General features: G+C 53.8%; 5 protein-coding genes and 1 pseudogene across 7 annotated transcripts in view; 2 read left to right on the forward strand and 4 right to left on the reverse strand.

The window, feature by feature from the left end:
* Positions 1-4,069, forward strand: part of LMF2 (lipase maturation factor 2) — a 4,317-nt gene extending 248 nt beyond the window's left edge. The window contains exons 1-14 of the mRNA XM_075553436.1: positions 1-15; positions 495-748; positions 830-858; positions 945-1,162; positions 1,243-1,421; positions 1,662-1,797; positions 1,941-2,075; positions 2,147-2,252; positions 2,354-2,450; positions 2,536-2,718; positions 2,809-2,977; positions 3,099-3,210; positions 3,285-3,381; positions 3,466-4,069. The exon at positions 1-15 is cut by the window's left edge and continues 248 nt beyond it. Of these exons, the coding sequence (XP_075409551.1) occupies positions 1-15; positions 495-748; positions 830-858; positions 945-1,162; positions 1,243-1,421; positions 1,662-1,797; positions 1,941-2,075; positions 2,147-2,252; positions 2,354-2,450; positions 2,536-2,718; positions 2,809-2,977; positions 3,099-3,210; positions 3,285-3,381; positions 3,466-3,756 (2,021 nt within the window). The 3' untranslated portion in view covers positions 3,757-4,069. The remainder of the gene's footprint in view (positions 16-494; positions 749-829; positions 859-944; positions 1,163-1,242; positions 1,422-1,661; positions 1,798-1,940; positions 2,076-2,146; positions 2,253-2,353; positions 2,451-2,535; positions 2,719-2,808; positions 2,978-3,098; positions 3,211-3,284; positions 3,382-3,465) is intronic.
* Positions 4,070-11,510: 7,441 nt separating this feature from the next.
* MIOX (myo-inositol oxygenase) lies at positions 11,511-13,609 on the reverse strand. Its single transcript, XM_075552642.1, has 10 exons — positions 13,595-13,609; positions 13,185-13,265; positions 12,908-12,988; positions 12,662-12,824; positions 12,511-12,578; positions 12,215-12,324; positions 12,075-12,142; positions 11,943-11,992; positions 11,696-11,808; positions 11,511-11,619 (listed from the first exon to the last, which is right to left on the reverse strand). The coding sequence occupies exons 1-10, from the start codon at positions 13,607-13,609 to the stop codon at positions 11,511-11,513; spliced, it is 858 nt and encodes a 285-aa protein (XP_075408757.1).
* Positions 13,610-28,858: 15,249 nt separating this feature from the next.
* On the reverse strand, positions 28,859-29,828 carry ADM2 (adrenomedullin 2). The gene is made up of 2 exons (XM_075552595.1): positions 29,728-29,828; positions 28,859-29,204 (listed from the first exon to the last, which is right to left on the reverse strand). Exons 1-2 carry the CDS (start codon positions 29,826-29,828, stop codon positions 28,859-28,861), a joined length of 447 nt encoding a protein of 148 aa, XP_075408710.1.
* Positions 29,829-33,757: 3,929 nt separating this feature from the next.
* On the forward strand, positions 33,758-59,181 carry SBF1 (SET binding factor 1). Of its 3 annotated transcripts, XM_075553437.1 has the most exons (40): positions 33,758-33,977; positions 37,488-37,573; positions 37,856-37,993; positions 38,085-38,219; positions 38,305-38,415; positions 38,661-38,766; positions 38,868-39,000; positions 39,072-39,180; positions 39,371-39,484; positions 39,564-39,644; positions 39,716-39,829; positions 39,907-40,035; positions 40,157-40,255; positions 40,333-40,537; positions 40,619-40,731; positions 41,244-41,393; positions 41,469-41,537; positions 41,639-41,797; positions 41,870-42,138; positions 42,233-42,405; positions 42,481-42,554; positions 42,640-42,835; positions 43,111-43,238; positions 43,596-43,774; positions 43,860-43,996; positions 44,086-44,490; positions 44,570-44,707; positions 45,776-45,853; positions 46,059-46,246; positions 46,324-46,503; positions 46,910-47,011; positions 47,101-47,286; positions 47,373-47,499; positions 47,597-47,727; positions 47,840-48,070; positions 56,733-56,840; positions 56,929-57,140; positions 57,261-57,348; positions 57,420-57,551; positions 57,632-59,181. In XM_075553437.1, the coding sequence occupies exons 1-40, from the start codon at positions 33,923-33,925 to the stop codon at positions 57,728-57,730; spliced, it is 5,667 nt and encodes a 1,888-aa protein (XP_075409552.1). In that variant the 5' UTR covers positions 33,758-33,922; the 3' UTR covers positions 57,731-59,181. The 3 variants fall into 3 exon arrangements, with proteins under 3 accessions (XP_075409552.1, XP_075409553.1, XP_075409554.1); XM_075553438.1 differs by lacking the exon at positions 45,776-45,853; XM_075553439.1 differs by lacking the exon at positions 39,907-40,035.
* On the reverse strand, positions 58,681-120,277 carry PPP6R2 (protein phosphatase 6 regulatory subunit 2). Its single transcript, XM_075553440.1, has 26 exons — positions 120,072-120,277; positions 115,904-116,003; positions 109,615-109,806; positions 103,202-103,334; positions 88,110-88,352; positions 79,801-79,987; positions 71,488-71,625; positions 69,011-69,076; positions 68,385-68,497; positions 67,640-67,753; positions 66,291-66,420; positions 65,899-66,051; positions 64,059-64,262; positions 63,666-63,730; positions 62,444-62,559; positions 62,211-62,296; positions 62,003-62,083; positions 61,835-61,932; positions 61,457-61,520; positions 61,140-61,261; positions 60,834-60,979; positions 60,499-60,658; positions 60,335-60,423; positions 59,969-60,131; positions 59,358-59,540; positions 58,681-59,282 (listed from the first exon to the last, which is right to left on the reverse strand). The coding sequence occupies exons 5-26, from the start codon at positions 88,334-88,336 to the stop codon at positions 59,237-59,239; spliced, it is 2,751 nt and encodes a 916-aa protein (XP_075409555.1). The 5' UTR covers positions 88,337-88,352; positions 103,202-103,334; positions 109,615-109,806; positions 115,904-116,003; positions 120,072-120,277; the 3' UTR covers positions 58,681-59,236.
* LOC142450673 (large ribosomal subunit protein uL10 pseudogene) lies at positions 110,800-112,216 on the reverse strand (annotated as a pseudogene).
* Positions 120,278-128,307: the final 8,030 nt, after the last annotated feature.

Genomic DNA, 128,307 nt, shown 5'->3' on the forward strand with positions numbered 1-128,307 from the left:
ACATGCAGATCCCGGGTGAGAGCGCCGACGTGGGGGACACCCGCGTTCCGCTCTCGGGGCAGCCAGTGCCGGCTCCTCGTCCCGCCCTGCGCTCCGCTGCCAGGGGGGCAGGGGACCCGAGTGAGGCCCCTCCTGGCGGCGGACCGCGGGGTGGGGGATGGTTGTTGTAGACCTCTGAGCAGGGGTCTCTTTCCCACGGTATCAGGTCTGACCTGGGTGGGGTGGGGAAGGGGGCAGAACCTGACAGTGATAGATGCTTCCCTCAGATGTGGTGGGACAGGTAAGAGCATCCAGGTGAGATGTCCCACCCCAGGCAGTCAGGTAAGGACAGGAGGAGGGAGGGTCTACATGCACTGATTTGGGTGATGGAGGATCTGAAGGTTCTGACCTGGGGGGCCTGGCGCTGATTCTGGGGTACCTGGTGCTGACCTGGGTGAGGGAGGTTCTACAGGCTCTGACCTGTGGGTCCTGTCGCTCATGTTCCCTCTCCATAGGCCTATACGGTGCAGGGGGCATCCTGCCGGCTCGGAAGATGCTGCGGCCACAGGGCAAGGGGCGCTGGCAGCAGCTGTGGGAGACCCCGTCGCTGCTGTGGGAGGCGCCGAGGCTGGGGCTGGACACAGCACAGGGCCTGGAGCTGCTGAGCCTGCTGGGCACGCTGCTGGCCCTGGGCGCCCTGCTGCTGCGCCCACTGCGCGGTTGTCTCACCTACCTGCTCCTCTGGGCTGCCTACCTATCAGCCTGCCAGGCAAGTGGGGCTGCCCCTACCTCCCTGCCACCGCTACCCCAAGGGGGCGCTTCTCTGCCCTGACCATTCCTCTCCCTGCAGGTGGGCCAGGTGTTTCTGTATTTCCAGTGGTGAGTGGCCCTGGGCTCAGCTGCAGGAGAGCTGGGGGGCGGTGGCCATGGGGAGGGGACCCTGTGCACTCATCCTTGCCCCCTAGGGACTCCCTGCTGCTGGAGGCTGGCTTCCTTGCTGTGCTGGTGGCCCCACTGAGGCAACGCCCCCTCCAGAGGAAGGCCCCCCAGAGTGGGCTGGCGGGAGCCATGCCCCATGAAGACCTCCCCTTCTGGCTGGTGCGCTGGCTGCTCTTCCGGCTCATGTTCGCCTCAGGCGTGGTCAAGCTGACCAGCCGCTGCCCTGCGTGGTGGGGCCTCACTGGTGAGGAACCTGTCAAGGGCCCTGGTGGGGCCTGAGAGCACTGGCCAGCACTGACCTCCCACCCACCCGCCTGCCCACAGCCCTCACCTATCATTACGAGACTCAGTGCCTGCCCACTCCTGCTGCCTGGTACGCACATCACCTGCCTGCCTGGCTGCACAGGCTCTGCGTAGCTGCCACCTTCCTCATCGAGGTCGCCGTGCCGCCTCTGTTCTTCAGCCCTCTCCGCCGCCTGCGCCTAGCCGCCTTCTACTCCCAGGTAGGTGGACCCCAGTGCCATCGCTATCCCACACAGATGGTGGAATAATGATCTGAAGGTTGGCAGGGCTGAGGACATGGAACCTTCGAAAGGTTCGAAGTCATGACAGAAGTCAGGCAGGGCAAGGGGACCCGGTGCACAGGTGCAGCTGAGGCGGTCAGGGTAGGTGGGGCAGTCCAGGCTGGCTGCAGGGCTTGCCCCTCCAGCTCTGAGTGCAAACTCCACCCACACATGCACCAGGTTCTGCTGCAGCTTCTCATCATGCTGACCGGCAACTACAACTTCTTCAACCTGCTCACCCTGGTACTCTGCACCACCCTACTGGACGACCAGCACTTGCACACAGAGCAAGGGCGCAGCCGGAAGATGCCTGCCTGTGAGGGCCAGCAAGCCACCTGTCTTCCACCCCCATCTCCCCTTCCTCTGTCCCCACCCTCATCTCCAGCCTGTCCTCACCCAGCTCCATTGCTCTCCCCTCCCCCCCTCAGCCCCAGCCAACCATCCCCGTCCTCCCCACAGCCTGGCCCAAGACCCTGCTGGCTGCACTGGCCCTGCTGCTGGAGCTGACTGTCTACGGGCTGCTGGCCTATGGCACCGCCCACTACTTCAGCCTAGAGGTGGACTGGGAACAGCGCACCATCCACTCCAGAACCAGTGAGCACTTGGCACAGGGGTGGGCGCGGGCTGCTCCCTTACACCTGCCTTCAACCATCCCTCCCCAACAGACTTCACCTTCCACCAGTTCTCCCAGTGGCTCAAGAGCGTGACCCTGCCCACCATGTGGCTGGGAGGGGTCTCCCTGGCTTGGGAGCTGCTGGCCGCTCTCTGGAGGTACTGAAGCCAGAGGCAGGGCAGAGGTGGTGCAGGGCTGTGGGGGTGGCAGGCTGCCCACAGGCTTGACAGCCCCCGGTTTCTCCATCACCCCCCCCCAGGTGGACGCAGGTGCGTGGGTGGCTTTGGAAGCTTTGGTCTTCAGTCCAGCTGTTTGTCTTTGGCGTGGCCACGGTGGCCTTGTTCACGATCAGCCTGGTGGGTCGCTGGAGAGGGGAGGGGAGGGCCCCCTGAGCTGCAGTGTGGGCGCTCAGGCCCACTGATCCTCTCTGCCCCTGCCCAGGTGCCCTACTCCTACATGGAACCAGACACCCACGGGCGCCTCTTACCCACGGTCCATCGCCTCTTCAGCTCCGTGGAGCATCTGCAGCTGGCTAACTCCTACGGCCTCTTCCGGCGGATGACTGGTCTTGGGGGTCGGCCCGAGGTGGTGCTGGAGGGCAGCTATGATGGGCAACACTGGACGGTGAGCCCTGCAGCTGGGCTCCAGGGTGGGCACCCGGTAGGCAGGGCTACCAGCCACTAACCTCCTCACCCACACCCCCGCTTGTGGCAGGAGATCGAGTTCATGTATAAGCCAGGAAACATGAGCCGGCCACCAGCCGTGGTGACACCCCACCAGCCTCGCCTTGACTGGCAGATGTGGTTTGCTGCACTCGGCCCACACACGCACAGCCCCTGGTTCACGGGCCTGGTCCACCGGCTGCTGCAGGGCCAGGAGTCAGGTATGGGGTGGGTGGAGAAGGGGGAGTGGAGCTTTGGAGGGAGTAGGGTGAGCTGCAGTGGAGGAAGGCGGGGAGGGGTCAGTTTGGGGCGCAGATGTAGATGGAGCCCTACCTCCCACAGTGATCCGCCTGGTTCAGAGCGACCCTAGCCGGTACCCTTTTCACAAGCAGCCCCCCACCTACATCCGCGCACAGCGCTACAAGTACTGGTTCACGCAGCCTGAGGAGCAGAGGTACGTACGTGGGGCATAGGCTGGGTGCAGGCTGGGTCTGGCCAGCCAAGCAGTGACCACTTGTTCTGCTTCAGCCGGTGGTGGCGCCGCCAGTGGGTGGAGCAGTTCTTCCCGTCAGTGACCCTGGGGGACCCCACGTTGCATAACCTGCTCTCACAGTTTGGGCTTCAGGTAGGAGGTGCTCCCTGGCTGGGGGTGCTTGGGTGACTGCCCATCTGAATCCTACTCACTGTGCCCACTCACCCTCCTCCCCAGGACAAGAGTCCTCCTCGCCCTCGCAGTCTCAGCAGCCCGCTGCCCCAGGCCCTGCACTGGATCCGAGCCCAGCTGACCCCCCTGGAAGCCCCCACCCTGCTCTGGGGGCTCCTTGGTGCCGCAGTGGCCATCAAGGTGGTGCAGATCCTGCTGGCCCCCCGTCCCCCACCACCCAACAGGGAGGAGAAACGCAAAGGTGCCCCCCAGGAGCCAGGAGCTGCAGCCGTGCAGCGCCCCGCAGCCCCAAACGGCTGCAGCAGCGGGTCCAGGAGCCCCCGGCGCAAGAAGTAGCCTGCTCTGTGAGACCCAGCAGCTAGGCCTGTCTGCAGATGCAACCAGCCACAAGTGCCTTAGTCGCTGCTGCTGCGCAGGGGCAGGTGGGCATGCTCCCTCCTCTCAAGGCTCTCGGGGCATTCTTGCTACACGAGGCTTGGAGGCCCACTGGTCAGGCCACACCCTCCCTGACCTTGGTGATGAGGGGCCGTCGGTCCTGAGGGGGTGAAGCTGCAGCCTCACCTCAGGGACTGAGGCCGACTTGCCTCTGAGGGGGCTAGACCAAGGTTTGGATCCGCATGCACCAATAAAAGGCATCTTTCATGTTAAACTGTGCCGGGCGTTCATGGGGGCTCCCCTGGCTGCGTGTGGCTGGCTAGAGTTCGACCCACAGGGCGCTGGCCTACAGCTGGGACTCTACACGCCATCCAGCTCTCTGCAGACTGACAGCAGAAGACGCCGTCCTCCCAGCCCTATCCTGCGGGCACAGAGCCAGAGGTCAGCGTGTGGGACTGGAGAGCCCCAACCTGCCGGAAGCCTCCCCTTCCTTCCTCCCACTTCCCCTGGCCCACAGCACAGGAATTACGAGGGTGGGTCACAAATGAGGCCAGGGCCAGATACCTCGGGACATTCAGTCCCAGGTAGACGGAGACCAACCGCAGAGCGAGCTGTCCACCCAGGGTGCTCCTGCAGCGGCATGGGGATGGGCACGATGAGGGTACTTGAAGCAGCCGGAGCTCAGTTCCAGGCCTGGGTGGCAGAGGTACTGCTTCCAGGAGCTGGGTCTGGATTTCTACCACCCCAAGTCTGTGACCCTTGCTTGAGGGTGGCCTTGTCCCTCCTCTGTCCTCAGCCCCCATCGCCCTTCTTCCTCTCCCCCTCAGTGCCCCTCCAGCACATTCTGTGCCCACTCTGGGTATGGCTCCAAGGCTCTACCCCCAACTCCTGATGACTGATGCTCAGTGTCTTGCACACCGAGAACCAGACCTAGAGGCTTGGCTGGTATGAAACCCCCATTGCCGCTATCCTCTGCTCCACTCACTCAGCGGCCCTGTGACTGCAGCCGTCCTCGATGACTGGCCACCAGCACCGTGAGCCGCTCTGCTGGTCTCTTCTACCTTGGTGGCAACAGCACTTCAACATCCAGCCCCAATGCATCTGGAATTCCCAACCCTGCCTCAGGTGTGGTTCTCAGCTGTGTGGCATTCCTCGGGACCTGGCTGAGATACGGCTCACAACGGCGCCCTTCATTCACTCAGGTGGGCCATGCTGCTTGTCCAGCAAGCACCGCAGCCCATCTTAGAATCCCTTACGTGAACAGAAACCCCAGCACGGAGCCCTCGGTGGACACACCTCACCTGCTTCCCTACCCTGGGCATTCCGTGTGTGTGGACTCCTCCAGTATGTGGCCCGTTGGCACTGGCTTCTTCCATCGGGCCTGTCTTTAAGGTCCCTCCTTGGGACATGCGTTTTCAAGGTTGAATTAAACTATGTCCCATCATATGGATGTACATTGAACAAATGAAAAAGACCAAAGAGGAAGCAACACCTTTAGCAATGGTGTTGGCATCTTGTTTTTAGGTACCACCAAGTGAGTTCCCACCCATCCTGACCCTGTGAATGAGAGCTAAACATTGCCTGTTCCTGTGCTGGCCTCACAGTCCTTGCTAGGGTGGGCTCATTGGTGCAGCCACTACCAACTCACCTCGTGGAGGGTCTTCTCGTTTTCACTGCCCCTCCACTTCTATTTATTTATTTATTTTATTTATTTATGTATCTATCTAGCCCCTCCACTTTAACCAAGCACGATGTCTTTGTCCAGGGGCTGGCCTCTCCCGACAGTGTGTCCAAAGTCTGTGAGGCGAAGCCTTGGCTCCCTTGGCATGGAACATCAAATGCACCGCTGACTGCCAGAAGTGGCTGTCTGGGAGAAGCATGGTGGGACTTTGGTCTCACAGACTGGACATGTCAGGAGAGACCAACCCCTAGGGAAGGGCATCACACTGGGTAAAGCAGAAGAGCAGCGCAGACGACGAAGGCCCTCCGTGAGATGGATTGGCACTGTGGCTGCAGCAGTGGGCTCCAACCAGGCCCAGCAGGGGTGGGCTCTGCTGACCACAAATCGCTGTGGGTTGGAAGCCAGTGGAGGGCCTGGAAAAACAGGGATGTGGCCACATGCTTACCCCTGCATCAGTGCACGTCCAACACCACTCACCAGCCCCAATGGGAGCTGCCCAGGAAAAGCCACAGAGGCCACCCATGTCTGGCTCCATTTACAAGTCAATGGCCCCAATAGTTTACCTGCTCTTGTGAACTGAGCTGGGTCTCTTTTTCTTCTGAGTGTTCAGTGGCCCCCTTCCAAGCCCTAAGTAAGACCCCGTACAGACTAGTGGGCCAGGCATGCAGACAAAGCGAGCCCACTGCCTGCTGTTTCTGCACTGACGCTGGGGAGGGGCGAGGGTCCTAGGTGCTGGTGCAAGGCATTCCTGCTATACCTTACTTTATCCACGTGCTGGCCTGAAACATCCTAACCACCAGAGGGCACAGGTTGATCGTGGGCATGCCAGTTCAAGGGCCTCCCAGGTGCCCCAGGTCACAAGGAGAGTCACCCACTTCCTGAAGATATGTGCACAGGGCAGGTGGTGGAGTGGCAGAGGGCTGCGGTGGGGTGAGGCCAAGACAGGATAGCAGGATCGGGGTGGGGGAAAGTCCATGCCCAGCAGTGGTGGTCCCCTCCCTGCCTTGCCTCCCTGAGCTCCAGGCAGCAAGAGGTTGCTCATCCCTAAGAGCCTGACGAAAGACCCCTCCCCATGGTCTTCCCTCTCAGCCCTGCTCTGATTGCTCAGCCCTGACCCTCTGGAATCTTCCCTGGCCTTAAAAACATGCTTAATGAAACCAGTCATCAAGGGCCACATACTGTATGATTTGGTCCCCCAGCAAACCCTGCACCCTCCAAACCCCCCCAGCCCCACATGGCCCAGGATCTGTCCCTGCCTGCTGCCTCCTCCAGCCACACTGGCCCCCTGCTGCTTCCTCAGGTCAGGAAGCCCACACCAGGACCTTTGCCAGACTGAAGTCTCCACAGACAGCTGTGGACCTCTGCTTCCCACCTTGGGGCAAACCCTGCACTGCCCACACGGCCCCAGCTGTGTGTCTTTCCTTTAAACCTGTGTTTCCAGTAAGCCCCACGATGGGGCTAGCTCATCGAATGAGGTCACTACCTAAGCCATAGAACAGCATAGGCTAGAAGAACGAGTGAAGGCCCGGGGAGGGCCACAGCCTTCCTGCTGGGCTCTACTGAGTCTCCAGCTGCAGGCGACCCCAGGTTCAGCTCTCCAGGTGGATGCAGAGGACAAGGGGCAGGCAAGAGAGTCAGCAGGGTCCAGGCACCTGGCCTTCGGGCCTAGTCAGGTCCCACAGCCGACCCAGACAATGCTCACTCCAGGCTCAGGGTCCTGGGTGGCCGGGTGAGAATACACTCCTCTGGCTTCCAGGAGGTACCAAGTTCTTGCCTTTGTGGTTTCTGGGGGCGCAGACAGTGAACCACTCACTGGGTTGTTTCGGGACTGAGTGCACCAAGAAAACCCAGAAGGCCTTGTAATAAGAGTTGTGAGAGCCCCCAGTAAAATGATCTTTAATCAACATATTTTAAAATAGGGGCAAACTTAGAGCCCCCATACAAGGCATGGAAACAGTATCAAACATAATGAAAAACACTGCAGGGGACAAGATGGAGGTCTGAGATCCGTCAAAATACAACATTTCTGTATCAAAAGACTTTATCAAAAGAGTAAAGAGAGCCTGCAGATTGGCAATGATATAGCAGATAGTTGATCGCAAAAAGCCTATAGGAAACTACACCTCAATAAGAAAAACACAAATAATCCAATGAAAAGGGGCAGAAACAGAGAATCCACTAAAGATGGCATCCAGACAGTCAACAACCAGAGGGAGGAAGGCGAGTGATCATTAGCTACCAGAGAAATAACAACTGAAACAGTAAGATACCACGTCGCTTCGACACTGATGGCAGAGATTTTGAAAAACACACGCAAGAGAAAATAAAAGCTGGGGAGGATGCGGTGAGACGGAAACGCCCCTCCATGGCTGGTAGGCTTGCAGAAAGCAGGAGGGTGCTTTCCTGAAACAAGTGTGAATCCAAAGACCCGAAGGTCCTGCAATCTCTCCAGAGAATTCAGATTCAGACCCCAGACCCCAGAGGAAGAAAGAACAATGAGCGAACAGGCTGCTGGCAGTGCTGTGTACCATTGCCATCTCTGCGCAGCAGTGGGCACATGTGTATCAGAATGGGATGCGTCCCAGAGACTCAAAGAGGAAACTGCCAGGCGTCTCCTGACACAGCCGCATCTGGAAGCCACTGTGCTCAGCAGTTGGGCTCACAAAGGCAAGCACCACAGGAGACCCTGTTGTAAATGAAACCCAAAGAAGCCAACTTTGAAGGCTGGGGGTGGGGTGGGGGGACTGGCAGGGAGAGAGGGAGGAGATAAGAAAAATAAAAATACATTTTCAAGAAAAAATACCATATTTTAGAGGGAAGAGGTGAGTGCAAAGAGCGATGGCAGGTCCGTTCTCTGAGATCCATTGTCATTTGAATCCGACGCCACTCCAGGAGCTTGTTTAGGTCTGCGGATCTGTTTCACTCCAGCGGTCTGTCCGGCCCACTGCTGGTTTCTCGCTCAGAGAGGATTCTGAAGGCCACGTGCTACCCACTAAGGCAGGCAGGTCACTGGACCACACCCAAAGAATACGACTAGTCAGGGTGAGGGTGAACGCATGGGAGAAGGAGGAGACTGTCTGCCCCTGTAGAGATTGGCAGCCTCAGAAACCCACCGAGCCGCTCTCGGTGGCAGTGGGTTTGGGATCGGTTGGCCAGTGTGTTCTTGTGAGTCAAAACCAGACATTGAAAGAGAGCTGGCCCCATGGCCACTCAGGGACCCCACTGGGCCCTGTGCAGCGGGGGCGGGGTGTCCCAGGCACTGTGGCATGACCACGCAGAGCAGGGAGAAAAAGTCGGGCCTTGCGGCAGGAATCCATTCATCTTCAGTCTCTTCACCCCCATCAGCCCGTCACAGACCGGCTGAAGCAGAGCCACCTCTTTGGGCCTTGCTTGTGAGCTCTGGGTGATAAGCTTTGTGCCCCAACCTGGGCTCATGCAATTCGACCCACGCTGGGTTCTGCCCCAGGAGGCCCTGGACTAAGGCACAAATGGTTCAACATGGGGCCAGCCACCCAGCCAAGAAGGAACTGGCTTTCATCATGCCACCGCCTTGGTGCGCCAAGCCCTGTCCATGCGCCGAGCCCTGTCCCGGTGGGTGGCCTTGGGTCAGAGTGGCCCTGGCGCCTGATTTTCAGTTCTGTCAGAGCAGTGAGGTGAACACCCCCCCGCAGCTGGGACTTTGCAGCCTGTGACAAACACTGGAGAGGCACCCAGACTGCTCTCCAGAAGTCAGCTCTGGATGCCTCTGGGTAGGGCCTAAGCCTCATGGACGAGGGTCTCATCTTGCCAGCCCATGTATCCTTGGGGAATTTTGTGCCACTTCTCTGGAATCTGCCCTGTGGCATCACGGCCTGGCCTGGATGCTTCAGGAGCACAAGCCGGTGACCTCACCCCTGCATGCGGGGGTGGAGGGGTGCCCTGAGCTTATGGGCATCGCCAGAGGCAGCTGGGGAGCCGGCGTCCTCCCCAGCGCCATAGAGCAGCCTCCAGGACCCTGGGACAATGACACTGTGTGGCGGACACTGGGATGTGCCAGGCTGTTTCAGAGGGCCGGTGTCTCATGGGTGGCATGGGGAACCCTGGTGGAGCAGTGGGTACGTGTTGGCAGGGCCGACAGTTGAAAACCATCATCCGCTTCATGAGAGTAAGACGAGACTTTCTACCCCTTCATGCAGTCACAGTCTTGACACCCATCCACTCAACACACACACACACACACACACACACACACATACACAGCACACCCCACTCACCCCACGCCCACACACTACACACCCCACTCACACCACACACACTGCACACCCACTCACACCACACACTGCACACCCACTCACACCACGCGCACACTGCACACCCCACTGACACCCCACCCCACATGCCCACACACACTGAAGGCACACAATGCACATGCACATGCACGCTACATACCCCACATCTCCAGATTAGCTCTCCTGGGCCTGCTCCCTGCCTGAAGTTGTGTGTGGAGTTTTGGGGGCTGCAGGGCTCTGATCAGAGGTGTTGGGTTCCTGGGGTGGTTAACCTCGGTTCTTGCTTTTCAATGCTGAAAGAATTCGCATGGCAGAAGTGCTTTTGTAATCCAGGTGACTTTTATGAGGGAAGGGAAGTTTCAGGTATTACAGTCTTTAAAAGTACATGCTCTTTCTGGAAAGGGTACAAGACCTCATGGGGACCTCTCGGGAGCTCGAGACTGAAGATGGCCACTTCAGAAGAGTGCAAAAACTTCATGAAAAAAATACTGAGGAACCAAGAGCAGGAAAATCCTGAGGCCAAGAGAGAGAACCTCAGGCCCTGCCTTTATCCCTTTATCCCCTCCTGAATTACTGGGGGGGGGGCATTATTGAGGGTAGTGACTGATCTTATTCACTGAGTTCAAGTGCACCTGTGTGATGTCACTTCCCAGGGGGTTCTGCTGGGTGCCTGACTTCCCTGAAACCCCTTCATTGTGGCCCTGCCCACTGGTTTCCACTAGGCATACATTTGGGGGAGAAAACCACCCTTTATTCCTATTCTGGCTACCTGTCAGAGGGACAGCGGTAGCGGGGCTTCTGCTAGGGGTTCATCCTCCACACAGTGGCCCCTGCCACGACCCCTTCTCTGACCTGTGCCTCCACCATTCTGGACTGGGGTCTCAGTCCTGCATCTTACGTCTCAACTGGGGATCTCCTTCCTGCTTTTGGGGGGGGTCTTGCCCCTGAGGGTCTTGCCCCAGTCTCTGGCCTGTGCTGTATGCCTGACCCCCGCTGCCCCTCCTGTACACTGATTCCGCTCTGGCCCAGGGCCAGTGGTCCTGGGGGTGGGGGCTGTCTGGTGAGCAGTGCAGGGGGCTGGGTGGAAATCTGAGGCCATGTCCCCACTCTCAGATCCTGTTGGAGGTGGTGCTCCCAGCTAGAGCCTGGCAGTGGGGGTGCAAGGCAGTCTGCCCCTGGCCTGGGCTCAGGTGGTCACACCTGGGCTGGGAAAGAAGCCACAGGACCTGGACTACTGCCTCTCACCTCACTCCACCCCCACCCCTAGCTCTCCTCTGAGACTGCTGGCCTCCTGCGAGCCCCCTGCCAACATCAGGCTCAGCCTGCCCTGGGAGAGGCAAGCCTTTGCAGGGTACGTCCCCTCTGAGTAGTCCCTCTGGGGTCTGCAGTTAGGGGGTCTTCTAGAGGTGCCTGGTTGTGGGGAAATAGCGCCCAGACTGGGCAGCCCTTTTGGAGGGTGGGGTTATGGGGCAGCAGTGTGGCCAGTGAGCAGAGAGGAAACCTGGACAGGTTGGCTGGGCTGTGAGTCTCAGCCCTGCGGGCAAGGTCCCCTTGGCCGGCCTGGCCCACCCCTGAAGCCCCCACACCACGCCTCAGTGAGCATAGGATCCCCTGCCCCCAGGGTAGGGTCAGACCTCCAAGTCACATCAAGGTCTTTATTGGTGCAAGCAAGGCTGAGCACAGACAGGTGGGTGGGGTCCATCAGGGAGGTGGGGTGGCCCAGACTTGTCTCCATCATCACAAGGTCGGCTTGGGCTGGAGGGTAGTCACCAGCTGAGGACTCCGGGGCAGTACCTGTCGATGAGCCCCTGGTAATAGGGCCGCAGTCTGTCCACGTCAGGCAGGTCTGGGCATTTGGTGTAGAGGTCAAACTTGCTGTGGGGGCAGGATGGTGAGGTCCGAGGGCTGGTCTCCCTCCCCTCCCCCACCCCTCAGGCCCCCCAGCCCGTACTTGAACTCCTGAACCCAGGGTAGCATGTTCAGGTCTTCTTGGCTACACAGCTGCAGGTAGTCACCGCCCGTGTGCCACGGGTAGAAGGAGTGGAACCGGATCATGTAGAATGCCTGCACGCACACAGCACTCAGCGGTCCGCGCTGCGCTGGGCTGGGCGAGGGGGCGGGGCTCAGAGAAGCTGGGCGGGGCTGAGATGAGTCGGGCTGGGAGGGGCGGGGCGAGGCTGCTTCTTTGATGCCCCTACCTCAGGCGGGAGGGAGAATTTGTTGAACTTCATCACCTGGTACATGTACTCTGTGGGAGAGAGGTGTCATTGGCAGGCCCCTGGCTGAGGGTCCCGCCCCACCCCATCACCCCTGTCCCCCGGAAGCCTCACCGTCATGGCCCCAGGACATGAGAACGTTCCCCAGGCCACAGTGAGGCTGATATATCCCGAGCTCGGAGCTGCAGGAGAGGTGGGCTCAGGCCTGGGGCAGTCCCCAGGGAGGGCGGGGCCAGCGGGGGCCGGGGAGGCACCTGTATCGAGGGTCCTTGAGATCCGGATTGTCCTGGAAAGTTGAGTCGCAGAAGACCACAGAGGCCTGGGGCCGGCAGCCAACAGGAAAGGTGTCTCCAACTACAGCCCACTGGGGACAGGCAGCATTGGGTGGAGGCAGTGTGCCTGAAGCTCCCCGGCCAGCCAGACCTCCCCCAAGCATGGACCACTGGGGACGGGCAGCACCGGCTGGGGTAGGGGGTGGTGCAGCTGGGGCCCCCCAGGTCCCCTCACCTGGAACTCCCTGGCAGGTCCCCTCCCTCCCAGGCCCCCTCACCTGGGGCTCTCCAGCTAGGGCCAGCACCTTCCCCAGGTCATGCAGCAACCCCACCAGGTGGAACCAGTCTGAGGGAGACAGGGCAGGACCCAGACTCAGAAGGGTGCCATATCTGGCTCCTGGCCCCTGCCCCCACTTGGGGGATGCTCACCCTTGTCGGGATGTGCCCTCCGGATACCCTCCGCAGTCTGGAAGGCATGGAAGGAGTTGGGGAAGTCCACATCCGGGTCTGACTCGTCTACCAGCTGGTCCAGCAGGTCTACGGCCTCCAGGACTGTCATCTTCTTTGAGGAGAAGGTCCCGAACTGGGCGTGCTGGACCGAAGGGGGCTGTCAGTGGGGCTGTTGGCTGCCAGACCCTTCTAAGGGAGGACAGGCAGGGCACCCCACGGGCATACCTTCTCCCTGACGAAGTCCACGGTCTGGTGTGTGTGCATGAGCTTGTAGGTGGCAAACACTCGGTCCAGCAGCAGGCCAGACTGTAAGACCATCGGTCAGCCTGGGCGTCTCGCTGCCTGGCCCCCAGAGCCCACACACCCAGACCCGCTGCCTCCCAGGCTGACCCTACCCCAGACCCTATGACTCCAGTGGGAGCTTTCACATGGTGCCCCATGGAATTGTTCTGGGTGACCCAGGAGCCCCTTTCTGTGGGGTGGGCCAAGCAGTGGTCCTCACAGTGTAGTTCCGGAAGCTGGTCTTCTCCTTGTCCATCCCCGGCCCCCTCTCCAGCTGGCTGACCATTGTGGGGTCTGGGACCTGAGGGGGCGGTTAAACTGTGGGTGGGCGAAGCCCAGGGGTGGGCAGCAGAGGCCCCCTGGTCAGGGGAGGCCTCTCTCCCCTCCCTGTGCTCTTGGCCCCTCGCCCAGGAATGCCTGGTCCCAGGATATGCTGCGGAGTGGCCTGGCGCTTGGGGTCCAGGAAGTGCCGGCTGCCCTGAAGAGATGTAACCCAAGGCTGACCCTTGCTCCAGTGGAACCAGCAGGATGGGGAGCCCTTTGACCACTGGTGGGATGGGACTTTCAAGAAACAGTGAGTGGGGGCTTGGGGCTGTGACGGACAGGGGTGGGACGGGCACCAGGACTCACCACAGACACCTTCATTCTGATAGTGAGCAGGACAGGGGTAGCAGGCAGGCAGGAGTCCCCCAGGCCAGGGGTTCTATATAGGCTTGGGATTACATAAGTGACCGGACACCACCCAGCCCCTTTGCCTTGGGCCTCGGTAATGAGTGACCACCTGCCCTCCTGCCTGGCCTCCTGGGGTTAATGTGTCAGCCCAGCCAGTCCCCAGCGGCCTTAGTCCCTGGCTTGATGCCGGCCCTCCACCCTGGAGCAACTCCGGCCCCTCTGTTGGGTGATCTACTTGCAGCCGGGCCCCTGCCACCCTGGCCCCCAACCCCAGGTTCAGGGAGTAGAATTCAGAGACTCCAAGGTCAGACTGGGCTCTGAGATAGGGGTGTCCCCTGCATCCAGTGCTAGGGACGGCATCCCCAACCAGATGGAGCTCCAGGATGCAGCAGGGCCTCTGGGGGACCAGCCTCCACAATCAATAGAGTCTTAAGGACCCTAATTGTGTGTTTAAAAGGAATAAAATCAAGCTCGCCCTGTGGTCCTGTGGATCTGTGTCTTGCTTCAACAGTGTTTGAATGGAACAGATCCGAGGACTCCCTGCCTCCAACCTTCTGCCACAATCCAGTTTCCTTTCTGGAAGTAACTTCGGGACCATCTTCTTGGCCATCCCCTGGGACCAGCGAACACTTTTATGTTGTGTGTGATGACCTGCAAACCGATCAATCATGAGCTCAGATCCATCAGAATTATTCTGCTGACGCTGAGGCCAGCGTCAACCGTCTGGTCAACCTGCATCTGTGGGCCTCTTACATCTACCTCTCTCTGGGCTTCTTTTTCAACCATAACGATGTGACCTTGAAGGTGTGGGACACATCTTCCCGCGAGCTGGTGAAGGAGCAGCGCTAGGGGGCCGAGAGTCTCTTGAAGCTGCAGAACCAGCGCGGTGGCCGCGCCCTCTCCCAGGATGTGCAGAACCTGTCCCAAGATGAGCGGGGTAGAATCCTGGATGCCAAGGAAGCCGCCCTAACCCTGGAGAAAAACTCAACCAGGCCCTTCTGGACCTGCATGCCATAGCGTCCACGCATGCTGACCCCCATCTCTGTGACTTTCTGGAGAACCACTTCCTGGACAAGGAGGTGCAACTGCTCAAGAAGATGGGTGAGCACCTGACCCACCTCTGCAGGCTGGCCAGCCCCCAGGCCGGGCTGGGCGAGGATCTCTTCAAGAGACTCACCGGCTTTAGCCCCTCTGCCTGAACCTGCCCACGTGCCAGCGCAGTGCCACCACCCTGGAGCCCCTCCCCAAAGCCGGGGACCAAATGGAAACAATAAGGCTTCCTTTTGCAGCAAAAATTTTAAAAAGAATGAAATCAAGGACAACAGACAAAGCATGCAAGGGTTCACCTTTTCAACGGAGTCTGGAGTCAGAGAGAGAGAATGTATCCTCCAACAGCCCTAGACAGTCTAATATAATCCTCAGGCATGCAAGCCATGTCAAAGGGTACTAGGGACAAACTAATAGGAAGGGGAAGTTCTAGAGTGAAGATGGCAGCGTAATCTTTGTCCTGCCTGAGCTGACTTGACCTTAGGTTTCCTGAGCGCTTCTTCTCCAGGAGAACAATCTATGATCCTTATTAGAAGGAAGGGGGCCGTACTTAGGGTGGGGTGGACAGCAGAGTCGGATTGCTCTCCACAGCAGATAACCTTCAAGTGTATAATAAGCAAGCATGAGGTTATAAGAAGCATCTTTTAAAAAAAGCATCTTAAAATTGGCTTGGGGGGGCATTGTGAGGAATAACTTACTCAGGAGAATATGACTGGGATGCATCCCCAAGTCCTCCAGTCCAGCCTCTGAGACTCCTTCAGTAGGAGCGCAGAGAAACTGTCCATACACACGCCCTCCCTGGTTCTGAGTTTCCCACAAGGGCCCACTGGCTGGAGACCAGCCCTGCAGCTAGTCTGTATTGGAAACTGGCAGGGACTGGGGTGTGTGTGCATGGTGTGGCACCTCAGGGAGCAGGGCACCTATCTGGGGCTCCCTCAGATGGAGATGTCTTGGCAATGGTGTGATCTGACTTATGTAGAACAGGGTCTGTGGCAGCTGTATTGAGAATAAGTGGAGGGCCTCAGCACCTCAAAGCCCCACCCCCAAGAACAGCCTGGGCCCCTCACTGACTCACATTTGCCTGTGTGCCTCTCTGCACCTCACCACGCTGTGTGCCCCAAGTCCTCCCGAGTTTGGGAGATGGAGGGAGCTGGACCACCAGTGGCCGGACTCTGTGTATTTCTGAGGTGATACCCCGGGTTTGGGTGCGGGTGTCAGCTGACAGTCAGGATTTGGGGTCATTATGCTGCCCTGGGGCAGGCCCTACTGAAGTCAGGACTCCTGGCCTGAGTCTGCACAGCAGGCATGGACAGTGACAGACAGGCCACTGGGCGGAGAAGCAGCAGAGCCTCAGTGAGTCTGGGCTGACCCCTCCCTGATGACCCTGAAGAGGGTGCCAGTATGTGTGTATACATGTACATGCATGTGACATGTACACGAATTGACATGACTGTATATATGAGCATGAGTGTACATGCCTGTGACACGTGCGTACATGTGTGTGCTTATCTAGTGTGAATATGGCTGAGTATATGTACATTCATGCATGTACATGTTTCTATTGTGTGAGCATGCCTGTGTGTGTGCATTAGTGCCTGTGCATGTAACAGGCTAATGTCTATGCACTGTTTGCCTAGGTGCACATGTGTGTGCTCCTGTACATGTGAGGCATGTGCTTGTGTCAGTGGAACAGTGTGTACCAGGGAAAGACTGGACACAGGTCATGGGGTACTGGTTGCTTCTGGATGGTGGAGCAAGGGGGTGGGAGAGAGTAAGGGGTGAGGCTGGACTTTACTCGGGGAGCCCTGGGGGGTCTTGGCAGAGCTGAACTGTGGACACTGCATACCAACCTCCCTCAACCCTGCCCCCTTTACCCTGTCCACCACATGTCCCTGCAGCCACGCCCAGACAGGCTGCTCCCTGCCGCCCCCCCTCCCCCACTCATCTGCCAATGCACCAGGCCCTGCCTGTCTCTCAGATAGACGCTCTTCAGTGGCTGAGTGGCCCTGAGACTGAGTCATCTGGCTCTCTCAGCTGCCTTCAGTCACTGGCCAGGGGCTCAAGCCTGGGATTGCCAACCTCACCCCCTTCCCCTGGCCAGTCTCCAGCCTACCAGCCCCGCTCCAGGTAGCCTTCCTGGATGGCTCACAACCCTGACCCCCCTGCTGTGGTTTCCAGCCAGGGGCAGGGACCCTCTCTAAAGTTGGGGTGAGATGTCAGCGCCTCTAGAAGGAGGGGAGAGGGGGTGTGGTCATCAGGACCAGCACCCTGCAGTGAGGTGCTCAAGTCCTGGCTGGGTTCCGGGGCAGTGCCAGTCCCACCCCCTTGAGGGAATGCAAGGGCGTAATGCATAGCCCCTTCCTTTGGGGGAGGCCCTGGCAGGTGGAGATGGCAGAGAGGCACTTGCTTCCGGGTTAAGTCAAGGAGGTAGATGAGAGCCAGAGAACCTGGGAGAGCAAAGGGAGAGATTGCCCCTGGCCTCTGGTGGGGGGGGGGCGGGGTACGGAGGGAGAGCCCCACCCTCAGACTCACGTGGCTCTGCTCTACCCCTCCCTACCACTGCTCCTGGACCACCGGGTAGGGATGCGGAGGGAGCGAGCTAACCCTGCGTAGTGCCCTCCGCTCTGCCCAGGGTTGGGATGGCAAGAGGGGAAGCCGGCGGGCTTGCCAAGGGGATCTTTACCCAAGCGGGGGCTTGTGGGGAGGGGCTCAGCTTTTCTCACCCGCCCTAGGGTTCAGGACCCTGGTTTACGCTCCATCTACCCAAGCCCCTCCCCCAAGCCGGTTTCCCCTGAGGGGAGGGGAGGAGCTGGTGCTGTCCCACAGCTTCCTGTCCATGTCCACGTGAGTCGGGTTCACAGGTGCCAGAGGCTGGGTTCTGGGACTATCTCCGCGGGGGGCCTGGGCCCCTCTCTGGTGTCTGCAGGAGCTCTGGGGGCTGACCCAGGATCAGGGAGGGGGGACAGGGTGTGGCAGGCTCATCAGCGCTCCACATCCCCACCCTCCCCGCCCCTGCCTTGCCCAGGACCTCCGCGCTGTCCCCACCCCCGCCTCGAGAGGTGGGTAGACCAGCCCCGAAAGGGGACTTCATCATTTTCCTCACTGCCGCTGTGGAGGCTGCTGGGGTCCACAGGGGTTGTCCATCACATTCAGGAGCCAGTCTCAGGGTGGGGTCTGCTGGGCTGGGCTGGTGCAGTCCCAGGTGAGGAGCAGGTTCTCCGGAGGATGGCTCAGGTGGGAGCCAGGCTGCTGCACTTCTGTGGCTGGGAGCCCCGTGTAACTTCCAGACACAGTCTTGGGCATGGGGTGCTGCGCATGACAACTGCTGGGGGCAGGGCGGGCACTGTGCTCCCTGCACAGGGGATGGAGGATAAATGGGGTGGCCCAACCTTCAGGAACTACAAACCCACCACCTATCCCCTCCACTCAGGGGAACCCCTGGATACCCCTCCAGCTTGGGGCACTGCTGGGAGGAGCCGACAGCCCTGACACTATCCCATAATCTTTTTTGGGGGGCTGTAGTAACTCAGCCACTTCATTGGCCCTGGTCATATGCCCCTGTCCCCCACAGCAAAGAGCACCCCTAGCCTCTTTGGGCCTCCACATGTAGGACTTAGGGTGGCTTGTCCTAGGGCAGACATTGTCTTCTTGGGGAGAGCCAGATCCCTATGGTGGGAGCAAGGCTGCAGGACACCCAGCTTGTGGTAATCGATGGAGGCGGGTCTTGCCTTGGCGGGGTGGGGGGGCTCCCCAGGCATCCTGGCCCCCTGCTGATCCAGGGGCAGGGCTGGGGCTGGTCCTCCCTTTGCTCATCAGGGTCCAGCCAGTGGCTGGCACCACACACCCCAGGTCTCTGGACAGGGTGCCCAGGGAACTATAGATACAGGCGGCTGGCTGATTCCACAGCCGAGCCTAGCACTCCTTAGAGTGACTGGACTGGGCTCTCCTGATGATCTCTGTGGGCGCAGCTTGGGGCCTGAGAGCGAGTCAGGGCTCACTTGGCCAGCTCTAGGTTGGGGATTTGGTCTGGGATTGCAATAGCCTTGGACACGCCTGAACTAGTGTGTGGGCCAGGAGTGGTGAAGTGGAGCTGAGGTGGACCGCCCCTTTTCAGCCTCCTGTCCCTGGGATGCTGACCTCACTCTAAAACGCTGAAAACTCCCCAGCTACCAGTGAATGCAACCTGCCATGCACGTCCTGATCACCTGCAGACTGAAGAGCAAGATCACACCTCCGCAGAGCACTGCAGGGGGCCAGACCACACCTGCCGGAGTTCTCTTACCAGCCACGTTGGTGTCCCACTATATCTCCTAAGATTTAGCACAGTAGAGTCAGGGATTGTAGTCCCCAAATCACATTTCAATGACAAGTGCATTGCTGAAATCACATGCACAGTGCCTGACACACACAGACCAGCACAATGTAGTCAAAGAATAAATGTTGAACATGAAGTCAGTGAAAGAAAATAGAGGGAAAGGGGGGAGGGGCTTGAAATTATTATGGGGTAGAAAAGTCTCAGAAGTCATATGATTGAACTATTGAATTGTATGATATGTAAGTTATGTGCCAATAAAACTGTAATTTTAAAAAGTCTAAGAAACTGGGCATTTGGTTAGAAGAGCATAATGAGCTACAGATTTCCGAGTTGAGTTTATGAGTTTAATACCACAGGTTCTTTTCAAATTGAAAGATTCACAACTGTGACTCTAGGCCTTACACAGTCCCAACTCTCCTGGATCAAAATAGGCCACCAGAGTTGAGATGGGGTCGCCTGACTTTTTGTCACACAAGAGGCGGTGCAGTCGTCCTTAACCTCCCTGGCAGTAATCCCGAGTGTGGCTTGGGGTAAATGTTAACTGTCACAAGTGGTAACCCCGAGCCACGCTCAGGATTACACTGCAGAGAAGTCCCTAAACTGTTCCCTGGTCTAGCTGTGTCTACTGCTGTGATCGCAGAGCTCAGGGGCAGAGGGCGTGGGACTGGGCTGGAAATTCAAAACTGCAAATCTAAAAGAGACATACACACACACAGTGATACAGAGTAACCTGTGAGGATTACATTGTATTAAAGCAAATCACCTCAGATTTGTCCCTAGATCAGTCTCCAGTGCCCTGCCTGCCCTTTTACTGTCATTTGGAAAAAATTTTGCCTGGAAATATTTTTGTCTATGGCATCAAAAAAGGGGGTCACTTTAGTACAAAAGGAGCTTTAGACCACATAAATGACGGTGACTTAGAATTACTCACAGAATTGAGCGATAGCGGTTCATGGGGAAATTCATAATCCGACACTGACACTGATCAGATAAGTGACGACAGTGACGATTCCGCACCTGAGCTCAGCGATGTGCGAACTTGGTGCTCTATTGTCTGCAGTATGGATCTAGGCAGCTCCCCCAAGATTCCCGTTACTGGAGCACCTGGCATGAGAGTAGATGTTGGTTGACCACAACAACTCTTTCGCGTACCTACAATTATTTCTGACCGATGAGGTCATTGAAAAAATTGTTACGGAGACAAATTGGTACAAAGAGCAACAATCCGCTACTCTGCTTCATAAGTTTTCAAGGAGCAGAAAGTGGGAACCAGTGACCAAAGATGGCATTTTGAAATTTTTGGGCCTAATAATACTTCAGGGAGTGGAGAGAAACCCCTATGGAAATGGTGTTGGACCACCAATAAATTACTTGCAACTCCATTTTTTGGCACCGTCATGTCAGAACACAGATTTTCCCTGATTGTGAAATTTTTTCACTTCACAATGAAGAATTTGATGAAACTACTCATCCTGCACCCAAACTAAAGAAAATTTGGGAAGTATCTCAAATGATTGTAAAGACTTCCCAGCAGACCTATGTGCCAGAAAGAGGCATCAGCATGGGTGAAAGTCTCATGGCATGTAAGGGACGGCTCAGCCGGATACAACACATTGCATCAAAGAGCACGATTTGGCATAAAATCCTATGTGCTCTGTGAATCGTCAACTGGCTACATTTGCAATTCGGTCATATACACGGGAAAAGGCACACAATTCAATCCAAAGTACAGCGACCATGGAATGGCAACATCTTCGGTTCTAACACTTACTGAGCCATTGCTAAATCAGGCTATTGCATTACAACTGACAACTTTTTTTTTTAAACAATTTATTGGGGCTCATACAATTCTTTTCACAGTTCATACATATACATACATCAATTGTATAAAGCACATCTGTACAGTCTTTGCCCTAATCATTTTTTTCTCTTTTCTTCTTTTACATTTTATTAGGGACTCAAACAACTCTTACCACAATCCATACATATACATACATCAATTGTATAAAGCACATCCATACATTCCCTGCCCCAATCATTCTCAAGGCATTTGCTCTCCACTTAAGCCCCTTGCATCAGGTCCTCTTCCCCCCCCCCTCCCTCCCCATTCCCCCCTCCCTCATATGCCCTTGGTAATTTATACATCGTTATTTTGTCATATCTTGCCCTATCCGGAGTCTCCCTTCCCCCCTTCTCTGCTGTCCCTCTCCCAAGGAAGAGGTCACATGTGGATCCTTGTAATCAGTTCCCCCCTTCCAACCCACTCACCCTCCACTCTCCCAGCATCGTCCCTCACACCCTTGGTCCTGAAGCTATCGTCCACCCTGGATTCCCTGTACCTCCAACCCTCATATGCACCAGTGTACAGCCTCTGTCCTATCCAGCCCTGCAAGGTAGAATTCGGATCATGGTAGTTGGGGGGAGGAAGCATCCAGGATCTGGGGGAGATTTGTGTTCTTCATCGGTACTACCTCACACCCTAATTAACCCATCTCCTCTCCTAAACCCCTCTATGAGGGGATCTCCATTGGTCGACATTTGGGCCTTGGGTCTCCACTCTGCACTTCCCCCTTCATTTAATATGATATATATATACATATATACACATACATATATACATATACACATATATACACATACATACACACACTTATATCTTTTTTTTTTTTGCATGATGCCTTATACCTGGTCCCTTGGGCACCTCGTGATCGCACTGGCCGGTGTGCTTCTTCCATGTGGGCTTATTTGCTTCTGAGCTAGATGGCCGCTTGTTCACCTTCAAGCCTTTAAGACCCCAGACACTATCTCTTTTGATAGCCGGGCACCATCAGCTTTCTTCACCACATTTGCTTATGCAGCCATTTGTCTTCAGCAATCCTATCATGGAGGTGTGCAGTCAATGATATGATTTTTTGTTCTTTGATGCCTGGTAACTGATCCCTTTGGGACCACTCGATCACACAGGCTGGTGTGTTCTTCCATGTGGACTTTGTTGCTTCTGAGCTAGATGGCCGCTTATTTATCTTCAAGCCTTTAAGACCCCAGTCACTATCTCTTTTGATAGCCGGGCACCATCAGCTTTCTTCACCACATTTACTTGTTCATCCACTTTGACTCCAGCCGTTGTGTCGGAAGAGTGAGCATCATAGAGTTCCAATTTAATAAAAGAAGGTATTCATGCATTGAGGGAGTGTTTGAGTAGAGGCCCAAGGACAACTGACAACTTTTATACATCCCCTGAACTTTATGAGTTTCTTATAAAAAACAGAACTGATGCCCATAGAACCGTCAGGGCTAACCAGCATGACGTGCCAGCAATGTTTGTCAAGAAGCAGCTAAGAACTGGAGCAATGGTTGCCTGGCAGAAAGGCAGGGTGATGGCCCTGTGATGGCGGGACAAGAAGGATGTGTGTCTAATGAGTACAGTTCATAATCCCTCAGCTGCAATGGTGTGCACAGAAGGTTGGGAAGAAGCCATGAAGCCAGAAGGAGTGACAGACTACAATGAAACCATGGGAGGTGTCGACAGAGCCGGCCACGCACTCACATTCTGCCCAGCAATGCGAACACAGCCAGAGAAATACGCCAAGAAGATCTTCAGGTATCTTGTCGAGCGATGCTTGTGGAATGCCTACATTCTGTAGAGCAAAGAGCGACAAGCCTTTGGTTCATCCTGACTTCATTTGGAAAGTTGCTGAATGGATCTTTGTGAACCACCAGACACCATCAATAGCTGTGAATAGACCCGGACGTCACGCTGTTGACGTTGTCAACCCAGACACCTGACTGGTTATTGCTTCATGGACTATATCCCACCAACCGAAAAAAAGTCAGCACCTACAAGGACAGGTGTGGTTTGTTGCTCAAAGCAAGATGGCCATGGAAAGAGACTAGAAAAGAAACCAGGTTCCATTGTCTTGATTGTGATGTTGGACATTGTGCAGTCCCATGCTTCAAAATTTTTCACACTCAGGATTTTTATTGAATGCACTTTGATGTCGCACCCTTTTTGAAAAATTGCAGTGCTTTTAATTTGATTACGTTATTGAAAAATTATATTATTTTTATATTTATTATATTATAATTTATGATTTTGTGTATTAAAGTTTATCATACCAGGAATGTCTACTAGAGAGATTAAAATGAGTAATTTCATAAGAATTACAGGCTTACAATATAAAACAACAAATTTTATGCAAAACAATGTACTACTTTGGGTACAAAATTACTGACTTAATTAGACCGACAGGGAGGTTAATAAAGCTGACAGTCAGCTTCACGCAGAACATTGTTAATACTGCACATTTAAAAAAATGTTCATCTTAGAGATTGTTCTGCAGTTCAAATATCCAACAACGTGGGAAACAACAGCTAGCCAATACACACCACTGTAAAAAGACAGGTAACATTGACCAGAAGCCCACAGGCTGGACGTGGTTCCGATTCGGCAGTTTTCCTCTTGTGTCATCAACCCCAGAAATCTACTCCTTCAGCTGCTGCAGGTTTAAAGAACTACCTGGGCTTCCTGGTTTCATTTCACCTTCTTGACCCATCCAATGTTCCCATTATCACGAGGACTTCCTCTTTGAAGTCTCCAACACTTTTCCTAATCTGGAGTGTGCTGGAGGGTGAAGCAGCTCAGCAAGTCCCCCCAGCTTGTACTTCCTTACAGGATCGTCTGGAGAAACTTGCATATTCCTGCTTGACTTTTTGTCAACTTCGCTATCAGAATCACTGCCAGAGGAGCTTAAAGATACACGTTTCTCTGGTGCAGGCAGGGAGTCCTGAGCCTTGGCTAATGGGGGATCAGGAAGGCCAGGAGTAAGAAGGTCCGGAGCGTCTTTCTGGTGGCAGAGACGCTGGGTCGGAGTTCGGGGAGCATGAAACTGCTCCTCCTCACTAAGCCTGTGCCAACCTACCCTCCCTCCAACCAGCAGTGCCTGTGGCACCGTCATGCCTCTCAGGTGGCCATGACCTCGTTGCCCACTGATGGGTACCCCTTCCCTTACCTCAGCATCCCTTTGCCTCCTACTCTGTCCCTTCTTTGGTCTTTGCCTGCCCACTGCAGTCTTTGGGGGCCTGGTTGGATTCTTGGGACCTCTCCAGACTCTTCCCAAGGGTCCCCCGGCAGAGCACTTCCTGAAACCCTCGCTGGGTGAGGGAATCCAAGAGGGCCAGGCACGGCCTGCTGATCCTAGTGGAGAGGCTGGGGAGCTGGGAAGGGCCTGTGTTTGTCTCCTGTATGCTCCTCCATGGGGGCAGCAAGGTGGTCCCAATCCCTTTGGGAAGATGGAGTGGGAGGCCAGGAAGAAGTGGAGACTGGGCCATGGTTTTCTGGGGAGGCTGTAGGGACGTCTGAGACACAGCTGGAGCCAGCCCCAGGCCTGGGCAGTGCCTGGCCATGCAGAGGAGGCTGACTGTCCAGCACATAGCCTCATGGGTCACAGCTGTGGGCTCCCAGTGATGGGGGTGGGGCGGGGAGCCAGGGTGGGCAGTGCTCTGAGTGTCTACCGAGGACGGAGCTGGGGCACAGGTGTGAGGGCCAGCACCAAGGGGGACAGGGGCACAGGGCAGGGGCACAGAAGGTGGGTGATGTGTCAGCTGCTTCCCTGTGCCCCATGCCTCCCCAAATTTTCCATTCCCACTGCTGCCATTACCGACCCCCCACCAAAGGAGGTAACATGACCCTCCTCCCACAACAACGGTGCACATGGTGGCCCAGGGAGAGCTCAGAGAACCCCCTGGGGTTTGGCGTGGAGTTGCTCTCACAGGGCCCTGCTAGCTGTGGTCGTGCTCCACCTGTCCGCTGAGCATGGAGCCCGGGAGGCTGCCCTGTCTGGGAAGACGGCGCACACCAGGGCTGCAGGAGGCTCAGGGCCAGGCTGCAAGGTGCAGAGGCACAGCCTGTTTGCCTGGAGGTACTTCCGACAGGGGGCAAAGATGACCGTCTGCAGTGTGGGGACCCCTCTTGGTCAAAAAAGCCAGAAGCCTCAAACTGGACTCCGGAGGGCATCATGATCCCAGAACAAAGATGTGATTTGCCAAGACTACATTTTACTGAGAGCCAAGATGGGTGTACAGGGAAGCAGCTTCAGGAAGCCGAACCCCCTTGTGAGGGAGACTCCTTAACAGTGCTGCAGAGCAGAGATGCAGGGTGAGGACCAAGGTGCACCTGTCTCAAGGCAGAGGCTGCCCCCACCCCTTGGGCGTGCACATGGGGAGTGGGGGTCACGTTGATAGGAGGGCGAGCCCTGTGGGTACCTGGACCCCTCTTTGCGTGTCTGCAGGGGCCTGGTTGGCGGGGCCATGGGATGGGGCGGTCAAGGTGTGATTGGCTCAGTCAGTGGAGGCTGTGGGGACTGCTGTAGTCCTTGGGGATCATGTGATTGCCAGGCTGCCTTATATTCCACGGACGATGAGCAACTTTGTCTGTCTGGCAGCTCGGCCGCTCACAGGCATTATTTTGGAGCCAGCCCCAGAGTCTGCAGGGACTGGGCTGGAGTGGGTGTGGGTGCCAGCAGTGGCGATTCTTCAGAGGCTGGTCCAGGGTGCGGTCCAGGCTATAGCTCTCCTGTGGCTGGAGGGCCTGGTGCCACTTGGGGATCCAAGTCTGGGGCATGAGATGCTGTTCCAGCTGGTCACTGGACGCGATCCCAGCCAGGGGTTCCCTGCACAGGAAACAGGATGGCCTAGACTTCAGGGACCCCACAACCACCACCTCTCCCCTCCACTTAGGGAGTCCCTGAGTTCCCCATCAGCCTCGGGCACTGCTGGGGGAAGCCCATTGGCATCGAGTCATGAGCACCCGTGCCTCCCCAGGCAAAATGCACCCCAAGTCTCTGTGGGCCTCCACATCCAGGACTTTGGGTGACTGTCCTGGGCCCATTTTGGGGTGACTAGAGCTGGTCAGCCTTTGGAGGTCCCTCCAGTGTCCCCTGCCCAAGGCCACCTGCTTCTTGGGGAGAGCCAGAGCTCCATGGGGAGCAAGGCTGTGTTTAACCATCTTGTGGTAACCGAAGGGTGCTGGCCTTAGTTTGAGGGGATCCCCCAGGCATCCTGGTCCCCTGCTGAGCCAGGGGCAGGGCTGGGGCTGGTACTGTCGCCACTCACCTGAGTCCAATCTGCAGCCAGCTCTCCGCGGACAGGGGGCCCTGGAGCTGCAGAAAGAGGAGGCTGATGCAGAAGAGGGTGCCAACTGGGAGGGGTGCCATGGCAGGTGGGAGGTCCAGGGGTGCTGGCTGTAACCTCGAGTCAGGGGTCCTTTGCTGCTCCTGGGGTGCTTTCCGCAGCTGAGGTGTTGGGTCCAGTGGCTAGTCTGCTATGGGATGGTGTGAGCCCTGGACACCTCCAGAACTATATAGTCTTGGGGATGGGGGGGAGGGTAGAGGCGGAGCCAGACTCCAACTCTACGGGTCACCCCTCCTCAGCCTCTGCCAATGGGGAAGGAGTCTAGGTTGAAAACCTGCTGGTGCCTCCCATCCCCCTACCACCCACCCCCAGCCCCTCCCAATCCTGTTCTGGAGCCCTGCCACCAGTACCCATTCTGCTCACGCCATCCAAGCCCCTCCTTCCCAGCCTCACTCTCCACCCACTCCCAGCCCTGCTGTTCTGAGTACACACACACACACACACACACACACACACACACACACACACACACACACACACACACACACACGGAAGCTCCGCTGGGTTCCTCTGAACCTGGCCTGGCTCTGGAGACTGGGCGGGACTGGCTGGGCTAGGACATGACTGAGAGCTTTCCATGCCCCACACAGGCAATTTCCAAACCACAGCAGATCCTGGGATTCCTTGGCTGGGCTGTTAAACTCAGAGTCAGTGGTTCAAAACCACCAGCTGCTGTTATACTCCAATGAAGAGTTACCTACAGGGCAATTCCACCCTGTCCAGGAGGGTGGCTGTGAGTCGGAATAAACTCCGTGGAAGGAGTCTGGGGTGAGTTGAATCAGTGTGAGAGGAGGGCAGTGGGTTGGACTGTCTGGTAGCAGGAGCCTCTGGAGCTTAATGGCGCTGTGGGTTAGGCTTTGAGGTCTAGTCACAGGATCAGCACCTCCAATTCACCAGCTGGCCATCAAGAGAAAACTGAGGCTGTCTGCCTCTGTTTGGAGTGGACTTGGGAGTGCCCTTGGGTGTGTGGTGATAGAACATGTGTGACCACAGAGCCCCTACTGTTCTCCAGATAGGGCCTATCCCACCTGGGTGCATGGTCACTGATTGCAACCTCTGTGACCAGGCAGTCAGGTGGTTTCCAGCCTCTTGTGAGCACAGCCTCCCCCCCCCCCCCTTCCATCTGCTCTGCCCACACGAGACCCTGCCCCAAGAGTGGCCCTCTAAGCAGCTCCTTTCTGGAAGCGCAGACACTGGGTTAGAGTTCGGGGAGCATGAAACTGCTCCTCCTCACTAAACCTGTGCCAACCTACCCTCCCTCCAACCAGCAGTGCCTGTGGCACCGTCATGCCTCTCAGGTGGCCATGACCTCGTTGCCCTCTGATGGGCACCCCTTCCCTTACCTCAGCATCCCTTTGCCTCCTACTCTGTCCCTTCTTTGGTCTTTGCCTGCCCACTGCAGTCTTTGGGGGCCTGGTTGGATTCTTGGGACCTCTCCAGACTCTCCCAAGGGTCCCCCAGCAGAGCACTTCCTGAAACCCTTGCTGGGTGAGGGAGTCCAAGAGGGCCGGGCACGGCCTGCTGATCCTAGTGGAGAGGCTGGGGAGCTGGGAAGGGCCTGTGTTTGTCTCCTGTATGCTCCTCCATGGGGGCAGCAAGGTGGTCCCAATCCCTTTGGGAAGATGGAGTGGGAGGCCAGGAAGAAGTGGAGACTGGGCCATGGTTTTCTGGGGAGGCTGTAGGGACGTCTGAGACACAGCTGGAGCCAGCCCCAGGCCTGGGCAGTGCCTGGCCATGCAGAGGAGGCTGACTGTCCAGCACATAGCCTCATGGGTCACAGCTGTGGGCTCCCAGTGATGGGGGTGGGGCGGGGAGCCAGGGTGGGCAGTGCTCTGAGTGTCTACCGAGGACGGAGCTGGGGCACAGGTGTGAGGGCCAGCACCAAGGGAGACAGGGGCACAGGGCAGGGGCACAGAAGGTGGGTGATGTGTCAGCTGCTTCCCTGTGCCCCATGCCTCCCCAAATTTTCCATTCCCACTGCTGCCATTACCGACCTCCCACCAAAGGAGGTAACATGACCCTCCTCCCACAACAACGGTGCACATGGTGGCCCAGGGAGAGCTCAGAGAACCACCTGGGGTTTGGCGTGGAGTTGCTCTCACAGGGCCCTGCTAGCTGTGGTCGTGCTCCACCTGTCCGCTGAGCATGGAGCCCGGGAGGCTGCCCTGTCTGGGAAGACGGCGCACACCAGGGCTGCAGGAGGCTCAGGGCCAGGTTGCAAGGTGCAGAGGCACAGCCTGTTTGCCTGGAGGTACTTCTGACAGGGGGCAAAGATGACCGTCTGCAGTGTGGGGACCCCTCTTGGTCAAAAAAGCCAGAAGCCTCAAACTGGACTCCGGAGGGCATCATGATCCCAGAACAAAGATGTGATTTGCCAAGACTACATTTTACTGAGAGCCAAGATGGGTGTACAGGGAAGCAGCTTCAGGAAGCCGAACCCCCTTGTGAGGGAGACTCCTTAACAGTGCTGCAGAGCAGAGATGCAGGGTGAGGACCAAGGTGCACCTGTCTCAAGGCAGAGGCTGCCCCCACCCCTTGGGCGTGCACATGGGGAGTGGGGGTCACGTTGGTAGGAGGGCGAGCCCTGTGGGTACCTGGACCCCTCTTTGCGTGTTTGTGGGAGTTCTGGGTGAGGGGACACAGGATTGGGTGGGGCGGTGCAGCCAGCTTAGTCAGCCGAAGTTGTTGAGATCCGTGATGTTCACCTTGTCACCATGCTGCAGCTTCCACAGACGGTAAGCCAGGTTGTCTGTCTGGCAGGTTGGCAGCTCACAAGCATTCCTCTGGAGCCAGGTGCGGCGCCTTCGGGAACGAGGGTGGCTGGGGCCTGGCCACTGGCGGTAGGGCTCAAGGGGGCCTGGCTGGAGCCTGTGACCTTTCTTCAGAGGCTGGTCCAGGGTGCGGTCCAGTCTATAGCTCTCCTGTGGCTGGGGGGCCTGGTGCCACTTGGGGATCCAAGTCTGGGGCATGAGACGCTGCTCCAGTTGGTCACTGGAAGGGATCCCAGCCAGGGACTTACTGCACAGGGGATGGGGAGGAGATGGGGTGGCCCAGCCTTCAGGGACCCCAAACCCACCACCTCTCCCCTCCACTTAGGGGAGCCCCTGGACCCCCCCCCCCAGCCTGGGGCACTGCTGGGTGAAGCCCATAGCCCCACCCTGTTGACTGGCACTCTTTTGGGGGGTTTAGGGATTAGGTCCAGGCGACTCAGCCACCTTATAGGCACCAAGTCATGAGCACCTGTGCTTCCCCAGGCAAAGTGCACCCCAAGGCTCTGTGGACTTCCACATCTAGGACTTGGGGTGACTGTCCTAGGCCCATTTTGGGGTAACTAGAGCTGGGAATCCTTGGGAGTGTGTCCCTCCAGCATCCCTTGCCCAAAGGAGAGCCAGAGCCTCTTGGTGGGAGCAAGGCTACATGTCACCTAGCTTGTGGTAACCGAAGGAGGTTGGTCTTAGTTTGGGGGGGGGGGGGCTTCCCAGGCATCCTGGCCCCCTGGTGAGCCAAGGGCAGGGCTGGGGCTGGTCCTGTCTGCACTCACCTGGGTTTACCCGGCAGCCAGCTCTCCAGGGATAGCAGACCCTGGAGCTGCAGGAAGAGGAGGCTGATGCAGAAGAGGGTGCTGGCCTGGAGGCTCACCATGGCAGGCAGGGGGTCCTGGAGTCAGGGCTCCTTTGCTGCTCCTGGGGCGCTCTCGAAGGTAAGGGTGTCGAGTTAGTATGGCTGTTCCCTGGGTCTGAAAATGACTGGGACCAGAGGTGTGTTGGGGCCAGGAGGCAGAGGTTTGGGGTTCTGGTTTAGGATGGCAGGGGCCCTGGACTCCTGCAGAACTAAATACTGTTTGAGGTGGGTGTGGGTGTGTCTGGAGGCGGAGCCAGAATCATCAGACTGGGCAGGGGGCCCCTCCTCAGCCTCTGCCCCTGGGGGAGGAGTTGGGATGAAAACCTGTAGGTGCTTTCCAGCCCCTCCCTGTGTCCTGCTCCCACTCCCAGGGCACCTGCCCCAAGCTTGTCTCCTGAGAGCGTACTAACCATATGTCCCCAAAAACTCAACTGGGACTCACTGAGTCTCGCAGGGCTCTGGAGACTGGGACTTTCCCTTCCCCACAGAGGCAATTCCCAAACCACAGCACATCACCCAGCCCTGGTTACGCTGCTAGCCACAAAGTCAGGCGTTCAAAACCACCAGCTGCTCTGCAGGAGAAAAACGACACTCTAATCCCAGTAAGAGTTAGTGTGGGAAACCCACAGGGGCAGCTCCACCCTGTCCAGGAGGGTGGCCACGAGTCAGAATGAACTCTGTGGAAGGAGTCTGGGGTGAGGTGAGTCAGTGTGAGAGGAGGGCAGTGGGTTGGGCTGCCTGGTAGCAGGAGCCTCTGGAGCTTAATGGCGCTGTGGGTTAGGCTTTGGGCTCTAGTCACAGGATCAGCACCTCCAATTCACCAGCTGCCCGTCAAGAGAAAGCTGAGGCTGTCTGCCTCTGCAGTGATTCACAGCCTGCGAACTAACTCTATGGAGGCTTGCTGATAGTTAGAACTTACTCAATGGCAGTGAGTTCAGGGTCTGCTTCCTCCGCTGTATTCTAAAACTCTCTATGCTCCCCGCTACCCCTGCCTGTTACCAAAGGATCACACGTGAACACGGCAGCTTTCTGCCCCTGTAAGAGTTCAGCTTCAGAAACCCACACAGGCAGCTGTACCTTGTCCTGTAGGGGCGCTGTGAGTCAGAACCGACTCCCAGGCAGGGAGTTTTGAGTTTCATATCGTTCAAGAGGACCCACGCTCACCCCCAGTGAGTTCCTCTGTGTGGGTGTGGGAAGGGAAAGCACACTAATATCTTTGATTTGGGGTGGGCTGGGGCGTGTGTGTGTTGTGCTTGTGCGTGTTCATGTAGCATGTGCAATAGATTTGGGGTTTACTCCTGCTGTGCTCTCAACAAACCTCCGGCTCCCCACCCCGTTACCAAAGTATCAAGTGATGCTGGAAGAACTTTAATTCAGGAAAAGTGAGGACAAACATGGCTCGGGCCAGATGGACCATAGTCTTCAAAGTGACACCTTGGCTCTTCCTAAAGAGGTCTTGTGCAGCAGATGTGGCCAATGCCACACAAGGTTTGATTTCTTGAAAGCTGCTTCCATGAACTTTGGTTGCACATCCACGCCAGCAGGAATCCTTGACGACTTGGTCAGTCAGTCCTCTGTTGGTCATGATGTTGTCTGTCGATCCAGCGGTGAGGATGTTGGTGTCCTCTGCGGTGAGTGACAACAGGGAGGGTCAGTGAAAAGAAGGAAGACCCGCTGGGAGGGGGATCTACACCATGGCTGCAACAATGGGCTCAAAAATAAGAACCCTTGTGAGACTGGTGCTTTTGTCCACAGGGCTGATAAGAGAAAGAGCTTATTCATTTATGGTACCAGGCAACAACAGATGTTTAAAGAGAGTCAATCCTAGAAGCAGAGAAGGGACCTCATGGCTCAAGCTTGTCCTTTGATCCTGGGGTCCCTAGACTGAGAACCTCCTGGACCCAGGAGACAGATAGTGAGCTGTTAGCACCAGAGACAGGGGAGATGTCGGCAGCAGAACCAGGAGACTCACTCAGGATGGCACGGTGGACTTCCGGGCTCACAGAGCCAGAGGTTTGCAGGCCCTGGGAAAGTTAGGCTCATCAACTCTTGCAGGACAGAACTGAGCACCTTCAGGCAGGGGGCCTTGCAGTGGGGGTTCCTGACACGTGCCTGAGCAGGGTAGAGATCAGGCTTCAGACCCAGGGGGCTCGAGGGAGGCCTGTCTGTGGTCATGGCTGAGATGTCATGATCAAAGAACTGTCTTGAGTCATTCCTAGTCATGTTATTGCTGAGTCTTGTACATCATTGCCACAAACCCAGCAGAGAAGTAGAGCGAACAGTGGGAGGGAGGGCTGGTGTCAGAATGGGCCAGAAGGTTGGCTAGAGGAGTCTGTGTGGCCACCGCTTCTCACAGGTTAGTTTTGGGCTGATGGTGCTCCTGAGTCTCTGCTATCCTCTGTGCAGTTAGATGAGGGGTGTTGGTGCTGTCCACACCACACCCCTACCCAGGCAGCTGTCAGGGTGGACACCCACAAGCAGGCGGGAGAGGCTGACCACCAGCAGCTGGCTCACCTCTGGAAGCCCACACAGACCCCTGGTGGGCTGGAAGAGGGCCACAGCAGGCTTCGTGGGGCTCTGCCCTTCTGAGAATGGATGCCTTTCACCAATTTTGTGCCAGGCAGGAAAATGCCAGAGGCTGGTGGCAGCACAGACAAGCCCAAGAGGTCTAGTGTGCCTGTTTTCATGTGGAAGAACCTAAACTGAACAGAGGTGCCCAGGATCCTTGCAGAGGGAGGGAGTGAGCATGAGGGAGTGGGGCAGGCAGGAACAGGGTGGGAGGAGAGGAAGGGAGGTCCACTTGAAGTCCCTGTAACGGAGGTGGCAGGGAGCTGAGGGTGTGAGGAGAGCCAGGCAGTAGGACACATTTAGCTGAGGCTGGGGTCAGGGGCTACCATGGGCCACTCTGTTCTCTGTGGTGGGCGCAGGCCTGGTGGATGTAGTGGTTAGCAGTGGGTAGGGCTGGCTTTGGCAGGTGGGGCCAGTGGAGAAAAGGCTTGGGGCAAGAGGAGGTGTTGGCTTGGGAGGGAAGGAAGGAGGAAGGGAAAGCTGTGGGCCCCAGACTGGTGGATGTAAGGAGAGGTGGGTGACCCTGGGGACAGCGTGGGAGGAAGCCACAGGGCACTATTGTCTGCAAGGAGTTACAGGGGATGCTACAGGTTCCTTTAGGTAAGGATACAGGGGTGGCAGTCCCAAGGCCAGGCAGGAGAGCAGGAGGGCTGCCCAGTTGCTGGGCTCCGGTGGTCCACATGGGAGCTCAGCGGTGTGTTAATGGCACGGTGACAGGTTCTTTGCACTTAAGTGGTGGAAGGTAACCCCAGTCAGCTACAGAGGCCCAGGGCCAAGGCCCTGATCCGGGTCCAGGGAGCAGGGTCTGGAGGGTTCTGGCAGGATTCTTAGGGGGTTCTGTCCCCTCCCTGCTCCTAGGGGGTTCTGTCACCTCCCTCCCTACCGTCTCCCTGCTCTGCTGCAAGCAGCGGCCAGGCCCAATTGAGCCTGGGGTGGGGTCACCGCTAGGCATGCTTTGGGGGATATGACCTGGGCTAGGGGTGTGTGTGCAGCTTCCCCTGACTGTGTGCACCCACTGGGGCTCCTGGTGCCGCCCCACAAGGACAGGGCTGGGGCACTCCCCCTCGCTTTCCAGGTGGCCTACTCTGAGGCGATACCCAGGCCCCCTCGGCTGCCCCCAAGTTTGGGAGCCTCCTGCAAACCGTTAGCAGGAAGACAGAGCCTGTAGACCGCGAGTGCCAGTCAGCAAGCCCCGCGCTGACCCAGCACCGCCTGAGCAGCTGACCCGTCCGGGCCACCGTCCCTGTCACCCGCTCGTGGGGCGGGACGTCACCATCAAGGGCCGCCCCCGTACCTACTGGACCAATGGAAGCGTGCCGTTTCTGATCCCCGCCCACAAGGGGGCGTGACCCTGACGCGCAGGCGCGCGGCGCGGCCGGGCGGGCCGGCTGGCTGGGAAGATGGCGGCGGGAGCCTTGGCCGTCGCTGCCGCCGTTGCCGCCCAGCGGATCCGGGGTGTCCGGGGAGTCCGGGCTGGGTTTGGGGCCGGGCCATGAGCGCGCCGCCCTCGCGTCCCCGAGCCGCGGAGCCCGCCCGCTCCCCTCGACATGGCCCGGCTCGCGGACTACTTCGTTCTGGTGGCGTTTGGGCCGCACCCGCGCGGTGAGTGCTGGCCGCGGCTCAGGCGGCGGCGGGGGCGGGCCGGCGGCACCTGCGGTCAGGGCTCGGGCGGGTGGACGCCCCGAGCCTGGTCGGACAGCGTCCCGGAATGGGCTGCAGGCGGCAGGGCTATCGCGGCGGTTCCCCGCACCTTGGCTGACCCGGAGGTGCCGCCTGTAAGCCCCTTCTTGGAGCCCCGCGGCCTCTGGCTGGACCCGAGGAGCAGGGGTCTCCTTTGCCGGCCTGTGGATCCCCGGGAGGCCCTCTGGGGGACGATGGCCTCGGAGCTGGAGGGTACAGGGAGGAAATGTTGGAGGCCAAGGCCAGTCTTCCCGGCAGGGTCTGTGCGTCCGGCCCTGGGGTCCAGCCCTCTGGGGTCCTCTCCTGGGTCGGAGAGAGGCCCTTGTGGACATGACCTCACCGCCCCAGGCTGAGCCTGGCCCCGCTGTCACTGCGTGTGAGCGTGAGCAGCGTGGAGCGCCTGAGTCAGTGTTCGCGGGCCCACTGAAAGTGGCTCTGGCCCGCCCCTTCCTCCAGTTCCCCCTGCAGAAGTCCCGCACGCCCCCTGCTTCCTCCTACCCCCCACAGGCACAGCCTGGCAGTCTCTCCCCACAGGGGGAGTCCCCTCGGGTGACAGCGTCTGCCCGTCCGCCCGGCAATGGGGCCATGCTGCCTGGAGCAGAGTGTCTGTGGGCGGCCCAGGGGCTGCAGCCTGTGCCTGTTTGTAGGGTGCAGGGTGCCACAGGGAGGGATGTGCTAGCATAGGCTGATGGTGCAGAAGACTGTGTGTGTGTCTGTGCATGTGTGTGTGTGGGGGGGCTGCAGGGTGCAGCAGGGGTGGGTGTGTTCAGTGGCTGTCGGTGCTGAGGATGCTAAGGGCACAGTGGCCGAGAGGCCAGGTGGTGGCACTGGGCATGAAGCATTGAGGTGACTATATGGGTGGTAGATGGGGAGACACAGCCAGCTGACTGTGGTGTGTGTGGCCTCAGAGAATGCAGGAGTGACCCCACACAACCAATGGCAGTGGGAAGAGACAGCTTGAGGGCAGGGACAGGTGGTTGGACCCAGAAGGTACCAGAAGTATGGGGTCAGGTGGTCCGTGGCCCCAGTGGTCAGCCTGGGCTGGTGAGGAGCAGCATTGAGCGGCTTCGTGGTCATCAGGACAGACACAGGTGTCTTCGGCTCAGGCCTGGGTCTGGACATCCTGTCCCGCAGGTTGTGTGAGTGAGAGTCATTATCAGGTAGGCATGTCTGGGAAGTGTCTGTGGGGCAAGGCTGGTAGGGGCTCTGTCTAAATGTGTGTGGGGACTGGTGGCCCTGCCCAAGGCCCTGTTCTGCCCTAGGGGTCCAGCTTCCCCCAGGCCATGGCTCTAGGATGGCATGACACGTCTTGGCTTAGTGGAGTAGACTGTGGTTCAGTGATCAGTCTCCCAGGGTGCTGTGTTTTGGGGGTGCCTGGCTGTGAGTGTCTCCCCAAACCCCAGTCTCTGAGGAAAGATGGCCACTCTGGGCTCCTCTTGGCCCCCTGTTGCCCCAGCTCATTCTTGAGCCTGGCTCCTGTCCCCACCCATGTGCCCGCCGGCCCGCCCTCAGAGCAGGTTGGGGCTGTTTGGGAGGCCACAGCAGGCTCCCAGCTCCCCGAGGGAGCCCACAGGAGCTGTGACTTTGGAGTCAGGACTGGGCCAGGTCCCTCTGGAACTGAGGGGCTGTGGAGTGTGGTGGGTCAGGTCGCCCTGGGCACATGCGTGGTATGTGGGGCCAGTGCACTGGGTGTGATGAGGCCTACCCCCCTTCCCCTCATCTCACTCTACAACTGGATTTGGGATGTATGAAGGGAAGGATGTGGGGGTCATAGGGTTTTGGGGACTTAGGAGGTCATGTGTCTCTTCTTGTATAGTCTGGGGGAGCCTTCTGCCAAGTTGGGGGCACATAGGAGGCTATGGGTTCCCCTCACCACCCTAATATCCCCTGCTGACCTATTTGGGCCCCTCCAGGCACCAGCGCACAGTGGGACCCCACCCCGGGCCCACGCTGCCCCACCTTCTGGCCTCCAGGCATCCTTCGGAGGAGTGGGGCTGGTGATGGGGTCCCTGGGGTGCAGAGGGGTCCATGGAGACCCTGTGAGAGACACAGAGCAGGAGGTGGGACATGGCAGGACTACTGGATCCTTCCACACTTGCTCAGCCTGTCCCGGCCAAGCTTCCCTGAGTGCCGGACCGAGTTCTGCTCTGGCTTAGTTAGGCCTGGTCCAGCTCCCAACCCTGCTCTGGGCCCCGGCAGCCCTGTACTTCTCTCCAGGTGGCCAGGGTGGTTGTGGCTGTGATGTAGAAACACCACCCAGATGTGGCTCTGGGTTGGGTTGTGCAGGGTCACAGGGGCTGAGGGGTGCTGGGAGCTGGGCCAGTCTCCAGCTGAAGGTGCTCCCCTGGTCCCCTGCGGTGCATGCCCACTTCCTGTTTGGAGGAGCTGCTGAGAGCAGCCCTCTACAGCCTTCCCACACACCCCTCTTCCTGGGCCATGGGGTGGGTCCTCTGGGGTCCAGAGTGAGCCAGGGAGGAGTCCACACCCTCGACTGGCTGGGAGCCTGCGAATGCTCAGCTAGGACTGCATTTGGGTGGGGATGATGAGTGTGAGGCGTGCATGAGTGAGTAGGGGATGAATGTATTAGGTATGCATCTGTGTGTGTGTGTGTGTGTTTGTGTGTGTGTGTTGTGCATGAGTGAATAGGGGAATGAGTGTTAGATGTGCGTGAGGGATGAGTGTGTAAGGTGTGCGTAAGTGGGTGATGAGTGTGAATGTTAGGTGTGCATGAATGTATGTGTAGGTGGGGGTGAGTAGTGTGTTAGGTGTACATGTGCCTGTTGAGTGTGCATGTGGGAGATGAGTGAGTATAGGGGGGTGAGTGTTAGGTGTGCCTGAGTATGTATGTAGGGGTGTGTTATATGAGTGTGTGTTAGATGTGCACGAGTGATGAGGGGTGAGTGTGTTAGGCGTGCAGGAATATGTGTAGGTGTGTGTGAGAATGCAGTGGGTGGGGTGAGTATGGGTGTGTGTCAGGTGTGTTGGTAGGTGGGGATGAGAGTGGTGAGTGTGACAGTGGTGAGTGTGCCTGAGTGTCGTTGGCATCAGCAGACACTTGCCCCCTCTTGTTCCTCTTCTGTTCTGGTCCCAGCCAGGCTGCAGTGGGAGTGGAGGAGGGGCAGGAAGCTGAGGTTTGTGAGTCACAGACCTTACCTCCTCCCACCTCCGGGCCTCACTCCTGGGGTGACTGTGGGGTGAGCCAGGAGAGAACCCCTGTCCACCATGGGCAGTAGCCTGGTTGGCTCAGGGGGTGGGCCCCAGACTGTAGTGGCCCCAGACTGTATAGCCGATGGGCCCCGGTCAAGCTAACTAGCAGGGGTGGACCAGGGGTGAACCACCAAGGGCCTGACCCCCCACCCCTGACCCACAGAGTTGTCTTAGACCCTTGAGCCTCCCCAGGCAGGGGGACCTGAACCTTGTTCTTGCCCCCAGGGAGTGGCGAAGGCCAGGGCCAAATCCTGCAGCGCTTCCCAGAGAAGGACTGGGAGGACAACCCCTTTCCCCAGGGCATCGAACTGGTGAGCGTGGGAAGGAGAGCCTGGGATGGGTGGGTGGGGGGCTGCTACTGGAGCAAAGGGTCTCCCCCTCCCCCTCTGCCTTTCTCCCTCTGAGGCTGACCCGGAGTCTGAGGCAGCTGGGTCCCTGCACCCGCTGAGTGGGGCCTAAAGGCCTGGCCAGTGCGGTTGTGGACCCAGGGGGCAAGGTGCTGCTAGAGCTGGGTTGGAGCCCCGGCTGCCTGGCTGCAGCATAGCCCTGCAGGGGACCACGGGTCCGGGCCTGACCACCAGTCCTCCCTGCAGTTCTGCCAGCCCAGTGGGTGGCAGCTCTGTGCTGAGCGGAACCCACCGACCTTCTTCGTGGCTGTCCTCACTGACATCAATTCTGAACGGCACTACTGCGCCTGCCTGACCTTCTGGGAGCCTGTGGAGCCCACCCAGGTCAGACGAGCGGCCCTGCGTGCTGCCAGGCTCCTCCGATGCGGAGTGGGGGCTGCGGGGCTTGCGGGGACAGTAGAATTTCTGCTCTCAGGATGCTGTGTGCACTGAGGACTCCGTGGAGAGTGGCCCGGCAGCAGAGGAGGGGCGGCCCACAGCCACCGGCCAGCTCTTTGCTCCAAAGACCCTGGTGCTGGTGTCAAGGTTGGACCACTCCGAGGTGTTCAGGGTGAGGTGGCAGCTGGGGCAGGGGGTGGGGGTGGAGGGGTCTCCTGCCTGCTGTGACTCCATTCCTGGACTTGTGATCACTGCAGAACAGTCTGGGGCTCATCTACACGGTCCACGTTGAGGGCCTGAGTGTGTCCCTGGAGAGTGTCATCGGGAACCTGCTGACCTGCACCATCCCCCTGGCCGGGGGCTCTCAGGTGGGCCTCCCCTGGGCCTCCCCCTCCCATGTGTGTGTGTCTGACCTGTCCCTGTCTGCCGTGGCCTGGCCCACTGTGTGTCTAACCGTCTCTTTGCCTGTCTGTCCCGTGCAGCTGGACTCTGTGGAGGAAGGAGCGGTAGGGACTCTTTTGTTGTTCTGCCCAGCAGGGCATGGCCCCCTTGGGCTGGGCTCACAGAACTGGCTTGGGCTGCTGGCCTGAGCCTCTGCTGCTCTCTTTTGCAGAGAACCATCTCTCTGGGGGCAGGGGACCGGCAGGTCATCCAGACCCCGCTCACCGACTCATTGCCCGTCAGCTGCTGTAGTGTGGCCCTACTCTTCCGCCAGCTTGGTGAGCTCTTCATCCCGAGCCACAGCCTGGGCCCAGGCAGGGGGGCCAGGGAGGTGGGCTCCCCAGAGCATCTCCAAACTCACCCTGGCCCTGGCCCTCAGGCATCACCAACGTGCTGGCTCTGTTCTGTGCGGCACTCACTGAGCACAAGATCCTCTTCCTGTCCCGGAGCTACCAGCGCTTGGCCGATGCCTGCCGGGGCCTCCTGGCACTGCTCTTTCCCCTCCGATACAGGTACCCGCCTCCTACCCCTCACCCCCCACCCACCAAGTGGGGCTCATGCACTGAGCCCTGGTCTGTTGCAGTTTCACCTACGTGCCGATCCTGCCAGCTCAGCTCCTGGAGGTGCTCAGCACGCCCACGCCCTTCATCATCGGGGTCAACACCGCCTTCCAGGCCGAGACCCAGGAGCTGGTGAGGGCTCAGCCCGCTGTTGACCACGGACTCACGGACAGTGTCCACTGCTGACCATGACTTCATGGACAGTGTCCCCATTGCTGACCATGGCTCCACAGAGAGGGTCCCCGCTGCTGAGACAGACTCACGGACAGTGTCCCCTCTGCTGACAGTCATGAGGCACCCTTACCCCGCCCCACCCCCACAGCTAGACGTGATCATTGCTGATCTTGATGGAGGCACGGTGACTGTCCCCGAGTGTGTACACATCCCACCCCTGCCAGAACCTCTGCAGAGCCAGACTCACATTGTGCTGAGCATGGTGAGCGCCTGCGCGGTGGACTGGGGACCCCCCACACTGGGAGCTGACAGTCCCCTGAGCCCTGCTCCCTGCCCTTCAGGTTCTGGATCCAGAACTGGAGCTGGCCGACCTCGCCTTCCCACCCCCCATAACCTCCTCCTCCTCCTCCCTGAAGATGCAGGTGGGTGCTCTGGGGGTGGCTGGGGGCTTGGGTGGGGCCTGGAGTGCCACCCTCACCAGCCCCACCCACAGGACAAGGAGCTGCGGGCTGTCTTCCTGCGGCTCTTTGCGCAGCTGCTGCAGGGCTACCGCTGGTGTCTGCATATTGTGCGCATCCACCCTGAGCCAGTCATCCGCTTCCATAAGGTGGGCTCCGCGCCGGCTCGGGCGGTGGCAAGGGTCCCTGGGCAGGGTCCCCAGAGCTGAGCCCCATGTGCCCCCAGGCAGCCTTCCTGGGCCAGCGGGGGCTGGCAGAGGACGACTTCCTGGTGAAGGTGCTGGAGGGCATGGCCTTTGCAGGCTTCGTGTCAGAGCGTGGCGTCCCCTACCGGCCCACGGACCTGTTTGATGAGGTGCACCCTGCCCCGGCCCAGCCTGCCCACCCTGACCCCTGGCCTCCTGGGGAGCCCCTGCCCTGACCCCTGGCCTCTAGGTAAGCCCCCTTGCTGGCTAACTGCCCGCCCTGTCCCATAGCTGGTGGCCCATGACGTGGCACGGATGCGGGCTGATGAGAGCCACCCCCATCGGGTCCTGCGGCACGTCAGGGAACTAGCAGAGCAGCTGTATAAGAATGTAAGGCTGGCAGGGAGGGCGGAGGGGGTGGGTGCTGGGGGGGGCAGGGTCCGCCCCCTCACACTGCCCTGTCTCAGGAGAACCCGTACCCTGCTGTGACGATGCACAAGGTGCAGCGGCCGGCAGAGGCCAGTCACCTGCGCCGCGCACCACGGCCCTTCCCCCGACTGGACGAAGGTACCGTGCAGTGGATCGTGGACCAGGCCACCGCTACGCTGCAGGGTGCACCCCCGGCTGTGCGGGCCGAGAAGAGGACCACTGTGCCCTTGGGGCCCCCCATGAGTGCGTTGGGCTTGGTCTGGCTCCCCCTCTCTCTCCGCTCCCCACCTGGGACTGGTGGCTGAGCGCCCTCTGCCCCCACAGCCGCCATCCTGGAGAGGAGCAGTGCACTCCATGCCAACAGCGCACGCCGGCTGGAGGTGGTCCGCAACTGCATTGCCTATGTGTTCGAGGGGAAGATGCTGGAGGCCAAGAAGGTGGGGGCGGATGCCTGACTGCCCGGCTGCTCACAGGGTCCCCGCGAGCTGCAATGGGCAGGCAGATGAGTGGGAAGCAGAGTCATGTTGTGAGGTGCTGTCTGCACCTTCCCAGAGGCCAGGGTGCCCGAAGGGGGCACACACTGCTCTTTGCCCTCACCAGCTCCTTGAGTGGGGACGTCTAGGTTGTGGGGGAGGGGTTTGTGTGGGCGAGGCCACGTGCAGGTGAGCTGCTGATGGGGGGTCTGGGACACGCCTACCCCCTCTCTGGCTTTTGTGACTGTGCTGGGAGCCAGGCCTGGCCTGTGTCTGTGTGTGCCTGTGAGCACATGAGTGTGTGTGGCAGCCCTGGCCTGGGTCTGGCTGCCTTCAGTGCAAGCTGTGTGGTCGTGGTCGATGGAGGGAGCTGGGCCTGGCATGTGTCTGGTGCACACTGCCTGGCCCGCCTCATGCTCCCCATCCCACGTATGCCTCCCACTGGCTGGGCCCCTGTGACCTGACCGTGTCCCTAGTTGCTGCCGGCTGTGCTGAGGGCCCTGAAGGGCCGTGCTGCCCGCGGCTGCCTCACCCAGGAGCTGCACCTCCATGTGCAGCAGAACAGGGCCGTCCTGGACCACCAGCAGTTTGACTTTGTCGTCCGCATGATGAACTGCTGTCTGCAGGTGAGCACCCCTCCCCCGGGGGCGGGAGGAGGTTGGCGATGGCGTTGGGCCGCGCTGAGGGCCGCCTCTGCCTAGGACTGCACCTCCATGGATGAACACGGTGTCGCGGCTGCCCTGCTGCCTCTGGTCACTGCCTTCTGCCGGGTGAGTGTCAGCAGGCCCGCATCACAGTGTGCTCACCACCTAGCCCCAGTCTGCTGACCCCTCCAGTTCCCAGCCCACTGACCTACCCGCCGGCCCCACAGAAACTGAGCCCCGGGGTGACGCAGTTCGCGTACAGCTGTGTGCAGGAGCACGTGGTCTGGAGCACGCCGCAGTTCTGGGAGGCCATGTTCTACGGGGATGTGCAGACCCACATCCGGGCCCTCTATCTGGAGCCCGCTGAGGACCACACTCTCTCCCAGGTGAGCGGATGGCTGAGTGGGGCGGTCTGGCCGGCCAGCTGGTGAGCTGAGCTCACAGCTGTGCCGGTGTAGGAGATGGGGGAGGCGGCCCCGCAGGAGGAGGAGCGGTCGGCGCTGGACGTGGCCTCGGAGCAGCGGCGTCTGTGGCCGACTCTGGACCGCGAGAAGCAGCAGGAGTTGGTGCAAAAGGAAGAGAGCACGGTGTTCAGCCAGGCCATCCACTACGCCAGCCGCATGAGCTACCTCCTGCTGCCCCTGGACAGCAGTCGGGGTCGGCTCCTGCGGGAGCGAGCGGGCCTGGGTGAGCTGGAGAGCGCCAGCAACAGCCTGGTCACCAACAGGTGTGCCCCCCCCCCCCCCCGCCCACATCCCCCCCTCTCCCAGGCCTGCTCTGCAGCCCTGCCCACAAGCCATCCCCACCCCCACCCCCGACAGCATGGCGGGCAGCATGGCGGGCAGCTGTGACACAGAGAGTGGTTTTGAGGATGCAGAGACCTCCGACGTGGCTGGGGCTGTGGTCCGCTTCATCAACCGCTTTGTGGACAAGGTCTGCACGGAGAGTGGGGTCACCAGCGACCATCTCAAGGGGCTGCATGTCATGGTGCCAGGTATGGGGGGCCGGGGCCCGACTCCCTCCCATGGGGCCGCTGTGGGCGGCCTGGCCTGAGACCTGCTCCCCTCAGATATCGTCCAGATGCACATTGAGACCCTCGAGGCCGTGCACCGGGAGAGCAAGAGGCTGCCGCCCATCCAGAAGGTGGGGGCTGCGGCCATGGCGGGGGTGGGGGGGTTGCGGGTATAGGGCCACCACCGCCTTCTGAGGTTAATCCCCACCCTTGCAGCCCAAGCTGCTGCGGCCACGCCTGCTGCCCGGTGAGGAGTATGTGCTGGACGGTCTCCGAGTCTACCTGCTCCCCGACGGGCGTGAGGCAGGGGCTGGCGGCAGTGGGGGGGGCCCCGCACTGCTGCCGGCTGAGGGCGCCATCTTCCTCACCACGTATCGAGTCATCTTCACAGGCATGCCCACTGATCCCCTGGGTAAGCCTCCAGACCCCCTTGCCCCTGCTTACCCCCTCCACAAGCCCACACGCCTCCCCCTACTCCCCAGCCCAGACCTTCCCAGCACTTGTGTACCCACGTCCCTGCTAGCCTCTCCCAGCCCCTTCTCAGCCCCCAACACCCCTGTTTCTGTCACCCTTCCCCTACCCGCTGAGCTCCACAGCCCCGTCCCCGCCCCTCCCCAGTCCCAGTGCCCTCACCCCTGCTCCCCAGCCCCGTCCCTGCCCCCAGCCTCTGATCCCAGCTGCTCTTAGTCGGGGAGCAGGTGGTAGCCCGCTCCTTCCCGGTGGCCGCGCTGACCAAGGAGAAGCGCGTCAGTGTGCAGACCCACGTGGACCAGTTCCTGCAGGATGGACTCCAGCTACGCTCCTGCACCTTCCAGGTGGGCCTCCCAGGGGCTGCCGGGTGTGCGCCCTCCTGCCCAGCCCCACCAGGCCTAGGGCCCTGGTGTTGGTGGGGGCCTCCAGAGTGGCCAGTCCACAGCGTTACCGGCTGAGTTGTCAGTCCAGTAAGAGCCTTGTGCGTGTCCCTCCCTTGAGGGTAGGGCCTGCGGGCAGTCCCCTGAGACACCAGAGTGGGGCTGTGTGCACAACTTCCCCTTGCATTGATATGAACCTGCTCCATAGCCCCAGGGTGTGTGTGTGTGTGTGTGTGTGTGTGTGTGTGTGTGTGTCTCTCTCTCTCTCTCTCTCTCTCTCTGGCGGCCGAGCAGGTGTGCAGAGTGCCCTGTCTCTCGCAGCTGCTCAAGATGGCCTTTGATGAGGAGGTGGGCTCCGACAGTGCCGAGCTCTTCCGCAAGCAGCTGCACAAGCTACGGTACCCCTCCGACGTCAGGGACACCTTCGCCTTCATTGGGGGAGCCGTGCATGCACCCAGCCGGCCAGCTCGTGCCACCAAGGATAAAGGGCCGTCCCTCAAGTATGGCTCCTTCCCCAGCGTGGCCCCGACCAGCGTGTGGGCACCCTCCTCTCCCCCTCATCATGCCCACCCTATTGCTCCCCAGAACCCTGTCCCGGAACCTGGTGAAGAATGCCAAGAAGACCATGGGGAGGCAGTATGTGACGCGCAAGAAATACAATCCCCCCAGCTGGGAATCCCGGAGCCAGCCCCCCGACGACGACCAGGAGGACGCCATCTCAGGTGAGGCAGGTGGCTTCCCTGGACACCGCTCTACGTGCTGACGACTGCTAGTTGGGCCCGGGCGCTGACCACGTGCTGCCTCTGCACAGTGTCGGACGAGCCGGAGCCCAGTACGCTGACGCCCACGTCAGCGTTGAAGCCCTCTGACCGCATGACCATGAGCAGCTTGGTGGAGCGGGCGTGCTGCCGTGACTACCAGCGCCTGGGCCTGGGCACGCTCAGCAGCAGCCTGAGCCGTGCCAAGTCTGAGCCCTTCCGCATCTCGCCGGTCAACCGCATGTACGCCATCTGCCGCAGCTACCCCGGGCTGCTGATCGTGCCGCAGAGCGTCCAGGACAACGCCCTGCAACGTGTGTCACGCTGCTACCGCCAGAACCGCTTCCCTGTGGTGTGCTGGCGCAGCGGGCGCTCGAGGGCCGTGCTGCTGCGCTCCGGCGGCCTGCACGGCAAGGGCGTCGCTGGCCTTTTCAAGACCCAGAATGCCCCATCACCAGGTGTGCTCACTGCCCGCCTCCCTGCCGGTGCCACACCCACAGGCTGGCCAGGGCCCACTCAGTGCCCCTCCCTCCACAGGCCAGTCACAGACAGACTCGGGCAGCCTGGAGCAGGAGAAGTACCTGCAGGCTGTGGTGAGCTCCATGCCGCGCTACGCCGACGCCTCGGGGCGCAACACCTTGAGCGGCTTCTCCTCTGCCCACCTGGGTGGCCATGGTGAGGGACCCGCCCTGCCCCGACCTCATGGGTCCCCATGCCCTCGGCCTTCAGTCACTGTGGCCGCAACTGCTGCTCTGTGCCCAGTCCCCACCTCCCCTCCTCCCCCTGCGCCCCAGCTGGCTAAAGGCAGGCTCTGCTCTGGGCTCCCTGGCCACTTCTCCACCTTCCCCCTCCCCTGCACCCACCCTCGTACTTCTTTGCCTGGAGGTCTAGTGGGGCCCACTCCCGCTCCCGCCTGCGTTCCTGCCCACACTGCCTGGCTGCTGCCCTTTGTCCTCTGAGGGTTTCTGAAGGTCAAATGGAGCCTGGAGTGTTGACAGCGCCTCTTTGTTCCCACTCGCCCCCAGCCAGGCTCCCTGTCCCCGTGGCAAAACTCACCTTGGCCATCCTTCACAGTGGGGGCCCCAGGAGGCACCCCAGCCCCTGGCAGGCATCAGTGGAGCCCTGACCCCTGTGGTGGAGATCACTGTTGTTACTCTGGGGCCACTCTTGCCAGAGTACCCTGACCCTGTGGCCAGGGTCACCTCAGGTCATTCCTTGTGAAGGCAACCTGACTCCGGTCAGTCAGTGTTCCCGGGGCCCCCATGACCTTTGCTGCCTCCCTGGCCTGTCCCCCACCCCCACCCTCATCCCCTTGACGTCTCCAGACATTTGGCTGTCTTCCAGCTTCATCTCCAGGGTCCCCTGCATGGCTGGCATGTGAGTGTTGGGGCTCAGTCCAGACTCTGGTCCATCGCAAGGGTACAGCACATTAGTGATGGGTGCTCTCTCTCACATTTGGTTTGAGGCGGGGCACTGGGACCCTAGCCCCACTTAGCCCTGGGTTGGTTCAGGCTTCGCTGTGAGGTAAGTGGGCCTGGGGAGAGAGGGTCTCTGGCCTCCAGGGACAGGCGGGTGGCCAGAGAAGAAAGGCTGGAGCCAAGCCTGAGTGTGCAGGCCTGGGATGGGCCCGGGCTCCAGCCGCTTTACACTCTGGGGGTCTTGGTCCAGATTCTGCTGCCAGGCTGGCTGGGCAGCGTGTGGTGGGTGCCCGGACAGCTGAGCCTTCTTTTTGCTTGCCCCCAGCGCCCAGTCCCCGAGCCAGGGTCACTACGCTGTCCAACCCCATGGCGGCCTCGGTCTCCAGACGGACCGCACCCCGAGGTATCGTACCAGGCCGCCCAGCCCAGGCCTGTGGCCGGCACTAATGCCCCTCGCGGTGCGGCACTGCGTCCTCATGCCAGCACTCACTGCTCTTGAGTAAAGGCCTGTGCACCCCTGGCGGCACTAACAGCCCGACGCCCCCGCTAACTGGGCAGCGGCCTCTCTCCTCCACCAACTCCGCCCTACTCATTGTCTGACCCCGCAGGGAAATGGGGCAGCATCCGGGCCAGCGGGCGAAGCAGCGGCGGTGGTGTTGGTGTGGACGTGGGCTCTCGGTTGGCGGGGAGAGACATGCTGGGCCCTCCACAGCCCAACGGGGCACCCCCGGACCCTGGCTTCCTGCGGCCCCAGCGTGCAGCCCTCTACATCATCGGGGACAAGGCTCAGTTCAAGGTGGCGGATGGGTGGGGCTGAGCCGGGTGGGCGCTGGGCCCTGCTTCCCTGCAGCATCTGACAGCACGGTCCCCCAGGGTGTGCGTCAGGACCCTCTGCAGCAGTGGGAGCTGGTGCCCATTGAGGTGTTTGAGGTGCGGCAGGTGAAGGCCAGCTTCAAGAAGCTGCTCAAGGCCTGCGTCCCGGGCTGTGCCGCCGCTGAGCCCAGCCCCGCCTCCTACCTGCGCTCACTGGAGGACTCGGAGTGGCTGAGCCAGGTTCGCTGGGGCCGGGCTTTGCTGCTTTGATGACTTGTCCCCCAGGAGGCCCATGGTTGGGACCACTGATGGGGTTGCTTGGATGTGGCATCGGCTGGGTCCTGTGGCCAGAGTGGGGCCCAAGGGCAGAGGCAGGTGCTGGGCCATCTGGGCTGTGGGTGCTGTGTCCACCAGCATGAGGGGCGGTGGGGGGAACCCAGTGGCCTGGTGGGAACTGTGGGGCTGCATGGGCTGGGCTCAGCTCACACTAATCCCAGGACCCCAGGACATGCTGGCTGCTCTAGAAAAGTGGGCAGGTTTGGACAGGGGGTACCCTGGGCTAGGGCAGGCCTGGGGTTTTGGGGTCTGTAGGATGTGATCGGAGATAGGGCTGCCCTCAGGCCTGCTGTGACGGGCGTCTCCGCAGATCCACAAGCTGCTGCGCGTGTCGGTGCTGGTGGTGGAGCTGCTGGACTCGGGCTCCTCCGTCCTCGTCAGCCTGGAGGACGGCTGGGACATCACCACCCAGGTGTGCTGGGGGGATGGAGCTTGGCGGGAGGAGGCCTGTGGAGCAGGGGTGGGAGGTGGGGGGGCGCATCCTCACGAGCTGGCCTGCAGGTGGTGTCACTGGTGCAGCTGCTCTCCGACCCCTTCTACCGCACCCTGGAGGGCTTCCGGCTGCTGGTGGAGAAGGAGTGGCTGTCTTTTGGGCACCGCTTCAGCCACCGCGGGGCCCACACCCTGGCCGGGCAGAGCAGTGGCTTCACACCCATCTTCCTGCAGTTCTTGGATTGCGTGCACCAGGTAGGGGTGGCGGGAGGCCGTGTGCGGGCCCCTGGCCCAGCCACACTGACCGCTGACTACTGCCGACCGTGGGTGTGCCGGCACAGGTCCACCTGCAGTTCCCCATGGAGTTTGAGTTCAGCCAGTTCTACCTCAAGTTCCTCAGCTACCACCACGTGTCCCGCCGCTTCCGAACCTTCCTGCTGGACTCGGATTACGAGCGCATTGAGCTGGGTGAGCTCTGGCAGGCTCAGCGTTTGCCCACCCCCACCCCGCTCCTTCTGTGTGAGAAGGGGAGGGGGTGGGCTCAGTGTTGAACTTCTCCCCCCAGGCCTGCTGTATGAGGAGAAAGGGGAGAGAAGGGGCCCTCAGCCGTGCAGGTCTGTGTGGGAGTACGTGGACCGGCTGAGCAAAAAGACACCTGTGTTCTACAACTACATGTATGCTCCCGAGGACTCGGAGGTCAGCATGGGCCTGGGTTTGGGCATGGTGGGGGGGGTGCTGGTATGTGTGTGTGTGTGCAGTGCCCTCCTGGCCAGTTCTTAACACCTGCCCTCCCCCACCCTGTCCCCAGGTCCTGCGCCCCTATAGCAATGTGTCCAACCTGAAGGTGTGGGACTTCTACATGGAGGAGAGCCTGGCTGAGGGCCCCCCCTATGACTGGGAGCTGGCCCAGGGGCCCCCGGAACCCCCTGAGGAAGAGCGGCCAGATGGTGGAGCCCCCCAGAGTAGGCGCCGTGTGGTGTGGCCCTGCTATGACAGCCGACCCCGTGTCCAGCCCGACGCCATCTCTCGCCTGCTGGAGGTGTGCACATGTGAGCGTGAGTGTGAGCGCATGTGTGAGCATGCTTGCAGGCGCGTGCCTGATGCCGATGCTGTGCAGTGTGGATGCGGTGCATCTGGGAGCTAGGGGAGTTAGTTACCTGTTGGCCTGGGGTGGCTGTGGTCCCCGTGGCTTCACCCTTCCCTGGCCGTTTGTCTAGGGCCACGTAGCTGTAGGGCAAGGGTCACAAGCCCCTGGCCCCTAAGTGTCTTACTCATGTGGCTCCTTGACATGGCTCTGCCTCCATCCTGGTCGCTTTCGCTGCCCACCCTGCATGCCAGGGGCCTTCGCTGACTTTCTGTCCCATACTCCCCACCCCGCTATCCTCGTTGGGTGGCTCCGGTGTGCACCTGAACACCACCTGTAGGAAGCAGGACATGGGGTGCCGCCCACAGTCAGGCGGTGAGGCTTAGAGGAGGTAATCTCCATGGTGTCACCGGCCAGGGTTGGGAGAGCAGGGCTGTGACTTTTCCTCTCTGGTGTTCCTGGAAGCCTGCTTAGTGAGGCGTCAATGGGCACCTAGTGTCCCACTTGTAAAAGGACACAAGGTTGCTCCCTGCGTTTTCCTGCCTGTTGTCCATGGAGCAGGTTTCCAGACCGCCTTCCACAGAGCTGCGTGCAAAGTTGGCTTCAAACTGCCAACTTCTAGGCGAGCAGCTGGTTTTAAACTACGTGTATAACCCAGACGTCTCTCTATCCGGTCTGAATTTGGGCATTCGTTTTCTTTTTTTAAATCATTTTATTGGGGACTCATACAACTCTTCTCACAATCCATACCTACATATGTCAAGCACATTTGTACATGCGTTGCCCTCATCCACGTAAGCCAGCCCTGGCCTCAGCCCTCATTTCCCCTCCTTCCCTTCCTTCTCCCCCTCCCTCATGAACCCGTGACAATTGATTAATTATTGTTTTGTCTCTGAGGTCTCCCTTCACCGACTGTAGATCCTTGTAATCAGCCCCCCCCCTTTCCACCTCATCCTCCCTCCACCCTTCTGGTTTCACCTCTCTCACCACTGGTCCTGAAGGGATCATCTGTCCTGGACTCCCTGTGTTCCCAGTTCCTCTCTGTACCAGTGTACATCCTCTGGTCTAGCCGGATTTGTAAGGTAGAAGTGGGATCATGATACTGGGGGTGGCAGGGGGTGGGGGTGGGGGGGGGAAAGGAAGCATTTAGGAATTAGAGGAAAACTGTATTTTTCATCGTTGCTACACTGCACCACGACCCTTCTGTAAGGGGATGTCCTGTTGCCTACAGATGGGCTTTGGGTCCACACTCCACACTCCCCCCTCATTCACAATGATAAGATTTTTTGTTCTTTGATGCCTGGTACCTGATCCCTTCGACACCTTGTGATCGCACAGGCTGGTGTGTTCTTCCATGTGGGCTTTGATGCTTCTCAGCTAGATGACCGCTTGTTTACCTTCGAGTCTTTAAGACTCCACACGCCTATATATCTTTTGATAGCCAGGCTCCATCAGCTTTCTTCACCATATTTGCTTATGCATGCGCTTTGCCTTGAGCGATTGTGTTGGGAAGGTGAGCATCATGGAATGCCAGTTTCATAGAACAAAGTGTTCTTGCATTGAAGGAGAACTTGAGTAGAGGCTTCATGTCCATCTGCTGTCTTAATACCAAACCTATAAGTAGATGCACATAGATCTATTTCCCTATCCTCATATAGAAATACATTTACATATGTACATGCCTTTATCTATAAATTGGGCATGTTTTCTGTGTGCTCCTTTTTCTTTTTAAAAATAATCTGGCATTTTAAAGACATTCCATTTTGTGGACTTGGTTTGACTTTGTGCTGTGCCTTCCCCTGGTGTACAGTCGTGCCTGACTTGATAGTGCACCATTCCATATTGCAAGAATCACCCAGCAGTGCAAGTACACTTCCCAGAGCTTTCTTCTTGATGGGGTGGACGTATGCATTTTAAACCTGGCATAAGCATACACGGGTTATTTTCATAGTCAGCTCTAGGTAGTTCCATGGTTGTGTTAAGCCGTAGTAACATGAATGATCAGTGTATCCATTTGTGAGGGCACAGTTTACCTGCATTATGTGCTCCCCCTGGCTCATCATGCCAGACAAGAAATTTCCACCTCAGGCGTCAGCAAACCTTTGAGATGGAAGAGCCAATCCTGTCCCTCAGAACACTTTAAAACTGATCTCAGAGCCATTGATACATTTTTACAAATGAAATCACCATGATCTGAATAACATCCTTGAAATGAAACGATGCTTTCATTGGCAGTGGTCTTTCAGAGCCACACAACGTTCTGCAGGAGCCCGCCCGACTGTCCTAGCACAGCACAGGTCATCGCCAGCCTCCTTTCTGCCTCAGGATCTGTCTGTTTATGATGCCTCACAAGCGCGGAATCCTTGGCTACTTCTCGTTTGTGTCTGTTGTGCTCACCTAGCCTAGAATTCTCAAGGCCCATCGTGTGGCAGCAGGGAGAGCGGGACTCCCAGTGTGTGCACAGGCCACTTTTGGGGGCTTCTGCTGGTGGACACTTGGGTCACTTCCACCCCTGGGCGACTCTGAACCCTGCTGTGACTACCAGTGGTGTGCAGTACCTGTCTGAGCCCCTTGTACCTACCTGGAGTGGAACTGCTGCTTCATCGGACGGACAGTTGGGTGTAATTTCTCGAGGACCCACCCGTGCTTCCCACGACCACTGTACACTTTCCATGCGCCCCAGGAGGCGTGGACTTTGCGACTTCTCCGCCTCCTCGTCAAGGCTCACTCTCCTTTCTCAGATCGTGGTTGTCCCCGTGGGCCTGCGGTGGTGGTAGGGTATGTGCTTTTAGGTTTTTTTTGGTTGTGTTATTTGTGCTGTTGGTTTGCATTTCTCTCATGACTAATGATGGTGTACTCACTGACCACTTTTATATAGTTTTTGGTGGAAGGCTTATTTAAGCGCTGTGTCCAGTTTTTACTTAGGTTCGTTCTATTGTAGAGTGGGAGGCAATCTTAATACTCTGCATCCAGAACCTTTAGCAGATACAGGGTTCCCAACCACCTCCTCCCGTTCAGTAGGGTATCCCTTCAGTTTGTTGATAGTCTTTTGAGGCACACAAGTGTTGCTTTGGGTGAGGCTCAATCTCTAGTTTGTATTTTGTTGGTGCTTTATCCGTTTTCAAGAAATAGGTGTCAAAGCATTGGTCCTGGTTTGTTTTAGAGCTTTGTGTTTTAGTTCTTACATTTAGGTCTTTGGTCATTTTGAGTTAATTTCCTACCTGTTTTGTAAGGTACATGTGGAGGTCCTGTTGTCCTGCCACAGTTTATGGCCCCGTTGGGTCAGACTTACTAGCACGCATGCTGAAACCCAAGGGACCTTTAGTTAGGTGCTGTCGAGTTGATTCAGACCCACAGAGCGAGCCTATGCACACAGAATGAAACACTAACCGGTCCTGCGCCATCTTCACGACTGTCCTGTGCCTGAGCCCACTGCGGCAGCCACGGTGTTCACCCACCTCCTGGAGGGCCTGCCTCTTTTTGACCCTTCTGCCTTACCAAGCATGATGTCTTCCAGGGACTGGTCTCTCTTGACATGGCCAAGGTATGTTAGGGGAAGCCTCGGAGCATTAGTTTTCCAAAACAGATTTGTTAGTCCTTTTAGCGGCCATGACCCTTTCCATGTTCTTCTCCAGCCCCATCATTCAAATGCATCTCTTCTTCAGTCTTCTGTATTCCATGTCCACCTTTCACATGTATGTGAGGCAGTGGAGAACACCATGGCTTGGGTCAGGCACACTTTGGTTATTAGAGTAACATCCTTGCTTTTCAGTACAGTAAAGAGGTCTCAGTGCAGCAGATTTACACAGTGCAACTTTTTGGATCTCTTGACTGCTGCTTCCATGATCAGTGACTGTCTGTCCCAGCCAGACAAAGTCCCTGATAACTTCAGCCTTTGCACCGTGTATCGTGATGTCCCCTATTGATCCAGTGGTAAGGGCTTGGGTCTTCCTTACATTGAGTTGTAAACCATATTGGAGTCTGAAATCCTTGGTCTTCAGCAAGTGCTTCAAGTCCTCCTTGCTTTTAGCAAGCATGGTTTTATCTTCTGCATATCATAGCTTGTTCTCAAGCCTTCTTCCAATCCTGATGCTACATTTTTCTTCATGTAAGCCAGTCTCTGGTGATTGGCTCAGCATACTGATTGCCTAAGTGTGATGAGAGGACACAACCCTGCCGTGCACTTTCCTGATTTTAAGCCCTTTTGTATTCCCTTGTTCCGCTGCCTGTCAGTTGGTGGTACCATGGTGATTTGGGTGTTGCAGGAAGCTCCGTCACAGGTATTTCAAATGCCAGTAGAGTCATCCGAAGTGAACAGGTTTCCGTGGCACTTCCAGAAGGAAGGACCCAGCTTCCCACTCCAGAGGTAGGAGCCCTGAAAATGTTATGCATGGCACTGAAGCATTGTCGGATACTGAAAGCCCAAAGAATGGAAGTAGGATATTGTTGTAGACAGTGCCAGAAGCTGGGCCCCTTGGGCATGAGGGCATCAACATGTGACTGAGGAGGAGCTGTTGTCTCAGAGTGGAATCAACTGATGAGGTGAGTCGAGTAAAGCTTGTGTGATTGTAGTTTAGGAATCTTCATTTCCTGATAGGGTAAAGAGAAACCGCTGTAAAAATCTGCTAATGCTCACATGTAGGAATCTAGGAAAATTGGAAGAAGTGTTCACAGTGAAGTGGAACGCATAGAGATCGGTATCCTAGACATGAGTGAACTGAAATGAACAAGTATTGGCCATTTTGAATTAGGAAGGTCATGATTTAGGACAGAATCAGGAGGAATGGCATGGCATTCACTGTCCAAAAGGACACTGCAAAATCAGCTATGAACGAGGACTGTATCTATCCGCCTTCAAGGAAATGCAGTCCAGACAACTATTATTAAAATTTATGTGCCCACCACTAAAGCTAGTGATGAAGAAATTGAAGAATTTACCAGCGGCTTCAGTTGGAAATTGATCAAACATGCAATCAGGAATGCAATCATAATTATTGGCTATCGGAAGGCAAAAGTTGGAAAATACAGACTTGGCGATAGAAACAAAGCTGGAGAGATCGCATGGTAGAATTTTTGCAAAACTAACAGCAAGTACCTTTTCCCAACAACACAAAAGGCGCCTACACGCACACAGACTTCTCCACATGGAATAAGTAGGAATCAAACGGACTCCATCTGGTGGAGGAGATGATGGAGCTGCTCACTATCAGCCGCTGAGCCCGGGCCAGCGACTAACTGTGGAACAGCCCATCAGCTGCTGAGATGTAAGTGCCGGTGGAAGCCGAAGAAGATGAAAACGGGTCCACAGGAGCCGAAATATGACTCTGACTCTATCCCACCTGAATTTTTTTGAGAACACCTCAAGAAGAGATGTGACATGTTAAATACTAGTGACAGGAGACCTGATGAGCTGTGGGAAGACACTGCTGGGACCATCATTTATGAAGAAAGCAAAAGAACATTAAAAAAAACAAAAGATTAAAGTGGAAAACACTCTGAAACATGCTCTTACTCATAGAAGTAGCTAAGGCACATGGGAGAAAGGATGAAGTCAAAGAACTGAATAGAAAATTTCAAAGGGCAGCTCAAGAAGACAAAGCCAACTATCCTCATGAAACGTGCCAGGACTTAGAATTAGAAAATCAACAGGGAGAACATGCTCACTATATCTTAAACTGAAAGAACTCAAGGCAAAAAGTCCAGCCTTGAGTTGCAGTCTTGATTCTGTAGAAAAAGTTAAATGATGCAGGAAGCATCAAGAGATGGAGAAAGAACTAGCAGACACTGCTGTTGCAGGACTAATGCTGCAGGAGGGAGAAGTCCCAGCTGCACTGAGAGCAGTAGCCCAAACACAGGGCCGCTCCAGGCACCGATGGGAGGGAGGCCAAGGGAAATGTCTCCCCATGCAGCTGAAGTGCTGAAAACACTTGTCTACACCAGATAATCTGGAAGAAAGGTAGTTGACCAACTAACTGGAAGAGACCCACCTTTGTACCCATTCACCCAGTCCCCAAAGGTAGGTGACCGACCTTTGGTAGGTAACGGAATGTTCAAAGTATAGGACAGTGTCGATGTCAGGAGCCAAGGTCAGCAGTTCAAAATTGCCAGCTATTCTGCAAGAGAAAGATGAAGCTTTCTACTCCTGTGAAGAGTTCATCTCAGAAACCCACAGGGCACTTCTACCCTGTCCGTTGGGTGGCTGTGACTTGGCATCAACTCAATGGCAGTGAGGTTTAGTCTTGCTTTTTTTGAATTGCTCCAGCCCTGATGCTGCCCCTTCTTCCTTTTATCCAGTTTCTCTATTGGTTTAACGTGCAGATAAGGTAGCTAAGTGAAAGAATACAACTTTGCTGTGCACCTTTTACAGTTCGGACCCGTGCAGTTACAGTAAGTAGGTCGATCTATTGCACAAGACCTCTTCAGAGTGCTGGAAAGGCAAGGGCGTTACTTCAAGGACTAAGGTGTGCTTGACCCCAGCCATGGTATTAAAATTAACTTTGGTGCATTTCTCAAATGCTGATTCCAACTCATGTGTCTTTTCTGGGTCTGGTTTTTTTCCCTCCCCAAGCTCTTTATCTGGTCCCTTTTGTCTTGCGGTTTTTCTTGCACGATAATTAATATTTGGTGCCAATGAGTCAGTTTTATCTCATAGTGACCCTAGGGACATAACACGGCCTAGTCCTGCACCACCCTCACAATTGTTAGGGTGTCTGAGCCTGTTACTGCAGCCCATGTCAGCCCATCTTGTTGAGGGCCGCCTTTGTCTCTGACCTTCCACTTTTCCAAGCATGAGATGTCCTTTTCCCAGAACTGAGCCCACCCGATAATGTACCTGATGTATGTGAGATGAAGTCTTACTGTCCTTGCCTCTAAGCTGCATTCTGGCTATACTTCTTTGGTAGTCCATGGCACGCTCCATTATTGCTGGCCAATACCATAATTGAACTGCATGGGTTCTTCTCCAGTCCTCTTTACTCAGTGTCCACCTTTCACAATCATATGAGGCAACTGACTTGCCTTCAAAGTGACCTCCTTTCTCATCCACACTGTACAGAACCCGTGTATGGCAGATTACCCAAGGTAATGTTAGTTGGTTTTTTGACTGTTACTTCCATCAGCAGATTGTGAAGCCAAGCAAGATAAAATCCTTGACAACGTCAGTCTTTACTGTTTGTCATGATGTTGTCTGTTGTACACTTGAAAATGGAGGTTTGTGTTGTCTTTCTTGAAAGAGTTTGGGGTTTTTCTTCCTTGCAGACAGTTAATGAACTGGTGGATTGAGTCTTTTTCACAACCTGGGTTTGGATGTATTTTTAATGAGTTGTATACACACATGTATGTATGTGCCAAAAATATTTGCCAACTCAACCATTTTTATACATACAGTCCAGTTACATGGATTATAGTCTTCATGTTACGTGACTTTATTCATCAACTCAGTGTCTCCTTGCAAATCCTCTCCGTCCCCTTCCCCCTCCCCCTGGTACCCACTAATCATCTTGGTTTGCTTTGCTCACGTCAGTGAGATATTTTCAGCGACCAGCTTAGTGCAGTCAGTGTGTTTTTGAGGTACCTTATGGCCTGCTGGCAAATGGTTGTTGGACTGCTAGCTACGAGGCCAGCAGTCTGAAACCACCAGCCGCTCTGTGAGAGGAAAACTAGGCTCTCTACTCCCATCAAGAGTCCCAGTCTGGGGAAAATCCACAGGGCAATTCTGCTGTGGCCTGTACGGTCTCTGTGGCTGGAATCGGCCCAGCAGTTAGTTTGTTTTCATGCACTGTTTTCGGCATTTCATTTCATTTCGCTCTAAGGCTGAGCTCAAGGCCTGTTTTTAAGCTTGGTTGGTTCAGCCCGAGAGAGGAGGCAGAGCCTTTGGGGTTCCGCTGTATTTTGTGGTGGTTTCCCCAAGGCCTCTGCACTCTGGATGTCAGCATTGCTACTTTGCCTTCCGCAGTCTATCCCTAGCACTGCTATTCTGCTCCACAACCATTGTCGACAAGGTCTTGTGCTGGCGGTTTCTCCTTGTACACAGGCAGCTTGCTTTGACCAAAGTTTGAGAAAGCATCTTGGAGGTTTCTGGAGTGTTTCTCCATTTATCCACCTTGCCAATTCTGCTGGCATTGGCAGCCCCACAGCTCAGCCAGACCCCTTGCTGTACTTGGTCAGGTGGAGCTTGGCAAACCCAGGTTTCACGCTTCTGCTCGGTTTCAGAGTAGAGTCAGCCCCAAATGCCCTTTCCAGATGGGGAAGGACCAAGGGTCTGCTGGCTGATGATTTAGGCTGGAGGTCGCTGCTCAGCTCCTGATTCAGTGCAGGGTGGCCTCTCCCACACACTGGTGTTCCTCCCAGGAAGAAGGGGAGCCAGGGAGCGGCCATCCTGGAGTGGAGTTGGGTAGAGGGCATAAGGCCTAAGAGCTGCTGGCTGCATCCTGTACTGTGTTCATTCCCCTGCTGTCCTGGGGATGGGGTGGGATGTCCAGCCAATTCCAAGGGCGTGTGTGCTGGCTGCTGGAACACCTCCTTTTTGGACTGATCTTTGCCTCCGTCTCTGGCTTTATGCCCTTTGCTGAGCCAGGGTTCAACCCTGGCCTAGACTAGCCTGTCCTCTGTGACCCAGGAGCTGCAGCGGCTGGAGACGGAGCTGGGCCGACCCCCTGAGCGTTGGAAGGACACTTGGGACCGGGTAAAGGCCGCCCAGCGCCTTGAAGGACGGCCAGACAGGCGTGTGAGTAGAGGGCAATCTACGGAGAAGGTGGGCAGGGCTGCCGCCAGCTGAGGCCCTCAGCCCTGACACTGAGCCCCGCCTTCCTCAGGGCCCCCCTGGCTCCCTGCTGGTGTCCAGTGTCCCACAGCACCGCCGCTCGCTGGGCGTCTACCTGCAGGAGGGGCCCGTGGGCTCCACACTGAGCCTGAGCCTGGACAGCGACCAGAGCAGCGGCTCCACGGCATCCGGCTCGCGCCAGGCAGCCCGCCGCAGCACCAGCACCCTCTATAGCCAGTTCCAGACGGCTGAGAGCGAGAACAGGTGCGCCAACAGCTCCTATGCATGGCGGGGGTGGGGGGTGGGGTGGGGGAGGCACAAGCTGGGGTTGGCTGTGGCATCTTTGGGCCTTGTGGGGTACTGCCAGCTGCTGGCCTTGTGCAGGTCATATGAGGGCACCCTCTACAAGAAGGGGGCCTTCATGAAACCCTGGAAGGCACGCTGGGTTGTGCTGGACAAGACCAAGCACCAGGTGAGTGGCCTACAAGTGGGGGTGGGGGTGGGGCAGTGGGGCGGGGTGGGACTGAGCCACCCCCTATGCAGCTGCGGTACTACGATCACCGAGTGGACACAGACTGCAAGGGCATCATCGACCTAGCCGAGGTGGAGTCAGTTTTTCCTGGCACGCCCACCATGGGTGCCCCCAAGAACGTGGATGAGAAGGCCTTCTTTGATGTGAGCCTGGCAGACTCCTGGGCTCTGGTGGGACAGGGCTCTGCAGAGCCATAGAGTTACACCTGCCTCCCCTGCCCCAGGTGAAGACCACACGCCGAGTTTACAACTTCTGTGCTCAGGACGTGCCCTCAGCCCAGCAGTGGGTGGACCGTATCCAGAGCTGCCTGTCGGACGCCTGACCCCACCCCTACCCTGCTTCCAGTGTCACAGACCCGGCCATGTTTACAGCCCCACCCCCACCCCCTGGCCCTGACAGTATTGAGGCCCCGGCCCCCCAGCACTGAGCTTGTACAGTGTCCCGCTCCCAACCTGATGGACTTAACTTATTGGCGGGCCTGGCAGCGGGCAGCCATGGTACAGCCCCTTGGGGTATGTAAATAGTCCCTTGCTGGCCCTGGCTGGCCACACCATCTGTCCCCAGAATGAGAGTCTATAAAGAGAACTAACGGACCATGTGGTCACACCTGCCCACCTGTGTGCTCCCCACCTGGGTGCCGGCAGCCCAGGGCTGTGTGCCCTCGGCAGCCACCTGAGACCTCAGCTTCGGGGAGCAGCCTGTGATGAGGGGGGAAGAGGGTGCAGGGCTCAAAGCTCAAGGCACAGGGACCAGCCTGTCCTCCACCTGGAAGGCCACCCTTGGGCAAGAACCTGGCTCTGGGACAGGTGCCAACGGGATGGGGGAAGCGGCGGGTGTGGCGGCGGTTGGGGGCCCAAACATCCAAGGGTTCCAATGGGAGTCTGGGGTACATGCTCACACAAGGAGATGCTGGCTCGATAGGTCCAGGATGCAGGGTCAGAGGCCCTCTTCCTCTGTGAGCTCAACACCTAGTAAGGCCCTGTGGGCAGAGTACCCGGCACACCAGCTCCACTGTGTCCTTGCCCTTGGTGTTAGGACCCTTAGGTAAGTTAGGGCTCTGCCGTGGGCTGACCACGGCAGGGGTGATGAGAAGGGCCCTCAGTGGCTTCAGAACCATGTGCTGGGGAGGGGGAAGGGTATAGGGGGGTGTCATTGGGTCAACTCAGCCCAGCTTCCTCAGAGCCATGAGCCCAGGGCTGGGAGGCAGAGAGGGTAGGGCTGAGGAGCACAGTAGGCTCCTGCCCCCTCCAACCCCGGGGGAAGGTGGCGCAAAGGTGCTGGCACAGAGCGAACGACACAGCTGTTTATTGGAGTCAGTTTCACACCAGTGGGCGGGCCTGGACCACGTGGCCGGGCTGCGAGGGTGGGTTTAAGGCAGTCAGATCCCACAGCCCGGGTTCACGCCCCATGCCCAGGTGCATTGGGGGGGGCCCTCCCCCTCCCCACAAGGCAGGGCCCTGAGGGAGGAGGCCAGTCGCCTATGGCGATGACAAAGTGCAAAAAACGAGGCTCTTCCTGCATTCGTGGAAAACCGTGGAAAAGGAACGCGAGGGGGTGGCCCCCATTCCTGGAGCCTAGGCTGGAGCAGAGCCCGGTGGGTGGTGCGCTAAGGTTATTGCTGTGCGGGCGGGTGAACGGCTTGTCCACCTTGGGCCCCGTGTTGACACAGCTGGACTGCAGCAGAGCCTCGAGCTGGGCGTTCGGCGGTTCCCACTGCCAGCTCAACCAGTGCAGCATTTATTTGGAAATTAAATTAAATTAAATTAAAGAGAAGTTGCATCACCCAGTGGTTTTCTTGGTGGCTGCGCCGGGCCTGGTGGCAGCAGAATCACACAGGGCCGTTGGCGGTGGCTCCTGGCGGTGGCTCCGTCTTCCTGGGGTGGCAGGGCAGGGCTGGGGTCCATAAGCCCAGCTGGGAGGTGTCCCCCACCCTATGCCCACTTGCTCACCTGTCCTTTATGGTGGCCACCATGATGGGCCCTGGGGGAGCCACAACAGCCAGTGCCGTCGAGGTGACCAGTGGGGGTGCACTGTGCCCAGCCTTGCTCAGGGCCGTGAGGGTGGGCTCCGTTGTGGGGGGCATGGTCTCAGGCAGGGTGGCAGTCCTAGGGCCCTGGGATGAGGGGTCAGCCCTGGGTGCAGACCAGGCCCCTGTTACTGGCTGTGCCTACCATGCAATTGGCCCCAGAGCTGAGGGGCAGGGGTGCCAGGAGGGCTGGGTTTGGCTCTGCTCTTCAGGGAGCCACCTGGCTGCCCACCAAACGGTGGTCTGCCCTCTGTCTTCATGAGACTGTCTAGGGTGTGTGTGGGCTGGCCCTAACCTCTGTTCTAAGATGGCTGGGCCTCCTGCTTTTGTGCACCTTGGGTTCCAACATCCCATTCGGGACAGGGCACCCGGGCCTTCCTTTCCCCCTACTGGGAGCAGATGCTCACACCCCAAGAAATAGGCCCCTAGCCCAGATGCCCTTCAGAGACCATGACTCCAAGGCCCTGTTTTCCAGCCCTCAGCCCAGGATGATGCCAGTGCACAGGCCCTTTTGCTCCCCCACCCCTGCCTCACCTTGGGTTGGCCTCTGCAGCTTGTAGAGGAGTCTCCGGGCTGAAGCCCAAGGCAGCTGTCTTCTGCTCACTGCCTTCTCTCTCTGAGGACCTGCCACTGGAGCCCACCGGGGGCACCTTCTTGGGTACACATGCACTCCAGGCGCTTGGGGGGTCTGGGCCAGCTGCAATACAGAGGCACAGAGACCATTTCTAGAGCACAGGAGTGGTGTAGGTAGCTGGGCAGACATGCTTCTGTCACATGTGTGTGCATGTTAGCACTACACCCACTGGACTCCGGGTGTCAGCTGCAGGGCCCCTTCCTCAGTCTTTAGGGCACAGGAACCCCAACTGCATCCAGCCACCCACCGACATAGCTGGGACTCACCCGTTTGCTCTGGGCCCTGGTCTGGGCCACCCTGGATATCGCTGCCATCTGTGTCCACTGGGGAGCTGCATCGGGGGCCCGACTCAGAGCTGGGGTTGGGGGTGAGCATGAGCTGAGCTTCAAGCCTCCCCCCGCCCCCTCCCCACCTGGGGTGGCCCTGTTACCAGCAGAAGGGCTGGAAGTCGGTGAAGGTAGCCCAGCCCTTCTCGGTGGCTGGGGCGGCGGGTGAGCTGCCGGCCCAGACACTGGGACCTGCATCCAGAGCAGCCCCTGGTGCCTGTGGTGCTGCATGCTCAGGCTCAACAAAAGTGGCCCAGCCAGGTCCTGCAGGAAAAACATGAGGGGCAGCCTGGGGCCTAGAGCTGCAGGCAGCTGAGTGACTAGAGCAAATGGACATGGGCAGGGTGAGTGTCACTGCCCTCAGGATGTGAAACTGATGTGGCCAGGGGAGGGGGCTCTACCCCAGCACTGTCTGCTTGCACCCGCCGCCTGCACCCACCTTCTACATTGCCCTCCTGGGCAGGGACTTGTTTCTGCATGGCGGCTGGCACCAGGCTGGGGCTCTGGCTGTCACCCAGGGGTGAGTCCATGTCCTGGCTCCTCCCGCTGTGACCACCCCTCTCTGCGACGCTGGGAGCTCCGAACCTAAGGGCCCAGGTGTTCAGAGGCTGACAGTGCCCAACCTGAGCGTCCCTTCCCTAGGGTGGCCTAGGTGGGCAGTGATGGGCGTAAAGGTCAAGGACGGTCTGGTCTGGCCCTGCCTCCTGGTACAGGTGAGGGCAGATAGGCGGGCGGGTGGGCGCACCTGGCTCTGGCTGTCACTCGGGCTGACCGACTCAGTTCGCCATCCTCCCAGATGTCCTCGTCATCGTCATCGAAGGGCTGGATGTGGTCACTGCAGCAGGCTTCAAACAGTGCCACGGGGGGCTGCAGGGGCACCAGGTGACTCGAGAGCTGGGGTGGCCTGGGAAGGATGGGTGCCCACCTGGCTGGGGCCCGGGTGTGGGTGGGGTGCTGGCTGGAAGCCTCAACAGTTCCCAGGAGCAGAGAGCCTCCCCCAAAGTCGGCCAGAACCAAGGGGCAGCCCACAGCCCCTGCTGTGTGACCCCAGGCCCCACTCACACTGTCACCGGTGTCATCGGCCTCCGTGCTGAAGCTGATCTCAGCAACCCGGTCGAAGGGAGCGCTGCGGGGACACACAACGTCCCACCTGTCCTCTTGGCCCCTGTGCCCTGCAGCTGGGACTCTGGGCTGGCCTCTGCCAGGAGGTGCTCAAGTCGGGCACTCCATCAGAGGTAAAGGGACTTGCAGGACTGGGCAGAGGTGTCTGGGATCTGTGGGGCTTTTGGGAACCCCACCCACACCACCTCCTAAGGAACTCTGGGTGGGTATGGGAAAAATACAGCCATTGGGGCGGGAGGGTGGCCCCCAGTGGAGGACCCAGAACAGGGGCCAGTACCCCAGGAGAGCCCTGGGGCTGGGAAGGGGTGCTACACGCACTTGATGTTGTCATCCTGGTCTGCAAACTCTTCATCATTAAAGCCAAACTGGTCCACAAAGCTGGCCGTCATCTGCTGGATCTGGTACTCAGAGAAGGCCTGGGGACGGGGGCCTGTCAGGCCAGCCTGCCCTGGGGGTGGCCCCCCGGACACAGCGGCCCTCACGCACCTGCTGAAGGGACAACTCGTTGGGGAAGGTGCCGTCGAGGTCTTCATCCTCACTGGAGGAGTGCAGGTGGTGCACGCTCACCTGTAACAGTCGGGGAGGGAGTGCCAGGGGCCTGCAGGCAGCCACCTGGGCCAGGGTGGGAGGGCTGGAGGCCTGCTGGCGGCCACTCAGGCCTGCCAGAGGAGGGCTGCCCCTTCAGCCTGCTCACCAGGTCTGCAGTGTTCCTGCGGTTGGTTTCGGTCAGGGTCTCCTCCACAAAACTCTCCCAGCGACCCTGACAGTCCTCAGGGAGGCCTGCAAGGACATCGCTCTGCTCAGACCCACTTCATCCCCAGGAAGGGGAGCTCAGGGCACCCTGGCCCTTAGGCCAGGCAGCAGGGACCACGGGAGGCCTGGTTCCACTCTGGCTGGAGGCGGGTGGATGGGCGAGGGTGCATTTACCTCGGATGATGGCGCTGATATGGGCATGCACAGGGCCGCGCTCCAGGTTCTGCACCACTGCATTGGCGATACGAGTGAGGTGGCCCATGTTCCCACGTCGCAGGCCACCTGCTGCCCTGAAAGCCACACAGCCTTGTCAGCGATCTCCCTGCCACCCTGTCTCCACTGACCCTCTCTCCTGGGCCCAGCACCAGGTGACCAGAGTGGCCTTGCCCCAACCTATGAGCACCCGGGACAGGCACACCCCCCACCCCAAGTCCTGCAGCTGATCCAGGATGGCGGGACTCCAAGCACCGCCAGAGCCCAGCTGTGGTCCTGGCAGGCCAAAAAATGGGCAGCTTTTCCTCAGCAGGGCTACCAGGTGGCCCAGGGTCTTGGAGGAGGGTGGGCAGGCCTCAGTGGGCGGGTGGGTGGGTAGGTGTGACACGACAGGTAGGAGCACCCAGGACCAGGGGGAAGGCAGCCCTCGGCCTCCGTATTTGCTCAGTAGGCAGAGCAGGAAGCCTTGCCTTCCCTAAGTCCCAGTAGGGGCGGGGAGAGGGGTGTGGGGCAGGTGAGCCTCTCACAATGGGAGGTGGACATAAGCTTTGAGGACTGGGCAGCACTGCCCATCATGGTGAGGATGCTAAGAGGCCAGGGCAGAGGGGAGGGCGGGGGAGCCCCTTCCTGTTCAGAACAGGCAAAGGCAGTTGTGGGGCCCAAGACAGATCTGAGCTCAGAATGGTGGGCAGACACACAGACCTGAGACTGGAGATTGACGTTTCCTCAAGCCCAGCCCACACCCTGCTGACACCCCGCCACTCCCCCTCCAAGGCTGATAACCCACCCCTGACAGCAGCAGTTCTCAACCTGTGGGTCGAGACCCCTTTGGGGATTGAATGACCCTTTCATAGGGGTTGCCCAATTCAGAGCAGTAGCAAAATGACAGTTATGAAGTAACAACGAAAATAATGTTATGGTTGGGGGGGGGGGGTCATCACCACATGAGGAACTGTATGAAAGGATCATGGCATGAGGAAGGTTGAGGGCCACTGCCCTAAAGAGTCCCTCCAGAGGGCCGGCCGACTCTCCCCAGGCACAGCCACTGCCGAGCCCTAGTCTGCCTGCCTGTCTCTGGGTGGAGGCCGACCTCCCTGGTTAGCTGGTGGAGCCGCTTCTGGGGTGGGACCCATCTTTGGACCACGTGTCTGAGGCTGCCCCTGCCCTGCTCCCAGGCGCTCACTGTGTGTGGTCGTTGGCTTCCCAAGCCTCCAGGATCCTCTGGACCAGGCAGCACTTCTGGAAGAGCTGGGGGGACAGGCAGCATCAGGGCTGGTGTCCTCAAGGCCTGGGACACCGCCTAGGCTTCCAGCTTGAGGTTCCATGGCCCACAGAAGCAGTGGCTGCTGGCCAGCTACCCAGGGCCCCATGTGTCCCCAACCCCGGCCAGCCTATATCCTCCCTGAATGCAGACCTCAACTCACACCTCGATCCTGCCCACTGTAACCAGAGTCCCTCTCCGAGACCTGGTGTGTCCGGGCTCCAGCTGTACTGCAATGCCCTGGGCTGCCCACTCTCCTGACCCACTTCCATGGGTACAGTGAGGGGAGGCAGGTCCTCTAGGGCCTCTACTCACATGGGTCACCAGGGTGCCCTCGGGGCGGCCGGCAGCAGGCTGGGGGTCTTCAGGGCTGCCACTGCGGGGAGCTAGGTCTGCTTTGCTCCCGGGCTCACTAGCAGCAGCTCTCTCGTCGGGCGCTGCGTGCGACAGAATGGCTGCCACACACAGCTCCACCTGGAAGTGCAGGAAGTTGTTCCAGGTGTACTTGAAGAACAGGTCCTGGGGGACAGAGGCATGGGATATGAGAACACAGGGTATAGGGACAGAAGGTCACGGGTGTGAGGACTGGGGTGCAGGGGCACAAGGCACAAGGCGTGAGGACCAAGGTGCAGAGTTGCAGGTGTGGGGATGCAAGGTGCATGGTTTCAAGGGGGTAAAGATATAGAGTACAGTGTCAGGGGTGTGGGGATATGAGGTGCAGTGACAGGGGTGTGGGGACAAGAGGTACATGGTTGCAGGGGTGTTGAGTCAATGAAGGGTGTGGAGATAAGGGGTGTGGACATGGTGCAGGGCCATGGGGTGTAGTGGTGCAGGGCCATGGGATGGAGGGACATGGGGCACAGGGTGGCGGGGGTGCGGGGACATAGGGAGCAGGGTGGAAGGGTTACAGGGACATGGGACACAGGGTGGCAGGGGTGCAGGGACATGGGGTGGAGGGGTGTAGGGACATGGGAAACAGGGTTGCAGGGAATGGGGTGGAGGAGTACAGGGACACAGGGTGGCAAAGGTGCAGGGACATGGGGTGCAGGGATATGGGACACAGGGACGCAGGGGTGTGGGGATCTGAGGCACAGGGATACAAGGCAGATGTCTGTCCCACAAAGTGGCATAGGACTAGAGGGCCAGCTTCTGGACTGGTGTCGGGCTGGGTTAGGAGGTCCTGGTCCCTCTGGGTGGCTGCCCCACCAGCGTGCAGAGCCTCAGCCCTCCTCAGTGTACTCATCGCCTGTCCAGTCAGACCTTGCCCTCTGCTCCACAACAGGATGCTTCCTGTTAATGCCCATGTGATCATCATGCCCACAGGCCACAGGGAGAAGCCTGGTCCTGGCTGGTCAGCGCTCTGCTCTCCCTCCCATAAGTCTCTGCATTCCCCCCCACCCCCCATTGGAGGGTCCTCCCAGGCTCAGCACTCAGGGACCTCCAGGGGTCTGGGGACAGGGGCCCACAAACACTGCTATTTCTGGTGGCCCTGACTGGTGCAGGGATGTGAGCCTCCTTGGCCCATGAACCTGGCATCCCCACAGGGGCAGTATGTCCTCAGAGCCAGCAGGACGGCTCACAGCCGTGTTCCTCCTAGATCCAAGCAGGAGGGACAGAGACACGTCTGCACTTGCCAGCCCAGCAGGAGAGCCTTTGCCTGCACCCACATTCCCTCCTTCCCGTGGCCTTCTAGAAAGGTCAGCAAGGTCAGCTGCCCTGCAGAAGCCAGGACCACACTCCTGCTCCTCCGGCCCCACCGATGGGTCCGATCACATCAGCCTTCACCCCTCCGTGCTGGACAGAAGGCCTCCCTTGGGGACCTGTCTCCTGGAACTTTCCAGACTCAGAGCTGCGGTGGCAGCAGAGTTCTGAGCAGTGATCCTGATCTGCAAGGAGACTGCTGTGCACCTATGCCCACATGGTGCGCTGGGCCTCCCCAGGACAGACAGCCAGGATGGGGACTGGGAGTCCCATGCACGCACACAGCAGGCTCTGTACCCATGGCCCAACGGCCCCGTGCACACAGCTGCAGCAGTGGGAAGCCCGGGGATCAGGCACAGAACGTGTCTGCCACAGCTGGACCAGGCTGCTCAGCCACCACCCTCCCTGCAGTAGCCTGGAGAGGACCCAGCCCTGCTGTGGGCACAGTGCTCACCAGCAGCAGGTCCATGGTGTTGAGGCGACAGAGCTCCTGGTGGATGCTGGGTGCGCCTGTGTGCAAGAGGGCGGCCACAAGGCGGGCACCGTGCAGCCGTGCATTCCCCAGCGGCTCTTCCAGCAGGCCGACGGTGGTCAGGATGGCGCTTTTCTGTAGCACAGAGCCACTGTCGACACCCCACTGCACAAGCCCTCCTGCTGCAGATCCCATGAGCATGCCCCGCCCCATCACACACCACCTCCTTCTGCTCTCCCTCCCTCCCTGGCTACTCCCTCCCATGGGTTGAGAACAGGCTGGGAGTAGGGGCACCCTGAGTGACATCAAGGGGAGTCTCTCAGCTGTGCTGACCTTTGGGCTAAGGGGGGGCCTGGGGTGTCACTCATACTCACCTTGGGCGGGCTGAGCAGCAGGCAGTGGAAATCAGGCAGCCTCGGCTCAATGGCCTGCAGCACACTGTTGCTCACGCTGTGGGGCCGCTCGAGTCCCTGAGAGACGGGATCCAGCAAGCCGCCCTCCGTCCTGTGGACCCAGGGGCATGTCACCTCCCGTATGGAGGGTGGGCTCTGCCCACAGGGAGCCTTGGCTGGAACTCCTGGGGTTCTGCGCACCTTCGGGTGCAGACGGCAGGAAAGAGCAGCCAGGTGGGCAGTCTCACTGCTCAGCATCCCTGGGCTGGCAGTGGTCAGTCAGCCTACCCTGCAGCATTTCCAAACTGCACTTGCTGTACAGGCTTCTTCTAGAGGCATAGTCAGAGGCCTTACAGGAGACAAAGGGCCGCCTCCTGAACCAGCACGGCGGCACTTCTGCTGCCTTGTGAGGGTGGAGAGCTAGTTCTGGGTGCTCAACAAGAGGGTGCTCAACCCCCCCCCCCCCCACACACACACCATAGCTCTGCTTCCAGGTAACAAACCAAGAAGCGGATACCTAGGGAGGGGACCCTGACCACCAGGCCCAGCCCCTTTCCCACCACTCACTCCTGACCCTTCCGAACAAGGCTGAGCAGAGGCAGAGGGGTGCCCATGGGTGCAGCTCCAGCCCTGCCCATAGTCCCTCCTTGCTTGGCCATTCTTTGTCCCAGAGTTCTGCATGCTGCTGCCCCTCTGCCTGGCTGCCCTCTACCTCAGCCCTGACAGCTCCAGCCCCAGGTGCCAGCTGGCTATCCCTGTTCCAGCTGAGTGCTTTCCACAGCCCTGCTGTTCCCATGGATCCAGACACACTCATCCACACACAAGGCCCATCTCTTCCCCAAACATGTCCCTTCAGTAGCTCAGCTGGTTCACTCCCCCTCCCACCCTCACTGTGGGCCTGTGTCTACTCCCCCTATTCTCACTGTGGGACTGTGTCCACACACACACACACACACACACACACACACACACTCTCTCTCTCTCTCTCTCTCTCTCACTGTGGGCCTGTGCTTACTCCCCCCACATTCTCACTGTGGGACTGTGTACACACACACACACACACACACACACACACACCCCTACTCTCACTGTGGGACTGTCTACTCCCCCCACATTCTCACTGCGGGACTGTGTCCCCCACCCCATTTTCACTGTGGGACTGTGTCCACTCCCTGCCCCACTTGCAATGTAGAGCTGTGTCCACTTTCTACCCACCCCCAAGCCTGGCCGGCCGCTCTGTGTTGGGGGGCCAACATCATGACTGAAGGGGACTTGCCCTGAGCTGGGTCACTGGACTCTGGGTAGCCCCAGGGAGGAGGAACAAGACTCACCCTGGGCGCCGTGGCTCCAGCAGGGTCAGCAGGACCTGAGTGCCGTGCACCAGACAGCTCTCACTCTGGTCTCCATCGAACATGTTCCTGAGCAATTGCTCCACGCAGCGCTGCCTGTCAGACACGTGTGCTCACTGCGGGCACAGGCAGCACCAGGAGGAGGGCCCGGGCCTGCCCTCGGGCCTGCGGGGGCTCCCTGGGGACCACTTCTTGCAGCCCAGAGTGCCAGTCACAGCAACAGGGTTAAGGCTGGCGATAATGGTGAGGGTCACAGCCCCTCCTTTGGGGAGTGGTGGTGTAAGGACCGTGAGGGTGACAGCCTGTGCTCAAGGGTGAAGAGAATGACGGCCCTTCCCTCTGGGGGGGATGGATGATGGTAGGGATGACGGCCCTTCCCTCTGGTGGGGATGGATGATGGTAGGGATGACGGCCCTTCCCTCTGGGGGGGATGGATGATGGTAGGGATGACGGCCCTTCCCTCTGGGGGGGATGGATGATGGTAGGGATGACGGCCCTTCCCTCTGGGGGGGATGGATGATGGTAGGGATGACGGCCCTTCCCTCTGGGGGGGATGGATGATGGTAGGGATGACGGCCCTTCCCTCTGGGGGGGATGGATGATGGTAGGGATGATGGCCCTTCCCTCTGGGGGTGGGGTGAGGACAGTGAGGGTGATGGCCCCTCCCTCTGAGGCAGGCCCAGGGTCCCCCAGCCACAGAGGCCCCACCTCCTCGGGCGGCACTCACGACTCCAGGACCACAAGGAGGGGGTCGGGCTCCACCATTTCCTGCAGCTGACCACTCTGGTCTCTGGCCAGCCGGATGAGGTCACAGAGTGTCTGGGACGCATTGGACTGCCTCTGCAGAGGAGGAGTCAAGGCCGTCTGGGAATTGGGCAGGTGGAGACACAAGGACCCCAGAAACAGTTCTCAGAAAGACAGATGGTCCCAGCTTGGCGTTTCCAAGAGGGTCCCAGTTGCCTAGGTTCCCCTCCCCACCAGAGGCTGGCTTCGACCTTTCTTTCAGCTGTTGACTACCGCCCAGGGGCTGAGGCTGGGATGCCTTGCAGAGCGACAAGCAGAGCCGGCACCTCAGGAGCAGCACGAGTCTGACCACAGGGCACCAGTCTGAACGCCCACCCGAGAGACGAATGCGAGGAGGCCCGAGGGGCCAGGCTGTTTCTGGCCCTTGGTGCTCACTTGGGTCGCCAGTTCTACTGGTCACAAGGAGTAGAAACTACATGCCAAGTTGGGTGTGGCCCCGCCCTCGGCCCCAGACAGTGGAATACTGCTGTGGGGACTGTTTGGGTGACAGGGCTGGGACGAGCCCACAGTGCTCCTGAGCAGGGAGAAGTGCTGGCAGCTGGCACTCACGTCTTCCTCCTGACCTGGGTGGATCAGCCCCACGAGCCTCTCGATGACCTTCTCTTCATTAAGCCACTGGAAGGGAAATATCCGTGTGTCAGGGAGGGGACCCTTGCCACTGAGACCCGTGAGCAAGCCTCCTGGGCCCAACAGAGTCCCCAAACCAGGGGCAGCTCCACACAGCACCTGTCCTCGGCCCAGCCACCAACCTGCTGAGGGGGGAGCTGCCCCGCATACCAAGGACACACAAACCCCTGGCTGCCAGGCCACACAAACTGTGGGCCCGTTGTCTGGCTGGAGGAGGCTACCGTGAGAGCGACCCCAAGAGGTCACCCTCCACCACAGCTGAGGAGGGCCAGTCACAGCAGGGGCTCCATAGCACCACAGTTCCTTCTGACCAAGAGCTGTGTTTTTCTCAATAAAAGCCCCGAGGTGAATTGGTTAGGACTCAGAAGAAGAGCCTGGCCGGGATTGCACTTCAGGGAACACAGAAGAGGCAATGCGGGGCTTCAAGTGGCCAGCACGGCCCCACTCACAGATGGGGACTTTAGGCAAAGACTAGGGATGCTGTTCTGATCTGGGTTTCCAGGCACAAACTCAGAGGCAAATCCACAGCGAAGGACAATACAGTCCAGCCCAGGCCTTGCTTCCCACTGCACCAGGCTGGGCCCACGCCTCAGGGACACATCAACACTCCCTACACAGCGCACTGCACTTGCTCTGTGACCACCAGTAGACCCACTGCTGGGCATGTCAGCAGGAATGCAGGACGCTCGCACTAGTTTGTCAGGGGAGTAGGCGGCACAGACCGGGGCAAGCGAGGCCCACGTCTCCTGGGCTACGAGCACACAGGCTGGTCCTACACCTACAGAGATGGTGAGCAGGCTATCGGCCAGGCCGTGCTCCAACATCCACCGACATCCCTGGCAGGGACGAAAAGTACTCATCCTTCGTAGTGTCCCCTGGGAGAGCAAAACCCACATGTCCAGCGCCCCGTCCCCCCTGCCTCTCTCTTCAAGGGATGCAGTCCACAGTGCTGGGGCACACTAGGGGACCCTAGTTCTTTCTTCTGAGTGTGGCCCAACCTGCAGGGACTCTCCTCACTAGAACAGCCCCCACAAGCCCACAGCTTTACTATACAACAACCCCAACTGGTACTGCATCACCCCACCACCTCCACAGTGTCCCCTACTGCATCACTTCCACCACAGCCACTGTGTCCCCTGCTGCATCACCCCACCATGGCCACTGTGTCCCCTGCTGCATTACCCCACCACTGCCACTGTGTCCCCTGCTGCATCACCCCACCACTGCCACTGTGTCCCCTGCTGCATCACCCCACCACTGCCACTGTGTCCCCTGCTGCATCACCCCACCACTGCCACTGTGTCCCCTGCTGCATCACCCCACCACTGCCACTGTGTCCCCTGCTGCATCACCCCACCACTGTCCTGAGGAGTCACCTTTTCTTTTCGATGAAGCAGTGGCATATTAATTGCTTGGTCCACTATGGAGAATGGGGTATACTCATTTGTCAAGGTAAGGAGGGCAAGGAAGTACCCTGAACAGTGGGACTGGCGGGAGTACCGTGCTCTGAGAGCCAGCCGAGGACTGTTTTCCCCGTCACACTCAGCTCTGCCTTGGCAATCTTTACTGGGTCTTCCCAGGACCGCCTTTCGTGGCTATCAGTCGGCAACATCTGCCTGTGTCCAACCCAGAGGGGTAGCAACACCACTCCTGGCGTGACCCTAACCTCTGTTCCACGATATTTGGTACACTCTGTCTCTGGGAACACACCTCCGAACCAGAATGCATATGGCCTGAGAGCTCGTACGTGGCCAAATGTGAGCCCCAGGCAGTCCTGCCCTGTGGCATCCAGGGCTAGGCAGGTTCAAGCAGGCATCCTCCCGGAGTGCAGGACACATCTGCCATGCAGCTTTGAGACTGGACTGGCCGGCCTACAGTCCCACACAGCCTTCCCTTTACCTGGGATGGGATTCCACTTCCAAAGGGAGAGGCTACGCCTTTGCCTCCCTGCTGCTCTGAAATGAATGGGGCGAGGTCCTGTCTGAGTCACCAGGGTAGCTCCTCCAGTGTTCAGGGACTGAGGTCACTACACACTGGCTGTCCCATGGACTCTATGAGGGTGCACAGTGCAGTCTTGCTACTCGGGAATGAGCCTGTGGGGGTGCTCTTCACCTGCTGGACTTCCAGACAGATGCTGAGCCATGCTGGCTCTGTAACTGTAACTTTGCCGTGCAGACTCGACAGGCACTGTTCTCATGGTGCACCCAGACCCTGGAGTGGGGGTGGGGGGGCGGGGGGCGGTGTGTGCTCCAGTGCAGAGTGAAGGAAGCTGCTCTGCTCACTGCCCTTGGAGGCCCCATGCGACCACAGTCCATGATTAGAGAAGAGGACACACCCGTGGGAGAGCTGGTACACAGCGCCGCTCAGCCTCCTCTGCATTGCCCTGACCAAGGACTCACGTTCAGGACCTCATGGCGGAGGCTGACTGGCTCCACGCAGCTGACCAGACGCAGCAGCAGATCCATCATGGCTGAGGTGCCCAAGTGTCGCAGCACTGAGTTGATGAAGCCATCTTTCTTCTTCAAAAACACAATCACCTGAAATCAGGTACACCAATCAGCAAGCAGACCAGGAACTCAGTGCACCACGCAGAAATGGGAGAGCTATCAGGACGGGCCAATGCTTGCCAGCAGGGCCAGGAAACCTGATGGAGGCCCGGGTGGGGGCTGAGGGGGAGGCACCCGTGTACAACACTAACTGCTGTCAGGTTTCCATATGCCATGAGTGGATAGGCACCTCTCCATGCACACACACTGACATGAGCACGTGGTCCTAGCTCACAGGCCGGAGCCTGTCAAGGAGGACAGAGCAAGGACGCTGATCAGTCAGCGTGCTATGGAGGGAGGATGTACACGGAGTCTTTAGAATGGACAACCATGGTGTCTGTCCCACACCAACTGGGAACCAGTGCCACCGAACTTTAGTCAATGAAGTGGCAGTGTCAATGATATGACACTGTGGGCCACTCAGGAGTCCCAGATGGGAGAGCAGTGACAGGGAGCCCAGGCTGAGACCCACTATACGCCCAGCTAGCTCAGCCTGCCAACAGGAAGCACCCACAGCACCCTGGGGGCTAAGTCAGGCCTCTTCGCAGGTGGGGATCCACCTAGCTACGCACTTGCGGTGAGACGAGGCAGGAGAAGAGAGTGAGAGCAGAAAAAGACTGGGAGGGAGAACAAGGGGGAGGGTTCTTTGCCAAAAATGAACAAACTCTTAGGCAGAAAGTGTAAGAACAAAACTCAGGTGGATCAAAGCCAGAGGCATCATGACAGACCCTACAGATATCCAAGCCATCACAAGGGGAGGGGGCAGATTTTGAGCAATGTTATGTCAACAGCGGTGACATTGAGGGCTGTCCCAACAACAGGTCCCGAGTGTGCACGAGGAAGCCTAGCCATCCTTGCCTCCAAGGGCACTCGGGCAGCACTTCTTTCCCTGTTCATTTTCTCTTTTTAGCACTTTTATTGTCATACAATAATTCAGTCATATAAAAAAGTTGTACAATCCATTACCACAATCAATTTTAGAACATTTTCCTCTTCCTCGTACTCATCGTTATTCATGTAATTACTTTTTAAATTGTGGCAATATATGTAACAAAAAATTCTCCAATTCAACAACTTCTTGTTGAACTACATGTATAATCAACTATGTGTATAACTCAGTGTCACTGATTATACTGAATATCAACCATTATTGATCTCCTTTTTCAAATTATCGCACCACCATCGCCGGACAGAGAAAGATATGCTAAATAATAATTTATAAATTATCAAGGGCTCATGAAGGAGGGGAAAAAAGAGGACTTGATGCAAAGGGCTCAAGTGGAGAGCAAATGCTTTGAAAATGATTAGGGCAAAGAATGTACAGATGTGCTTTATACAATTGATGTATGTATAGATTGTGATAAGAGTTGTATGAATCCCTAATAAAATGCTTAAAAAAAAAAGATAGACTCAACACCTCAACACCCCCTAAACAAAAACTCTTCTTCCTTCACTCCCGGTAAGCACTGGTCAACTCTTGTTTCTTTTCCTTGTCAGTAGTGTCCTTGATATGATATTTGCATATCGTACACTTCCATAGTTAAATAGCTTTTAAAAAAATCATTTTAGCTTTCTGAAGGCCGCGCTGCGGGCTGCGGTCCGCGGGTGCCTCCTCCCGCGGGTAGCCGGGCGCCCGCCTGAGCCACTGTCCAGGCCAGGGCGAGGGTCCCTGCCGCGCGTGACCTTGGTGGCTGAGCTCAGGCCCGGCGTGGCAGAGGCAGGAGCAGCAGGGCTGAGGCGGTTCCCGTCCGCGGAAGGAGGGAAACTGATGCTAGGAACGACTGTGATCCTAAGACGAGTAAATCAAGGATGCCCTTGGCCTTCTGAGGAATTGATTGGTTCATTTACAATGTCAGAGGTACTGAAAAACTGCCTTTTCGGTTGCCTGCTGGAAGTCTAAATGTTTTCAGTAATGGCAATAAATTGCTTGGGCGCTTCATAGAGCTTTGAGTGATTAAGTGGGCTTGTTTCCATGCCCAGAGCAGTGTCAAGAAACTGAAAACATTAGTCCATTTCCGTTTGATTTTACCGTAACACTGTTGTAAGTTTAAAAGATTGTACACTTGCACCTAGCACAATTAAATGCATGGTTTTGCAACCAATTTCAACTCATTGTTGAGGAAAAAATATTAAATTGAATTAACCTTGAAAAACAATCATTTTATTAGGGGCTCATACAGCTCAGCTCTTATCACAATCCATACATACAATTGTGTAAAGCACATTTGTACATTTGTTGCCCTCATCATCTTCAAAACATTTGCTCTCCACCTAAGCCCCTGGCAGCAGCTCCTCATTTTTTCCCTTCCTTCTCCCTCCCCACTCCCTCATGAACTCTTGATAATTTATAAATTATTGTTTTGTCATATCTTGAACTGTCTGACGTCTCCTTCACCCACTTTTCTGTTGTCTGTCCCCCAGGGAGGTGGTCACATGTAGAATCCTTGCAATCGGTTCCCCCTTTCCAACCCACCCTCCCTCTACCCTCCTAGTATCACCACTCACACCACTGGTCCTGAAGGGATCATCCATCCTGGGTTCCCTGTGTTTCCAGTTCCTATCTGCACCAGTGTGCATCCTCTGGTCTAGCCAGATTTGTAAGGCAGAATTGGAATCATGATAGTGGGGGAAGAGGAAGCATTTAAGAACTAGAGGAAAGTTGTATGTTTCATCGTTGCTACATCGCACCCTGACTGGCTTGTCTCCTCCCCGAGACCCTTCTGTAAGGGGATGTCCAGTGGCCTACAAATGGGCTTTGGGTCTCCACTCTGCACTCCCCACCTCATTCACTATGATAAGATTTTCTGTTCTAATGATGCCTGATATCTGATCCCTTCGACAGCTCGTGATCGCACAGGCTGGTGTGCTTCTTCCATGTGGGCTTTGTTGCTTCTCAGCTAGATGGCCGCTTGTTTATCTTCAAGTCTTTAAGACCCCAGATGCTATATCTTTTGATAGCTGGGCACCATCAGCTTTCTTTGTCACATTTGCTTATGCACCAGTTTGTCTTCAGCGATTGTATCAGGGAGGTGAGCACACAATGATATGATTTCTTTGATGCCTGATAACTGATCCCTTCAGCACCTCATGAGCACGCAGGTTGGTAGGCTTCTTCCATGTGGGGTTAAATAGCTTTTTAAAAAAGTTGTAAATACATCATCACAATTAGGTCTAATGCTCCCTTCTCCCTTCCCGCATTGTTAGCTCCCCAATCCCCCTCACCCTCCCCATTCCACGCACCACTGTATTTTATTGTCTATTCATCCACTCCTCTGGGCTTTACAAACTAGGAAACCCAACAGAAACAATAAAAAACAGAATATGAAACAGAAAGAAATAATAAAAATATAAAAATAAAGAGTAAGAAAAAAAAGATTGCCAAAAACATTTTAAAAGCCAGAGAAGAAATTTCTTCTCATGGAACAAGAGAGAAATATTTGAACTTAGAGCATGGGGAGAAATATGGGTCTTGTTTCATTCATCTGCATATGGAAATTCAGTTAGTGCAGCATCATCTGTTAAAGAGGCTGTCTTTGTCCCACTGGATATTTCTAGATCCTTTGTTGAAGATTAGTTGCCTTGTACTTCTTCTAAGACAGATCAATTTGTCCTTTTAGCAGTCCATTGTATTTTCATCATTGTTCTCCAGCATCAAAATTCAGATGCATCGATTCTTTTTTGGTCTTCCTTATTAAATGTCCATGTGAGGCCAGTGAAAATACCATGGCTAAAAAAAAAGAAAATACCATGGCTTGGGTCGGGCACACTGTAGTCCTCCAAAGTGACATCCTTGCTTTGTAATACTCTAAAGAGGTCTTAGCAACAGATTTACTTAATGTACTCCTCCTTCCTTTGATCTCGACTGCTGCTTCCATGAGCACTGCTTGTGGATCCAAACAAGCTAAAACCATTGACAACTTCAACCATTTCTCCATTTATCACGATGTTACCTGTTGGTCCAATTGTGAGAATTTAGATCTTCTTGACATTGAGTCATAATCCATACTAAAGGCTACAATCCTTGATCGTCATCAGCAAGTGCTTCAAGTGCTCCTCACCTCCAGCGAGCAAGGCTGTGTTATCTGCACATCACAGGTTGTTACTAACCCTTCCTCCAATCCCAAACTACAGTCTTCTTCATAGAATCCAGCTTCTCTGATGATTTGCTCAGCATGCAGATTGAATACGTGTGGTGAGAGGACACAATCCTGACGCACACCTCTCCTGATATTAAACTATGCAGCATTCCCTTGTTCTGTTTGTACAACTGCCTCTTGATCCGTGGGCAATTTCGCCATGAGCACAATGCAGTGTTCCAGAATTCCCATTCTTCTCAAGGTGATCCGTAGTTTGTTATGGTCCACACATAGTGGAACGCCCTTGCGTAGTCGATGAAACACAAGTTCTGGTAGTCTCTGCTTGCAGCCAAGACCCCCTGACATCAACAGTGACATTCCTTGTCACATGTCCTCTTCTGAATCTGTCCTGAACCTTTGGCAGCCCCTGTCACGGTACTGTTGTAACAGCTATTGGAGGAGCTACAGCAACATTTTACTTGCATGTGACATTAATGATATTGTTCTGTAACTTGAGCATTCTGCTGCATTATCTTTCTTTGGAATGGGCACAAATGTTTATCTCTTCCGGTCAGTTGGCCAAGGTAGCTATTTCTGGCATAGACAAGTGAGTGCTTCCGGCATTTCATCAGCTTACGGGAACATTTTTCTTTTTTATCATTTTATTGGGAGATCTTACAGGTATAACAACATTCCATAGTTCAATCACATCAAGGAGTATTGTACAATTGCTACCACAATCTGTTTCAAAACATGTTGTTTCCTTGACCTCCTTGTTATCAGCTCCCCTTGATCCCCTTCTCTCCCCTCCCTACCTCCCCGAAGCCCTTATTTATTCTTGGTCGTACTTGACACCATCCAATATACCCATTCACATACAGTTCTGTTGTGCGCTCCCCTTGAGTGGAGTTATACAGTCATCAATGCTATCAGCTCCCTCACCCCCACCCCCACTCCCCCCACACACACTTTCTGTTCCCTCAGGGAACCATTACTCCTGTTACTGTTTTTAAAGGGTTACCTATCTTGGCCTAAATGCAGCCAGCAAAATTAATGATATAAATGAGCATACATGAGCCTATCATGATTAATGAGGTAAAACAAAAAACATAATAGTAAGGGGGAGGAAATATTAAAGAATTAGAGAGTACTTATGTTTTTCATCAGTGCTACACTGCACCCTGGATTTATCATTCTTTCCGTGTGGCCCTTCTGAGAGGGACTGTCCAATTATCTTGCGGGTGGGTTTTAGGTCTCCACTATATCCCTGCCCCTTCACATTGATATGGTTGTGTGTTTTTGAACTTATGATACAAGTTCCCGTTGACACCTCATGATCACACAGGCTGATGTGCTGCTTGCATGTGGGCTTTGTGGTTTCCCTGCTAGATGTCCGCTTGTTTGACTACAAGCCTTTCAGACCCCAGATTCTATGTCTTTTACTGGTCGGGCACCATCAGCTTTCTTCACCAACATTCCTCACGCACCCATTTTGTCTTCAGCGATCAAGTCAGAAAGGTGAGTATCAGACAATGTCACATTATTAGAACCAACTATTCTTGTACTGAGCTAAGATTTAAGTAGAGGCTCAAAGTTTGTGGAAACATTTCAATTGGTATTCTATCAATTTCTGGAGTCTTGTCTCGTGAAAAAATTAGAAAATCGAGAATAAAGAAAACTTCCTCAATCAGATTATTTTACTAGAGTATCTACAAAAGTCCCTGAAAACATTGTCACACTTCATTGTAAAATTCTGAAGAAGAAAAAAGGTCCATGGTGTCACTTCTGTGCCACTGAGTGCAAGGCAGGAAAATGACACAAGATGTGGAGGACCCAGTGAAGCTGTCAGAGATCACATGACAAAAGGATAAAACCATAAGTTCTCAAGAAAGCCACGTACTCAGGCACTGTTGTTAAGTGCGACTCAACAATTCCGACTGAAGGCGGTCCTGACAGGCTGCCCCGTCTAGTTCCCAGGAAGCGGCAATCCCTATAGAAGCAGGCTGCCAGGTCTTCCCTCTGCACCCCACCTAGCTGCTGCTGGGTTCCAATCACCGCCCTTTCCCTTAGAGCTGAGCGCCTCGCAGGGTTCCACATGTAAGAGGAAACCCTTCTTCTAATATCAGCCACAAACTGTTAGACAATGTGTTATTTAGGAGAAAAGGTTTCGTGGTTCCAGAAGAAGTTAAATATAGAATCACCATATGACCAGAAATTCCATCCTAAGCATATGCCCAGAAGGACTGAAAAGAGACTCAGACAGAGGCTTATGCATCAATCAATCTTCATTGCAGTCCCAGGGCTGGCATGCTCTCCGATTCCACTTCTGAAAGGGCCGCCATTCAAAGTGTGTGTGTGTGGGGGGGGGTGGGGCGGCGGAGGGGAGGGGAGGCGATGAAGAGGCGAGAAGGGGCAGAGGATGGGTGGCTGTGGCTAGGGAGCTTGAGGACACAGGCATTTACATAGGCAATTGAATCACAGAGAGCGTAATATGCTCACACACCCTCTGTGCACTTGCTTGCACACACAGGCACATTCACTCACACACGTCCGTACAAGTATGGAGGAGGTCTGCCGGTGTGAGATCAGCAGCCTGCATCAGGATCTAAGTTGTGATGTGCAATTACAGTTTTTTTCACCGGTGGAAAAAAATGGAGAAAGTGTCCAGGGTCTTCTTACTACTGCACGTGAATCTTCACTAATCTCAGGAGCAGTTTCGGTTAAAGAAAGTAGAAAATATCAAAAGCCTAAGAATAAATCTCCTGGAAGATGTGCAGGAGCACTATGGAAAACAGTGACCCTCAGTAAAGGACAGCAGCCCTCTGCAGGTCAGTCTCGAGACTGTAAGCCCTCACATCTAGCCACCTGACCTCTAGCAGCCCCACTGGGACCCTGAAGGGAGGGCAGAATGGCTCTGTGGGCTTCAGAGGCTGCAGCTCTTGACTCTCCCTCTGACAGGCCACGCACTTTACTGCTGCCCCGGAGCCAGAGAGCATGTAAACAAAGGGGTGTGCTTGGGTGCCAGGAAACTGTGACCCACAAAACCGGTCACAGCAGGAGCTGGCCTGCAGACTACATTTCAGTCTTCACAATTTCAGCTGGTTTTAGGCTGAATGGAAATTGGCAAGTTCACTGTGAAATGTACCTAGAAAAGCCAGGGCAGAGAAGAGTTAGAAACAATCTTGACTTTGAGCTGAGATGACAACCTGCAGCTGTCAGGACTCAGCGAGAGGCTGTGGCAATGAGCACAGTAGCAGCCAGAGCAATGGGGCGGAAGGCGCCACAAAGGGGAGGACGCAAAGGAATAGATAACTGGCAGTCCTTATAATAAATCCTGCTGGGTCGACAGCTTACTCACATTTTAATTTTTAAAAATTCAAAAAAACACCTCGACAGCATACCATTCATAAGAATCTATTCCAGGTGTTTTCAAAAACAAACCAAATCACACTCTCCACCCTCAAGTCCATTCTGACTCATAGAGGCTTGTTCATAGGGTCTTTATGGGAACAGACAGTCTGGAACCCCTGCCCTGCCGTGAGCGGCTCAGTGTCTGTCCCACAGGGCCAGCAGGGCGCTTTCTGTGAAAACAGGACAGGCCAGACTAAGGCCGCAAGGAAATACCGAAGAATGTCCTCATGACAGCAGGGAATGAGGCATAAATGACGAAAAGAAAAATGAATTATACTACATTGAAATTACAGCTTCTCTTTATTACAAGATACTATCAGCGCTATTGAAAGAGTCGTGTTATCAAAGGCCGGCCATGCATGCCTGCAGCACAAAATCAATAGGAAATGCCAAGAGAAAGAGCCTGGCAGAGAAAATGGGCCAGAAGCATCCCAGAAGAAGATACCTAAATGGCCAATAAACACCTGAGTGGTCCTTAACCCCTTGAGCCACCAGGAAACCCAGATGAAGGCTGCCTGGACTCGCCCTGGGGGGAAGGGCACCTCAGCCATGGCCAGCCAGATTTCTCATCCAAATGCTAAGCCTCACGTAAGATCCAGCCCACAGCAGCATCTCTTGGTCAGTGCACTAGCCCCCCAGTGGTACTAGCCGCCTTTCCATGCCGACTCACTGAGTTTACCTGCTCCGTCTTCCTCGCGATGAGGTTGCCAATGGTCTTGCTGAAAAAACTGGCGAGCAACGGATTGAGGGGAGGCTCATGGTCCAGGAAGCCATACAGGAGGTTCAGCAGGGACTCGTCTCCACCCAGCCTGTCGTTGATCTGCGGCACGTCAGAGGTCAGCAGCTCACAGGCGGTGTTGGGATATCTACAAGGGCACAGGCCAAGCAAGTGCAGGAGAAATGAGCTTTCTTGAGACCCTTCCAGGAGGCTGCTGCCATCACCTGCCTGGTAGGATACAACTCCAACCCGGAATGAGAAGCCAGCGACCCTCAGATGCACAGGTGATGCCTCTTGGACTTTGCCAAGCGCACATGTTTTGAAGACGCCTTTTCTGGCCCCTCACACCCTCCGTTTCTACACCTGTTCTCTGGGCCCCTGCCCTCACCAGGCCCCACCTGTGATCTCCCCTCATGCCGCCACAGAAGTTGCCCTTCCCCCTCCTCCATTTGGCTCTCCAGCACTGTGAAGATGCACACAGACAGCCATTTATGGCCTAGCTGGGAGGCCTGGCTAGTAATGGGCACGACTACCTGTGAACACTCGCTTCTTTTTCACTGGACATGTCAATCACAGGCAAACACTGGCCATCCAGGACAGAGCCCACTGGGAGGTCCCTGCCTTGCCATCAACCGATCTAGGAAGAAGGCCTCAAACTACCCATCCACCCATGGTATCAAGGCAGCTGTAGGCCGCTGACATCCCACCAGGCACATCAGTGAGTGCAGGGCTCTGGGCAGCTGGGCACGCAGGCAGACCTGGTGACCTGACTGTCAACACCTTCTTCTGGGTCTCCATGTTCCTCTGAGCTCATCAGAGATGAGTGGGGCAGCCCCCCTGAGCTTCTGTGGAGACAAAGGGACTAGTGTGTGGGAGACAGCACCCGGGACGACTCCCTCCTCTCTTCGCCAAGTGACCAAGGCCTGGTCGCTACAGACCAAAGGGGCAAGGTGTGTCAGCAGTGCCACACAGACAGGCTGGGCTTGTGGGCTGGCCCAGCCCACAGTTAGGTCAGCCGGCCTGGTGGGCAGAGAAGCTAAGAGTCCCACTGAGCAGCCAGTGCAGGTAAGCGGCAGAGACCGCTGTCCAGTCACAGTTGCTGTCAGTGAGATGGGGTGGCCAGAGTCAGATGATGGGGTGCCCAGCAGTGACCGAGGTGATGGGGCAGGAGGACAGTGAGCCCCTGAAGAGCTGGGAAGAAGTTGGCACAAAAAAATCAAACATGTGAAAAGACCACAGCATAGTCAACTTGTACTGGAAGAAAATCCTAAACAGAAAGGATCTGCTCTTCCAGGGACAGACAGACGCCACGCTGGCATCATGCCTCTGAAAGAAAAGCTGGCCTCGTCCAACATTAAGTCAAAACAACAACAGATGCTGGTGAGGGGCAGACAAAGGGCACCTCTCCCCGCCCACTGCTGGTGGTGGTGTCAATGGGGCGGCATGGTGGAGGGCACTGCACACTGGCAACAGAAACCCCACGTGACTCAGCACCTTGCTCAACGTGCTGTGTGTGTGCTGCGCCCCAGACAGACACATGCACCCCCATGCTCATCGCAGCATTGGTCACCACCAAAGCGCCCGTCAGTGGGAGAACAGTACACACACTTTGGCGCATATGCACACGGAATATTGCATATCCCACAACACGGATGAACCTGGGGGCATTCATTATACAGGAAAACCGAGTCACCCACAAAAGGGCAAACAGTGTATGAGGCCACAATTATAAAATTCAAAAGCTTTTCACACTAAAAGAAACATTTTTGGTTTTCTTCCCCAGGACACCAGGGGAGGCAGGAGGATTCACTGGCTAAAGGGCAGGTGCTTGTTAACTCGGGTGAGGGGCAGGGCAGTAGACAGTAAGAGAGAGGTTAGCCCACAGGATGGGAGACACAGGAGGAGTGCAAGAGTCACTGAAAGCAGATCCTGACAAGAAGCGGGTGTTAAGACAGACACAAGGCCCAGGGTCAGTGTGCAGGGCGTGTGGCGCACCCACAAGGATGTAGGTATTACAGAGGATACTAGTGTGTGTGCATTTACCTTCGCTGTCAATATATCCATGAACACATCAAAGCACACGGGAGAGTCGTGAGAACTTACACATCATTAAACACTTTGAGGGAGTGAGTCACTGGGCCTGGGGGCTCAGGACCACAGTCTTGGGGACACCAAGGGAAAGCTATACAACATAGTCCACAAAGACAATTGTGATAAATGATTTGATGTCAACTTGAAGATATATGAAAGGGGTGGAGTCCAACCTGTCCATCAGGTCACAGCCTGGTGACGCCTCCTTGGGGGTGTGGCCTTCTCAGAAGCAGGGAACCTGGCAGCTGCCCTTCCTCTGCCTCCTTTCCTTCCTGCCTGCTGGGACTCTGCCACCGATCCTGGGCGCTGTTGGTGCTCTGCCACGTTTCCACTGACTGTGGATCCACATGACTCTGCACCCACCGGCCAGTGATCTTCCTGCTTCCTGGTTCACTGATCTGTGCCACTGGTCTGTGGCTATGTTCTTTCTTACACACAGATGGGTGTCACTGGATTTGCTTCTCTAGACAACCCGGTCTAATGCACCAGTGTTATACATCCTTCTTTGGTGAGTAGCCACTGGAACCCTAAAAGCTCACCAGCTGAGGTGCAACTACTAGTCCCTCCTTCCATGCCTAGAAGAACTACAGGGATAAAAAGTGAAGACACGTGGAAACAATTAATTCAGAGAATGAGTGCCACAACCCAGAGAATAAAATAACTAGGTGGCACCAGCTCCCACTACCAACTGTTCTAAAGGAATCAAATTAGAAGGTCCTTGATTGGGGAGGGATGGGCGAGTGTGAGGCAGAGGGTGAGCTGGGATGGGTTGAGAAGCATTCAGGGGATTTGGAAACTCCAAAGTATAAAAAAGAGAAGGCTTATTAGTCAGAGAGCGACTGGTGGGATGGCCAAGACTATGATCCTTCAGGTCACCTCAGTCAATCACCTGTTTAAGATCACAAAGCAAAGTCCAGAGGGTGAGAAAAAAAGAGATGGACACAGGAAACAGTGAGGAGATGGAATAAATGATGTTACATTAAGGGGCTTGCAGTCAGTGGGATTAAACAATATGTGCATGAATTGCTGAATGTAAAACTGATGACCAGTTGTAAATCTTCATTCAATTCACCAATCGTTGTTAGGTGCTGCTGAGTTGGTTCAGACAGGTCCGACAGAACAAAACACAACTGTTCTTACGTTTCAGCCCATCATTGCAGTCATCGTGTCCACCCATCTCGTGGAGGACCTTCCTCTTCTCGGCCCCTCCACTTGACCAAGCAGGAGGTCCTTCTCCAGGGACCGGTCTCTCCTGACAACACGTCCAAAGTACTGAGATGGAGTCTTGCTGTCCCTACCTCTAAGGAGCATTCTGGCCGTGCTTCTTCCAAGACAGATCGGTCTGTTCTTTTGGCCGTGGTGACATTTCCAATAGTGTTTGCCAGCACGCTAACTCAAATGCATCCATTCTTCCGTATGAAAGTCCAACGTTCGCATGCACATAAGACAACTAAAAACACAAAGGCTTAGATCAGGCACATCTTAGCCCTCAAAATAGCATGCTTGCTTTTCAACACTTTAAAGAGGTCTTGTGTGGCAGATTTACCCAATACAGAGTGTCATTTGATCTCCTGGCTGCTGCTTATGTGAGCACGCATTATGGATCCAAGCCAGATAAGATCCCTGGCCTCAATCTTTTCTCTACCCATTGGTCCAGTTGTGAGGACTTCAGTCTTCCTTACATTGAGTTGTGGTTTCAAGTCCCTGGCTCTCAGCACGCAAGGCTGCATCGCCTACATGGAGCAGGTTGCTCATAAGCTTTTCTCCGCAGTTGATGCCTTATCATCCAGCTTCTCTGACTACTTGTTCAGGACACAGACAGCACACGTGGAGTGAGAGGCTACACCTGTGATGCACCTCTTTTCTGATTTTAAACTATGCAGCATTCCCTGGTGCTGTTTGCACAACTGCCTCTAGATCAACGTCTAGGTTCTGCATGAGCACAGTGAGTTTCCATTCTTCTCAAGGCGATTGGCAGTTTGTCATCACCATAAAAAGTTGTTTTTTGGTTGGTTTGGGTTTTTTTTAAGCGCAAGGCTGCTTGGACAGAAGTGTACAAATGGCCTCTAGAGCCTGCCCACCCTGAGTCCTGAAACAGCATGCACTAGACAAGGCTGAGAGGAGCAGAGCCATCGTCAACATGCATGACCCTGAGGACACGGCCTCCAGAGCCCATTGCACGATACCATCTAAGAGAAGACCCTACCACGAGGAGGCCACGAAGAATGGGAAAGTGGTGCTGCCCTCAGCACACAGTGCTGGGGGCTCAGGACACGCTATGGGAGGATGCCTTGAGCCGTGCAGGGATCACTGCAGGAGCATGGACTTGGTGTGCTGGGCTCTGCCCCTCAAGCAGCTGGCCAGCCCATCCTAACCTCTTCAGTGACCAGCACGGGCTCACCCCTGGTTGGGGACAATGAGACCACTGCCCAGCACCATCAGCCACCCTCTCCCACATCTGTTTTATGGGTGACAAAAATATCACCTTGGTGTCTGCTGGATCTTTCATCGTATTTCTCAAAAGGTCCAGAAGCTGGCAGGAGGCTGTTCAGGCCCTTCCAGAAAGAGGCCAGGAACACCTGCCCATTTCCAGCGCTGAGCCCCCTGGCCACTGCTCCCCGTCCTGTGGGCAGTACTCTCTGCTGTGGCCCCTAGTGAGCAGCAAGCTGGCTCTGGAAGGGAACTCCCTCCTGTGGTCGGAGCTCTGTCAGGCCAAGGGCTGCCGTGGGCAGGTGCAGTTGCTGTATTTCCAGCTCAGGAAGGTCGCACACAGGCCCACCCGCTTGCCCCAGAACAGCCGCAGGCTTTCAGCAGGTAGGCAAGCTGCCACCGGACCCCAGAGGACACAGAAACCACTTCTCAGGAGCAGGAAAATACCTGTTCACTCTCCTCGTTCAGGGAAAGGGGGCCTTCTCTGTCACCCAGGCTCCAAATAGGGTGAGGCCACCAGGTGCTCAGTCAGATCTGTAGGTAGAACCTCATACTTGGGAGACCCAAACCCTGCTCTAGCCTGTGGCCATGCCCATTGTGTACCCTCACCCAAGACTGCCTCCAGCAGAGTCAAGTGCTTGACCCAGATGTCAGGAAGCCTGGGATACTTGCCATCTTTAACAGAAAAGTCCACTAACCACTGGACTTCATGCATATCTAACCTTTCACACCCTTCAAAACCAGTCAACCTAACTTTCTTCTCTGGCTACTGTACCACCCTAACTATCCACCCACCCCTCCACCCATCCATTCCATCAACCACCCACCCACATACTCACCCACCCATTCCATCCATCCATCACCCACCCACCCACTCATCTATCCAACCAACTATCCATCCATACATCTAATCACTCAGTATCCATCTTATTCATTTTCTTAGGAAAAAACAAACTGTTGTACTATTTTTAATAAGAGTAATATGTGCACATGGTTTAACAAGCCCAATGTATGAGAGGGCTCATGATGAAAACCAGTTCCCGCCCCACCAGTTTCTCCCTTCTCAGGCTCATGTCTCCTACTTCATTATACACTCTTTCAGCAGCTTTCCCTACCTCCTATTTCTAACCAGTGTGTGACAAAGTCATTCCTTCCTGCTTCATCTGTTGTAGGCATCACAATAATTGACTTTTACCAACTGCCCTCACCCTTACTGTCCCTGTCAGTTGGTAGAGTAACTTCCCATCTTAGTAAGAACAGATGTGGTGAGGTGATGTTTTTTTGGGTTTTTTTCTAAACATTTTATTAGGGGCTCATACAACTCTTACCACAATCCATACATATACATACATCAATTGTATAAATCACATCTGTACATTCTTTGCCCTAATCATTTTCAAAGCATTTGCTCTCCACTTAAGCCCTTTGCATCAGGTCCTCTTTTTTTCCCCCTCCCTCCCCGCTCTCCCCTTCCACATGAGCCCTTGATAATTTAGATTATTATTTTGTTATATCTTGCCCTATCCAGCATCTCCCTTCACCCCCTTCTCTGTTGTCCATCTCCCAGGGAGGAGGTCACATGTAGATCCTTGTAATCAGTTCCCCCTTTCCAACCCACTCACCCTCCACTCTCCCAGTATCGCCCCTCACCCCCTGGTTCTGAAGGTATCATCCACCATGGATTCCCTGTGCCTTCAGGTCCTATATGCACCAGTGTACAACCTCTGCTCTATCCAGACTTGCAAGGTAGAATTTGGATCATGGTAGCTGGCGGGGAGGAAGCATCCAGGATCTGGGGGAAAGCTGTATTCTTTATCGGTGCTACATCGTACTCTGACTGACTCATCTCCTCCCCTAGACCCCTCTGTGAGGGGGCTCTCCCGTGGCCGACAAATGGGCTTTGGGTCTCCACTCTGTACTTTCCCCTTCATTCACTATGGTAAGATTTTTTTTTTTGATGATGCCTTATACCTGATCCCTTCGACACCTCATGATCGCACAGGCTGGCGTGCTTCTTCCATGTGGGCTGTGTTGCTTCCCAGCTAGATGGCCGCTTGTTCACCTTCAAGCCTTTAAGACCCCAGACACTATGTCTTTTGATAGCCGGACACCATCAGCTTTCTTCGCCACATTTGCTTATGCACCCGTTTGTCCTCGGCGATCGTATCATGGAGGTGTGCAGCCAAATGATATGATTATTTTATTCTTTGATGCCTGATAACTGACCCCTTCGGGACCACGTGATCACACAGGCTGGTGTGTTCTTCCATGTGGGCTTTGTTGCTTCTGAGCTAGATGGTCTCTTGTTTGTCTTCAAGCCTCTAAGACCCCAGACACTATCTCTTTTGATAGCCGGGCACCATCAGCTTTCTTCATCACATTTACTTGTTCACCCACTTTGGCTTCAGCAGTTGTGTCAGGAGGGTGAGCATCATAGAATGCCAATTTAATAGAAGAAAGTATTCATGCGTTGAGGGAGTGCTTGAGTAGAGGCCCAAGGTCCTTCTGCCACCTTAATACTAAACCTATAAATATAGACACATAGACCTACTTCCCCATCCTCCTATATATATTTGCATGTACATGCCTTTATTTAGACCTCTATAAATGCCCTTTGCCTCCTAGCTCTTTCCTCTATTTCCCTTGACTTTCTTCCTGCCCCACTATCATGCTCTGTCCCCACCTGGGTTACAGCTATACCTCTTCTTTACATAACCTTACCCTTGATCATTCCCTACCAGGCCTGCCCCTCCCCCCTCACCACCAATTTGGATCCCATGTTGTTCCCTTGTCCCTGGGTTTGTTAACACCACTTTCTTACACACCCCCCACCTCTCCCTATCCCAAGTCCCCCCAGAACTGTTGGTCCCGTTGTTTTTCCTACAGTTAGTTCATCCAGCCTGTCTTAAGAGGTGATGTTTCTTAGAATGGCTTTTCTATCCATGTCTTTGCAACTCCCACTGAAAGACTCGGTGGGACCATGAAAACAAGGTGTGAGGGTTGAAGGACAAAGAAAGCCTCTCAGAAGTAGGAGGAGAAACTCCAGGACCATCAAGCACAAAGAGCCACTGCCTCCATTCGAACCCCTGCTGAGCATAGTGGAGGATGGGACTGGCAGCACCAGGGGCTGAGGCAGAGACCATGGGGCAGAGCAAAGGAGCCAGGCTGAGACAGTGCAGAGAGACTGCATCCCTGGGACACGAACTTGAATGGCAGGCAGGCTTCCTGGCCCACAGAGACAAAGGCCAAGGGGCCAGGTGACTGAGAGTCTAAGGACCAGAGAGAGGCTTGGCTGCTAGCTGAGGAGAGGTCCTGCTGTGGACCAAAGATTATATCCCTGCTGTTTTATGATCCTGACTTGTGGCAACCTGTGAGCTCTGTGTGGCCCCTAACAGACTGCCAAGTAGCAGAGGGCCGTGGGAGGACAGTCAGGTAACAGTAGGGCAAAGAAGGATGGAGGGTGAGGGCCTTGGGCTGGTGGGTGTTGGATCCTCCTCCTCCCCACTGAAGCCAGAGGCAGTCAGATGTGGCGTGGGCACCACTTTCTTAACAGTGAACACTGCACACATGTACCCACCCATCCTTAGCACCCCGGGCAGCATTCCCTCACTGTAGACTTCTCCCAGACTCGGACAGAAAACCCTCCAGGAGCATCACTGCCACTTGGGCACACCTTGCCCAAGCTGACAGGAGCAGCTGCTGTCCCCAAGCAGTGACCCGTGGCCCACCTGCCATGCAGCAGTACATACTTGAAGCGGACCTTCTCGTCCATGTCGAGGGGCGGGTCCTGCGTGATGAGGCTCACCAGCTCTTCCATGCACTGAGGCCGGCACAGGAAGTCCAGCAGCTTCCGGTTCTGCGCCTTGCACTCCTGTAGGAGGTCGTCCTCATCCATCAGTTCCTGCAATGTCACATCTTCCTTGTCTAGCAGCTTGTCAATGTGCGAGGCAGCGTTCAAGTCAAACTTCCAGAACATGGTGACGCTCAGGGGGCTGCAAGAGAGGTCCCAGTGTCACATTACCCCCACCCCCCAAGCTCGCCCACCCGCCCTCAGCAAACTCCATACTGGAGGCCCACAGTGCCAGCCGCTGGCCACCTGCAGCTCTTTAACAGCTTGGCCCCACAGGACATTGCCTCCTCTAGGTGACCCCTCAACATCTCCCACATGCTTGCCCAATCCTTGATTCTGTCGGCCGACCCAGTCTGACCTCTCCCATGTGCAGGCAGCAGGATGTTCCTCAAACATGAGAGAGGTACCACCTCCCACACCCACACCCTCAGGAACAGAACACCGTCTTGACAAATCAGAACCAAGACATCTCCTGTCACTGGACCCCACTAAGTTGACCCCCCCACCACTGTAATACCCAGAGTTGTCCCTCCAGCCATTGGCTCTCCCTGGACTCTCCAAGAGTGGCCTGACTCAGTCACAACACTTTCCACTGCTCTGGTGCAAAAGAAGAGCCTGTTAGCACAGTGGTTAAAGCACTCAGCTGTTAACTGACCGGTGGTTTGAGCCCACCTGCTGCTGCAAGGGAAGAAGGCGTGGCCGCCTGCTTCTATAAGGATGACAGCCTGGGAAACACTACGGACGGCTGTAGTCTGCGGGTCACCGTGAGTTAGAAGCCCCTTGACAGCAATGGGTCTGGCGCAAATTAACACCTTTAATTAAATCATAAAAAGAAACTAATTAAATCATTACTATGAGGTTATAGATCTTCTCAAAGTTATAGACATTATCTGTGAAATGATGGCAATAGTAAAAAGGATTTATCTTTTCTAAATTGTTTTACTGAGAAATATGAAACTCTGTCTATACTATGAAACCAGACTGCTCTGAGATTCCCAATACCAAGTCGTCCTCAGCGCCTGCTCTTTGGTCGCATCTTCTATACTGAGTCAAAGCTGCTTTCAAACCTTTGCACCCCTCTGCACCTGTGCACCCCTCCACACAACACACCCTGCATACCTGGGTACCCCTCCACTCTGCACTCATGCACCTTAGGGCCCTGCCTTCAGTCTACTCACCCACTGCCAACGTCAGTGCCAACATCCGTGTGAGCTTACTGATAGCATGCTCAGGAGCAGAGGTGCTGTCCCTGTGGGCTACCCACCAGCTAACAAAATATCCTAAGCAGCAGCAGTGGAAGTTCCTCCTCGGCCCCACCAGCGTTACCACCCTCAGCCCTTAGTGCTCAAGCAAAAAAGGACAGGAGCCGTGTGACAATGGCAGGCCAGGTGCCATTCTATTTACATGTGACCTTTCATGCCTCTGATCCTCTTTGAACCTCAGTCTCCTTGTCCTTCATGCCCTTACTGTAGGGCTCATACCAGACAGCTATCATTTTAGGAAAGTTATCATTAGATGCTAACTACCTCCACTCACGGTCACCCTACAGGGCAACGGAAACATGCCCCATCTGGCTGCCTAGCTGTATCTTTATAGCACCTAACAGTGTTTCCATGTGGTGCTCGGGGTTTTCAGCAGCTGCTTCCTCCGAAGTGGGCTGCTGAGCCCTTCTTCATATGACCCAAAAGAATGCTCAAATAAACGCACATGTAAAGTAAATGTTTGTTGAAGATCGTTCAACAACGGTTGCAGCAGTTCACTGACAGTTGACAGGGAGCTGCCAGAGGTTCAGGCCAAATTCAGAAGAGGACATGGAACAAGGGACATCACTGCTGAGGTCAGATGGATCTTGGCTGAAGGCAGAGGACAGCAGAAAGCTCTCTACTTGTGTTTTATTGACTACGCAAAGGCATCCGACTGTGTGGATCACAACAAACTACGGATCACCTTGAGAAGAATGGGAATTCCAGAACACTGCATTGCGCTCATGCAGAACTTGTCCATGGATCGAGAGGCAGTTGTGCAAACAGAACAAGGAAAGGCTGCATAGTTTAAAACCAGGAAAGGTGTGTGTCAGGGTCGCCTCCTCTCGCCACACTTGTTCCATCTGTGTGCTGAGCACATCATCAGAGAAGCTGGATGATATGACGAAGAGTGTGGCATCAGCTTTGGAGAAAAGCTTATTAAAAACCTAAGGTATGCAGATGACGCAACCTTGCTTGCTGAAAGGGAAGAGGACTTAACGCACTTGCTGAAGATCAAGGATTGCAGCCTTCAGTATAGATTGCAACTCAACGCCAAGACCCAAGTCTGCACAACTGGACCAATAGATAACATCATGAAAAATGGAGAAATGGTTGAAGTTGTCAAGGATTTTATTTTGCTTGGCTCCACAATCAATGCTTGTGGAAGCAGTTAAGAGATCAAAAGAAACACTGTATTAGGTGAATCTGCTGCACAAGACCTCTTTAGAGTATTGAAAAGCTAGGTTGTTATTCTGAAGACTAAGGGTGAGCCTGACCCAAGGATGGCAAGACTTTCATCTCAAGTACTTTGGCTCTGTCAGGGAAGACCAGTCCCTGGAGAAGGATGTGTTTGGCAAAGTAGAAGGGCAGTGAGAGAAGAAGGCCCTCCACAAGAAGGAGTTGCAACAATGGGCTCAAACAGGAAGTGTTGTGAGGCAGTGCAGGACCAAGGCAGTGTTTGACTCTGTGATGCATCAGGCTGCTATGAGTTGGAGCCGGCTCACTGGCACTTAATAACAGCTTACAGAAGCAAACTGCCACAGCTTTCTCCTGCAGTGCAGCTGATGGGTTCGATCTGTCCACCTTCTGGCACCCAACACTGCACCATAGGAATCCACACTGAGGATAACACCAAGGCTGTCTTCACAGGAAGCGCCCGCAACATTCCTACTCTTGCCAAATTCCGTGCCTGCCCCCTCCTTCCCCAAATCACCTTCTAGGTACACAGCCCCACTACAGCGCTGTGCTCCTGCCACTCCCCTCTAACAGCATGTCTGCCTCCCAGAGGCCAGGGCAACAACAGAAAAAGGTGAGGGCCTGTTCTGAGGAAGTGTGGCACGTGGTAGGACAGTGAGTGGGAGAGGGTTTTCTGACTTAGGCCTGCTAACATGATCAGTTACCATCAGAAGAAACAGTTAGATGCCCATACCTGTCACTACCAATATACAAATCCCTAGTGGAGGATCTGACCACCGTGCAGCACGAGGAACCAGAGTCCCGACATTGAGCGATGATGGATGCAGAGAGCCCTTTAGCAGCCCTCCCAGAAGCAGAGGAGCTCTGATAGGTACAGGTAAGAGATGCTCTTCACAGAGAGAGAGAAGACAAGGCCGCCCGCCTCTGGCGACCCTGACGAAGGTTAATAAAGAAACGTTATGTGTATGTATGTGTATGCATCTGTATGTGTGTGTGTGTGTGTGTGTGTGTGTGTTTGGGGGCAGGGGGGGCGGAGGGGAGGCACAGGGAACAGCAATGGCTGAAAGGCTGCTGCTGGCTGTGAGAGTCTACCAAGGCACATGAGGTCCAGAAAACACCAACTGCCAGAACAGGGCATCTATCTGTTCAGGGAGGAGGGTCAGTGACTCCAAGGGAGCCCCTCCAGGAGGTGGTCACAGGAACAGGGTGGACGTCAGATCCAGTCTACACAAGTGGAAGCTGACGCAATGGTGACCAACAGCCATTACCAGCCTGCAGCATTTCAATGAAGACAACAGCCCGACGCAGGACCCTTGGCCAGGATTCTTGGCCAGCCACCATCCCTCACAGGTCTGACTGCGCGGTGGGATCTGCATGCCAGTTCCTCCTCCCCAGTCAGGACTCCAAAGTCGCTGAGCCCTCGTCACAGGCTCCGACAACCAGCAGGCTGTCCAGGACCCCAGCCTGGCTCCGAGCTCCCCCCAAGCGTCCAGGTCAGCCCCAGGAGAAAGGTCAGAATTCAGGGACTTGCATTAGGAACATGACCACTTTCTCAGTACCCACGGACGAGCTCCCTGCTCAGATGACCCGTCAGATAGGACATCTCTCTACCTGTCCACTAGGACACAAGAGGGCTCCCTAGGAGAACTGTCATTACATACAATGAAGGCAGAGGGCGTGTCAGTTCAAACTGACAAAGGAAAAACACAATGACCCGGGCTCAGGATTAGGTCAGTCACTGTGAAAACATAAAAAGAATGCCAGGGGGCTTCAAGAAGTTTGTGAAACAGTGAGAAAAAAGCTAACACTCACAACATTGATCTTAAGCTGTGAGTGCTAAAAAGTAAAGATGTCCTTTTGAGGCCCATGGAGCACCTGACCCGCTACAGCATTATCAGTAACTTTACATGTACATGAAAGTTGGACAATGACTAAGGAAGAGTGAAGGCCTGATCCCTTCAAGTTATGGTGCTGGCAAAGAATAGTCTATGTTCTGAGCCTGAGCCTGACGGCAAATTTTTTTGAGCAAGCGTGCTGTGTTCTGCCCCACAGGCACTAGAGGTGCTCCTCTCCCTGGGCTGGCTGCCCAGACTTGGCCCCATCCTCCACCATGGCCACCTGGAGGACAACTCCAGTGCAGCCCCTGGAGAAGCCAGAGGAGACCCCACTCACTCCCTGTGCATGTGCTTGTGAGATGAGCTATCTCAGGTTCTACCTGGAGCCTGCCTGACAAGCTGTAGGCATTCGATTAGAGTGTCAGGCAGGAGGTCACCGCATCTTGCAGACAGATGCTTCTCTGACAACCAAGCAAAAGGAAGACCAGATTCTGCTTTGGGGTTTACTCAGTACACCATTCGATAGATGGTTGCCATCAAGAGGAAAAGCTGCCCAACAACCAGAAGCTCCAGAAAGGAGCTGGTCCTTTCCAAAAGGAACATTCTGTGGTAGAGACTGTTGCCAAGAGAGATCAGAATGTAAGCGTACCTTGTGACCCTGTCTGGCCACAGAGCAGTTCTTGAAGATTTATGATCAAATCCCTGCACTATAAGTTGCTCGGTTACACAGCCTCTTATGCCTTGGTTTCTCATCACAAAAAGGTGACAAGAGGATGACCCATCTCACAGAGCTGCCAGAGCTAAATCTCTGGCCTTTCTACTCCTAAATGCCCAGTCCAGAGAGAAAAGGAGAAAACAGATGGAGGCGCTGGGCCGGAGAAGGGTGGGGCCATGGTCAAGCCCATTTCACCCCAATACCACCAGGCTGGTAGCCTGGACTCAGCCCTGGTGGAAGTATTTACACCACAGAAATCAGTAAATGCTGCCTATCAGGAGGGTGAAGAGCCAGCTGCTTGCCATTTACCAGCACCCCACTAGGGAAGACTGAAGTTTGAATTCCATCTGGACTGGGAAACCGCACTGGGGCCCAAGAGCACAAGTCAAGGAACACACTAGACCACTGCCAGCCACCATAGCTAAGTTACCAGCTAGATGTAGGCTGGGGGGTGTGGGGTGGGGGGTGGCACAGCACAGCGGGGTGAACTGGGTGAACAATGAAAGTCCAAAAGCAAAGAGAGAAGGAAACACTAACCAAAAAGAGGGTGGTGGTGTAAATTACAATGAACCAAATCCCACAATTTGCAGTACAGCCAGAGTAATCAAAAGGACCTGGCACTAGTTCAGTGACAGACACAGAGGTCAGTCAGTAGGACAGAACTGAGAACCCACAAATAAATTCACCCATCTATGGGCAGCTAATTTTCATCAAGGGGTCAAAGTCATTCAATGGAAGAAAAAGCCTGTTTAACAAATGGTGCCCGCAAAACTGTATATCCATTTGCAGAAAATGAAACAGGATCCATACCTCACACCATACACAAAAACTAATTCAAAATGGGTCAAAGACCTCAATGTTAAAGCTAAAACCAGAAAAGTTCCTGGAAAATAACATAGGGCTACAACTATGCCACCTGTTTTGTGTGTTTGTTTTTAAATAGGTTATCAAACACACTAACAGTTGAAAAAAGCAAACAAACAAAAACAATTACATAGTTAGCTCAAAGGACATGGTTGAACTGCTGCTGTGTGTTTCCAAGACTGTCGCTCTTTATGGGAGGAAAAAGCCCCATCCTTCTCCTGAAATTAGATAGCGAGGACCTCCAGCAGTATTTCATGTACTAGTGGGGTCCTCTACAACGAACAATTGTCAGTGGAGTTTACAGACTGAAAACAGAGTCGGAAGCTATAATAGCTGGTCCACTTCTAAGGGAGAAGCCACTGAACACCTTACAAATAGCGTAACACTGTGACACAGCGCCGGAAAAGGAGTCCCTCAGGATGTGAGTCAACGCAGTCGGCCTTACAGCTGAGAATGACAACAGACAGCTGCGTGCGCCCATTAGTCAGTCATCTTAACGTGCTCCACACAGAGTATAAAACAGCACCTCCTAGGCAGGAGGGAACTGGAAGGGCCGATTTGAATCGGATAAACCAAAAGGGTTACTATGCTGGGAAAGACCGATTCAAGAGGAACATGGTCTTGTTCATCATCAAAAAAAAATTTCAAGATCTATCTTCAGTACAATATTGCATGTAGTAGGATAATATCAACATGGCTACAAGGAAATCCAGTTACACAACTATGATTACATTTATGCACCAATAACGCTGGTAACAAGTAAACTGAAGAATTCTACCCACTTCTTCAGTCTGAAATTGAACAAATGTATAATGAAGATGTACTGATAATCATTGGCGATTGGAATGAGAAAGTTGGAAACATAGAGGAAGGAACAGTAGTTGGAAATGGATTTGTGATAGAAACACAGCTGGGAAAAAAAAGTTAAAAAAGAAATGAAGCTGGAGATAGTATGATAGAATTTTACAAGACCAACAACTTCCAAACTGCAAATATCTTTGTTAACAAAATAACCGACGACTATCCAACAGGAATCAAACTGACTACAGCTATGGGGAAAGGCTCGTTAACAACCTGTGATGTGCAGATGACACAACCTTGTTTGCTGAAAGTAGGAGGACTTGAAGATCAGGGACAATAGCCTTCCGTATGAATGACAATTCATTATAAAGAAAACCAAAATCTTGACCACTGGTCCAACAGACAGCATCATTTTCAACAGAGAAAAGACTGAACTTGTCAAGGGTTTCATCTTGCTTGAATCCACGATCAATGTTCCCAGAAGCAGCGGTCAAGAGATCAAGTGGCTGCATTGCATGGAGCAAATCTACTGCACAGACTTCTTTACAGTGCTAAAGAGCAAAGACATCGCTTGACGGCCTGATGTACACCTGACCCAAGTCACGATGTTGTCTATCGCCCTGCATGCACATGAAAGCTCGACGACAGCGGAAAGGCAGGCTGCAGAGGAATTGTTGAGTTTGAATGGCTGTGCTGGTGAAAAAGGCTGAAAAGGACGGTGGGCTGCCAGAAGGACATACAAATCTCTCCTGGAAGAAGTACAGCCAGAAAGGCAAGACTTCACTTCACAAACTGTGGACACATGAGCAGGAGAGACTAGTCTCTGCAGAACATGGTGCTTGGTAAAGTACAGGGTCAGCAAAACAGTGGAAGACCCTTGACTGTAACAACGGCCTCAAGCGTAAGGACAATTGTGAGGATGGTATGTTTCCTTCTGTGGTAGACGGGGTTACTATGAGTCACAGTGAATCCAATGGCATCTACAAGAGCACACAATTTTATCAAAAGGGTTGAAAAGACAGACTATTGAATTGTAGCCCACCCCCACCCCTCACCCCCCCAAATCCACCTCAACGTGGCAGGGCCATGAGATGTGATGCTGCAGCAGTTAAGCAATGATGCAGTCACCCTTCGGATCAGTTCCTATGAAAGGTGAGGGGTCAGAATTGGGTATAACACTCTTGCTCAGGTCACGGTCCTGACCCATGTGAGGGGGGTTCTCTGGGGTGCAGCACAGCGGTCAGAAGAGCCTGCAATGAGAAAAAAGAGCGACCTTTGGACCTGGGGGTTCCTGCACTGGAAGGCATATGCCAAGACACAGCAATATCTAAGGGTGCTAAAATGAGACAAGGGCCTGTCCCCAGAGTTGACAAACGGAGGAAGCCTTCCGCTAGAGCTGGCATTCTAAGTCTGAACTTCCAGCCTCCTACGGTATGAGAAAACACATGTCTTTGCTCCACTTGTGGTGTGTCTGTGGGAGTGACCCGAGGACGAGACAACATGGAACCAAATCTCCAATAAAGGCCTCGTCTCGACAACAGAAAACGTCAACAACCCAACAAAAGGATAAACAATGCAATTTTAAAAACAGGCAAAGAAAATGAAAAGGCATGTCACCAAAGAGAAGGTTCCTGTGGCTTTAGAAACACAGAGAACGGCACTCATGACCAAAGGCCCACACCACGGCCAGCAGGTCGAGTCTGACTCACCAACAGGGTAGAGCAGAAGTGTTCCCTGGGGTTTCCAAGACTGTAAGTCATTAGAGAAGCAGACTGCCTCTTCTTTCTCCAGAGGAATAGTTGGTGGGTTTGAACTGCTGACCTTGCAGTTAAAAGCCTAATGTGTAACCCACTATGCCACCATGGGCTCTTTCTCCCCATCATTAGCCTTTCCACAATCTACTATCGTATGAAGTCAATTCCAACTCAGAGCAACGCTGTAGGACAGAAGAGAAGAGGATGGGCTCTAGGGTTTCTTCAAGAAAAGCAAACTGTGTGTACATCAGAAGAATTTTCCAAGAGAGTAATAAAAGTAGCAATAACACATCAGACAAAGGCCTTATTACTAAAATTTCCTCTGCTAGTCTTAGAATAAGAAAAAAACTATTAGCCATTACGGACGTGAGCAAAAGACCTGAACAGAAGTTTCACAAGGGCAGAAATCCAAATGGACAATAAACATATGAGAAAATGTTCCCAATCATTAGCCATAATAGAAATGCAAATTAAAATAACTATGAGATAGCACTTAACACCCTCAAAGATAGCCCAATTCAAAAAATGAGAAAGCAACAAGTATGGGAGGGGCTGTGGTGAGATAGGAAACTTTCATACACTGCTGGTGTACCTGTAGGTGTATGCACCCATTATGGAAATAGATTTGGTGATACCTAAAACAGATGGAAATCAAGCTGCCATATGACCCAGCATCCCCCTAATTGGGCAGACACCCAGAAGAGGCAAGAAACAGACCATGGCCAGACGTCTGCGCTCCAATGTTCATCACAGCTCAGTGCACAATCGCAAAGAGTTGCAAACAGCCTACATTTCCATCAACAGACAAATCAATTTAAAAACTCTGGTACATAAATACAATGGAATACTACGCATCCCTAAAAAGCAGTGATGAATCCATTATGCACATCAAAGCATGGAAAAAGTTGGAGGAAATTACGCTAAGCAAAGCAAACCAAGCACAAAAGTACAAGTACAATGAGTCCACTGCGGTGAGCGTAAAAAGGGCAAGGGGCATAGGGAAAAGCTACTAACTGCATAAATTCCTGGGGTGAGGACCAGGCACTCGCAGGGGACAGACCCAGCTCAGGGATACATATGGCAGCCAACTAAAATGGAGAGGAAAAAATAAATAAAAGAAAGAGGACGTGGGTAAGGAGGGAACAGGGCACTAGCCCACTCACGGGGAGGGTATTGTTTATGTCTCTACAGGAAAGAGAGAAGGACCAGACCTCGACCTGGAGTGCCAAGACTTCAAGGCGACCTAACGGCATGAAGCAGCCAGGGACAACACTGGAGTCACAGTACAGGTATTGTGGCTAGTCTGACCCCCACCCCCCACCGGGACAAAACACAAAGGGAGCGCAACAGAGCAGCAAGGGGAACAAAGCAATGAAGTCCCTGAGGAATCTCAAAAATAGATTTTGGGGGTAGGGCTTAGCACCTCCATCACATTCAATCAGAAAACACTCAAAAAGGTCAAAAGACAGACTTGGAACTATTTGTAGGCTTAAAAAATTTTTTTTTATGTCTATCTACATAAGATAGGCAGGATAAACAATCCAAAGGAAAAAACACTGAGACCAATGGTTACTGGGGGACATGGGAGAGGGGAAAGTGGGAGAAAGAAAGGGGGAGCCAACAAACCCAGGGACAAGGGCACAACAAGAGATCTAAAATCTATGGCGAGGAGGGCGCAGAATGCCTGGTGGGGTCTAATCAAATGCAATGTAGCCTAGAGGAATTACTGAAAGCTGAATGAAGGTTGAACATGATAGAGGAGCAAGAGGAAAGTAAAAGGAAATAGAGGAAAGAACTGGGAGGCAAAAGATATTTAAAGAGGTCTAAATACAGGCATGTACATATGTAAATATATTTATATATGACAATGGGGAAATAGATACATATATTTATAGGTTTAGTATTAAGGTAGCAGATATACATTGGGTCTCTACTCAAGTACTCTCTCAATGCAAGAGCACTTTGTTCTATTAACCTGCCATTCCATGATGCTTACCTTCCCGACACGATCACTGAAGATAAAGCAGGTGCATAAGCAAATGTGAAGAAAACTGATGGTGCCTGGCTATCAAAAGATATAGCGTCTGGGGTCTTAAAGGCTTGAAGATAAACAAGTGGCCATCTAGCTGAGAAGCAATGAAGCCCACAAGGAAGAAGCACACCAGCCTGTGTGACCATGAGATGTCGATAGGATCAGGTATCAGGCATCAAAGACCCAGAACAAAAAATCCTATCACTGTGAATGAGAGGGAGTGTGGAGTGGAGCCCCAAAGCCCATCTGTAGGGAAATGGACATCCCCTTACAGAAGGATTGCGGGGAGGAGACCAGCCAGTCAGGGTGCAGTATAGCACCAATGAAACCTACAACTGTCCTCTAATTCTTTAATGCTTCTGCCTCCCACCAACCCACTATTCATGACCCCAATTATACCTTACAAATCTGGCTATACTAGATCATGTACATGGGTACAGATAAGAGCTGGAAACACAAGGAATCCAAGACAGATAAACCCCTCAGGACCAATACTGAGGGTAGTCATATCAGGAGGGGAAGGGGAAGGTGGGAGGAGATAGGAGGAAACCAATCACAATGATCTACCTATAACCCCCTCCCAAGAGGATGGACAAAAGGAAAGTGGGTGAAGGGAGGTATCAGTCAGTGTGAGACATGAAAAAATAATAATAACAAATTATCAAGGGTTCATAAGGGAAGGAAGGTAGGGGAGGAAATGAGAAGCTGATACCAAGGGCTCAAGTAGAAAGAAAATGTTTTGAAAATGATGATGGCAACAAATGTACAAATGTGTTTCACACAATGGATACATGTATGGATTGTGATAAGAGTTGTACGAGCCCCCAATAAAATTATTTTTTAAAGTAAATAAAGGAAAGAACTAAGGAGGCAAAGGACATTTAAAGAGGTATAAATATAGGCACATATCAATATATTCATATATAATGATAGGGATATAGATCTACGTACATATAATTATATGTTAAGTATTAAGGTAGCAGATGTACATTGGGCCTCCACTCAAGTACTCCCTCAATGCAAGAACACTTTGTTTTAATAACCTGGTGAAATAGTTAGTTTATGGTGCCAACCTGGCAGATAAACACATGTGGGGTTATTGAAGGGCGGAGGGATAAATGGCTCAGAGAGCCTCGCCTTTCTAGTTCTTGGGTCTCTTGCTTTCAGTTGACCAGGGTGCAGCCTGCCTTAGCCAGTTCCCTGCTTTAGCTGGCAAGGCCTACTTCCTGAAAGACATCCCTGAGGAGAAGCCACATGGACCTACCCCGATGCAGCCCTGGGTTCTGGAGCACCCCTGTGGAGACCCCTGCCAGCGCTGAGATGCTTACACATTCACTGACTTGGCTTTCCTCCTGCAGTCGGCATCATTGCGTCTGTTTTGTGAGATGGAAGAGGACTTTGTGGATTGGTGGCGGACATACGTATTAATGGGTTAATGTTGGTCTTCTGGGCTTGGGCAGCACTGGGTTGGGATGTTTCCTTGATGTGCACTTAACCTCTATATAAAGCTCTCTCTAAAGTACCCAGACTAATACACCTGGCATTGCATGATGCTCACCTTCCCAACACAATTGCTGAAGACAAAATGAGTGCATAAGCAAATGTGGTAAAGAAAGTTGATGGAGCCCGGCTATTAAGATATAGCATCTGGGGTCTTAAAGGCTTGAAGATAAACAAGCGGCCATCTAGCTGGGAAGCAACAAATCCCACATGGCAGAAGCACACCAGCCTGTGTGATTAAAGGCTGTGAGGTGTAGCTAGGGTCAGGTATCAGGCATCAGAAGACCCAAAAGAAATAATATTGACGCAAATGGGGGTGGGGGGTAGTGGAGATCCAAAGCTCATCTGTAGAAAATTGGACATCCCCTCACAGAAGGGTCACAAGGAAGGGACAAGTCAGCTAGGGTGCAGTATATAACACAGACAAAACTATAACATTCCTCTAGTTCTTTAATGCTCCACCCCCCCCCCCCAATCATGACCCCAGTACTACCTTACAAATCTAGCTACACCAGAGCATGCACACTGGTACAGATAAGAGTTCTCCACACACGGAATCCAGGACAGATAAACTGCTCAGGAACAATAATGGAAGTAGGGATACCATGAGGGTAGAGGGAAGGTGGAAGGAGATAGGGGAAACTGATTGCAATGATCGATGTATAACACCACCACCACCCCGCCCAGGGTGATGATCAACAGAAACATGGGTGAAGGGAGACAGTGGTATAAAATAATAATTTATAATTTATCAAGGGTTCATGAGGATAGGAAGGTTGGGAAGGGAAGAAAAAAAACCGAGGAACTGATACCAAGGGCTCAAGTAGAAAGAAAATGTTTTTAAAAGAATGATGGGTGAAGAAAGCCGATGGTGCCCGGCTATCAAAAGGTATAGCATCTGGGGTCTTAAAGGCTTGAAGGTAAACAAGCAGCCATCTAGCTCAGAAGCAACAAAGCCCATGGAAGAAGCACACCAGCCTGTGCGACCACGAGGTGTCGAAGGGATCAGGTATCATGAAAACAAAAAATCTTATCATTGTGAATGAGGGGGAGTGCGGGGTGGAGACCCAAAGCCCATCTGTAGGCAGCTGGACATCCCCTTATGGAAGGGTAGCAGGGAACAGACGAGCCAGTCAGGGTCCAGTGCAGCAATGATGAAACATACAACTTTTCTCTAGTTCCTAAATGCGCTACACACACACACACACACACACACACACACACACACACTATCATGATCCCAATTCTACCTTACAAATCTGGCTAGATCAGAGGATGTACACTGGTACAGATAAGAACTGGAAACACAAGGAATCCAGGATGGATGATCCGTTCCGGACCAGTGGTGAGAGTGGCGATACCAGGATGGGGGAGGGAGGGTGGGGTGGAAAGGGCAAACCAATTACAAGGATATACATATAACCTCCTCTCTGGGGGACGGAAAGAGAAAAGTGGGTGAGTGGAGACATCAGACAGGGCAAGATATAACAAAATAATAATTTTTAAATTATCAAGGTTTCATGAGGGAGGGAGTAGCGGGAAGGGAGGGGAAACAATGAGAAGCTGATGCCAGGGACTTAAGTGGAGAGCAAATGCTTTGAGAATGATGAGGGCAGTCAATGTACAAATGTGCTTTACACAACTGATGTATGTATGGATTGTGAAGAGTTGTATGAGCCCCCAATAAAATGATTTAAAAAAAAAGAATAATGGCAACATATGTACGAATGTGCTTGACACAATAGAATTAAGGATTGTTATAAAAGCTGTAAGATCCCCCAATAAAATAATTTTTAAAAGAATAAAGAAAAGCAGGCTGTCTCATCTTTTTTCTTAGAGCAGCTGGTGAGTCTGAAGCACTAGACTTTCCATTAGTAGCTCAATGCTTAACACACTGCACCACCAGAACTCCTGCTAGCAGTGCTGACAATAAGCACACTCACTGACTTGAACCCCATTCTGATGATTTGCAGACCACTGCTGGTCTTATGGCACCTCTATGCACCTAAATGACTCTCCCTTCAACCCAAGATGTTAACTATTTTACAATGAATGTGAATTTTCAATTTTATTATTGTAGTTGAGAATAAGCACAAAAACTTAGGCCAATTCCAGAAGTTCTATAAGGACAATACAGTGACATAGATGTCCCCGCCTTTTCTGAGCTGCTCCTTGCCTATTCATACACACTCACTGTCTCCTATACACCCACTGCCACGTCACAGAGGCCCTCTGTAGCAGAGTTGGGGAGCCTCTATTCTGCCAAGGGCCATTTGGATATTAATAACGTCATTCAAGGGCCATACTGGTCAAACATCTCAGGAACTCACCCCCTACGAGGTGGCTGGAACTATTTCTCTTTGATGAGGCCTGTGATATTAGCTGGTATTTATGAATTCTAGAGCTTTCCTTGGCCAGACATTCCCCACCCTGGTCTATAGAGTTTCTAAGACTATACATCTTTACAGAAACAGATAACCTCAACTTTCTCCCATAGAGCAGCTGGCAGGTTTGAACTATCAGCCTTGCTGTGTTAGCTGTTCAACTTTTGCCCAACGGCACCACCAGGGATCCTGCTGTCCTCAGAAGTCACTGACTCACTGGCGACAGAAGGTGGTGGGAGGATTCTGCTAGAAGCTGCGCTTCCCTCCTTTCTCCACCTAGTATTTCTTCTACTTGGGAGTATGCACCTGGGGTGGCAACTCAGGCAGTACACATGTCCTGGCAGAGAAGCCAGAGCTCGATGTTACAGCTGTCACGACACTTGATGGCCAGGACCGCACCTCCACCCTTATCTCAAGGGACACAAGACAATCAAGAGTGCCCAAAATAAGCACCGCATCACTACACACTTGAAGATAGCAAGTTCCACGTCATATATATATATATTTCATGCTTTATATATCTTATCACACATTGTAGACAGGGATAACAGAGAGCCCCCTGCACACCTACAGCAGCGTCCTCTGTGGTCATCCATCATGGGGCCTGCACCTGTGTGGTATACAGCTCTGTGCCACATAAGAGTCAAATGGAGAAATGGCCTTACCTCCTGTGGAAGTATCTTCTTTAAATCTTATATTCCGCTGAGACATGAAGACATTTGGGAGATTTTTTGGAGTATATGCAACTTTAAGAAAAATGTGTTCATTCAGTGGAAGATCTCCATATAATGTTTTTATCTGAAAAATCAGAAGGAAAAACTTCTTTTAAGTTCTGGCCCCAAACAGGTAGAGAAAGGAAATTCATGAGAAAACAAAGTGCCAATATTTCCCAGGGGCGCTGGGGAAGAGGGTGCAAATGGTGAACGTGCTCCTGCTTAAGAAGAGGCGGGTCCTTTCAGCCCACCAGACATGCCTCTGAAGAAAGGCCTGGTGGCTGGGCCCTGCAGGTTCAGCGCTAACACATAGACAGAATGGGCTCAAAAGACAACTGTGTTGGTTTGGGACAGGCTTTCACAGCACTTAATCGCTACGTAGCACTTAAATTACCAGAAATAATTTTGATTAAGGAGTTAATAAAACTCCCTAGGGAGTTGTTTCAATCACGGCCCCTGGCCACCCACGGCTGGCTGATGGGTTTGCTGGCTGAAATTACACGGAAGAACCTGGGCTACAAGGGGGGTTTCCACGGAGCTGCCCCAGTTTCATCACTACACACCACCACCACCACTGAACATGGGCCGAGACCAGGAAATGGCACTCAGAAGTGTTGCAGTTGTGACCTCTGAACACCATTTCCAAAAAAGCCAGCAGCATCCCTTGGAGAAATAAGATGCTGGGATCTGGCAAGGGGAGGCAGAGACTTCGAAGAACTCAGTCAAAACCTGGGGTCTCCTGCGGCCTAAACCAAATATTGTCCATCCAATCTAATGCACAGCGACCTAAAAGGGCAAGAGCTGTGGGGGGGGGGGAGGAGGAGGGGTTGGCGGGTGGGCACAACAACCTCTTCTTTCTCCTGTAGAGCAGCCGACCAGCAGGTTTCAACCAGCAACCTTGGAGTTGGCAATCCAATGCTTAACTCACTGCACCACCAGAATTCCTTCCTGCTTGCCTAAGATAGATGTTTTCAGCATTCAGCATGACTGTCAGGCCCAGCCACAGCTGACAGTTCAGCCATGGACAGAAGGGTGTGCCTAACGCTAGTCTAAACACATTCGATACGTAAAAATGAACAAGGAAACCACAATGCTAACAAAGAAAACCGCTCGCCAGGGCAAGTCTTCTGGAAATCACAAATAAAGGCAAAGAGCAGAGCACTGACCCTTCCTCCCTGCCCCACTGCATCTCAGGAAGGCCAACAGCTAGCAAGATCTCTCCAGAACACCAGCTGCCCCAGCAATGCAGAAGGGAAGAAAGAAACAGAAAAGAACCATCCTGGAGCCCTTTCTGCTAAGTGGGTCTGGGTCAGCGCTGGTCAATGCCCAAGAGTGCCGTTCAGGAGGTGAAAGACTGATGGGGACATCTATAACGGAGGCATGTAGGCTGACACCATATGAACTCACTACCCAGGTCTAACCCAGAAGGACACAGCATCACCTGGTCTAAAAAACACACCAGGAACCTGAACAAGCCTCAGAAGCCCTAGCTGCCAGTTTACAGGAACCACAAGAGACAGATCCATGAAGACACAACCAATCCGCTCCATCCCTAGCATGGGACATTCTCATAGGATGAACAACCTGGCTTCTCCAACATATCCAGGCACAAAAAGGGTGGCTGGGGTGTCAAGAAAATGTGACCAAGGTATAGGAGTAGGCTTCCAGTACCATGTGGGGTAGCATCTCTCGGGGACTCTGCAGGCTACCTGATCTGCCAGGTGTGCATCTAGGATTTGCTCCTAACCAGACTAAAAATTCTGGATGTGCAGCTCCTCCATTCAGCAAACTGAGCAATGTCAATGCTTCCTGTCCGTCAGAGTATGCATGCCGGACAAATCTTATGTTAACTGTTCTAGAACATGTGACCGTAAAGTACCATAATCACAAATGTGATCTGCAGATCGTGTGTGACCCAATCCAAATAAAGCAAATGGAGAGGGACTCTAGAAGTGGCTGGACAGAGCTGAATAGGGGCTGATACTAGATGTCATTGAGTTACCTGCTGTAAGTCACCTTTGTTGAAATAAAGACATGGCGGTCAGAACCTGTGGGCAAGCAGATGAATTCTGGGCTCCCACGTTAATTCTAGGCCCAATCCAAGAACAGCCTTCTTGATACTGACCTTCGCCTTCGTGAAAAGATCACTGAAGAAAAGGGTGCTATCGCAAAGTGTGGCAAAGAAAGCAGACGGTGCCCAGCTGTCAGTCTAAATAGTGCCTGTGGTCTTAACGACTTGTGTTCAAACAAGCAGCCATCAGCTAAATCCACATTGAAGCAGTACACCAGCCTTTGTGATCCAAAGATGACAATAACAAAATCCAAACAGGATGAAGGGTAAAATATCAAAGCTTACATTGGGAACACCCAATTTAGAAGGCTATGGAGAACAGTGGGAGCCCAAAGTCCATCTAGAGTATCTAGTCGGATTAAGTCTCTGGCAGATCCCCTCTAGCCACAGGTGAAGAACTGAAACAAATTTACTATCAGACAAAGATTATTGTAAGCTGGATTATGGTGGATAGACACATGGTATAATATGACAATAACTGATGCAATGATTTATCAGGAATGCAGGAAGGGGGTGGGGGGCAAGGGGAATTGGAGAGTAAACAATGAATGTGGGAGGGAGCATTAGAACTGATTGTGATTATGTATATACAACTCTTTCAAAAAGTGATTTAACTATGGAAATGTATGATATGTGAATACTACATCAAGAAAATTACTAACAACAAAAAAGAAACCAAACTTGACTTATAGTTACTATGGGTGAAGGAGGAAGAGACTTTCTATGGGGGCGATGAGTTTATGTTGGGGGGGGGAGTAATCTGGAAAAGAACAACACAAAGAGTACAATCAATAGCACTGAGTCATACATGTAGAAGTTATTAAACTGGGAATGTTTGTTGTGGATATCTTTGCCACAATTAAAAAATAATTACATGGATAACAATGAGTACAAGGAAGAAGAAAATGTTCTAAAACCGATTGTAGCAATTATTGTACAATCCTTCTTGATATGACTGAACTGCTGAAATGTATGATATGTAGATGAAGTGCCAATAAAACTGTTAAAAAAAAAAGAAGACATGGCAGTTGGAGTATTCTGCCCAGTCCATTCTGCCTGGCAATGGCCCCTGCAGGGCAGAACAGCTGCCCTGGGGGTGTCTGGCTGTGGTCTCTGCATAATCCCATCCTCAGCTTTCTCTCCTGCAGAGCCAAAGGTACATGTAAACTGCCGGCCTCTGGGCAACACCTGAGTGCTTGCTCGCTGTGCCACCAGACCTCCTTCGTGGGGTAGCGAGTTAAAAACCCAAGTATTCATGCGTGACGCAGCATGATTTCTAGACACTTGACCAAAAAAGCAAGAATTCTTCAAAAACTTAAAAATGGAAAAGTGGGACAGAAATGAGAGGGAAGAAGAAACAAAATTGGCAAGGTTCTCAGCCAGCAGGCCACAAAACACCCCAAAGTAGGTCATCAAAATGTTCCCCCACTTTTGTGTACCTTTTTTCATTTCTATATAAAAATCACACATTCCCCCAATACATTCCACATTGTACACGTAACTCGAGCATAAAAAACAGTACTTTGTTATAGCCAACATTTCATAATTCAACTGTTTTGTTGAACTAAAAAACTCAAAACGATTGAGCATATTACACACATTATTCTTAGAGCACAAACTAGAACTTATACGTAAATCTAATTAATTTTCGATGTGGTCATAAAACTTGAGGCGAATGCTAAAAAAACACTTTCTTAGGAAGTAGTCCTCTAAGTCCCTGAGTGGTATTCAGAGGCTGCCCGGAGAACAGGGGTGAGCTGCCTCCCAAAGGTCACTGCCAGGGAAGCCTGGGAGCAGATCAACTCTACAAAAGGGGGGTACATGGGGGCCTATGGTGAGGTGGGGGTCAACTCCACAGCACCAACATCTTGCTTTTAAGTAGCAAAATTCAGTAGAATTTTTTTTTGCTTTTTTTTAATTCAGTAAAATTTTGGTAACAAATAACTTCAATAAAACAATGAGTGGAAGAGCAAATGACATTAAGAATTGGTTAATTCCCACCTTAATGTCAAAAAATAATTAAAAACAAGTGTATTCATTCTCACTGCCACCATGTCAATGAAGACTCACAGTGACCCTACCGGACAGGGCAGAATGGCCCCTGTGGGTTTCTGAGACTGAAACTCTTCACAGGAGTAGAAAGGCTCCTCTTTCTCCAAAAGAGCAGATGGCAGTTTAGAACCGCTGACCTTTCCATAAGCAGCCCAACACATACCTAAACAAGCATGCAGGAGACTTCAAAGCACTTCCTAGGGAAACTCCATTATCTCATTTTTAAAACGCAGTTTTATAGGCACATGATGCACATAGCATACAATTCAAACAGTTCAATGATACCGAAAAGAGCTGTACAATCATTACCACAATCAATCTTAGAACATTTTCTTTCTGTACTCATTGTCCGTGATTTTTCTACTCCACTTTCCTATGAACTTTTTGAAGACCTCCTGTATCTCAACGTTTAAGATTAGGGACTGACTGTGCCATTCAAGATAAACAAGAAACCCAGGTCTAGCTCAGCTTCAAAGTGGTTCAAAGCAGTGCAGGCATGGGCAATGAGGTGGCATCAGAACAGACCTGACCCTTCTTTACTGTTTGGAGAAGTCTAAGAATGGCAGGAGATACTGGAAGGGGGGCCATCAGGGCCAGTCTTTGCATGGGAGGCTAGAAAGAAGGGTGGTGCCCCTCTCAGGAGCCTGGTGTTTGGGAGGCTGGGTCACTGGCAGGACTGTGGAGAGGGACACACTCAGAGCGATGCCGGGGGCTCCCTCGTTGAGCCAGGCACCAGTTTCTGACTGGGTCAGGCAGGAGACCTGGTTGCTATGAGACATGCACAGTGCCTTTTTTTTCCACGAGAGAGATTAAGTTTCTAGCAGATGTCAACTCAAATGTAATTTTTCCATTCTGGTATTCTAGTTAACCCACATTTTACAATATGGGTGCATTCCAGTTCCACAGTCAGTCATGACTGAATCAGGAAAAACTGGTCAAAACCTCTGGTTTACCTACTTGTACCAGATCCCTCTGAAAGAACCAGCAAGCTCGACCAAGCAAGTGACCATGGAACAGGCCCTGTTGGCTCTGCCTGCCTTAAGGAGGCCTGCCCTCTACAGGAGCCCCTAGTGCCCAAGAGAGGTCCAGAACTAAGCTCACTGCTGGCCCCATGGGTCCTTCAGGCAAGTTGTGAAGCCTGCCTAAGCCTCATTTTACTCATGTGTAACAATCAACCATAACTGTTTCTGAATACCACCTCTGGCCAGAAGAAAATTAAAAACAAGTGTATTCATTCCCACTGCCACCATGTCAATGAAGACTCACAGTGACCCTACCGGACAGGGCAGAATGGCCCCTGTGGGTTTCTGAGACTGAAACTCTTCACAGGAGTAGAAAGGCTCCTCTTTCTCCAAAAGAGCAGATGGCAGTTTAGAACCGCTGACTTTTCCATAAGCAGCCCAACACATACCTAAACAAGCATGCAGGAGACTTCAAAGCACTTCCTAGGGAAACTCCATTATCTCATTTTTAAAACGCAGTTTTATAGGCACATGATGCACATAGCATACAATTCAAACAGTTCAATGATACCGAAAAGAGCTGTACAATCATTACCACAATCAATCTTAGAACATTTTCTTTCTGTACTCATTGTCCGTGATTTTTCTACTCCACTTTCCTATGAACTTTTTGAAGACCTCCTGTATCTCAACGTTTAAGATTAGGGACTGACTGTGCCATTCAAGATAAACAAGAAACCCAGGTCTAGCTCAGCTTCAAAGTGGTTCAAAGCAGTGCAGGCATGGGCAATGAGGTGGCATCAGAACAGACCTGACCCTTCTTTACTGTTTGGAGAAGTCTAAGAATGGCAGGAGATACTGGAAGGGGGGCCATCAGGGCCAGTCTTTGCATGGGAGGCTAGAAAGAAGGGTGGTGCCCCTCTCAGGAGCCTGGTGTTTGGGAGGCTGGGTCACTGGCAGGACTGTGGAGAGGGACACACTCAGAGCGATGCCGGGGGCTCCCTCGTTGAGATAGGCACCAAAGTTTTTGACGGTGGCCACAAGCAGGCCTGCCCTCTCCAGCAGTCCACCACAACACAGGTCCAGAATCAAGCCCACTGCAGTCCCCATGGGGTCTTTCAGAAGTTGTCGAGAAGCCTGCCCAAGTCTCAGTTTACTTGTATGTATCAGCCATCAATGTTTTTGAACACTTCTGGTCAGATGTGGCACCCAGTAAAGGAGGCCCAGGCAGTGCAGAGGCGATGAAGGCTCACATGAGAGCAAGCCCACAGGGCAAGCACCTGGCTCACGTATTGGGTGGCTGCACATTCCTGGGGCTTCTGCTCCCTCAGTATTGGTGACATCCCAGCAGGGGGGCATCAGCAGGTCTCTCGTGCAGTCTCGCCAAGCGATTCCACTTGCAGCATTGCAGTCTGACGAGGCCAGCAGGCAGGCTGGCTGGATGCTCTGCTTCCAGAAGATCAGCCTCCCATCTGTCGGGGACAACACCAGAGTAAAGCTGGAAGCCACACCCTCAAGGTGGTCAAGGATCAAGCTCAGGGCCTGGAGGAGTGCTAGACCCTGGCATTTACCAGCCTGTGTCCTGGGCTAGCCATATCAGGCCAGGCTGGGGTACCGGTCAATACAGTGTCAGAGCCTGTCTAGCTTCAGGAGGTAATGACCCCAAACAGCCCAAAGGAGAACCCCTGTGAGGTGGAAGTCAGACCTGCCTGTCCAAGCCTGACATTGACCAACTCTCCTGCTCTGCTAGCCTCAGGAGTCCATAACAAGGGCCACAGAATAGACAGGCCACTCACAGCTCAGTGGTTAAGAAAGTAACAAGGCACAACGCAGGACCAGGACCAGTGCATGTAAACAAGCCTCCTTTCAGTGTAAATGGCATGCTCAGGCCTCCTCCTACCCTCAAGACAGGTTCCTCTTGACCCTGTCATCTGTCACCACCCAGGCTACCTGGGAGCCCCTTCTGAGCCTAAAGCTGCCGGCTCTGCCCTGGGGTCCCTCGGGGCCTTTCTCCTCAATGTCACAGCACCAGGACCCAGGCCTGCTGACAGGAAAGTCCACACCCTCAGTCTCAGGAGATTCCCAGGCGCTGACCCATGGAGGAGGGAAAGGGGACCAGCAAGAGGGCCTGGTGTGCCTGAGAGCAGGCAGCAGCAGGGAGTGCCACAGGGCTGGGTGGCCCAGGCAAGGGGCTGAGTGCAGGTCAGAGCAGGCCCCTGAGGGTGGGGGGTGAGAGTGGCAACATGAGGCCTAAGAAGAGAAGTACCACGTTCAATGCACAGCAGTGAATACTCTCCCCTTCTTTTTGGTTGAGGATGACGTTTTGGAATGACAGTGGTGACAGATGCACAATATACTAAGAACCACAAAATTGTATACTTTACATGAATAATTTTATTGTTTATGACAGATCTCAATTTTAGAATTTTAAAAAAAGAAGACCATCTGTATAAAGTGCTCAGCACATGCCTAGCAAACACTAAGTGCTCAATAAATGCTGGTAAGTATCATCGTTTGTCAGGGAACGGAGGAGATTGGTGGAAAAGGCCTAAGTGAGGGGCGCTGGCCTGAATTTCACTCACTGTCAATGAATGACTACAAACTGCAAGTGCGCATCAACTACAACCTATCGAACCTACGGTCTAATATGCTGGCTTCCCTCTGGAAGACACCATGGTAATTTTTTTTCCCCCTGAGAGAACTAAGCCTTTTTATTTCCTTGTTTCACAAATAAAGCTGGCTGCTTTGGTTGCTTTTTGGTGACTAGTCAAAGAGACCAAATCCCATGTCCTCGTCCGACTCGTCTGATTCCTCCCTTGCTTCTTGTTTGGCTGGGGCCAAAGCAGCAGGAGCAGCAGCAGTGGTGGTGGCAGCCACAGGGGCAGCGGCCACAAATGCAGATGGATTGGCCAAGGAGGCCTTGACCTTTTCAGCCAGTAGGAAGGTATACTCAGTCTCCACAGACAAAGTCAAGACCCACTTGTGTCCATTGATGACTGAATGGAGCACAGAGGCAACAGTTGGGTAGCCAATCTGCAGGGACACTGGCAACATTGGGAACACCCTCCAGGAAATAGGTGTGTAGAGCTTCCTCTGTGATGTCAAGCACTTCCGGGTTGTAGATTCTGTCATTGTCAAACATCTGCTGGATGATCAGCCCAGAGGAGAAGGGGGAGATGTTCAGCATGTTCAGCAAGGTTACTTCGCTGGTACCCACTTTGTCTCTAGTCTTGATCAGCTGCACATCACTCAGGATTTCAAAGGTGCCTCTGGAGAGCTTCGTGGTGATGTCCAAAGCCTGGAGGAAGGAGGTCTTCTTGGGACCCAGGCCTGTGTTCTGAGCCGGCACAGTCACCTCACACAGGGCGATGGCACCAGCATGGGAGCCACCAGGCACCTTGTTGGCCAGCAGCATGTCCCTGATCTCAGTGAGGTCCTCCTTGGTGAACACAAACCCCACATTCCGTCGGATATGAGGCAATAGTTTCTCCAGAGCCAGGTTGTTCTCCAGGTGCCCTTGGATGGCCTTGCACATCATGGTGTTCTTGCCCATCAGTGCCACGCCCTGCCCGCAGAAGGCAAGAATCTGCGGCATCTGCTCGGAGCCCACGTCGTCTGCTCCCATGACGAAGCATTTTGGATAAGCATCCAAAAGTTGGATTATTTTAAGGAAGCAGTTAGACTTCCAGGCCCCCTGTCTTCCCTGGGCATCACGGCAGTGAGTCAGGGATTGCCGCTCGAGGTTTAAAGACGTTGTCACCCTAAGAGGACACCTGGCAAGAGCACCATGGTAAATTTTAAAGGGACACAGTTTCTTACAGCACCTGCAATCAAGAAGCAAAGTCCATTTCCCCTCCGCGTGAATCTCAGCTGCCGTCAATGAGCTGTAGACACCAGAGGCGGTGGCGAACATGCAGCTCTGAGCTGGGTTTCTACAGGCCTGCGGCTCCACTCTAGTCCCCCTAGAGCAGCAGTTCTCAACCTGTGGGTCTCGACCCCTTTCACAGGAGTTGCCCGATTCATCACAGTAGCAAAATGACAGTGATGAAGTAGCAATGAAAATAATGTTATGGAAAAAACATAATAAAATAAAATAATGTTACGGTTGGGGGTGGGGGGGTCATCACAACATGAGGAACTGTATTAAAGGGTAGTGGCATTAGGGAAGTTGAGAACCACTGCCCTAGAGTCCTGTGACATGTGAAGAAGCCCCACCCAGCCTCCCTGAGAATGACAGGACATATGGAGAGAAGGGCCCAAGCACTGTGCAAAGGACACGTGTAAGAGTCACAAGAGTCAGCGAAGTGACAACTTGAGGAGCAGAAATTAGCCATCCCAACTGAGCCCCAACAAACTGCCATCCCACAGACCTCTGAGTCACTCAGTCATTGGAATGGTTTGTTACACAGCAACAGTTAACAAAGCAGCCATTTTTTTACAGTTCTTTTCTCAGATCTCTAATCTCCTCAGCCCCTTAACTCAACAGAAAGAGCCAAAGGTCTCATCTTCCCTCCATCACAACTACCAATCGAAACTGACCACATCCACTGCCTTCCCTCCTGCAAAAGTGTGGAGAGTCCGCCCTCCAGACCCTCTCCTTCCGGTAGAACCAGTCTCCCCTCCTGTACTACAGCATTCCTAGTGTTTCTACACAGTAGCACTTCTAGAGCATCCTAGTATATGTGGGTATGTGCAAGCACAGACACAGGCAGACAGACAGACAGACAGATACACACACACACAATTATTGATTTAGCAGTCCTAGCAATGCTAAAAAGCAGAAAAAGAGAGGAAAATCCATCTTTATTCAAAGGTAATAATTTTTATGTAGGCAGAAAGTCCAAAAGACTCTACAAACATGAGAATAAATGAATTAAGTAAGTTTGCAGTATACACATATTAAATGTATTTTTAGATACTAACAATAACCAAAAACATTTCAAATACTACAATAGCATTAAAAATATCAAAACTAATAATTGAATATTAAAAGTATACTGCTATGCTGAAAACTACATCACAGCCATTTAAAAAATTAAGGTATATCTAAATAACTGGAGCTGTATACTACATTCATAGATCAGAAGACTTATTTTTGCTAATGATGCAATTCTCCTCAAATGGATATGCAGATTCAAAGGAATCCCAACCAAACTCCCATCAACATATTTTGTACAAATTGAAGAGCTTATTCTAAAATCAGCAAGAGTTTGAAGTGGACTAAAATTGGATTTTTTTTCATATATACTACCTGGTTTCAAGGCTTACCATTAACTTACAGTAAGTAGGAGAGTGCAGAAAAGACCCAGGTTCAAGTCCTGATCAATGTACCTTAAGAGCAACCACCACCACCCTGTCAATGGAGGCTTGCATGTTGCTATGATGCTAAAGTTTTCAGCAAAGCTTCCAGATTACAGCGGACTAGGAAGAAAGCTCTAGGAGCCACTACCAAAAATCAGCCAGTGAAAACCAGAAAGACCCCAATGGTTGGACTGTGATGTACATGGAGGTGCTCTGAGTTGGGCTCCAACCCAACAGCACTAACAAGAGTCATGGCATATAAATAGACCTAATAGAAAGCCTAGAAATAAACCTACCAACATGTTCAATTAACCTACAACAAAGGCCCAATGCACCTGCACGGAGAAACAAGAATCTTTCCCACAAAAAATGCTAGAATGATTGTATACACATATTGAAAGAAGAAATGGCCTTCCTTACACCACAAACAAAAATTAATACAAGAGGGATTACACAAAAAGGAGGTCAGTCAGTAGTTGCTTGGAGTGAGAGGCTAGGAAAGAATATAGAGGGAAGGGTTCCAAAGACAAGACATTTTGGAAGGAGGGATATGATCACGATCTTGACTGTAATGCTGATTTAACAGGAACATACGTTTATCAAAACTTATCAAATTGTGGAAACTACTGCCTTGAGATAATCTTGAAAACTTACACCAAAAATAGCCCCTGATGTTTTCTCAAAATCAAACAACAGTACATGCCGTGAGCATTAGGTCCTTTTTAAAAAACTTTACAGAAGATCAAGTTGATAGGAGCAACTCAAAAGGTTAGACAGGCCTCTTCGGGGGCAGTGAGTTTAGGTTAACAAAGGAGGATCAACTCCAATCAGAAAAGGAGGCTGATGTCATCAATGGCGCTGAATTGTACATGTAAGAAAGACGAATTGGTGAGTTTTGCTATGTATATTGTCAATAACAAAATAACAATTTTAATTATTTTTAAAAACACTTCTCAAATTATACAAGTCACTATTTCAATAAAACCAATGCAAACCGACTGTCACTGAGTCAATACTAACTCACTGCAGCCCTATAGGACAGGGCAGAACTGCCTCTGTAAGTTTCTGAGACTGTTTATGGGAGTAGAAAGCCATGTCTTTCTCCCACAGAATCACTGGTAGTTTTGAACTGCCAACCTCGCAGATCACAGCCCAACTTGTAACCACACATCACCAGGGCTCTTAATTTCAATTAAGCTGTTCAAAAAATTTTAAAGCCCTAAATGTAAAAGCTAACACTATAAAGCTTGTAGGATTAAAAAAACATTGTCTTCACAACCCTAATGCAGGCAAAATTCCCCTGGGACAAATATACTACCCGGAAAAGAAATACACTGATACAGTTTCACTTCATCAAAGTTGAAATTTTCTACTCATCAAAAGACACCTCGATTCAGTGGAAGAGTGATGGCAAGACACATGGAGACCTCCAAGGGACAGTGGGCCCACAGGGTGCACAGACCCTCGTTCAGAACCAACAAAGAGTTCTCAGAGAAATCCTTCTTTTAGAACTGGGACCCTGAATTTGGACTTCTAAACTCCTAAACTGTGAGAAAATAAATGTTTCTGAAAGCTATCACTTGTGGTATTTCTGTTATGGCTGTTATTGCTAAGACAGAATGTGGTAGGTGCCAAAAGAGTGGGGTGCAGGTCTCAAACAGATGCCTAGAGTATGGAGACTGTTTGTAATTGGGTAACTGGGGGTTAGAGGGCCTTAAGGTAACTAACAATAATAAATATCTCAATCATCAAAGGCAATTCTGGTGAGGGCTCAGAAGGATGTGAGGAAAACTGTAACACCTGACAGTCAGCAACAAGTGGCAGAACCTGGAACCAAAGCAAGAAACTCGTAGCTGATTCACACAGTGAGAGCAGAGTCCAAGGTCTACTGGCACAGTAGGGTGCCTCCTCACACTTAGCAGTGCAGCTACAGAGTTTTGTAACATTTGTCCAAGCAAGCCAGAGGCCAGACTGGCCCAAGGGACCAAGGGGCACAGAGGTCAAGGAAGCAGGAAGCAAAAACTGTAGAAAGGATGAGACACAGACCGTGTCTGTCTCAAGTGGTCAGTGCATGACCTCTGGGCTCTCAAAGCATGGAAGCACAGTCCCCAGGCTCTCAAAGAGAGAGGCCACGGAGTTTAGGAGTTTAGAAGCCCTAGATTTCAGAATTAGATATTTACTAACTCAGTCCCAGACTATGGAATACCATTCACGAGTACCCGGGGGGATGGAGCTGGAGTCAAGGCCCAAACTAGGGGAGTGACCTACCTTGCTCAAGTGTGAAAACGGGTCGGCCAGGGCCCAGGGTTGCCACTCAGTTGGACTAGAACATGGTTGGCAAACTGCAGCTCTCCAGCCATGTTCAGCTCTGAAGTAAAATTGAAAAATGAAAACTAGCATAGTTTCATTTAAAGGATATTAATTCTGATAAAAGTGATTTCATTTATTTGTGAAAATATATTTATGACTCGTGAATAAGTTTTAAATTGTTAAGATGGACAGAATTGGCTCTTCTGTCTCAAAAGGTTACTGGCCCCTGTACTAGAAGGGGCCACCCAGAGCCAAGCAGGAAGAGTTGCTGCCCTCGTAGCCCGGGAAGGTAGGGCTGCAGTACAGGGCTAAGGGGCTTCGACAAGGGTACAGAGGGCAGGGTCCCTACTTGGAAGATCTCAGCAAATAGAGGATTCTTTTCAAGCCTTGAGAGCTAATTAATATAAATTATTCCGCTGTTTATTTTTACCTGCTTGGTGCCTTTTATTTCTATTTTTAATGGGAATGTATGCCTTGTGCCTATTCCACCATTGTACTTTGGAAACAGGCAATATATTTTTTATTTCACAGGTTCACAAATGAAGAGGAATTTTTTGCCCCAGATGTTGGCCTTGGATTTGTTTGGAGATTTTAGGGATGATATGATGAAGTGAATGTGGTAAGGACATGAATTTAGGAGACCAAAGGGTGGAATACTATGGCCTGAATTATATTCCAAAGAAATGTGTCAACTTGGTTACACCATGATGCAATCACCTTCTTTGTTACATAATAATCCTCTATGTTGTAAATCTTAACTTCTAGGATGTGAATGAGGCAGGATTAGAGGCAGTTCTGTTACTGAGGCAGGGTACAATCTACAAAATTAAGTTGTGCTTTGAGTTCATTTCTTTTGGGACAGAGAAGAGGTTAAACAAGTGCAGAAATCAGAGTGACCACAAAGAAAGAGATGGGAAAAGAACTCATCCTTTGGACATGAGGTACAAAGGACCTCCAAGACTCAAGGGAAGACTGATGCCAAGATACTTGGACATCTCCAAGGGATACCTGGTCCAGAAATGGTGAGACAAAAGACCTTCCTCATGGCCCAGAGAGAGAGAGAGAGAGAAAGCCTTCTCTAGAGTTGGCGTGCAGAATTGAAAATTCTGGCTTCCTGAACTGTGAGAGGATAAACTAAAGCCACCCGCTCGTGGAGTTTGCTATGGCAGCACTAGGCAGCTGCAACACACTATCTAAACACACATATACACACCCCACATGTTCGTGTTGGTTCTTTTAAAAGATCTCTTTGAAAGGGCATAAGAGGAGACAACACTGGTTGTCTTGGAAGAGGAAGTAGGTGAGAATGAGACTGACTTTTTTGACTACACACACTTAATTTCTTTGAAAATTAAAGGAAAATGGATTGTGATAAGAATTGTACGAGCCCCAATAAAATAATTTTTTAATTAAATGAAATAACAACACCATCACCCCAAATAAATAAAAAAATAAAACAATTGCCATCAAGTTAATTCTGACTCAGAGTGACCCAACAGAATAGAGAAGAACTTCATCGTAAGGTTTCCAAGGCTGTAAGCTTGTGGCAACAGACTGCTCTCTCTCTCTCCTGCGGAGTGGACGGTGGCTCAAAGCGCTGACCTTTCAGTCAGCTGCACAGCACCTAACCACGGCACTAGAAGGGTCTTCTGATGAAATGACGCTCACTGCAAGTGCTATAGAGGAAAAATATGTGTATCCTCAAGCTGACCGGCCTTAGGACTATGGAGTGACTTAACCTCTGAACTCTGGACTCTTCTGCAAGACACCTTCTCCCTAATGGTCCCTGGACTTCTCAAACTTTTTTCAGCCAAGAGAGAGCCTTGCTCTCTATCTCCCACCTCCAATAACCTCCACGTTCCTCCACCAGCCACTCCAGCCCACTTCCTCATCTCATCAGTAACTACTGCCCACCGTCTGTTCCATCAGCCTAGAAACTACCCTGAATATTCATCTATCAGCAAGTCCTATCAGGTCCACCCCCAAGCCAACCACCAAGATGTAAACCACCAGAACAATGGCACCCACCTCCCATCCATCTGACTGCAATGTTTCCCAACTCACTCTGCAGCCCAGTTCCCCTTAACTCAGATTCAGGGCCCAATCCTCACTAAGGCCTACAAGGAATGTCATTAATTAGGGCAGCTCTCCTGCTGGGTTCCTGGTGACCTACCTCCCCCTTAACATAGTCACATCAGTCTTATCTAAATTCCTGAAGGATGTCCAGCCTGTTTCCATTTTGGGGCCTTTGTACATGCTGTCCTCTCTGCCTAGAAGGCTCTATCTCCCCAGCTTTCCTTATCATTGTCCAGCATTGAGCTGACCTGTCCCCTTCTTATGCCCTTAGCACCTGGCAGAGCACCTAGCTCAGCAGTTGTTCACTGCATGCTTCTGGTGAAAAGAACTTTCCTGGAGTTCCGAATCTACTGTGCTGATGAGGAATGGAGAAATGGAAAGAAAGCAACACCAGAAAGGAAGAGACAGCAAGAGGTGAAACACTGGGCGTGTATGACAGAAGGAGACTGGGGTCAAGGACATAGCAGGGAAACACCCTAGGGGGCAGCAGGTACACAGGTGGGATAAAAGAATGGCAGAGCACAGAATAAGATGGGTGGGCACAGTGGCAAAACAAGGGTGCAGTGACAGACAGGGGTTAAGCAGAGTGAAAACTGGATAAGCTGGTGGTGACAGGGCAGGGGAGAAAGGTATGGTGGGAGAGGTAAGTAACAAGTGGGGACAAGCAAGTGGGGCTGTGCTAACACAGGAGGTAAGAACACACATGGCAGGTGGGGTGCAGGTGGAAGACAGCACAGTGATTGTTGGGAGAGGCCACACCGGGAACCAGTAAAGTGCACAGGGAAGGAAATAAGTGTGAATAAAGGGATGATGGGCATGGTCAGCAAGTGGGAAGCAGACAGACTGGACCAAGTGAAGAATGAGGATGACTGGTAGCATCTGCAGGAGTAGAATTGGAGCTCCAGAAAGAGGGGACAGTGACTAGACAAAGGGGGAAAAGCAGGGGACACTGGTAGGCAAGTGAAGAGTGCCACACACTGACTGGCAGAAGAGGAGCAGTGGGGAGCTCTAACACGGGAGACCCTGAAATGTGGGGGCACTGACACACTGACATGGAGACACGATGATGTGGAAGGCTGATGTGGGGAAGCACTAACACAGAGAACATTGATAGGTAGAGAACACTGACAGAGACATGACAAGCAGAGTCACTGGTAGGTGGCACTACACAGGGCAAACCAGGACGCTACACAGGGCATGAGGGGTCACTGATGTGGGAGGCAAAGCCCTTGAGGGTCACTGATGCAGGGGGGGCCTGATGTGAGACTACTGACAGGGAGGGGGCCAGGGAATGGCAATGAGGAGTCGCTGACCTAGGCGGGTCACTGGTGCTGGAAGGGGCTCACAAACAAGGGGGCATGAACCAATGACTATGGGCGTCACTGACACAGGAGGGTCCTTGACCCAGGGGGAGGGGTCACCAACACAGGGGGTTGCCCTACTGACAAAGGTGGGCCACTGATTTGGGGGAAGCCACACACATGGGGAGGCCTCCGACGCGTGTCACTAATGTGGAAGGCCAAAACCTTGGGGGTCACTGACACAGAGGTGCCACTGACGTGGGAAGTCACTGGCATGGGTCACCGATGGGGGGCTGCTGATGCAGAACACCTAATGTCATAGGGGTGGGTCTCTAAGGTAGGGGTCACTAATGTGTGGGGTACTAATGTGTTGGGGTCACTGACGCTAGAGGTCACTGAAAATGGAGGCAGAGACCTGCGGTCAATGACATGGGGTCGCTGACGACGAGGCGGGGGGGGGGGGGCTGAAGTGAGAGGTCATTGGCGTGTGGAGACTTTGACGTGGGGGTCACCGAGGTGTGAGTGCTCTGACATGCGGGTCGCCGACGTGAGGGGTCACCGGCTTGGGGGTCACCGGCTGGTGGCCGTGGGCACGGGGTCGTTGACGTGGGACACGAACGTAAAGCGACACTGACGTGCTCTCAGGCCTGACAGCGGGTGGGGACGCCGTCCGGGAGCCCCGCCCCCCGCGCCCGGCCCGCGGGCCGCGTCCGAGGAAGCCGCGCGCGCGGGCGGGCGGGCGCACTCACCTGCTCCGCGGGGCCGAGCGGCGCGGCGGCTTCTCAGAGGCCGGCGGAGGTGGGCCCCGGGAGGCCAAGGGCGGGCCGCACGGGCATGAGCCCGGCCGGGCGCGGCGCCTACGGACACAGCGCGGCCCGCCGGCGGCTCGGGACCGGCTCGGGCCGCGGGCGGCGCTCGATCGCTTCAAAATGGCGGCAGCGGCGGCGGCGGGCGCGCGCGCCAGGGGCGGAGCCTGAGGTCTGGGCACGCGCTCAGGGGCGGGACGAGAAGGGGAGCGCGTTCTCGGCCTGAGGGAGGGGCCAGGGAGGCGGGGACTCGGGCGGGACGTGAACGGTGCGCGCGTCCGCGGCCAGGGGGCGGGGCCTGAGGGCGGGGCGCGCACGCTGGGAGACGGGGGCGGGGTCTGAGCGTTGGGGCGGGGTTTGGGGACGCCCGGCCGGCGGCGCGGCGCGGGTGGTCAGCCCTAGAAGGCTCACCAGCGGTCAGGTCCGCGAACACCGGATCCTCCTCACTCTCTCGGCGAGACGGCTCCAGGTTCCCACCGAGGAGCCTTGAGCGGGGTGCAGTGAGACGCTGCGCAGCAGCACGAAGGCTCGATAGGTCAGCATGCAGGTCACGGAAGGGTGCCGGGGCATGCAGACATCGTGCCCGCTGCGCCCCGGTATTGGCTACATTTTTTTATACAAGCGTAGCTAACGTTTGTTATGAGATAATACATGTTGTCCGGAGAGGCCAGTCCTTGGAGAAGGACATCATGCTCGGTAAAGTGAAGGGGCAGCCATCGAGAGGAGGGCCCTCCATAAAATGGACAGACCCAGTGGCAGCAACAATGGGCGCAACCATCGGGCTAATTGTGAGGATGGCGCGGGACAGAGCAGTATTTGTTCCCTTGTACATTGGGTCGCTAACAATGAGATAACGCAAAACGATCGCTTTTTCTCAATGCACCTGAACAATGAGGTGCAGGCCTGCCTGAGGGTGTCCCTGGCATGTGTTGAGGGTCCCACAGCTGGGGCTCGGTGAACAAGATGGGCAAAGGAGCGGTGCGCTGGAGACACACTCTACCTGGAACAAAGCTGCTCTTTAAGCCCCTGCTTCCCAGTTCAAGCTCACAGCAGCCCAAAGGCAGCAGTAGCGGGGCCTATCTGGTGCAGGTCTGACCACCCACCTGATGTGTAGTGCGGAGTGGGAATCGCTCACCTTGCTCCAGAACCTCTCCAACTTCATTCCAGCCTCTCTGCTCCAGCCAGTGGCATCTGCACGCCCCTCTGACTTGGTTCTCTAGGGCTGCTGTAACAAACACCACAGTGGGTGGCTTTGGCAATCATATTTATTCTCTCACCCTTAAAGAGGCTAGAAGTCTGAACTCAGTTCCCAGCTCCAAAGAAAGTAGTCTGTAGGATTACACCTCAACATAAGGAAACCAAAAATCCGTCCAACTGGACCTAAATATTGAAGGTGTCAAGGAATTAATCAACTCCCATAGAAGCAGCAGTCAAGAAACAAACAACATAGTACTGCATTTGGACAAATCTGCTGCAGAAGACCTCTTTAAAATGTTTTTAAAAAAAAACAAAATCTGTGATTTTGAAGACTGTTTCGTCTGACCCAAGCCATGATCTAGAATAAAGAAGACCAAAGACGGTGCTTTTGTATTGTGCTGTTGTAGAGGAATAATGAAAATGCCACGGGCTGCCTGAAGAACAAACAACTCTGTATTGGAAGAAGTACAGCCAGAATGTTCCTCACAAGCAAGGATAGTGAAACTTTATCCCACATACTTGGACATGTTTTCAGGAGGGACTGCTCCATGGAAAAGGACTTCATGCTTGGGAAAGTGGACGGGCAGTGAAAACAGGGGAACCCCTCAATGAACTGGATTGACACAGTGACAGCAATAATGATTATACAACTGATTTTAGGGGGGACACAATTCAGTCCATAACGTTTCCCCTATTTGACTCAAAAAAAGTCATGCCTTTCCCACACAAAGCATGCGTACCCTGCTACATCATTCCAAACATTTTGAATCAATCCCACAAGTCCAAAGTCTCTCGAATCATCTAAATCAGACATGGGTGCGACTGTAGGTATGTTCTGTTCTGAGACAAAATTCCTTTCCACTGCCAACCTGTGAAATCCAGAATACACATTAGCTACTAACAGGCACAGGGTGATCAGGAGGCCTTGTCAGGAAAGCAGAGATCAAGGCACAGTGGTAAAGTGAAATTACTGGGGATGGACCTCCTACCCACAAAAGACTGGGTGGGATCATGCAAATAAGGTGTTGATGACTCTGAATGAGGGGGGTAATCTATTTTGCCATTCAAAAGCAGAAAGAACTGCTCTGCCCCCTCTCCCTGCCCGCCCCTAACCCCATGGGACTATCTAGGAAGAGCTGTGAGTGACCATCCCTACATCTGAGAGCCCTGCATGGAGAGTCAGCAGGGGAGCAGTACTGAGGCCAGGAGGCAGGGCAGAGGAGTTAACACATAGACCTTGAGGTGGAGCTGCAGGTTTCCCAGACCAGGAACGCCTTACACAGTGGGTGTCCTTTGGTCATTTATCAGCACTAAAGGAGCTTTGTAACACTTGCCCAGCAGGGCAGAGGCCATGTGGCTGAGAGGCCCGGGACTAGCGCGTGACTTGATCAGCATGGCCAAGAAGAAACACTGCTAAAGACAAAAGAACTATATCCTTTTATAATGCTTTCTGCTCCCGAATTATGGTAACCTGCTAACCTCCCTAATAAACGCCGCGAATGGTGATCACTGTCTGAGTTGTGTAGAGTATCTGGGAGGGATGGTTGGTACCAGAACAGAGTAAACGAAGTGGGAGGGTGAAGGCATGTCTGACTATGGCCTCAGGAACCAGCCTTGGGCAGATGTGGGGTTTGATTCTCCTTTGTGAAGCTGGAGAAAGTCAGACACAGCCCCACACCATTTCCTCAGGACCAAGTAAATCCCAAACCCAGCAGAACAATTTGGGTTAGCTCTCAAACCTTGAGAATAATCCCCTTGAGGAGATGAGTCGGTCAGGGTGCGATGTAGCACCGATGAAGAACACAGCTTTCCTTTAGTTCATAAATGCTTCCTCCCCCCCTCCCCACCCCACCCCACTATCATGATCCGAATTCTATCTCGCAAGTCTGGATAAAGCAGAGGATGTACACTGGTGCAGATAGGAGCTGGAGGCACAGGGAATCCAGGGTGGATGATCCCTTCAGGACCAGGGGTGTGAGGGGCGATACTGGGAGAGTAGAGGGTGAGTGGGTTGGAAAGGGGGAACCGATTACAAGGATCTACATGTGACCTCCTCCCTGGGAGATGGACAGCAGAGAAGGGGGAAGGGAGACTCCGGATAGGGCAAGATAAGACAAAATAATAATTTATACATTATCAAGGGCACATGAGGGAGGGGGGAGCGAGGAGGGAGGGGGAAAAGGACCTGATGCAAAGGGCTTAAGTGGAGAGCAAATGCTTTGAAAATGATAAGGGCAATGAATGTACAGATGTGCTTTATACAATTTATGTATGTATGGATTGTGATAAGAGTTGTATGAGTCCCTAATAAAATGTAAAAAAAAAACAAACGAAGAATCCCCTCTCCTCTGAGACTGTCTGGACAGTGGCCCTGCCCTCTGGACTCCGAATGTTAGCTATATTCTCTGGTTTCTGGGTGGCGGCCCCTCGACCCTGGACTTCAGGCCTGCTTTTGAGGCCCACTGGGGTTGCAGCTCAGCTCCCTTAGCCTCAGACATTTCCACTCTTCTAGTCCCTTGGGCCTGGCAGCCTCACCCCTTGTTGGTGTTGTTGTTAGGTGCATAGAGTCCTTTCTGACTCAGCAACCCGATGTACAACAGAGTGAAACACTGTTCAGTCCTGAGCCATCCTCGCTGAGTCCATTGTTGCAGCCAGTGTCAATCCATCCTGTTGAAGGTCTGCCTCATTTTCACTCCACCTTTACCTTACCAGGCACCATGCCCCTTCCCAGGGACTGGTCTCTCTTGACAACATGTGACAAAGTCTCGCCATCCTCAGAGTGACATCCTCGCTTTTCACATTGCAGGTTTGCCCAATGCAATGTGTCATTTGACCTCGACTGCTGCTTCCATGAGCATTGACTTTGGACCCAAGAAAGATGATGTCCTTGGTAATTTCAATCTTTGCTCCCTTTATCATGCTGTCACCTACTGGTGCAGTTGTGAAGATTTGGTCTTCTTCACACTGAGTTGTAATACCACCCCTGTGGGAGCAGAAGACCTCGTCTTTCTCCCGATGAGCAGCTGGTGCTTTCAAACTGCTGACCTGGCAATTGGCAGCCCAACTCATAACCACGGGGCCACCAGGGCTCCTCCCACCCCAGTGCACCTGCAAAAAAAAACAGGAACTCCTGAAAGGAGATGGAAAAGACCCTACGCATTGAAAGCGAGGAGACTGGTCCCACCCTTTGATACCGAGAAGGCTCTGCTATCTATTCCTTCCAAAAGTTCTACTGAGCTCGAACCTGTCCCATAAGCGATCCTTCTGGACGACAGCACGTGACCCCCTCTGGCCTGGGTCCTGCCTGTAGAATCCCCAAGGCCTCCTTTCCTTCCTCCTCTGTCCCCTTCAGACTAAGATGATTTGGAATTCTGCTGAGGTCATTGGTTAGATGCATCAGGCACAGGGTTGATTTCTTTAACGAGAGACCATTGATTCAGGTACCCTCAACATCAGTAAAATTTCTAGGGGTCCAGTGGTGTGGGGCATGTCGAGATATTCCTACTAAAGTGAAGGATAAGCTATTACATTTAGCTCCCCCAATGACTAAAAAAGAGGCGCAACGCCTAGTGGGCCTCTTCGGATTTTGGAGGCAACATATTCCTCACTTGGGTGTTCTACTTCGACCTATTTATCAAGTGACACGAAAAGCCTCCATTTTTGAGTGGGGCCCAGAACAAGAAAAGGCTCTTCAACAAGTTCAGGCTGCCGTGCAAGCTGCTTTGCCACTGGGACCATATGATCCAGCTGACCCAATGGTGCTAGAGGTGTCAGTCGTAGATAAAGATGCAGTGTGGAGTCTTTGGCAGACCCCTATTGGTGAATCACAGCGTAGACCATTGGGATTTTGGAGTAAAGTCTTGCCATCCTCTGCAAACAACTACTCCCCCTTTGAAAAACAGCTGTTGGCCTGTTACTGGGCCTTGGTGGAGACTGAACACTTCACCATGGGCCACCAAGTCACCATGAGGCCTGAACTACCCATCATGAACTGGGTATTGTCTGACCCACGTAATCATAAAGTTGGACGTGCGCAGCAACACTCCATTGTTAAATGGAAGTGGTATATACGAGATCAGGCCAAAGCAGGACCTGAAGGAACAAGTAAGCTGCATGAAGCGGCCCAAATGCCCACGATCTCCACTCCTGTCACATTACCTTCTTTCTCCCCGTCTTCACCTATGGCCTCCTGGGGAGTTCCTTACCATACTTTAACTGAAGGCCAAAAAAGTCATGCTTGGTTTACAGATGGCTCTGCACGATATGCAGGTGCCACTCATAAGTGGACAGCAGCAGCACTACAGCCCCTTTCTGGGACCTCCCTAAAGGACAGTGGTGAAGGGAAATCTTCCCAATGGGCAGAACTTCGAGCAGTACACCTGGCTGTTCAGTTTTCATATGAGGAAAGATGGCCTGATGTGAAACTGTATACTGATTCATGGGCTGCGGCTAATGGCTTGGCTGGATGGTCAGGGAATTGGAAGGACCATGATTGGAAAATTGGTGACAAGGAGGTGTGGGGAAGAGGTATGTGGATAGACCTCTCTGAATGGGCCAAGAAAGTAAAGTTAATTTTAGCTCACGTGAACGTTCACCAAAGGATTACCTCTGAAGAGGAGGACTTTAATAATCAAGTGGATAAGAAGACACGCGCTGTGGAGACTGGTCCTCCTCTTTCCTCTGCCACCCCTGTTATCGCCCAATGGGCACATGAACAAAGTGGACATGGCAGCAGGGATGGAGGTTATACATGGGCACAGCAACATGGACTTCCACTCACCAAGGCTGACTTGGCCACTGCCACTGCTGAGTGTCCCATTTGCCAGCAACAGAAACCAACATTAAGTCCAAGATATGGGACCATTCCTCGTGGAGATCAACCAGCAACTTGGTGGCAGGTTGATTACATAGGACCACTTCCATCATGGAGGGGACAGCGTTTTTTCTTACAGGAATAGACACCTACTCTGGATATGGATTTGCCTTCCCTGCACGTGATGCTTCTGCCAAAACTACTATTCGTGGACTTACAGAATACCTCATCCACCGGCATGGCATCCCACATAGCATTGCTTCAGATCAAGGAACTCACTTCACAGCAAATGAAGCGCGGCAATGGGCCCATTCCCATGGAATCCACTGGTCGTATCATGTTCCTCATTATCCTGAAGCTGCCGGCTTGCTAGAACGATGGAATGGGCTCCTAAAGACACAATTACGGCACCAACTAGGTGGCAACAACTTGCGGGACTGGGGCAATGTTCTCCAGGAAGCTGTATACGCTCTAAACCAGCGGCCAATATATAGTGCTGTGTCTCCAATAGCCAGAATTCATGGGTCCAGGAACCAAGGGGTGGAAGCTGGAGTGGCAGCACTCACTATTACTCCTAGTGATCCCCTTACAGCATTTTTGCTTCCTGTCCCAGCAACCCTGTGTTCCTCAGGCCTGGAGGTCCTGGTCCCGAAGAAAGGAACTCTCCCACCTGGAAACACAGCACAGATTCCACTGAACTGGCTGCTGAGAATGCCCCCTGGACACTTTGGACGTCTCATGCCTTTGGATCAACAGGTCAGGAAGAGTGTCACCGTACTAAGTGGTGAGATTGATCCTGATTACCAAGGAGAAATTGGACTATTACTACATAATGGAGGTAAAGAAGAATATGTCTGTAATCCAGGAGATCCCATAGGCCGACTCTTAGTGTTACCATGCCCTGATATTAAAGTAAATGGTAAGTTGTAGCAACCCAATCCTAGCAGGACTTATAATGACCCAGACCCCTCAGGAATGAAGGTCTGGGTCACCCCGCCGGGCCAAAAACCACAGCCAGCTGAGGTAGTTGCTGAGGGCAAAGGTAATACAGAATGGGTAGCAGTAGAAGGTAGTTCTACCTATCAATTACAACCACATGATCAATTGCAAAAGCGAGGCTTGTAATTGTCAATGTATTTTCTTTGTATGTGATTATTGTGTATATTTCCTTTGTTCAAGTATGTTATATCAGATATAATTTGACTCAGTGTGTTTTCATTTATATGTATGATAGATGATTGATGATAAGTATAAGTGTGATTTCATTAATATCTGGAAATTATATAAGTATGTATTGGTAAAGAATTGTGTACAGGTGCCAGACTGGCAAGGGGTGGATTGCTATAGTTTATTGTGCCAGCCTGGCCGATAAACACAAGTAGGATTAACTGAAGGGTAGAGGGATAAATGGCTCGGTGAGCCTCACCTTGGTTGTTCTGTGCCTCAGTTTAAAGGGGTACACTACCTGTGGGATGCCTAGCTTGTGGACTATGTCGCTGTAAGTTGAGGTCCCTTGAAGCCCACACGATTGGATTGTTCATCTCTGGAGCTGGGGACCGACAGTTGGTGACAGTTGGGGACCTGCCTTGCTGTTTGCTGCCTGGATATATATAGCCCAGCTCTCTCTACAGAAGGGGACTGGCAACTGGCAGCTCTCAAAACTTGAAGGACTACTAGTGTCTCACTGCTTTATAATTTAACTGTTAATTTCTTGTATTATGTATCTGTATATTATTTAATGGTTTATTTCTTGAATTATATATCTATCTTTATAAATATATTTATATATAATTACTAGCAATCTGGTTTGTCTCTCTAGAGAACCCTGTCCAATACAATCCCCAAGGCCTCCTTTCCTTCCTCCTCTGTCCCCTTCAGACTAAGATGATTTGGAATTCTGCTGAGGTCATTGGTTAGATGCATCAGGCACAGGGTTGATTTCTTTAACGAGAGACCATTGTCCATCTTTGACAGACACTTCCAGGACACATATTCTTAGTCTGTGCAATAGAATTTTCCACATCTTTAAGTTTTGCTTTAATTTTACAGGGCTCCTTTTTAGGTCCATCTTATTCCTCTCACATTTCACTGTAAGTTGCCAGGAGAAGCCATTAACATCTTGCTTAGAAATATCTCCAGGCATCCGAGTTCATCACAAATTCTACCTTC

Source organism: Tenrec ecaudatus, chromosome 6 (assembly GCF_050624435.1).
Source record: "Tenrec ecaudatus isolate mTenEca1 chromosome 6, mTenEca1.hap1, whole genome shotgun sequence".
Classification (NCBI taxonomy): domain Eukaryota; kingdom Metazoa; phylum Chordata; class Mammalia; order Afrosoricida; family Tenrecidae; genus Tenrec; species Tenrec ecaudatus.

Coding starts and splice junctions, on each gene's coding strand:
- SBF1 (XM_075553437.1), top strand. CDS start 33,923: ATGGCCCGGCTCGCGGACTACTTCGTTCTGGTGGCGTTTGGGCCGCAC. Junction 41,394..41,468: donor TGATGAACTGCTGTCTGCAG/GTGAGCACCCCT, acceptor GCCTCTGCCTAG/GACTGCACCTCCATGGATGA. Junction 57,141..57,260: donor ACGGCTGAGAGCGAGAACAG/GTGCGCCAACAG, acceptor GGCCTTGTGCAG/GTCATATGAGGGCACCCTCT.
- ADM2 (XM_075552595.1), bottom strand. CDS start 29,828: ATGGTGAGCCTCCAGGCCAGCACCCTCTTCTGCATCAGCCTCCTCTTC. Junction 29,205..29,727: donor TGGCTGCCGGGTAAACCCAG/GTGAGTGCAGAC, acceptor TCCCCTGTGCAG/TAAGTCCCTGGCTGGGATCC.
- PPP6R2 (XM_075553440.1), bottom strand. CDS start 88,336: ATGTTCTGGAAGTTTGACTTGAACGCTGCCTCGCACATTGACAAGCTG. Junction 79,988..88,109: donor GACGAGAAGGTCCGCTTCAA/GTATGTACTGCT, acceptor GTGCCCTTGTAG/ATATCCCAACACCGCCTGTG. Junction 60,424..60,498: donor GACTTCCAGCCCTTCTGCTG/GTAACAGGGCCA, acceptor CCCCAACCCCAG/CTCTGAGTCGGGCCCCCGAT.
- MIOX (XM_075552642.1), bottom strand. Junction 12,989..13,184: donor CCAGCTTCCGGAACTACACT/GTGAGGACCACT, acceptor ATGGTCTTACAG/TCTGGCCTGCTGCTGGACCG. Junction 11,993..12,074: donor CATGTCCTGGGGCCATGACG/GTGAGGCTTCCG, acceptor TCTCTCCCACAG/AGTACATGTACCAGGTGATG.